This window comes from Pogoniulus pusillus, chromosome 6 (assembly GCF_015220805.1).
Source record: "Pogoniulus pusillus isolate bPogPus1 chromosome 6, bPogPus1.pri, whole genome shotgun sequence".
NCBI lineage: Eukaryota > Metazoa > Chordata > Aves > Piciformes > Lybiidae > Pogoniulus > Pogoniulus pusillus.
The window spans coordinates 16309763-16453941 of record NC_087269.1 but is presented as its reverse complement, the minus strand read 5'-3'; the positions used below and the strand labels follow the sequence as shown (position 1 = coordinate 16453941).

At 40.0% G+C, this 144179-nt stretch overlaps 1 protein-coding gene and 1 long non-coding RNA gene across 7 annotated transcripts; one reads left to right on the top strand and one right to left on the bottom strand.

Moving 5' to 3' along the window:
- The first annotated feature begins 44389 nt into the window (after positions 1-44389).
- On the top strand, positions 44390-140125 carry LOC135176049 (heparan sulfate glucosamine 3-O-sulfotransferase 1-like). 6 transcript variants are annotated; one of them, XR_010302542.1, is made up of 2 exons: positions 44390-45427; positions 139837-140125. XR_010302542.1 is itself a non-coding variant. In XM_064144655.1 (2 exons), the coding sequence occupies exon 2, from the start codon at positions 103302-103304 to the stop codon at positions 104229-104231; it is 930 nt and encodes a 309-aa protein (XP_064000725.1). In that variant the 5' UTR covers positions 44479-45427; positions 103183-103301; the 3' UTR covers positions 104232-106017. The 6 variants fall into 6 exon arrangements, 5 of the variants coding, with proteins under 5 accessions (XP_064000725.1, XP_064000729.1, XP_064000728.1 ...); XM_064144655.1 differs by lacking the exon at positions 139837-140125 and adding an exon at positions 103183-106017 and having other exon boundaries at positions 44479-45427; XM_064144659.1 differs by lacking the exons at positions 44390-45427; positions 139837-140125 and adding exons at positions 45601-46037; positions 103183-106017.
- LOC135176052 (uncharacterized) lies at positions 130176-138832 on the bottom strand. The gene is made up of 3 exons (XR_010302544.1): positions 138543-138832; positions 136919-137097; positions 130176-130516 (listed from the first exon to the last, which is right to left on the bottom strand). It is a non-coding gene; the product is annotated as an uncharacterized LOC135176052 (long non-coding RNA).
- Positions 140126-144179: the final 4054 nt, after the last annotated feature.

Below are 144179 nucleotides of genomic sequence, written 5' to 3'. Positions count from 1 at the left end.
TAAAAATCACATTTGTTGTGTTCTATTTACCTGGTTATACAATTAAGACCACACAGAATGGCAAATGAAAACTGATTTCAAACAGAACTTGATATTCTACACTCATGTAACTATTTAATTGATGCTACATAGTTCCAAAACCTGATATTCTCAAAACTGGACACTGCTGACAGCAAAAGAGCACTTGACAGCTAAGTCAGTTCATGTTCACTACCATATTTGCAGCCAGCACCATGACATTTTTCTTTCCCTCTATGTCCAGTTGTGTTAATTTGAAGCAGGGTAGAATGTTTTGGTGAGAAGAACTAGATCATAGGCTGTGAAAGGAAAACAATGGTGATGTCTACTCCCCTCAGAGTCTTGCTGAAGAAGAAATGAAAACATTAGATAACACTCTCACCATTTTGTCTCACTCTTGCTCTGTCTGCTGACTGCGCAGCATCTTACTCCCTAACCTCACCTTTGCCTCATAACCTCTTGGCCAAACCTCCATTCTTCCTTGGGACTGGGGTAAGGTTGAGAGGGGCAGGGGGAAGGTGCAGGGGTGGTTGAGAGCCCCTCCTGGGGACTCAGGTTTCTGGGAGGGGAGTTGTGTTTTCTATATTATCTTTTAGCTTGTATATAACTGTATATATTGTAAATATCTGCTTGTATATTGTGCTAGCTGTAAATAAATAGCTTCATTTATATTCCCAGAGCCAGCTGAGTCTAGTCTGGGTGATTTCTAAAGTGGGGGGGAGGGAAACACCCAAACCATCACACCAGTCCAAAAATCAGTGGACATCAGTGGGCTTTCCTCACCCACAGAGAGTTTCTCCTGTGAGTTATGTTTTGTTTTGTTTTTTTTTTTTTTTGCCAAGTTACACAAGCATTGTTGTCACTAATGAAAGAAATTCCTTGAAAATAAAGCAGATCAGACCTTATTTGATGAGTTGGTACTGAGTATTCTCAACCAAAAAACTATTTTCACTCTGAACACTTAGCAGTTTACTGGACAGGCAAATGAAGGCAGTGAGTTAGCTTAATATTTGGACAATAGTTTATGTTAATTTAAGTGACATTGTTGGTGTCCTTTGCTCAAGTGCAGAGAAGATCAAGGATTTTGCAGTATGGGGATTACTCCTTTCATATATTACCTGTTGCTTTTTCAAGATTCAGCAAGCCTCAGTGAAAGACAATGTTGAAATAAAGCTGTCAGAAGAAAGTATTGGATTGTCTTGCTCCATCCTATTTAAAAGCTAGATCCAGGGTCCTAGGAACTTTGCAAAAACAAGCTCACCAAGGTGAGTTTAGTTCTGGATTTTTTCCTAGATTAAACTTGATTCACTACTAGGAATACACATCTCTTTTTTTCGAAGTGTTTAGAGCTTTGCTTTTAAATATTTGTAAATGTATGATTTTTAACTGTACTACTGTATCTCTGACCTTAAACGCTCACATCTGTTATGTTCTGCTGTCACAGCAGTTCTGCAGGGAATCATTCCTCTGTCATATGCCAAATTATGCAAAATCTCATCCAACTAATTGCATACCATGTACAGTCACTTATAAAGTGTATTTTTTGGCCCCAAGACTGCTACTAACCTTTAAAACGTACACAATACATTTGTTGTGCTGCCTCCTGTTACCTGGTTGATTCTTGTCTTGTAGTCCTGTAAGGTTACCAAAAAAAACAAACCCAAAAAACCAACCCCAAACAGCTCAGCTGATTTCTTTGTGTATAAGCACAGAAACATGTGCACCACCCATACTCAGGTGAAAAGATCTTGTTTCTGAACAATCACGTTGTTACTGCTCGTATGAGACACAGCTATTGCTGGGTTTTGATCAGGACTGAGCAGAATTGTGCAGAACTGAACGGTCTGACAAAATAAGGAGAGAAAGCAGGATTAACTGAACTGGTAAGGAGGCACAGCTGCAGTGGGATGGCCTTGGGAGGCTGGCGGAGAAGCTGCTATCTGTAGCTGAGCTGTGTGAGGAAGGCAGGCTGGTCAGCCCTGGGAACAAGCAACGTTGTGCTGCAAAGGGGGATTAAGGGGGGTAGTTGGTCAGGTCTGCCTCTGCAAGTGAGGACAGCCCATTTCTGCTGATGTAAGCCTATCAAAAGTGCACAGCCCTCTACTGAACTCCACTATACAGGTATCATGCTTAGCTTCAATAAACAGATTGACCATTATGCATCACATTAGTGTAAGCCTGGTGTCTCTCCCTCTCCTGTGTGGCCTAGAAGAGAGGCCAACTCCACAATCTATGACTTAATTACAATGTATTTTTTTGCATGATGTTCAAAGCTATTAGCCCCATTGTGTAGTATTTCCTTAAAAGCTTTTCTTGCATGGCCTCAGTGAGTTCTTGTACTGTTATACTGCTAAATATTAACTAGTAGGACCATGTTTTCAGTGGGTATTCAAACTATTACATCCATTTTGTTTCTGTGTAAAAAATATGTTTTGTTCTGAAGAAATCTTCACAGGGATTAAAAGGATTACACAGTAAATACTGAATTTCAGTGGCAGCTAAGTTCTTCACCCAGAGAATTCCAGGTAAGTGTCTCTGCCAATGTCTTTCCTGTACTTTTGAAAAAATTTGAAATCAAGCATCTGTGTGCAACAAGGTATTTACTATTGCAGTTTATACTTGTAGGAAAATTAAACGTGTAGATGTATTTTGTTTGCATAAAGTATTCACAGGAAGCTGATAAACTTTTATATATAATTTTTTTTTAAATCCAGCTTCTGCAAACCCTAAATTTCTGTACATTTCAGACACTGAATGCCTCTTTGTACTTGAGGATGCTAATCAACATAATATATTAACATAATACGTAATAGCCTGGAGAAGAGGAGGCTCAGGGGTGACCTTATTGCTGTCTACAACTACCTGAAGGGTGGTTGTGGCCAGGAGGGGGTTGCTCTCTTCTCTCAGATGGCCAGCACCAGAACAAAAGGACACAGCCTCAGGCTACGCCAGGGGAAATTTAGGCTCGAGGTGAGGAGAAAGTTCTTCACTGAGAGAGTCATTGGATACTGGAATGGGCTGCCCGGGGAGGTGGTGGAGTTGCCATCCCTGGAGCTGTTCAAGGCAGGATTGGACGTGGCACTTGGTGCCATGGTCTAGCCTTGAGCTCTGTGGTAAAGGGTTGGACTTGATGATCTATGAGGTCTCTTCCAACTCTGATGATACTGTGATACTGATACTGTCTCTTCCAACCTTGGTGATACTGTGATACTGTAATTCATGACATAATACATAATATATAACATAATACTCATCTACCAAAAATTTTGGAATCCTCAAAATTCATGAAGCCAAACAAAATTTACATGGAATATGGTTTGCAAAAACAATATGAATATGAAGACTTTGTATTTAAAACAAAGGCAACTTGGTTTTGACTGCATCATTTGTTACCTGCATCCCAAATAGACAAATATAAATATCTGCAGGAATCTGTGACAATTAGTCTAGAATGAAAAGCTTGATCAGATCTTTCTTACTTTTCGGCATGACAATCAATAGACACAGATTTGTGGGGGTTTTGTTCAGTTTATGATAGATAATTTTTTTTAGTGCAATTTTAACAGGAGTAGAAATATCTCAGGGTTTGCAGCTTAATGTTAATTCCTAAAATACTTGTACTCTGCACAATGAAACAAACTAAATTCCAGGTGCTCTGTGCTAATACCTGTTTTTACAGAGGTAGGGTCTGGAGAAAAAAAAATATAAATGTAATTTAATGTGGGGTGATTGCATTCCTATAATTTCATAGGTTATAAATTAACAAATTACAGTACTTTCCCCAACAGCTTCTGTGACTAAGACATAGTAAGGAAAATGTTAATTGTTCTTCCTAAAAAATATGATGTGGTTAACTAGGATTGAAGAACACAAACTCTAATTTGCAATCTTTGAAAACTCCCTAGTACGTATACCAATTAATATAATAAGTTTTCCCTACCAGGATTTCCCAGTGTTAGTTGGTTTGTAGGAAGTCCATCAATGTACAGCAAGTTCAGTTTTGCAGAAGTGAAACATTTGTCATGCTGATTCCTGCAGACATGGACTATACAAGGTTCATAGGTAGAAAACCGCTGTTTAGAAACATGAAGATGATGAATGTTTCTTATGTGTTCCTCAAGCTCATTTTAACATGAGTTTATTCAGGCTGGAATGCATTTTAGTGAATTATTACATTTTAGAATGACTGAAAAAAAAAACATCTGTCTGCTTTAGAGCCTCTCATAAAGGAATAAGGACAAGGGTAAAAGGTGGCATGACATAGATAATAAATATCACCATGTATGTGACTGCTGAACATCTTTAAGGCCATACCAAAAAATCCATATTAAACAACCAAAATTCCCTAGATTCTCCCAATTGTTTTCTTTGGTAATGAAATGTCAGAAGATCTAACCCATTCTAAGAAATAGCAAGCAAGTAAAACCTTTTCCTTCCAATTCCAATAAAACAGTAATAGAAAATTCTTTCTCTAAGTTCATCTTGCTGAAGTTGTTTTCACCATCTTTCCATAACACTGTAATGATGTGTGCATCATAACAGACACTGAGTTGTTCCTTTTTCTTTAGACCAGTCTAAGTAATACTTCAGTTTTCTCCACATATTTCAGTGTGATACACTACCTTGCAGCAAAATATGATATGCAGAAGTACTCTCTGATGAACAGTAAGAAAGACTGTAAAAAGATTCTGTCACAACAGAAATGTCTTAGTGGTGTTGCCCAAAATATGTTTTAGTATTTAAAACCTAAATCATCAAGAGAGCATTGTCCAGTAGTTTCTGTTACAGACAGCTGGTACACTTTAGGACTGATATTTTTTCCCCCCCAAAAAAAGGTAATTTAATTGTTTAAAATATCTTTTGTTCCTCTATTAAAATGGTATAATTCTTAAGAAAAGCATGAATTACTCTACAACTTCTGTACTGCAGGAGTATCTCTCTTTTGTTTGTGTTTGGTTTTGGTTTTTTTCCACACAAATATAAGTCCAAATAATCAATTGAAAATACTACTAGTTGGATTTTGGCTTGCTATTTCTCAAGAACCATAATACCATTCATTTACATTACAGGAGTTAATAAATGATGGCAAATTCCTCAAGGCATTATCAAGCTGTGTGAATTTGTGTATCTGATCAAATATTTATCAGCTGCAGTCTCTTCCTACACTGTTTTTTCTTTTAATTCATTGCTCTAGGCCTTACTGTACAGCACTAAGATGATACTCATGGGCATATGCCCCCAAAAGAAATGCAATCATTATGAAATACCCAACTTCAAAACCACAGACTGACTGAATTTCATTTTTTGTTGTGATTTTGGTTGTCATTTGTTTTGGTTTGTTTTCACTTTAAGCTCCCACATTGTTTAATTGCCTTTTCTAGATCATGTATATGACCTGCATGAAATTAAACAGAAGTGAAATTTCATTATTTGACCTGATACTATTAGATGTTAATTCCTATTTCATGATGGCCTAAGCTTTTTATATTTCAATGTTTCTTATTGCTGTATAATTCTACAAAAAGTGGTTTGTTCTGATTCTTCAGTCTTCATTGTTTTGGTAGAGGTCTGCCCTATATTATTTTCCTTTTCTAGATAGTCACTTTAGATGTGCAACAGATTGATTGCATTGAACTAGTCTGAAACTTTGGAAGCAGTAAATGCACCAATGAGGCTTGTGGGATACTGATAGTTGAATAAAAATCAAGGATATATGTGTGAATTTTCCAACCACTTTTGGTTTCAACACTGAGCCACTGCTAAGTCTTCTGGTCATGATGTCTTGTTTCAATGCATTTAACTCAGAGGGGACAATCTATGTTTCTGACTCAGCAGGAACATAGTGCCCATGTTACAGTAGCTCCAAGGAATGATGCTCCTGTTTGCACCCATGGCAAACCCTTCAGAACTTTTGAATAAAGCAGAACTTCCTGGTGGTGGCAGAGATAACCTTAATAGATAACCTCTTCTTCTACAATGGTCATTCAGAGTTTTGTTTACCTTGCCATATTACAGAGGTCCGTAGGATAGAGAAATATGTTCTGCATATCTGTTTTGCATAGGACTTTGCTTCTCTGAGCACTGCACTATATAGACATAGAAGATAGAGATCGTCTATGTGTCTATTTTTAAATACATTGAAAGAAAAAGATAGGTGTTTTGCCCAGGAAAATATCACATCCTTGGATTGTCTGCATTTCTGTACAGGCGTGTGAGCATCTTTTCCATAGTTTCATTGCAGGAAATTATATGTATAGAGAGAAAATATGAGGCACTATCTTCTTACCCATTATTTTTAGTGTCCCTCATAGATTCTCCATTTACCCCAGAGGATGCAGGCTGAAAGAGGCCATGGAGACATTGTGTAAGCATAATTGTTAATAGCCTATCTTCAGATGGCATTTTGCTGTGGAGTACAAACAAACGCATACAGGAAAAATATTTCTGAGTCACAACTTACAAGAATACACATTTCATAAAGAATCAATTGGGAGAAATTCTCAGGAGAGTGCAAAGTCACAGCATTGTGAAATCTATGTATTTATTTAGATTCATACAAATAGATGAAGAGGCACCTATGCTATGCCCTAGGCATCCTTGACAATTACAAAAAGCATGAGCAACAGAAAGAATGAAGAATGAAATACCCTGCAGCAAACTGCCATCCACAGTACTGTGTCTTAGACCTTACAGCAACAGGAAATTAAGAGAAAACATGCTTCTCTCATTCCCTTTCTCCCCAGGCAGCTTTCCAAAGAACTTAAATGCAGGACCACATGTTGTATACAATATTGCTGTCTGGTTATTTCATTACTGAGATTTTCTTTGCCCAAGATAGATAGATATTTCCCATGTGTGTATATATAATCTTGTATGAAATGTGTGAAATACTGGTTTCCATTTAATTTGTCCTGTTGTAGTGAAAAAGAACTCCACAATAAGTACTCACTGGCTAATACCCTGTTATAGATTCATACACAGTGTTTGACCTGATTTGCTGTCTTTTATTGGTTTGGATTTTTTTCTCTGTATAATCAAATATACATGTGGACAATTGACATAGCTAGAAGAAATTTAGCATCAATGCCAAGATTCTTAGGTACCAATGATAAAAAAGAGCTCCAGTCTACAATACTAAACCAGTTTGGTGAAATACAAATTTTAAAATTGAAATAATTAATAAAGCAAGAGTCATACTTACATTGTTTCAACCGCTTGGCCATGGGACTCTGGTATAAAGTGGCAGTATTTAGGTACTAAGTGGTACTATGTTTCAGATTCTGAATTATTTAGACCTCCTAAGCCATTTAAGTCAGTGACATTTTGTCCACTGCACTAGCTGAATATCTAAAGTGATGTTGTAGTTTTCTTGAGTCAAGTTTATACCTTTAAAAGTTTACCATACTGTGCTAGTTTGAAGCTGGCTAGAATGTTTTGGTGAGAAGGATTAGATCACAGGCTGTGAAAGGGAAAAAGGATGATGTCTAATTCACTTATAGGCTTGCTGAAGAGGTATAAGAACAAGAATCCAAACATAAATAAGCTACTTTGTCTTCTGCTGGGGAGCTCAGAGCTGCTTTTTTTTTTTTTTTCTCTCTAGCCTCTCTGCTGTCTCTCTGATTAATCCACTTTGCTCTCTAACCCCCTGGCCAAACCTCCATTCTTCCTTGGGACTGGGGTAAGGTTGAGAGGGGTGGGAAAAGATGTAAGGGCAGTTGGGAGCCCCTCCTGGGGACTCAGGTTTCTGGGAGGGCTGTTGTGTTTCTGTATTACCTGTTACCTTGTATATTTCTGCATATAACTGTAAAGATGTGCTTGTATATTGAGCTAAGCTGCAAACATAAGCTTCATTCAAATTTCCAGAGCCGGCTGAGTCCAGTCTGGGTGATTTCCAAAGTGCGTGTGTGTGGGTGGGTAACACCCAAACCATCACACATACCTTTAAATAACTTCATTAGGAGTTTAATTATGAAAATGCTTATCTCTTTGGGTGGGTAACACCCAAACCATCACACATACCTTTAAATAACTTCATTAGGAGTTTAATTATGAAAATGCTTATCTCTTATTAGTTAGTGGCAGTTCAAATTTTACACAAAGTATTTGGTTGTTCTGTCCTGGTAAGTGCTTCTGTATGCTGCTCCTTTTCACCTGTTTGCTCTTCCTTCCACATTCCAAGAAAAGGCCTGAGGGAACCACATGATGTGGCTGTGACATTGAGTCAGAAATGTATTTTTGCCCATTTGATTTCAAAGGCAGCCACATTCGAGTTTTGATTGTGCACTTGGAGAAGTAGTTACCACTGTTGCTCACATGCTGTGAAGATGTCTGTTAAGGTGAGGATGAATATTGCTCATTTTTCACCTAGATACTTGTCTAAATGAGATTCAAGTTTTTGAAGTTTTGTCTCACCTTTTTAGGTGGGGTGGCCAAGTAGGTTTGGGGAAAAAAAAGTATTAGGACTTAAGCATTCATTATGAATCAAAGGGTTCGAAAGCAGCACAAGATGCAATATAAAGCTTTTTTTTTTTCAAAAGCTTGTGTGTCAATAAACAAGATGATTGATAGCATTAAACCCAGAAAATGCTGAGGGAGTTGGGGCTTTTGCTGCTAGAAAGGTTATGTTTCAACAGGGTCACAGCATGGATGAACTGTTAACGAGTAACCTTCACTCTGAGAATAGAAAGATGGCAACACAGTTACAGCCTATTGTGTAAGTACTTCCTCCTGTTATCCCAACAAGAAGACAGACTGTACTCATACAGGTACTCAAAATGATTAGGCAGTAACAGTGGACAGTAACCTGACCTCAGAATGATAGAGGTTCAAGTGAGAAAGGTTCTGAGATGAAAGACTGGGGTGTAATTGTTTGATTTATTGAAGTATTAACCAACTTGGCTGTCAGCCATCAAGAGAAACGGAGAAGATGTAGCAAAGTCTCAATGCCAGCCATCATTTGTCCTCCAAGCTCACACATGGGATCTTGACCAGACACAGAGATCTTGGCCAGACTAGAGATTCACACATGTTGCTGCCTGTGAGTATGAAAATACAAGATTGTGAGTGAAATGCAAGGGAAAGTGTGTGAATTACTGCAGTCAGTTTTGCTTAGAATATCACCTTTCCCTTCCACAGTTTGTTTGGGGTTTTTTTTGCTGAGTTTATGATGTTAAATTCCTATAAAAGCAGACACTTTTCCAGAGACCTGTTTATACTTTATGAAGCATTTTATTCTTCTGTGTCCACAAGGGCAACTAAGCCAAATTTGATTCCCATGTCCTTATTTTCTCTTTCTCTTTCTTTTCTTTTTTTTTTAATTTTTCTTTTCTTTTCTTTTCTTTTCTTTTCTTTTCTTTTCTTTTCTTTTCTTTTCTTTTCTTTTCTTTTCTTTTCTTTTCTTTTCTTTTCTTTTCTTTTCTTTTCCCTTCCCTTCCCTTCCCTTCCCTTCCCTTCCCTTCCCTTCCCTTCCCTTCCCTTCCCTTCCCTTCCCTTCCCTTCCCTTCCCTTCCCTTCCCTTCCCTTCCCTTCCCTTCCCTTCCCTTCCCTTCCCTTCCCTTCCCTTCCCTTCCCTTCCCTTCCCTTCCCTTCCCTTCCCTTCCCTTCCCTTCCCTTCCCTTCCCTTCCCTTCCCTTCCCTTCCCTTCCCTTCCCTTCCCTTCCCTTCCCTTCCCTTCCCTTCCCTTCCCTTCCCTTCCCTTCCCTCCCCTCCCCTCCCCTCCCCTCCCCTCCCCTCCCCTCCCCTCCCCTCCCCTCCCCTCCCCTCCCCTCCCCTCCCCTCCCCTCCCCTCCCCTCCCCTCCCCTCCCCTCCCCTCCCCTCCCCTCCCCTCCCCTCCCCTCCCCTCCCCTCCCCTCCCCTCCCCTCCCCTCCCCTCCCCTCCCCTCCCCTCCCCTCCCCTCCCCCTTCTTCTCTAGAGATGCCAATGTGCTTCTCTTTTCATACAGAGCCAGAGAAGAGAACTAAATGACTTTCTTCACCTCTGTCTCTAGGCAGATTACTTAAGGCTTTAAAGGGAGATTTGGAAAGTTAGAAATGGCAATTGGGTCTCTATCTCAGCTGAGAAAACTGCAAGAGCTTTATTACAGAGTTTGATAAATGCTTGCTTTTCCAGAAGGGAGATGTAAATAACTGTATTTTGGTTTTATTTTCTAATACAAGCCCATGTTTGTAACTAATTCAATGTCGTAAAGATGTTTTCACACTGAAATTTTACCTTTGTCTACATAGTTAGAATCATAGAAGAAGTCTAAACAACTGTCACGGATGGGAAAGTTTGGTTGGGGGGGAAGTTTGGGGGAAATGATATGCAAGGCCGATGTTTATAAAAGGTATAAATGATTTAATATTATACACACTAGAAAATCCCCTTCCCCAAACTTATTTACAGTTATCCCACATAAGTTCTTTATATGCGGTTTGCAAATTAAATCACAGAATGATTTATGTAGAAGAAATCAGGAATTTAGCAACAGTTTATAAAAGAATTTAGAAAGAGAGTTTGTGGCTTGAAAATGCCAGGATTTAGGGAGAGAGTCTGTGATTTTTTAGAGAGTTCACTGGAAGCTTGAGAGATTATTCAGTCTTTAAATTAAGTTCTTGTCAGTTACTCACTGTTCAAATGTAGTTCAGAAAAGTCTCAAAGTCTTTATGAATTTTAAGGCGTGTTGTCCGAGGCTCCGCGGGTCTGGTCGAGCTGAAGGCTGACTCCCGGGGCTCGTAAGGATCATGTCCCTGCCTGGAACGGTGCTGTCTTGAGTTGGTTGTTTGCGATGCGAATGCCGCGGGTGTGTGCGTGTGTAATCAGCGAGCAGGGTATCGAGCAAAAGAGGTGTAAGTAGAGCAGGGTAGAGAGCGAGGGGCTCAGTTAAGTTATGGTGCAAGAGGTGTAAGTAGATATTTTTTTTTATAGTATTTTAGAAGAGGTGTGTTCAACCAACTCAGGCAGACTTGCGTTAGCTTTACAGATTGGTACAAAGTTATAATCAACTTATACAATTGGCTAATTCTCACCAAAAACAACCTATGGAACCACCCAGGGGTCAGCCCCCAGCAGATGTTTGTTGGGTGGTCACCATGTCTGAGAATTCGAACCCATTTTCCAAAACATAGCCATGCTTATGTCTTTTGTTTCTCTGAGAGAGAGATTCTCCCAAGGCCTGTACGTCTGCTGGTACAGCAGCTACGTCAGTGCAAGCAGATAGAAAATATTGTTTTGACTTTTTCAATGGAAGGCCTCTGAGCCACAGTTTTGTGTATAAATGAAAATTCTGCAATAGGGCAAAAGGGCTCTACTCCCTTCCATGACAACACCACAAGAGGAAAAGAAGTTGTAGCTTCAAATGCTTTGGATAAAGCAGGGAAATGCAGACAAGAGCATTCTTATCTCAGTATTGTATACCATACTTGTGACAGTATTTGTTGCGATTTTGGGACATAAATCACATCTTGCCTATGCTGCTAGCTTTTCTGTATGGAAGTACCAACCACCATGCTATGTGAATGTGACAGTTTGGGTGTTACCTGCCCCCCCCCCCCCCCCCCCCCCCGATGAAATCACCCAGACTAGTCTCAGACAGCTGGAAACCGTCACAGTGAATAGTAACAGTAGCACAACTTGCATGGTATGTAGAGCTGAGTTTATTTATGAGTGTTATATTTAATGTAAATTATTCTTTTATTTTATTTTATTTATTGCATTTTCCTTTTTATTTAGGCCCATTTAGGGGGAGCAAAAGAATGATAAATTCCATTTTATTTGATGGAGGTGAGTCTTCAGCATGCAAGGGGAGAGAAATATGCCGGAGGGAAAGAACAGAGTTCACTTATGTTTTATTCCTAGTTCACTTTTAACTGAATAAAAGAAGATGAAATAAGAAGTTGAGATCCTGGATGAAGTCTTTGGCCACTCACTGTTCCAAAACAAAGGGATGTAGGTAGTTTGGAAGCTATCATAGAATCAGCCAGGTTGGAAGAGACCTCAAAGATCATCCAGTCCAATCTATCTCTCAGCCCTATCCAATCAACTAGACCATGGCACTAAGTGCCTCAACCAGGCTTTTCTTGAACACCTCCAAGGATGGTGGGTCCCTGGCAGCCCATTCCAATGGCAAATCACTCTCTCTGTGAAGAATTTCCTCCTAATATCAAGCCTATACCTTCCCCCAGCACAACTTGATACTGTGTCCCCTCATTCTGTTGCTGGTTGCCTGGGAGAAGAGACCAATCCCCACCTGGTTACAACCTCCCTTCAGGTAGTTATACAGCAATGAGGTCACCCCTAGGCATCCTCTTCTTCAGCTCTCTCACCCCAGCATCCCAACCCCAGCTCCCTCAGACTCTCTACACAGGGCTGTGTTCTAGACCCCTTACCAGCTTCATCACCTTCTCTGGACACATTCCAGTACCTCAACATCTATCTTGAATTAAGGGGCCCAGAACTGGACACAGTACTCGAGGTGTAGCCTGACCAGTGTTGAGTACAGGGGAAGAATAACCTCCCTTGTCCTGCTAGCTATACTGTTCCTGATCCAGGCCAGGATGCCATTGGCTCTCCTGCCCACCTGGACACACTGCTGGCTCACATTCAGTCAGCTGTCAACCAGTACCCCCAGGTCCCTTTCTTCCTGGCTGCTCTCCAGCCGCTCTGTCCCCAGCCTGCCATGCTGGGGGGTTGTTGTGGCCATCAGTCTTCCATTGGTTTGACAGAATCTCCTTGAATTATCAATTTTCTGATAATTCCTGGAAGCATTCCTAGAAGAAATCAGCTCCAAGAAAATAACAGGTTTGATTCTGTACCTTTTGGTCTATTCTGGCAGTAGAAAAGAAATGGAGAGCTGAACAAGTCTTTGGCTGACAAAAATTTTGCCAAGAAGTGTTGGAGACAAAACTGTTCTGGTGATCTGCAGCTGGTGGTGAGATTAGAGTAGAAATTTTCAAACAGCTTTGTGCTGGAGGCTGATCTGATCAAAGATCATGAGAATGGGATGGTTTTGATTATTTAGGATGTTTTCTATATGTAGTTGAGGCAGTCCTGTGGTGCTTGCCCCACATCCTTTATGGATACCTACACCAGGCCTGTGGACTTCTGAAAATGAGACTAGGCTGACAAAACACTATCCAAGTAGTTGGGATAATTCAGTAACTTCATTTTCTGCAGGAAAATTGAACTATGCAGGGGAAAAAAAATGGCTGGAATTCTTAGAGCAAGAGGGACAAAGAATTTTGAATAAAGATTTAGTTGTGAGTATATTATAGGTCCTTTAACACATATAATAATACAGCAGAAATCACAGTTGCTACAAAAAATATGCCCAAAGCCCAACTGCGAGGTAATATGTTAGCCAAGTAATTTGAGAAATTATGGATAAACCACATAACACAACACAAGGCTGGGTAGATATATCTATGTTTGTTCTGAACCAGTAATCATAGAAATCCCTTAATCATAACTTAGATTCAAGGGAGAAGGCTCAATCATAAGATACTGCCCTCAGCCAAGCTAAGTACACTGCGCAAAGCAGAATACAATCATGATTGTGCTGTATTTTGAAACATAGGCTATTATTGTGTCTCCTTAAGTATTCTCTAAATACAGTAACATGGTTCACTGTGCCTGAGTCTCTAGTGTCAGGCATAATCTAAAATCACAGATGCCCTGTGGAATATTAAACTTTGATGGTGCATTTCACTGAATTTGCACAGAAGTAAATCATTCTTAACTCTTTTGGGACAGTATAGAATTCATCCCAGTTAATTCAAGGTAAATCTAGCTTTGATTAAATCACTTGTGTATATCTTTACTTGTAAAATTAGGAATGCTGTGTCCTTAACTCCCATCAGAGCTCACTATCATCAAATTTGGAAAGCTAAAAACTCATATTACACTGTGAATGAACATGTGAATAAGAGCATAGAAGCCTGAAATGGAGGTTATATCTTTACAACAAGATTTATAAAGAGGGTAACGTACACATGGTGCTGAAACATAATCCTCTAAACACTACTGCATAGAAGTTGTAATGATTTGTTGATTGGGTAGGGTTTCAGTGATGGATGGGCTCTCTTATGCCTTGCTTTTCACATGTCTTTATTGGGTTTGCCCTGTAATTATCATCTTTTATTTTTTCATATGATCTCCCAAATATCTTCCATTCCTGGTAAAATTATTTCCACTGTTAGTTTATAAAATTATGATTGATTTGTTAAAAAAGAAAAACAACCAAACAAAACAATCACACACACACTCCCCACCAAAACAAAAAAATGATGGTACTACAGCTCAGATTCCTAATGCCTGAAAGTCAAAGTTGTAACAGCTCAGCATCTTCCAGGACTTCAAGGGAAAGTCTTGTAAATTAAGGATTTCTAACTGCAGTTGCATTGCCATCTCAAACCAGAGCAATATTCAGCATTGTATGAATGGTTATGGATGTCTTCTAGACTTGGCAGAACTAATGGTTAGGTTGTAAAGTATTAGGCATGTGCAAGATTGTTGCAGAAAACCAGTTGATAATTGAATCTTCATTATAATGACAGCTTTTAAAAAATCAGTTCCCTTCACTGCTGTCCTATTCAAAGGATACAAGAATGATAGCTGACCTTCTGGATATAAAAATGACATTTCAAAAGATTAATGAAGTACAAATTAATCCAGTTATGAAAGAAAGATACATTTCATCATTCCTTTGTCTTTGGTGTTGCTGTTTGACAGTGATAACCTGTCTCAGTTGAAATCTGAGGGAATTTACAATCGATTTTAACTCAGCAAAATGTGCCATCTCCTGACATCAGAAAAAGGCTGACTGAAGATCTTAAAGTATCTATTGTACAGTTATATTTTTGGAAACTATGCAAATAGAGTTCCTGGTCTATTCTAATCCAAAGCTAACATCTACTGAGACCAATTTTTGTGATTACTGTAAGTAGTTTTCTCATGCTGTGGTGGCTAGTATATATGCTTGGGGAGAGGGAGGCATAGATTTGAATTTGCACAGGCTAAGGAGAATAAAGCAGCAGGTTTTATGCTTTTGTACAAATTAACCTATCTGGCAAGTGGTTTTGAAACAGGGAAGTATCATCAGTCCCAGAAAAATGGAGCCCTGACTAATTAATGGCATATATCAAGAGAATTGTTCCAGTCTGTGGAGCCTGCATGCATGTAAGTCCTCAATAAGCCACACTATGGTTGTATATTTGGCAGGATTTTAGGCTCATTGTTATGCTCACAGTGGTTTATTAGCTGGAATTGGGAATCCTCCCATCACTCACAGAAGGGTTTTTGTGGGGTGGCAACTCAACTGTGTTTATTTATAACTGAGGGAAACCTGGGTACCTAACTGTGACTCTCTGCGTCACCCTCAGAGTCAGTCACCTACATTGTTGCTGCAGCCTAAGCTGGAAATCATAGAATTATAGAATGGCTTGAGTTGGAAGAGACCTTAAAAGTTCATCTAGTTCCAACTCTCCTGCCACAGGCAAGGACACCTACCAGACCAGGATGCTTGAAGCCTCAACCAGTCTGGTCTTAAACACATACAAATATATTGTCCCTTTTCATCCTAATACCTTTGCTTTAAGAAAGCTTTTTGGTCACTGTTTGTTGCTGCAGTTGTTGTTCCCCCCAAAAATGGTCCCTCAGGTACTAGTATTCTTGCAAGTTCTGGAAGTAAGTCAGATCAACCATGATAATCGGAGCTGATGTGACGCTGACACTTGTTCAAGGTCTAGTCTAACAATGGGAGAACAAGCTGGGGTCAGTCTTTAGATTGTTGTCCCTGACACACTAACCATGTTTTTGCTGTGATAACTTGTTTTCCAAGGACAGAACTGTTCTTATCTCAGAGCTGTAAAAGTAAAGGAAAATATCTTGTCCTTTTTTTGAGAGGTATGCAAGCTGCCATGTTAAAAAAATATTCAGCATCAATTCAATCTTTTGTGAAGCAACAGTAGAAAAAGTGGGGTGAGGGGTTGGATGCTCTGTGGAATCTAAACCCACAAATCATTGTCATACTTCCATCAATTGGGATTTATATAGAATCACAGAATGTTAGAGATAGGAAGTGACAGCTGAAGATCATTGAGTCCAACTACCCTACCAAAGCAGTATCACCTAGAGCAGGTCACAGAGGAATGCATCCAGATGGGTCTCGGAAGTCTCTAGAGAAGGGGTCTGGTTAGCCTGTTCTAGTGCTTTTACCAACCTCACAGTAAAGAAGTTTTTCCTCCTGTTGAGGCAAAGCTTCCTGTGTTTCATTGCCCCTTGTCCTATCACAGGACAGCACTGGAAGGAGACTAGTACCTTCTTCTTGACACCCACTCTTCAGATATTGTTTCTAATACTCCTCTAAAATAAGGCCTATTTATGCCTATAACAACAGATTCACTCGTTCTTGCCAGCTAAACTGTGTTGTTAAACTAGCATCTTTCAAACTCCTTACTAAGAAAAACTCTGGGACGTCACTTAAGACTATATCAGGTTTCAGATAAATGTTTTCTCATCTTTTTGCTGATTTAAGTATACAGACTTCAGTCACTGTTCTTTTTCTGGTAGAGTGCAAGAAATGATCAAGGGGAGCACACGTGTGAAGTACTGAGTACAGCTTTCTAAATGTCTTAATAAATTTATTTCACTGTCAGGCATTTGCTAATCAAATGCAGATAATTTAAACTATTCTAAGTCTATCTTTACATTTTATATAAAATAGAATGAAACAAAGAGAAAGAGGTTATGAAGTAGTTTACACCCAAAGTGTGACTTTCTATTAAATTATCATAATAATTTTGGATTTCAAACACTTCCTCAGTCGAAAACCCAGTTCTGGACCCCTCAATTCAAGAGAGATGTTGAGGTGCTGGAACATGTCCAGGGAAGGGTGACAAAGATGGTGAAAGGCCTGGAACACAAACCCTATGAGGAGAGGCTGAGGGAGCTGGGGTTGTTTAGCCTGGAGAAGAGGAGGCTCAGGGGTGACCTCATTGCTGTCTACAACTACCCGAAGGGACATTGTAGCCAGGTGGGGGGTGGCCTCTTCTCCCAGACAACCAGCAACAGAACAAAGGTAGACAGTCTCAAGTTGTGCTGGGGGAAGTATAGGCTGGATGTTAGGAGGAAGTTCTTCCCAGAGAGAGTGAATTGCCATTGGAATGGGCTGCCCAGGGAGGTGGTGGAGTCACTGTCCTTGGAAATGTTCAAGAAAAGCCTGGATGAGGCACTTAGTGCCATGGTCTAGTTGACTGGGTGCTAGGTTGGACTGGATGATCTTGGCGGTCTCTTCCAACCTGGTTGATTCTATGATTCTATGAATTTATTGTAATGAAACAACTGAATGATATTTACATCTTGTCCTTGCGCACAAAACACTGGTAAGCTCCACCATTGCTCTTGGCCATGCCATCCATAATAAGGCTCTCCCAATTGATGCCAGTGACCTGGCTGTTGTTACCAGGGTTGATGATTTCACCGTTACGACACCAGGAGAGCTCCTGGTCCTCAATTCCTGTCACACTGCAGGACAAGGACACTTCACTACCAACACTGCTTTTAACTTTCCGTGGGCTGATCATGGCTTTTAGCGGCTGTTTCAAGAACAGACTGAATGAGGCCTTTAGTGCCGTGGTCTAGATGACTGGATAGGGCTGGGTGATAGGTTGGACTGGATGATCTTGGAGGTCTCTTCCAACCTGGTTGGTTGATTCTATGATTCTACAGAAAAGTTTCAGTATCTTGGACTGACATGTTTTTCAAACTAACAGTACCTTGTTCCATACACATAATTTTTCTATGTAGCCCCCATTTTACATAATTGTATAGTAATTAATGCTTTATAAACCACCTACAGTAGCTATATTCATTGCAGTAGAATGACATATTAGCATTGCTGCATTTGGCTTTTTTAGCCTAAAGCATTTTAAAAATAGTTAATGGAATTTCATTTTTTTCACCCTGGTATTTCAGCTATGACAGATTTTGCCATTAAAGATCCCTGACATTCTAATATGACAGTGAACAAAGCTGAGTGACACAAGCCTCTGCCCTCTTGTGGCAGATATAGCTGAAGTGAACCAAACATGAGAGAATATTTTAGCTTCAGCAGTTTCTATGAAATGATAAAAAGCTTTAAGTGTTCAGTTCTACAACACTGAAACCTTTGCCTACTCTCATGGTTTCCTGGTGGAGCAAGGCCCATGAGGTGAAAATGACTGACCTTTCTAATTCAGCTCTACCATTCAATCTCTGAACATAGGTATGTTCAAATTTTAAAAAGGATGTCCCTGTGATGGATGTTGGGTAAAGTTCTGCTTCCTAACACTGCTCAGACGTTCTGCAACTTCTCTACTGAGACTAATCAAGCTAGCTTGTCATTAGTGTTACAGAGAGGGATTCTCAGTACCTATGCCTATTTGGCGGAGGGCAGAAATTAATTGGGGTGAGATAATGTTATATAAAAATATATATTTATTAAACTCAATATTCTGCACTCTCGCCACCCCCAACCACTGTATATTAGTATTAAAGGATTCTTTACACAGTTATGAAAACAATCTAGCATAAAATATGTACAGGAATTTTTTAATTAACTAGCAAACATTCAAACTATAAACAGAGAGAGGAGTTTTCCCCACGGCTTAATGCCGCTTGGGATCTTTATGCTATTTGCCCAGCAGAGCGGGCTGAAATTCTTTCTGCTCTATGGCAGAGACAACTTATATCTACAGAGGTATTAAAGCTTTTACTCACAACTGTTATTAATTATTAATCACCCTCTGGGGCTGCGTCACAGCCTGTGTCTAATGTCCAGACTTCTGGGGATCTCTGCCTGTGGACGTTGGGGCTGGAATCCTCCTGGCTTGAGGGGAAAGGATAAATCTTCCCAGCTTCTGTGGAAATAGGTTTCTGACCTTTTTCTCCTGGCAAAGGATGTAATCTCTGCCCTGGTGCTGCTGGCTTCCTTCTGGATGCTGTGTCCAGGACTTCTCAGCTGGCAGGATCTCAGGAGCAGGAGGATATCATGCTGTCTCTGGCACGGTTCTTCACGGCTAGCAGGCCATGTGTGTGTGCAGACAATCTAGGGTCTGCTTTCGTGGTTATCTCAGTGGCAATGGCTCTTACCAGGCAATGATAGGCAGCGGGCATGCAAAGTGTGCATGGCTGCTGGGAGTCTGAGCTCCGTAGGTAAATGCAATACAGGATCTGGTCCTAATAATGCAGTATCATGCAGATGTGCACAGCTGGCTTAGGAGACTATCGGCTCCTCATATATATATATATGTGCAGGCTTAAATGAGCTCTGCAAGAAAGATACACAGGCAGGTGAGCTGCAAGTCAGTCAGAGCATGGGGTCTGGGCCTCTGAGTATCTGAGTGGCTGAGCTATGCAGGGTCTGTGCCTGAGGGTCTGAGCTGAGCATGTTGTTTGCCTGTGCACCCCTATTTATTGAATGTGGGCCAAGATTAATGGCCTCTTGGCCACTGGAATGACCAATCAGGTTGGTAGTCAGCCAAACCTTATCATAATAGGCAGAAGCTGCTTGCCTGGACTTTCCCAAATATGGGGATCACATAGACTTACCCCAGGGAGATACAAGTTGGGTGTGTGGGGGCTTACACAACTTGTTTACAACCAGGGGTCCTGGCAGAAAAACATGTCCAGGCAAGTATAGGCATAAATAAGCCTATTCTTGGGCCTACAGGCCCTCCACAACAATTAGAAGTATCATGGCATACAATGTTTGTAGCAGGCAACTTATCAGATACAGGAATAAACCATAACAGTTCTGTCCAATCTTCTAGAGAAAGCAGAAGAGATATTTAATCAAGATGTACTTCAGTACAAATTTCAAAGAAAGAAAATAAACGCATTAATGTACTTACATTACAAAGAGCCTAAGGAGTGTAATCCAGACATCTGGGCAAGGAAGAAACTTTTTCCTTCTTGATTGTCCTAGCAGCATAGTATTTTCTGGACAGCATTTTTCAAGGTAACCTGTTGATTCAGCAAACCCTGTTTTGAGCTTCTGAAATAGTTTGTTGGTGACTCACCATGAAAAGAAAAGGTATAATAAATAGAAACAGGTGAGAGGCAGAGCTGTGAACAGAAGTAGAGGGTCATGACGTATTTGTGGAGACAAGTGAAGAAGTTTAGGGTATACCAAAAGCCACTGGAGATTACAATGAATGAGTGATAATGGTTAAAATGTAGAAGTACACAAGAAACAGATGTCAGGTTTTGCTTACCTGTGCAGAGCTACTCTTCTGAGCTTGCTCAGAAGAGTCTTGAGCTGAGGGAGGAAAGACAGGTATCATCTGTTAAAAACAGTGACAACCCTCCCTCAACCCCAGAAATCACAAAACATGCAAAAAAAACCCCAAACAACTAACCAAAAAAACAACACTGCACAACACCACCACAAAACAACCAGCAAAAAAAAAAAAAACCTCCAGGTTGAACAAGTAGAAAAATAATTTCCGCCTGAACATGAGCCAGCAGTGTGCCCAGGTGGCCAAGAGGGCCAGTGGCATCCTGGCCTGCATCAGGAATGGTGTGGTCAGCAGGAGCAGGGAGGTCATTCTGCCCCTGTACTCTGCACTGGTTAGACCACACCTTGAGTACTGTGTTCAGTTCTGGGCCCCCCAGTTTAGGAGGGACATTGAGATGCTTGAGCGTGTCCAGAGAAGGGCGACGAGGCTGGTGAGAGGCCTTGAGCACAAGCCCTATGAGGAGAGGCTGAGGGAGCTGGGATTGTTTAGCCTGGAGAAGAGGAGGCTTAGGGGTGACCTTATTGCTGTCTACAGCTACCTGAGGTGTGGTTGTGGCCAGGAGGAGGTTGCTCTCTTCTCTCAGGTGGCCAGCACCAGAATGAGAGGACACAGCCTCAAGCTATGCCAGGGGAGATTTAGGCTCGAGGTGAGGAGAAAGTTCTTCACTGAGAGAGTCATTGGACACTGGAATGGGCTGCCCGGGGAGGTGGTGGAGTCACCCTCCCTGGGGCTGTTCAAGGCAAGGTTGGACGTGGCACTTGGTGCCATGGTCTAGCCTTGAGCTCTGTTTTAAAGGGTTGGACTTGATGATCTGTGAGGTCTCTTCCAATCCTGATAATACTGTGATACTGTGATAATTTCAGTCTAAGAAGAATGTTGTAGTGATGTATTTAATATCTTGGATATTGTGATATAAAGCAACAGTAGATTCAAATTACAGCAATTAGTTCTTTTTCAATCTTTCATTCAGTGCTTCAAGATCAGAAATCTGATCTATTTAACTTAATGAGAAAAATACAACACTCATTTAGCAGTTGATTGCTTTCACTGTAATGGCAATACTTACAGATATAAGGGTCTCTGGACTTAGATTTTGAGCTTGGTATTGCAGATTTCTCTTCCCCAAATGCCTTCATGACCACAAAGTACTATGATGTGCTACTTACTTAAAATACTAGTAAAGATACTCACTGTAAATAAAATCGTATGGTATTCTAATCAGATTGCCAAAGAAAACTGGCATGAGGTAGCATGAAAGAAAAACTGAAGATCACAAGAAATAAGTGAAAATAGGAAAGTTAAAAATATCAGTTCTCAGAGTTTGTACAGGCAGATAACATCTGTTTATCTGCTCATAATGCAGTATCTGCTCAATGTTCTAACATGTCAATACCAGGCAATACTCTAGGAATCAGTCAACAGAATGCCATTGACTGGGAGCTGTATCAGGAAAAAACAGCAAAGGACGAAACAGAGGATAATGGAGCTTTTGCTGCGTGTTTGGTGTGATCTCAGTTTAGTATTTCCTGTTTGTAATGAATGGCCCTTTTGACACCTTCCAACCCAACTTCGCTACTCTGCCTTAAAATATCTTGACCTCAAAATTGTTATCTCCCAAACAAATAATAATAGTGGGGGGGAAGGTATTTACACAGAAGGTATTTACAGAAAGACTGAAAATAAGCAGAGCTCCAGCTGATATAAGAAAACAAGAGCTGTGAGAGGTTGCTGGGACTGGAAGGGGCCTGATCAAGCATGAGAGAGTTGCACAAGAGAAGACAGGAAAGCCAAGAATTACTGGTGTCTGCAGTGAACTTGGCCTCACAAAAACTTAGGAGTTATTGCTGCCTTATGCATTTAATGGAAAATACATAAATAAAATGAACCATTGTGGCTTAGCATCCATCTAGGCAGCTCTGAGCATAGCTATTATTAAGTTTCACTTCTTCATGTCCCTTGTGTACTGCTATCATGAGCAGACAGCCAACCGTTTTTCAAACATCTGTTTTGAACTACTTGTATTCTCTTACAGTAGGATGTATTTAACAGCTGAACACTTTCAACAGCTCTCTGAAACAATTACTTCATAACAAGCAACTTCCATGATAGCTAACTCTTCTAAAATGCTTATTTAAAAAAAAAAAAACCATTAAGACTGATTTTAACAAGAGAAAAGCCACAAAATCATCAGCTTATTTTTGAGTTGGTGCTTCTACAATGCAGAAATTAATTGCTGCAAGGAAGTTCTATTTGACTGTAAGCTTTTATATCAGGACTAAGTCTGAGGGTACATCAAACCCTGCCCGAGTTGAGTGCTTTGTGACAGATTTCTGAAACATCACATAAACACAGCTTTGACATGATACATCATAAAATTTATTTGACATTTTCCTGGGTTTCTTCATGAGCCTTTATCTCACCTCCTTCATGAGGCCCAAGGTGTTACCTTTCCAACACAGATGTGAAAAGTAGAGTTTGACAAGATACTTAAACCAAGAAAAAAGGGAAGACTGGGTGTTTCCTGCACTATCTGTTCCAGAGAAGTGGGCCAACAATGAGGTCTTGCTATAGGTGTAGACCATCAAAAAGAGGAACTTGGCTCAAAAGCAGGTGGTTTTTTTTTAGTGTTTCTTGATCTTGGCATAGTGTGACCAATATTTGAGAACTCTGACTAGAAGCTGTCATTGAAGAATCATCACAGTTTCTTTGTAGAGATCAATCCTAGAGATCCCAGGAGTCTTTGAAAAAGCCCTGAGGTTCAGTCATGGAAACTGAATGCTGTAGTTAGCTGAATCACAAAGAGATGGAAATAATATATATGGGTGGTTTTTTTTTAATCTCTCCACCTTTCCCCTGAACTTCAGGACTGTTTAATCTTGCCTGGAGACATAAACTCTTCTCATCTAAATGAACCTAATCTGTAGTTTGCAAAGTGGAAAAAATACCTAAAAGGCACTTACCACATTTCATTTCAACTATTCTATTAGAGATAATGCTTCACATCAAATACAAGAGGGAGTTATTGTGAAGTTAAAATATACAGAGTACATGTGCATAACTGCTTAATGTCTAATTTGTTTGGTTGTTTTGGGGTTGTGATTTTTTTTGATACATAGCTCTGCAGGCGTAAAGCTGAATGTAAACTTTCAGGACCTCAGTGCTTGGGAGGCCCATTTAACATTTCTTCTGTTGTGCTGGAAACTGTGCAGTTGGGTTGTATGAGATTTTTCATGCCCAGGAGGAGCTGATACTTTAAACAGACAGAGTAAAGAAAAATATATTTTATTTTATTTTATTTTATTCTTCCTGCTTCTTTTTTTTTTTTTTTTTTTTCTTAGGGATGATAGGTGAAGAAGTGAGAGCCAAGTAGAATAAATGTCCTTTGTAAGCCACATGGCTTTCTGGCCAAAATGAAAAATGAACCTTGTTCGCATGCTCTATCTTCTATAAATGTTGAGTTGCTTCAGTTGTTTCCTCAATGAAAAAAATCACTTGAAGCCTTATAAAAAGTTATTTAGCAGAATGTACAACTTCATACTTTTTTCCCATGGTATAGTCAAAGGCAGTTTGATCTTTCTCTGAAGTGAGAATAGGATTTCAGCCATTCAGGTAATGACGAATGTTATCAATGTGTTAATTATTTTAAAGACACAAAAGGTGTTCCAGTATAGAACTTTGCTAATTGTTCAGAGTGTATCTTTGTCAATTATGTAGCTCAGTCTCCACACCCAGACAGTAATTCTACCCAGAATCACATCTCCTTTTCCTGAGAATTCAAGTATGCTATATAACATACCTGATAACAGCATGTGCAACCTCAGTACCATCAATCTATTATTGATAGCCCATTTGGTCCAGAAGTAGTCACGGTGCTCTCACTAACAAGAAGCGACTTTTGTCATGACTTCAATGGCCTTGTGAATGTGTTTTAGATGCTTCTCTCCCACATTCTGTATCTTGGTTCCCTTTATCATATGTATGTGAATTGCAGTCCCATTGTGTGCTATTGAAAGATACTGCAGTTGGAAAGAAGCAATGAAAACATGGAGACATTCATTTATATGAAAGACCTGTGGTGCAGAAATTTGGAAGTACCTTCCTTTTACTTTCATGATCAACCACATTCAAAACACTGTTGTAAAGTATGCATTGAGAATCACAGTGATAAAATGTTCCTTCACATTCTCTAAATAGACAATAGAGTTCTTGAAAACTATACAGGTTTTAAAGACATAAATCAAATAACCAATGTGCTTCAGTATACCTTATTTTCTGTGATTATCTACATAATTACCAAAATTTCCCATTGTATTCAATGCATTTTTGGTAATATCCTAATTGCCATTATGTTCCTGAAAATTTCATATTTCTAGGCATTGTCAACAGCCAACAGATGGAATATGTACTTGGCATCATAAATTATATGTCATACCAAAGAAAAATATAATTTTATCCTTTGCTAATTTAGCTAATGGAGGAGGGGGAGAAATCTGCTTTTTTAAAATGTCTATTTTAAGTATCCAAATATTGCTTTAGATTATTGGGTTTGCAGACATCATGTAATTAACATGAATAAACTGAGTTAAATGACCCAAATTAGAACCTGACCAAAATGCCATGTGAATATATTTACTTTAAAATGTAATTCCTGCTTCCACAACAGAGAGAAAAATAAGGTACATAATAATGTTTTTTTAAAGAGAAGAAGAAAAATAAGCTTTGATCATATTTAGAAAAGATTTTGAGGGTAGTTTTTCCACTGCTAGATATATTTATATGAACTTTTAAAGGCAAACATGATTTCTGCCTGCCCATTCTCTAAAACAACATGAGGCAGTTCTCATTGTGTAAGCCATCCAGTAGCTATATAGCTTCAGTAGCATAACACTAAGCACAGCTACACTATATCACAGCAATCTGTGGGTTCTGTTCAGAAGATGATTTCCTCTAATCAGCTCAAAATACAGATAAGCTAAATTTGTGTCTGGTGGTAAAATACAGTGTAGATATATCTTCTATTACCATCATCTGATTTAGTGTGTTGTTCAGCAGACACAGATTCAAGTCATTTAATCACTTCTAATTAAAAACTTCTAGTTTCCCTGTTGAGGGTTTTTCATATAGAAGGCAATCCTGTATATCCAAAACTCTTGAGCATCCAGAGGCAAAAAAACTAAAATGAAAACCTTATATTTTATATCTATGAGTTTTAAGTATGTTTAATATAAACATCTACATTAAAAAACAGTCAACAAATTATGTACGTGCAAAGCTATCATTTGAGTCAGTGACAGATCTGATGAACAAATGATACAGCACAGAAATCTTACAAATGTTTGTTGGCTTGCTTTGATGCCAGGAGGAAAGGGACCTGGGGGTACTGATAGATAGTAGGCTGAAGATGAGCCAGCAGTGTGCCCAGGTGGCCACGAGAGCCAATGGCATCCTGGCCTGCATCAGGAACAGTGTGGCCAGCAGGACAAGGGAGGTTATTCTTCCTCTGTACTCAGCACTGGTCAGGCCACACCTTGAGTGCTGAGTCCAGTTCTGGGTCCCTCAATTCAAGAGAGATGTTGAGGTGCTGGAAGGTGTCCAGGGAAGGGCGACAAAGATGATGAAAGGCCTGGAACACAAACCTTATGAGGAGAGGCTGAGGGAGCTGGGGTTGTTTAGCCTGGAGAAGAGGAGGCTCAGGGGGGACCTCATTGCTGTCTACAACTACCTGAAGGGAGTTTGTAGCCAGGTGGGAGGTGGCCTCTTCTCCCAGACAACCAGCAATAGAACAAAGGGGACACAGTCTCAAGTTGTGCTGGGGGAAGTATAGGCTGGATGTTAGGAAGAAGTTCTTCCCAGAGAGAGTGATTGGCATTGGAATGGGCTGCCCAGGGAGGTGGTGGAGGCACTGTCCCTGGAGGTGTTCAAGAAAAGCCTGGATGAGGCACTTAGTGCCATGGTCTAGTTGATTGGATAGGGGTGGGTGATAGGTTGTACTGGATGATCTTGGAGGTCTCTTCCAACCTGGTTGATTCTATGATTCTATTTTAGAGCTGCTTAAAAGAAGGATGTGACATAATCATTGACTAAACTTACATGAGATGTGCCAGTCTCCTGCTTTCCAAACTCTGCTGGTTTAAGGCTGCCTACATTTGGGGCCACAAGCCTACCCAGGACAAGAGGACAGAAATGACTCTTACCAGTTTCCAGCAGTGAGAATGAGGACACTGCACACTGACTGGAATTTTAGAGAGAAATTCTATTTGCGAGAGCGTATATACAAAAGGCAACCAGGTAGAATGAGTACAAAAACCCACTAGGCCCAAACTGGGCTTCTAGAATCCTTCCACCCTCAGCTGGCCTGAGGACAGGCTGAAACTGCCCTCCCCAGCTGGGGCCTGCAAGGTCTCTGTGGGCCACATGATGCAGCTCATCTCTCTGCCAGCTATCTCCCCCACGAACTGTGAGGTAAGAACACATGCTGTCCTCAGAGAGGAGAAGTGGAAAGAGGAAAGGCAGGGAAGAGAAGGGGGAGAGATCAGTCAGGCACTGACTCTCTACCAGAAGGCAGAGAAGAATAACAATACTATAATATCCTGGGATGAGCAAGTCCATCCCCCTGGGATGGGCCTCTGTCCCTATGATTTTTGTTAAGGGAGACCTAGGGTCCTTCAAACTACCACTGAGGCTACTTGGAATATTTTCATGAGAGAAATTAGATTGTTGGCTGTGGAAAAAAAAAATAGTTATGTCTATATCACTCATTGGTTTTGCTTAGGGATATAAACCCAAGAAACAATAACCAAATCAGTCAGACTTTGGCTGCTGCTTGCCACATTAACTGTCTCTGCCTGAATCTGTGTAACCCGATCTAACCATTTCCTTGCTGGCTTATTGCATCTCACCCCTGCACGTAAGCCTTCTGAGATGAGGGAGGGGGCAGAAAGAAGGAGGGGAGTTGGTTTCATTAAGAAAAAAATCACAGTATCATTATCATGTGGAGCCCTCCTGGGCAGTTTGGCTGTTTGGGAAGGATTTTGAAATTTTTTATTACTCTAATCTTGTATATAATTGTATATAATTGTATATAGAATCATAGAATCAACCAGATTGGAAGAGACCTCCAAGATCATCAAATATCTGCATATATTGTATATACATACTTGTAAATTTGTGCTACACTGTAGAATGTAGCTTCATTCTTGACTTCTAGCCAGCTGAGTTAGTCTGGTGAACTGTGTGGGAAACTCCCAAACCACCACACAAGCCAGCATTGATCTCCAGTGACAATCTTGGATCCCCAATAACAACAGACTGCATGTATATGTTGAAATCTCCAGAATGCTTCCTATGGAGGTTTGTTCTGAGTAAGAGTGGGGAACTGGTTTTGGAAGCAAACTAAAAACAAGTTTATCGGAATTTTTGATTTTAAACCAGGTTTGTTCTGAGTAAGAGTGGGGAACTGATTTTGGAAGCAAACTAAAAAAAAAGCTTAAAGGAAATTTTTATTTTAAACCAGCAAAACTGATCTAGGGAATGATTAGGGTTATTTCCTTCATGCTTGTTATATCTTGCTTGTATTATGGCACCAGAGAGAGTAAAGGGAGTTTAAAAAAAGTTTGCTGTACCAAACAACATTTTGAAAAGGTGCCTCTGGTGTTGATGTCTCAAATACTGGATACTTAGTATTAGAATATTCTAGTTATTATATTTAGCATGTACTTAGTATAATAATATTTTTAGGGGATGAGCAACCTCCAGTTGCTACATCAACATCAGCTGAGTACCGAAAGCACAAACCATTCTAAAAAATCAGGCCCCAGTTTAGCAAAGGTTGGACATGTCAAAATTGAAGGCATACTTTTAAATCTTTGTAATTACCTCTACCTGCAGAGTTAATAAGCAATTAAGTCTATCTCAAAAAATTTCTGAAGCAAACAAATCCATTATTCTCTGTGTTAACCTGCATGGTAGCCTTTGCCTATGAAGCATTATGTTTTAATGGTGATGGGTTTATTTTGCTCATATGCTTTTTATTTTGTTTCTAGAATATTGTGAAATACCTAAAACCACAGGAATACAATTATTTGGTGTGTTTTTTTAGGAAGGAGGTCTAATTAAGCAAGTCTCCACTGTTAGAGGCACAGCTGTGGAAGAATTGACTCTGACATGAGTTATGTATCCCAAACTTAAGGCAGGGTTGCTAACAGAGCTGGAGAGATAATTAATACCAGAAGATTATAGATTGCATTATTTTCTTGGTTTAGGTAATATATTTTTCAACAAATATGGTAAGTTGCTCTTTTAATATCAACCTGTTCTCTTAAAGAATAAAATCATTACTGAGTTGTTGTGGAGGCAGGGAATTAATGTGGCCGAGTCAGGAATTTTTATACAAAAATAGAGTTATTTTATTTTCCCAAAAGCCCACCCCCAAAACTATATACAGAAATTAATTTAGTTTTAATTATCAGATTCAGTTGCTTTGAGAAGATCTACAGGATGCCATCGATAATCTATTTTGGAAGTCAGAAGTTGGAAAAGGCTTTTAGCTATTAAATTATAGCATTTTTCTTACTAATAAAGCTGAGCTGAGCCAAAATAACTCATGATCAGGCTGACTTTGTCATGCAGCCTGCCCCTCTCGCTCTCTTTCAGCAGCTGCAGGAGGGTCGTTAAGAGTTCTTAAGCTTTGGACAAAGGATGGTAATGGCTGTAGCAGTCCTTTGGAGCTCTTTCTGTATCCAGGCCAGGTGAGAGGGGGGAGAACTCTTGGGCAGGCATGAACGCTCAGGCATGAACAAATCCAAGGCAGGAACCCCAAAGGTGGGAAGTCCCCCAATATTTATACCCTCTCTAGAAAAAAAAGCAGAGCTACTCCTTCCTTAGGCACGAAGGGCACAGCCAATCCCAGCCCGATTCCAGCGCGGGCACTGCATGGGCACGCCTTGCTCACCCCCTTCACACCTGCAGGGCAAGGCCGGGGGTGGAGGTGGGGAGGGGAAACAGGCGGCTTTTCCTCTCCCATTCAAGCCACGGAGGGAGAGGAATTTAGGGGTATACAGGACTCCAGGACATGAGTAAGCTTCTTTGACCGGTTAGAGTCCAAGAGAAGTGGATTCTATCTAGATGAAATATCCCATACTGCTCTGAAGTGTAAAAATGACTCAATGTATACACTTACCAATAAAAAATCTAACTGAAATATCAAAAACTATCACAACAAAGCCAAATATGAAAAATAAAGTCAGGAGCCACACTTTCAATTACTTTCATTTCCTCAATTCCACATCTACAAAAAGTGGTCATAACCTTGTTCACCTTTGGTTTTGATAACTTGTAGTTAGGCTATTTCAGGCAAGGTCAGTCTGCAAAGAGGTAGCTTGATTTTGTGATGTGAATTGTGAACTCTTCAGTCAGATATTTTCAACTTCCGCTGTCCTAGGTCAAAGACAAAATCTCATCTGAGTTATGCAAATGTAGACACAGATGCCAGAGGTCCATTTCATAATACATTTGTGACTAACTGAAAATGTTTTCAGCATTAAAGAAAGACTTCAAGGATATGAGAACTTTTACCTTTGAAATCTGCGGTTTTAAGGGAACTGTAGCAGATTGAGTCTCCAGGCTACAATAAAATTGAGTCAGCCTATAAATTAGTTTGGGCACTAAACAAAGTGTAACTAGCTCACTTAGATGTACTGTAAGTTGGTTTGCCTTTTTCTCCTCCACAATTTAACATTCAGAACCTTCCATGTTTCCTCATATTAATTTAACTCAGAATGATTATAGCTTGCATATGTGAAAATGAAGGCCAAACAATTTTACACTTTGAATTATATAATGTACATGTTGGATGTATTTATTTGTTTTTAACCCTGAGCATTTCCTTTTAAATATTATTATTTCATTGAGACTTGTTACTAAGCCTTTTTCTTTTAGCAAAGACCAAGAAGCAAAACCTCTGATGTTTTAAAATGCAATTAAACAACTGCCATCCCAGCCACACCAATAAAGGAACTTTAAATGGCCTGAACTTTACAGAAATGGAGAAGTGAGAAGGCAGAAACACAGAAAAGATGGAGTAACATCAAGATACAGGACATGATTATTGTTAACATAACCACCTACCAGTTTGTCCCTGGCTAATTGGTAAGACCATATTTTCCTTCTAAAACAGTAGGTTTACCCTCTTCTTATTAATCTCTTCTGGATATTTTACTGCCATCTCTTATATTTTAATGTGTAAGAGGATAATGACAATTTTCATCATATCTGGATAAAAATCCCCATTTAACATTTTCTGGGCTCCTATATGAACAAAGCTAAGTTTAAATGCAACTGTCAGGAAAGCACCAACAAACACACAAATTGGTAAGATATTTATTTATTAACGGACTACTTTCTTCTAATTTTCCTGCTCACTAAAAAGAGATAAAATAATTTGTCAAAACAAGCAGAAACTGAGATAGTGGCCTCTTCAGTTAAATTGCAAAGCTCCATCATTTTTTTTACAGTCCTTATAAAGGGGTAAGTATGATCCTTCACCTATGATTCCCTACGTTCATTTTCTGCATTGATATTTCCTGCATTCCAAGCTTCTCCACAAGGTAGATGCATTTGGAGCTATGAGCTTTGTATCTGTTTCCCATATGCCATTCAGAAAGCTTTACCTGATTCACAGTTCGATTCCCTATTGTAAAAGTGTAGGCACCTGCCACAGTTGTTTTAGGAACACTAAGAAAATTACATCTCCTTTCCTTCAAAGTTTGATGCCAAATGGTGTCATGTAGTGCTTACAAAATGGACTACTTATATCAAGGAAAAGGTTGTCCTGTAAATTACTTTGACATGAGTCTATTTCTTCATATCTGCTGTAATTAACTTTTTCTGAACAGTCTGATGAAACAACGGTGGCAAGGATAGCAACTTTTTAAACCATACTACCTGAACTCCATTTAGATCACATACAAGTGGAAATGACAAAGTTGCATAGTCTAATGACTTATCTACATGATTATTACTACTATTGGCAAAGAACAGCAAAAGAAAACATTCTATTATAGATGGATTTAATGAGCCAGGTAAGATTATTCAGTGTTACCACAGTAATCAGACTTGACTATACATAAAATATTTTTCCATGAATATTTTTTCAGCCTGAAGAATAATCAGCTACGCATCAATGTAGACCGACTAACCATTCTACATACCTTGCATTACAGACTAAGCATACTGTTTTAAATCCCTCCCTTTGAAATCATTATTTCATCTGGAGTTCAGCAATATATTAGATAATAACAAATGGCAAGAATCGGGGGGCTAAAACTCCACCAGTTGTTTCAAAATACAAGAGTTTAATATATGATGAATTACTATTTATGGCTTGTATAACAACATTGGTGTGAATACCAATTTCTGCCATAAAACCTGACAGGTTTCTATCCTGATTTTCCAATCCAGTCCCCAAAACAGTAGTGAGGGCCAGTTTCCTTTTGACTTCACATTGCTTGCAGAATAAATTATTGGGAACTACAAACTAAAAGGAAATAAATACATTGAGGAACTGCATAGACACACTGTAGTAAATAGTAAAACTACTGATGCAGAGTGGAAGATAAATTCCCCTGAAGTCAATGGGAACTTTGCTACTGGTTGCCATGCTGTAAACATTTTGCTGTCAGTACACAGAGTTTAATGCTTTTACCTTGAAGTAATGCATAGTTCATCTGCTTTCCTACCCCTCCCCATTCATTTTCTCCTCTTCCTACTCTCTCTCCCTCCTTACCTGTCTTTGGTTCCTGTTCTATATCTGCTACATCTGCCAGGCAGTTAAATTTTAAAACAGCTTTTGCCTTTGAAGTGCTAATGCCAGCACTGCTATTTCTATAGCAAGATAACTTTACTAACTGTTGTACTTCACTTTTGCTTTTTGGTTTATGTGTTTATAAGTGCATATGTAGGATGTTACATGATTTTAACATTGAGAACCTGGGGAAAATAAAGAAAAAAAATCTCCAAATTCAGTTTTATAAACAAAAGGTAAATCCCAGCTGCTCTTCCTCAGGCTGTGATTTTGTCAGATCTCATGAGCCAAGCAGGTTGAACTCAGTGAGTAATTAGATAGGAAACCTCTGAGGAAAATTCAGCATGCTGTGTGTGGTGGCACTGAAGATGTGGTAGCTGCCACTGTCCCTTTTCAGTAAGTGTTAAATCATTGTTTATATTATTCTTTCTTCATCTTTTCCATCAGAGACTATTAAACATGAGAAGCCTGTGCAGAATTTCTGTTTTAGAAAACCTTTACATTGTTTATTGACAGAAGAGAGAAGGACATTCTTCTGAAAGGATCACTTGGTTACATGTACTTTTTACCATCTTTAATCATTTGCTAGTGACTAAGTATAGGAAAGCAGATGAACTGGATTTTGGATACAGAGTACTGAACTTCTGATCAGTTCCAGCATGGCATCCATATGCTTTTTTAATAGATTTTTTGCATGTGCACTTCAGCAATCCCTGTTGTCTTCTTCAAGATTGTTCTTTCTGCTGTTGAATAAGATATGTTTCTGTTTATTTTCAATGTCTATACTTACCTTCTTTATAGTAATGACCAACTGCCCTAACGTGACCATTATATACTATGCTGTGCATTTCTGTAGAAAGGTTTAAAAAATGCATTCCACACTTTGGTGTTAACCTTAAAGTTTCAGAGTCCTTACTGATACTGCAGTATCAGCAGATTTAGAGAGCTCAGAGGTGTCCAATTTAAGCATTTAAGTTTGGTTCTTTCACACTTTGAATGTTTCATTCATGAGTTTATTGTATCTTCACATAAGTTGTTCCACTTATCAGACATAGAATAAAACAACACTGGTTAATAACGAAGTCACTAATTATGTATGAACTAATTAAATCAGTTATTTTCACCATAAGGATTATCCTCAAGATTTGCTTTGAGAAAGATAATTTGATTGTTTCCTGGTCTGGCTAAGTCAGGAGTTTACTGATACTTTTGAGAGTAGAACAGTGGGTGAAAGCTTGGTGAGTTATTCTCTTGTATGTCTGAGTCCAATCATGTTCATCTACAAAAAATTACAACATGCCACATTCCTAAAAAAGGCAGTGGAATACTCCTTCACTGCTTGCTCCAAGACACCATCAGCTCACTACCCCAAAGGCTCTCTCCTTTCCCAAGGAGATTCAAAAATTCAAAAGATATGTGCCTACATTCTCTCTTGTTTCTTCCTACATTTGCTGTAGAGGGGATGTAGGCATATTGGGGAGGTTACAGACACCCAAATCTTCATATAAAAGTTGAGAATTAAAAACCTTTTCTCCTGTATAGGAGTGTCTTTCTGATTTACCAGGCCATTAGGGTATTTGAATGATGGCTAGATAACCAGCTTCAGTTCCAAAAGCCTGAATAATTCTTATGAGATATTAAATGGAGGTGTACATCTGAAAATATGAAGTGGGAATTCTGTAAATCAGTTAATAGCAATATGTATATTTACATGTGAGATTTATCACTCTGTTACACAGCTTTGTTGGTGTGCCCAATGGCTGGCCAAAATTTATGGATTTGTAGACTGCTCCCAGTAGAAGGAGGAACTGCTGATAGAGATTGATTTTTTTTCTAGTGCAGTTCTGTTTCTAAAAAGTAACATTAAAAAAAATTAAATCCTTCTTTTCTGAGTATAGCAGAAATTATACATACTGGAAAAGCTTGCTTTTTTTCAGAGATTCAACTCTTGTCAGGCTGTCCTAGCAGCCCAGAGCCTGTCTAGGTTTTCTCCTCAGCACCTGTTCTTCAGCAGTAATTTGATATTAGCTGTTTCTGCGTGTTTAGCTACAACCTGCAGACATAGGCCCTTTCTGTTTCATGTGTACTTATTTCTTGCTTAAAACAATAAAAACACTCCACCCACTTAATTCACATTCTGATCTGTCTTTTTCAAGCTTTTGTTTTGTATAGAGACATATAATTGTGTTTGGGGTTTAGAGACTACAATCATTCCAGCTACTTGTTTCTGCAGAAGGAGCTTAATGATTTCCTACATCTATGTTAAATGAACAGGGACAGCTATACCTAAGAGGTGCAATGATGTTTATGACCTATAATTTTGCACCATTATAAACCACATTTCAGCTGAAATTTCACGACTAGAAGAACAACAAAACAAAGGTCTTGGTTCAGCATTGTGGTTTAGTGAAGTTTACTTCCAGTGATCTCATCTTTGTTCCTCCAGCAGCAGGAAATGCATCCAGGTTATGAGGGGCAAATCTGCAACACACTTGAGTCATAGAATCATAGAATCATAGAATCATAGAATCATAGAATCAACCAGGTTGGAAGAGACCTCAAAGATCATCCAGTCCAACCTATCACCCAGCCCTAGCCAGTCAACCAGACCATGGCACTGAGTGCCTCATCCAGTCTTTTCTTGAAGACCCCCAGGGACGGTGCCTCCACCACCTCCCTGGGCAGCCCATTCCAATGGGAAATCACTCTCTCTGTGAAAAACTTCTTCCTAACATCCAGCCTATACCTACCCTGGCACAACTTGAGACTGTGTCCCCTTGTTCTATTGCTGGTTACCTGGGAGAAGAGGCCAACCCCCACCTGGCTACAATGTCCCTTCAGGTAGTTGTAGACAGTAATAAGATCACCCCTGAGCCTCCTCTTCTCCAGGCTAAACAGGCCCAGTTCTCTCAACCTCTCCTCATAGGATTTGTGTTCCAGGCCCCTCACCAGCTTCGTTGCCCTTCTCTGGACATGTTCCAGTACCTCAACATCTTTCTTGAATTGAGGGGCCCAGAACTGGACACAGTACTCAAGGTGTGGCCTGACCAGTGCTGAGTACAGGGGAAGAATAACCTCCCTTGTCCTACTGGCCACACTGTTCCTGATGCAGGCCAGGATGCCATTGGCTCTCTTGGCCACCTGGGCACACTGCTGGCTCATCTTCAGCTTACTATCTATCAGTACCCCCAGGTCCCTTTCCTCCTGGCTGCTCTCCAGCCACTCAGTCCCCAGCCTATAGCGCTGCTTGGGGTTATTGTGGCCAAAGTGCAGAACCCTGCACTTGGCCTTGTTAAATCTCATCTCATTGGCCTCTGCCCACCCATCCAGCCTGTCCAGGTCCCTCTGCAGGGCTCTCCTACCTTCCAACAGATCAACACCTGCTCCTAGCTTGGTGTCATCTGCAAACTTACTGATGCTGGACTCAATGCCCTCGTCCAGATCATCAATAAAGATATTGAACAGGACTGGGCCCAGCACTGATCCTTGGGGAACACCACTTGTGACTGGCTGCCAACTGGACGTGGCACCATTCACCACCACTCTCTGAGCTCTGCCATCCAGCCAGTTCTTGATCCAGCACAGAGTGAATCTGTCCAAACCATGAGCTGCCAGCTTGGCTAGGAGCTTCTTGTGGCAGACAGTGTCAAAGGCTTTGCTGAAGTCCAAGTAGACTACATCCACAGCCTTCCCCACATTCACCAGGCGGGTAACCTGATCATAAAAGGAGATCAGGTTGGTGAGGCAGGACCTGCCCTTCCTAAACCCATGCTGGCTGGGCCTGATCCCTTGGCTATCCTGTAGGTGCTTTGTGATGGCACCCAAGATGACCTGTTCCATGACCTTGCCTGGCACTGAGGTCAGGCTCACAGGTCTGTAGTTTTCTGGCTCCTCCTTACGACTCTTCTTGTGTATGGGAATCACATTGGCCAGCTTCCAGTCTTCAGGGACCTCTCCAGTGAGCCAGGACTGCTGATAAATGATGGAGAGTGGCTTGGCCAGCTCAGCTGCCAGCTCTCTCAGCACCCTAGGGTGGATCCCATCCGGTCCCATGGACTTGTGAGGATCCAAGTGACTTAGCAGATCCCTTACTGCTTCCTCATGGATTAGAGGGGGACTGTACTGGTCCCTGACTCCATCCACCGCTTCAGGAGTCCAGCTGTCCTGGAGACAACCTGTCCCACTAGTGAAGATTGAGGCAAAGAAGGTGTTAAGCACCTCTGCCTTTTCCTCATCCTTTGTCACTCTATTCCCCTCTCTATCTAACAAGGACTGGAGGTTGTCCTTGGCCCTTCTCTTGCTATTCATATATTTAAAGAAACACTTTTTATTTTCCTTGGCAGCTGTGGCCAGCCTGAGCTCCAAGTGGGCTTTTGCCTCTCTAATTTTTCCTCTACAAGACCTAGCAACCTCCTTGAACTTCTCCTGGGACACCTCCCCTCTTTTCCAAAGGTGATACACTCTCTTTTTAATCTTTAATTCCTTCAGCAGCTCCCTGCCCATCCAGCCTGGCTGCCTCCCTCGTCGGCTCATCTTCCGGCTCAGTGGCACTGCCTGCTCCTGTGCCTTCAGGAGTTCTTTCTTGAAGCAGGTCCAACCTTCCTGGACCCCTTTGTTTCTAAGGGCTATTTCCCAAGGAACTTTCTGAATTAGTTCCTTAAATAGGCTGAAGTCTGCCCTTCGGAAGTCCAGTGTGGAGGTTCTGTTGATGCCCCTCCTGGTTTCTCCACGTATTGAAAACTCTATAATTTCATGGTCACTGGACCCCAGGCAGCCTCCAACCACCACATCCCCTACCAGCCCCTCTCTATTTGTGAGCAGCAGGTCAAGCAGGGCTGCCCCCCTGGTAGGCTCACGTAACAGCTGGGATAGGAAGTTGTCTTCCACACATTGCAGAAACCTTCTAGACTGCTTCTTCTCTGCAGTGTTTAAGTCCCAGCAGATGTCTGGTAGGTTAAAGTCGCCCACCAGAACAAGGGCAGGTGATCTTGAGGCAGCCTCCAGTTGCTTAAAGAGTAATAAATCAACCTCTTCTTCCTGGTTGGGTGGTCTGTAACAGACTCCAACCAGGATATCAGCCTTGTTGGCCTTCGCCTTAAGTCTCACCCATAATGACTCAACTTGATCATCCCTGATTTCTACCTCCATGACATCCAGAGCATCCCTAATATACAGAGCCACTCCCCCGCCCTTTCTCCCTTGCCTGTCTCTCCTGAAGAGTCTGTAGCCATTGATTACAGCACACCAATCATGTGAGCCATCCCACCATGTTTCAGTGATGGCGACAATATCATAGTTTCCCTCCAGCACCAGAGCTTCCAGCTCCTCTTGTTTGTTACCCATACTGCGTGCATTAGTGTACATGCACTTCAGCTGGGCTGCTGCTTTTACTCCTAGCTCTAGCCTACCTTCCTCAATTCCCTTTGATTTATCTCTGGTGCTGTCATGTTTAACCCCCTCCCCCTTCCATTCTAGTTTAAAGCCCTCTCAACAAGCCCAGCCAGCTCATGTGCCAGGGTCCTTCTCCCCTTCTGTGATAGTTGTGTCCCATCTGCTGATTGCAGACCTGTGGCAAGATGAAGTTCCCCAATATCAAAGAATCCAAAGTTATGTTGGATGCACCAACCTCTGAGCCACTTGTTCATCAAATATGCTTTCCTATTCTTCTCTGTATTCCAGTCTGTGACTAAGGGTATAGATGAAAAGATTACCTGTGCCCCTGCTCCCTCAACTGCTTTCCCCAGTGTCTTAAAGTCCCTTTTGATAGCTTTTAGCCCTCTGTTATTAATCTCATCATTCCCTGCCTGTATAACTAATAAGGGATAGTAATCAGAGGGCTGCACTACAGTAGGCAGCCTCCTGGTAACATCCCTGACCTGGGCTCCAGGGAGGCAGCAGACCTCCCTGTGGAAGGGGTCTGGCCGGCATATGGGGCCCTCTGTTCCCTGCAGAAGGGAATCACCAATAACAATTACCCTCCTCTTTTTCTTCTGGGTACTTGTTCTGATGCGAGGGGGCAACTGAGTTGCCCTCCCAGCTGGTGATGCTTCTGCCTGCTCCAGGATCACCTCATCCTCAACCTCTAGTGCCCTATATCTGTTATGTAAGGGCAGCTCGGGATGTGAAGATGGCTGGAAGGGTTTTCCCTTGCCCCTTCTGGCAGGCACCTGCATCCATTCTTCTTGGTTGCTCTGTTCGTCTCCCTCTGGCAAGGGGGACTGCAGAGCATGTTGCTCTTTTGTACCTTCCCTTTCAGCCTTCAGTCGTTCCACCTCTCCCTTGAGTTCAGCCACCAGGGTAAGCAGACAATCAATCTGCTCACACCTAATGCAGCCATTGCCTGTGTCGAGTGCCAGGCTCCAGCACTCCTCACATCCAGACGTCTGGACGCCTGTACTCCTACAGGTGGGCTCTGTTTGGGTGCCCACAGTTTTACAAGTATTATACAGCTTGGACCTAGTTCGAACCATGTCTGCTATCCTGAAGGTCTCCTGCGAGTTGTTAGCTGTGGTGGTTTTTTTTTTTTTTTTTTTTTTTTTTTTTTTTTTTTTTTTTTTTACCAGCGGCGCGCGCTGGGCTCAGCAGAGACAACTAGCTTCGCCTCTGCCGCTCCTCGTTTAAATGTGCCGCTCGCCAGGCACCGCCCTCTGACTCACCTTCATTGGCTAATTGCACAGCTTGAGGAGGTTTCTCAGAGATTATGTACTCTAGCCACCAGATCTTTTGTGCAACTTATCCTAGCTGCATATAGCATTTTCAAGCTGAGAAATTTACAAGAGAAATTTTACTTTTAGTTACAGTCTGCCCACAAGGTGCAACTCAGATGGACTAGCAGTTCCAAGTAACATCTTTTTTGCATCATCTTATTCCTTGCTGTGACTGTTAATTCACCATTCTTATTTTTTCCCTTTCTTCAGTTCAGCGCCTCTGGTGACACAACTTAAAACAGTGCAATGGACATAGGAGTGAGAAAATTTAAAATCAGAAATAGCATATAGGCTGAAGTGATTCAGCTTCAAATATTATCTACACTTATTTGGAATGCCCTCAAAACCCCTTTGGGAATGACATATTTGCTCCATTTTTGAAAATAAAATGCCAGCTTTCAATAGCAGTGATGTCTTTTGAGTAACTTGTGTCTATCACTTTACTGTTAGCAAGGATTTATAGCAGTCTTTATTACTTCAGTGATAAAAAGTAATTTAATAATAATTAAGATGTCAGGATTTACAATCACTTACTTGATAAACATGAGAGAAGATGGAGTTCTCTGGAGTATTTCAAAGGCTGGTAATGAATTGAATACCAAATCCTGCCTATGTGAAACCCTGAAGTTTCATATGATAAAGATCCTTTAAGTTTCATTCAAATTGAAATCCACACTTGTCGAGATAATCTCATTTTGTTATAAAGCTGAAAAGGTCTTTGAGGAAATGTTGAGTCACATGCCCTCATAATGAACTCTAGTGACTTCAGTATGTAAAGGTGGATCTGTCCCATTATTTGTCAGATGTTTAATTAACTTCAAAGTTAATTGAAAACCAAGGCAAGACACACCCCTTATGCCTTAATATTTAGTATGTTTGTGGTGGTTTGGCTTCTATCCCACCCCCCCCACACACTTTTAAAATGCCCCAGCTAAATCAGACGGACTCTGGGAATATAAATGAAGCTATTTATTTACAGCTAGCACAATATACGAGCAGCTATTTACAATATATACAGTTATATACAGAAATATACAAAGAAAAAGTAATACAGAAACACAACTCCCCTCCCAGAAACCTGAGTCCCCAGGAGGGGCTCTTAACTACCCCAGCACCTCCCCCTGCCCCTCTCAACCTTACCCCAATCCTGAGAAAGAATAGAGGTGCAGCCAAGAGGTTAAGAAGGAAGGTTAGTGGCAGCAAGGTTAATGAGATGTTGCTCAGTCTGAAGCCAGAAGCAAAGTGAGAACAAAATGGAGAATGTTATCTAATGTTTACCCTTCTTGTTCCCATACTTCTCAGCGAGACTGTGAGAGAAGTTGACATCACAATTGTTTTCCTGTTCACAGCTAAATTATCTACTTTCTCTCACCAAAACATTCTAGCCTGCTTCAAACTAGCACAATGTTCCTCAGATTGAAACAAATACTTATTATTCAACTGAAACCACAGTATCAGTGGCCAGAATTAGTCACAAATCAGGCCAACTTCATGAACCTTACTGGATGAGTAATTGTAACCAAACTTTGAGTGTTAAGCCTTGAATCAAGCATAAGGCCTTCAGGCCAGAGATATTTCACATGGCTGTATTACTAGAATTTGCCTTTAGTTTTACTAAGTCAGAACTGATCTTATCATAAAATATTCTTCCTTCAATATAATTAATTTTCTAGGGGAAAAAAAAATCTATATTTATATTCTATATAAGCTACTTTAATTAGGAATTCAATGTCAAACAGCGAAAATCCCACAAATGAAATCGTAGTCCTGACAAAGGAACTAGCAGAATTTCTTTGATTTTTATGTGACCCAGATTTCATCCAAAACTTTTGATAAAGATGCACCAAGGCTATAATCTTAGATGTGACAGCACTGAAAATTGAAGTTACCCACAATATGAATACACATATCACCTGAAATATTTCCAATTAATCTGTGTTCACCTAAATGATACAGTAGTGGAACTATGCATGGATATGTAATGTATCTGTCCATCTTCCAATACCAATAAGGCATTAGCAAGAATGCTAAATATTCAGTAGAAACATAAAATTGTAGTTCAATAAACAGGAAAAGTATGAAACCTTTGCAATTTTGAACACTTTTATAGTTACGGAGCTCCACAAAATCATTGAGATATCTCATGAATAAAATTGTATAGGCAGTTAAATTCTGTAATAAGGGATCTGAAGGATTTCCAAAAATAGAAGAAACAAGTGAAAAGCATTGAAGAAAAGGTCCTTCCTCCCCCTTCTCTGACCATGGTGATTTTCCTTAGTGGCAGGTTAGGAACTTTCTCCCCTACACTACTTGAAATTTACCAGACCAGCTTGGAAGCAAGATAAAGCTATATTTGCAGCAAAGCTAAATTTACAAGCATACATACACAATACACCTACAAGTATTTACAACTACATACAAACAAGAAATAATACATAAATCCAAATTCCCTCCCAGGCCAAAAAAAAAAAAAAAAAAAAAAAAAATCAAAGCCTCTCTTTCTCTCTCTCTTCCTTCCCAGACAGAAACCAAATCAACCAGCAAAGCCTACTTGTTACTTGGTTAGCCAAGGTTAATGGAAGATACTAGAGCAGAGCGAAGGAAAAGAAGGAAGAGAAGCAGTGTCCCAGAAAGGAGTGGGACAAACTGTTTACATTTTGGCTTTTTTATCCCTTTCAGCAAACCAATGAATAATACAGATGTCATCATTATTTTCTTTTCACAACTAATGATCATTAAAATGTTCCAATCATGCTCAAATCAACACATCCTTTGAGTCATAATCCTAGGCCGTTTGTAAGAAGTCTTATCATTGCAGAGGGGCTGCATTTTACCAGGCTATCCACACATGTATTTCTCCTCTACCCTTTTAGTTATAGTGTACTTTTATCCTATTACAAACATACAGCATCTCATCCACCATCTTCACTGGACACCGTTGGCTTTTCCAGAGTTAAATGCTAGCTTCCTGGAAGCATGCATCTGTATATAGGCATCTACTTAAATGGAAGAGATGAAAACTACAAATCTGTGAAACAGATAAAGACCTGCAAAACAAAGAAGGCTCATGTTGACAAGAGATCAATGCATAACAAACAATTTGCTAGATTCTTGATGAATGAGTCTTAATATTTCAATATCTCTTCATAATTTCACTATTTTTTCATAAAAACTAGTAATCTTTGAAAATCAGAAAATGTGACCATTACTGTTGATTCCCAGCTTGACAACAGTGCACACAAGATATCAGAGACAAGGAATATTCGAAGTTATGCACTAGAACCTGGTGGTAGTTTGAAGCAAGCTAGAATGTTTTGGTGAGAAGAACTAGATCACAGGCTGTGAAAGGAAAACAATGGGGATGTCTACTCCCCTCAGAGTCTTGCTGAAGAAGAAACGAAAACATTAGATAACACTCTCGCCATTTTGTCACACTCTGCCTTGGGCTTCTGACTGAGCTGCATCTCCCTAACCTCATTAACCCACTTTGCTTCTTAACCTCTTGGCCAAACCTCTATTCTTCCTTGGGACTAGGGTAAGCTTGAGAGGGGCAGGGGGAAGGTGAAGGGGTGGTTGAGAGCCCCTCCTGGGGACTCAGGTTTCTGGGAGGGCTCTTGTGTTTCTGTGTTATCTTTTACTTTGTGTATTTCTGTATATACTGTAAATATCTGCTTGTATATTGTGCTAGCTGTAAATAAATAGCTTCATTTATATTCCCAGAGCCGGCTGAGTCTAGTCTGGGTGATTTCTAAAGTGTGTGGGGTGCAGGGAACACCCAAACCGTCACAGACCTAAGAAAAACTCTTACTATAATCTTATAGTTTGAGAGCCAAAAGTTGTGTAACATGACAAAAACTTGTTAGTACTGAGCACAGGACAAGCTATAAGATATCAACATAGGAAAATTCTGAAAGAAAGTACAACCATCCCTGTCTTTATCAGTGCTTAAATGGAGATGGATACCTGATGCTAGTATGAACAATTCTAGTAGGAGGTTACAAGAATGCCATTTATTCTAGTCCATCAGTGTTTAACACAGGGTAATTTAGATTGTAATAGGTCACAGTCATCATGGAAATACAGAACTTGTTTTATTAAAAGTGCTTAAAAGAGAATCTGGTTCAAGTAAATAAAAAAATGAGAGTTGCACTTGAATTCAGCAAATAGTGACAGAAGATATTAATACTTAAGAACATTATTGAGAGAAAAACATCAGAGGAGTGATGCTCAGGCACTACCTGCAGTAGGAAGAGTGAAATGAATTGGTTTTAAGTTGAACCACTGGATTACAGAAGATACTAGATAACACAGTCTGATGAAAAGCAAAGTTTTGCCTTGGTGATTGAGAGGCTTCACTCATCCCAGTTTGTTTGGTTTTTAAAATATTTTTTTCATGCTAAAACTGATACACTCATCTGAAACTTGACTCTGACAAACAGATTTTTTTTTCCTATTAAAATTAGATTAAATGGTTTCATCTAATAGTATATAATTACGTTAAGCTAAGTGAAATGAAATAATATGGTAGTTATATCCAGTCATAAAACGACAAAGAACATTAAACACACTTGAAAAACAGACACCACAATTCAAAGAAAACTTTATTTCATCAGAATATTAATCCAGGAAAAATACTTTTAATAGCAAAACTGGAAAGAGGTCTCTCTGACAAATTTAATTGAACTTTGACAAATAATGGGATGACTTTATATGCTTAACTTTAAAAGAGCAAAATCAACTTGACCAATGTTCTCATCCTACCAGCATGCAATATAAAAGGTAATCTTTAAAACTCTTCACAACTGTGAAGAAAATGTGTTTTTTTTTAAAGAAGACAATAATTATTTTTATCTGCAGAAGGCAAATATTTTTAAAAGAAAATTAATCTGTAATTCTCAAGTGTTACTATGCCAAATGTGTAATCTAAATGCAAGCATTCAAGGATTAAAAAGAGAGATTTTAGTCCTGCTATAATTGCAAACCTCAATGCAACCCCAGCTGTGGAATTACAAGTAATTACTCCTTTGTACTTAAGTAATGTGAAAGGGAAAATAACAATAAAGTGTCACGTAAATTAATTTTTCCCATAAAACCTTTTCATTGTATTTTATTCTCCCTCCTTACACAGCTTTAATCTGCCTGTGATTATCTAACTAAGGGTTTATGACAATTTGGGGAATCTCTCTACGAATTTTGTTTGATAACTTGGGATGCTGCGACAGACTGAAAATTCTTGCTAACCTAGAATCCCCAAGAAGTGACAGGAGAAGTTTTTTCTCCTGACACATGATCAACATTGACAATATCCCATTCAAATGCAGTACCATGAAGCATGATGAGCTACCAGGTAGGCAAAATCGGTTTTAAAGATGAGGTGAAGGACCATCTGTTCTACACATATTTCATCATCTGATAAGGGAGATATCTGATTATGAAGATAAGGTGACTGAAAGAGTCTCTGCTACTTTAGGTTGTAGACTGAGTACATCTTGTAGTAGGTATTGGAGGAGGATGGTGAACTTGCATGACTTCTACCTCGATTTGGAGTGGAAAACAAAGGCAGCTGCCTACAATAGTTGTTTTGGAACCCCCTTAAAAATCAGTGTGGTTGCTTACACCTGCTGCAAATCCAGCCTACTGGAAGTTGAAACAAGTGGTATTTGAAGAAACCACGACTGCCTCTCCCAAGAGGGGGCAGTAAAATCCGGGGCAAATATCGGAGCCAATGTTGCTGTTTCAGCAGATCGAAGCAGCTCACAGGCATGCCATCGGCGCTTTCCCGGGAGAAATCTGGCTCTAGCCACTTGCAAAACGGACGAACGTTTGTTTTCATTCGGAGGAGCTTGGGTGGGGAGGAAGATGGGTATGATACTTCTGTGCAAATGAACCCTGTCGTCCTAATGTGACCGGGACTACATGAACCCTTTAGTGATATTTCTGCGGTCAGGGCAGAAATTCTGGCACTGCCCGGCTCAGGGCTCTAGAGCCCATCTCCACAGCCAGGGCACCTAGCAGCGAGAAACAAGGGGTGCACTCCCCGACCACAGCTCGTTTACCGCTGAACTGGGGAATCCCCTCGGCGTTCAACTGAGCAGTGACTGAAATCCCTTTCGTGGGGTGGAGCCTTTGCAAGTTCCCACGGTACTGTACCTTTTCCCGACCGCTGCCCGCACGGCTCTCGGGCGACGTCCTGCAGACAGAGGGCTGAGTGCGCGTATTGCGCGCCCGCTGAGCCCTAGCGGCTCCCCTCGCTAAAGGGCGCAGAGGGCAAAGCAGCCCTCACCTGCCTACAGGGCTGCCCCCTCTCCCTCAGATCTGGTCGGGCGCGGGCAGCAGCGGCGAGCCGACCAAGGCGCAGCCTCTCTTCCCTCCGCACTGAGGAACTCCAGGAGAAGGGATTCTCCCGTGCGCGCTGCCGTTCCCCAGCCGCGCTCCTCTCGGTTTGCCTCCGCCTCTGGTCACTGGGACTGATGAATTAATCACGGTGTGGCTGCTGTTAACGCATTTGTATGGATCGGGCTGTGCCACCGGCTCGAGGCGTACCGCGGCTGGGCGAGGGACTGAGGACACAGGCGGCCCACTCCGTTCCGCTTCTCTCCGTTCCGGCGCAGAGCCACGGCCGTGACGCTCTCCGCGGCATCGGAGGAGGTAATGGAAGTCGAGAGTCGACCCCGGTTTCCCCGGTAGTCGGGAAAGGGGGCAGGGCTGCGGGTGAGGGGGTGTGGAGGGAGCACGGCGGCGCTGGCAGTGCAGTTTTAACTTGCGAGGAGGGGGCAGAGAAATGTACGGGTTCTGTGGGTGTGTTCGCGTTCCCTTTACGTTCCCCCAGTTCCGACTCGTGGGTTAAAATTTGCTTTCTTGGCGTAACTCCATGGGGGTCGGGTTCACTTCTGTTGCCGCTGATACAGTCGAAAACGTTGTGGTTTCAGCAGTTAAGGAGCGAGCCTGCTCCGTTCGCCGGACAGCCGGGTCACCCGCGCCGTGTGAGAAACTAAATGCTGATAATCCATTTGCTTTGTCTTCTCCCCTTACGCGAAGATGAGGAAGACTTGCTAATTAATTTACATACGAGGAAATGAGCTCTGAAGGAAGGGAAAAATACCCTATTTCACCTGCTCCGCCGAGACTTGTCATCTGAATCTGGAGGAGAGCTATAAATCATGTAAAGTGTTCGCGGTGGAGTCGGCTCTGAGAGCTGTAGGATTATGTACTCAAATGCTGAATTTATATTTCCCACTAGGAAAAGACTGAAACTCAGGTCAGATATAAACTACATCGTTTCATTTAAAACTAATCTCTAGTTATTTATTGTAGTTCTAGAGGGAGTTTTTCCTTCTCTCCTGATTAAATGGAAAGTACTATTAGAGCGTGTAGCAGAGATTTGCACATTATAGCCTGAAATCTCTAGCAGAGTTGGAAGTGTTTGACAGTGTAAGAATGATGCTTTAGGATCACATATGTCCGCTCATTTTTGCTGCACGTGGAAAGACTGATAATAACCAGACTGTTGAATTTTACTTTCAGGCTTTAGCCTGTAGAAAGCCTTGTTTTCTGAGATGCGGAATGGGGGAAACTTGGGCTAGGGAGACCACAACTTCCACTGAAAATGCTGACTTGCCTATAAACAGCAACTAAAATCTGTGTGATATCTACTTCGATTATTTCCATCCTTTGAAAAAACCTTTAAAATGTGATAAGTCAAGCTGTTTCCAATAATTTTTCTTTCTGCCTCTAAGGCAATATTATAATAGTTCTTGACACTTGCCTGTTAAATGAGCTGAGCTAGGAAGAACTGCTGTTCATTAAGGTGTTTGTGTTTAGCAGTACTTATTCCTGAGGCAAGTATTTCCTAAATGAGAGCTTTAGGCTAAGATCATGGCTTCACACTGTAGAAATTATTAGTATTTAAATTTTATGGCAGTATATTTTTGTGCGTTTGGTTAATTTTGTTGCTAGCAGAACTAGTCTAAAGCTTTATCATTTCAGGTGGACCTAATTTAGTTTGAGGTTAATTGCTTTAGTTGTTCAACATGTTTCTGATAATACTGTAAGTGGCAGATATTATTAAGTTCTTTTGTTCTAATTATGTAAAAAATATTGCTTTCTAATTGAAAAGATGTTGTGTGTTATAGATGGAGCCTATGCATTTCATTAAGTCATCAGAATGAGGGAATTAAGAAGTTTGTGTTCTTCAGCAGCAGATGTGATTTGCAAGTTTTACAAGTTGTGAGCTTACTGTAGAAGTGTGTGTATATATGTGTGGCAAAAGAGGGTTATACTAGTAAAATAAACTAATGATAACCCAGAAATCCATGAGGTAAGCAATAACATATGATCTGTATTAACTATCAAATGTACCTACTCTGAAAACTGGCAAATATGCAGTAGTTTTCATACCGCTATTCTACAGCAACAAAATAAATGAGCCAAAAATAAGGACAAGTTGGAAATAGAAAGACAAAGATTCAAAAAGAGACAGGTCAGAGCTGAAGAAGAAACATTCTGAAATGGAGCCTTTCATTGAAATCCAAGACTGCAAGTCATTGTTGAATTAAATCATGCTCACATATACAACAGTTTATGATGCTTAAGGTGGAAGGCTCAGTCTAGTATATAACAAAATAATTAAAAGAGATTCTGTTGTTGAGGATTTGGCTTACCACAGAAAAAGAGGTCAAATGACAGTCAGTAAGGGTGAACTTTGTTGGCTTTGTCTTTGAACCTGGACGGGAGAGCAGGTTTTTTTCCTTCTCTGATTCTTCTAACTGGAAATCCTATAATGAACAATAGTCCCTGATGTGGCCATAGTATATTAAGTGGTGTACATCTACTGGTCTGAGGTAGCACTGTAATAAAAACACTTTTTTCGTGTAACTTGCATTGTTCTCACCAACACTTTGATTATGTAGATCACATGTGGATAACATGAAAGTTCTGAAATGTTGACCATTTGAACAATTTCTGTTGTTGCTTAGGATTCAGTCCAGTGTACATTTTTAAGTGAAATTTGAGGTTGGGTGCCAAAGTGTGGATCAAGTTACTTTGGAAAACCACTTATTTCTTTTCTAATATACAGTGAAAAATTGTTTGTCAGCTAAGAGAATGTAGGTAAATGTATTTACAGTCACCAGATTCTATTGATCATACAATAATTACTGCATAAAACACAATGAAGGCTTGATAATTTCAGTGAGTGACAGACCCACCTACCATTTAAACATTTGCAACAGGCTGAGCGTTCTTTTTGTGTCATGAAACTATAGTGCTGCATGTTTCTTAATGGACATTGCTTTGAAAGGAGCTGAATGCAGAAGAGTTAGCTGTCTACAATATTGCTTTATGTCCCCATTAAGAGGACTTAATGCCATTGAAATAACTATGTTGCAACAGGTCTATGACCTCTCTGTTTTCTATGGTTGCTTTTTAGCTACACGCTGCAATAAGAATACTTTTCATTGGCTTGTTCAATGATTAACATAAAAGTAGTAAGTAACAAGAGGTGTTGGTAGCTATATGTCCTAACAGAATCTTACATGAAGTTTTCAGATACCAAGACCAGTATCACACAGTATCACAGTATTATTAGGATTGGAAGAGACCTCACAGATCAAGTCCAACCCTTTACCACAGAGCTCAAGGCTAGACCATGGCACCAAGTGCCACGTCCAACCTTGCCTTGAACAGCTCCAGGGACGGCGACTCCACCACCTCCCCAGGCAGCCCATTCCAGTGTCCAATGACTCTCTCAGTGAAGAACTTTCTCCTCACCTCGAGCCTAAATTTCCCCTGGCATAGCTTGAGGCTGTGTCCTCTCATTCTGGTGCTGGCCACCTGAGAGAAGAGAGCAACCTCCTCCTGGCCACAACCACCCCTCAGGTAGTTGTAGACAGCAATAAGGTCACCCCTGAGCCTCCTCTTCTCCAGGCTAAAAAAGGATAGAAAGGATACTGTCAGGATTTAAGGCATATATACATAGCGTACAATCAAATTCTGGTTTTGGCTGTTTATTTGGTATCAGGAATCCATTAAACTGGCAAGAAGGACAAATGTTTAATGAATACCTGTAGAGTCGGTATCATTTCAGTATGTTTTCAATGCATTGCTCTGTTTAGTTGCTGGTTAAATCTTCTAATCTCAAGAACAACTTCTAGACATCAGTATGCAGTATTCTATAATAATGTAAGAGCTATGTCTGAAAACTTTTCTCTTGTAGATAAAAAAACTGTGTATAGTCCTCTCAAAGCCCCAGTTGATCTTCGGTGGGAATAGTGGTAACCAAAAGACTGGGAAGAGCAGGAGCAGAGTAGGGAGCAGTTCTTCACTGCAGTGATTTGGCCTTTCTGAGCTAGGCAGCAATCTTATCTAATCCCAGTCATATAGTTAGCACAATCTACCTTAACACCCATTAAGTTCTTTGCCCTGTTGCTCTTTCTGGAAACATGTTTCTGAACCTTTCTTCCCATGCTTAGAACTTCCTTTGAACTTCCACCCTAAATTCATTCTTTGATTGCCAGTTTTTAATATCTCAATGCTTTTATTTAAAAAACATCTCCATCCTTGGTGTGTAGCTCTCAATAAATTATAAACATTGATCATGTGTCTTCCTCAGGATCAAACAAGTAGAGCAAGTGCCTTTTAGTCTGTCTAGGTAGCAAAATAAAGAGCAAGATACAAAGGCTAGTAACTTGAATTCTGAATGCACCTCATCTGTATCAAAAACCTTGTACCTGAAGTGTTTCCTCAAAATCCTGAATAATAATGCTAGTGCTCTTCTTGGTCTACTGGAAAATATTTTGTCAGATGATGAAGATCAAGTTTGTCTTACAGGTACGTAAGATTGGCTTACTTCTTGAAGTAAACTAGACACCAGTGTGTAATTTTTCCTTTTGGTCACAAATGATAAGATGTCACATAATCACAGAAATTCTGCTATCTTTAATCATGTGGTTTTGAAGAGTTGCTCAATGTTTTTCCATTTGTGTCTATACCAATAATCTTCGATTTTCGTCTGAAAGTTAGCCAGAGCCTTCTCTGTATCATGAGTGCTTCCTACAGCCAGTTTTTATCAAAATATCTCAACCTTTTGCCATATTCACAGACATGAAATAAGATGAGCCTGAAGAAGGACTTCAAATATGTCACTGTTAGAATAGAATAGAATCAATCAGGTTGGAAGAGACCTCCAAGATCATACAGTCCAACCTAGCACCCAGCCCTATCCAGTCAACTAGACCATGGCACAAGGTGCCTCATCCAGTCTTTTCCTGAACACCTCCAGGGATGGTGGTGATTCTACCACCTCCCTGGGCAACCCATTCCAATGGGAAATCACTCTCTCTGGGAAGAACTTCTTCCTAACATCCAGCCTATACTTCCCCTGGCACAGCTTGAGGCTGTTAGTTTTATATCTGCTTCATTTTTGTATTACACTCTATCTTTTCCATCTAGATGATGGTTGCTGGGTGATACCGTATCACATTCTTTACTGCAATGTGGAGAGATTTGACTCTGGATTTTCTTTGCCTTCATATTTGTTTTTAAAAGTTAGCGTATTTGTTGCTAGACTAATGTGTCTTTTTAAAGTTATGTTGAACATTTTTGTTAATTACCTTTTAATTTTTAAAAAAGGAGCCCCTAACTCTTCATACATTGAAGCCAGAATAACAATTGCCTAGATGACTTGCTGGTCTCCTCTTATACTTTACCCAGGGGGGTGATGGAGTCACCGTCCCTGGAAGTGTTCAAGAAAAGACTGGATGAGGCACTTAGTGCCATGGTCTAGTTGATTGGACAGGGCTGAGTGATAGCTTGGGCTGGATCATCATGGAGGTCTCTTCCAACCTGGTTGATTCTATGATTTAGTACCACATTTTCTGCTCTCCAATGTATGATCCATTTTGATCTAGAAGTTTTGGGGTTTTTGCTACTCACTGTTTAAAAGGAGTAGCCTACAGGTTTCTGCTGATATTGCAATTTTCTAAATATCACTAGAGGAAGACTGTTAGTTCAGGTGGCTCCACAGAAGAAAATTGTCTTGCTGCTGAAAGGGATTTGAAGCCCTTTTCTCTGTTTTATGTCAAAATTTCCTTGTCCTCAATAGTGATGAATCTCTTTGGGATTCTCAGGATTTTGCTGAGGTGTCTTTCTATCTTTCTGTTGTAGATTTTCCTTGCCTGTTCAAGCAGGTTTCTGTTTTCAATCCAGCCCTTAGTTCTACTGGTATCTGTGAAAAAGTGATAGTCACCACAGATGTATCACTCTTCCTACTGCCTACAAAGTTTTGAATGGAAGATGTGGAATTGACCAGAATCACTTGCTAATGTTGCTGCAAGACTACAACTCCATCTGTAGTCTCACAAAGCCTTTCATGCATATTCAGAAGTTTAGCTTTTCTAATTATTAGTTAGTTATTAGCATCTATTATCTTCCAATATTAAATAAATTTCTATGTGGAAAAAAAATGAAGCCCCCTTGCCTAAAATAAACTGTTCATTTTTTAATAGAATACAATCAACCAGGTTGGAAGAGACTTCCAAGATCCAGTCCAGCCTGTCACCCAGCCCTGGCACAAAGTACCTCATCCAGTCTTTTCTTGAACACTTCCAGGGATGATGACTCCACCACCTCCTTGGGCAGCCCATTCCAATGGCAAATCACTCTCTCTGGAAAGAACTTCCTCCTAATATCAAGCCTAGACCTCCCCCGGCACAACTTGAGATTGTGTCCCCTTGTTCTGTTGCTGGTTGCCTGGGAGAAGAGACCAACTCCCACCTGGCTACAGCTTCCCTTTGTAGACAGCAATGAGATGACCCCTGAACCTCCTCTTCTCCAGGCTAAACAACTCCAGCTCCCTCAGCCTCTCCTCATAGGGCTGTGCTCTGAGTCCTTCACCAGCTTCTTTGCCCTTCTCTGGACACATTCCAGTATCTCAGCATCTCTCTTGAATTGAGGGGCCCAAAACTGGACACAGTACTCAAGGTGTGGCCTGAGCAGTGCTGGGTACAGGGGAAGAATAACCTCCCTCATCTGGTTGGCCACGCTGTTCTTGATCCAGGCCGGGATGCCATTGGCTCTCCTGGCCACCTGGGCACACTGCTGGCTCATGTCTAGTCTACTGTCTACCAGTACCTCCAGGTCCCTTTCTATCCTGGCTGCTCTCCAGCCACTGTGTCCCCAGCCTGTAGCACTGCTTGGCGTTGTTGTAGCCAAAGTGTAGAACTCTTCACTTAGCCTTGATAAATCTCATCCCATTGGCCTCTGCCCACCCATCCAGCCTGTCAAGGTCCCTCTGCAGGGCTCTCCTACCCTCCAACAGATTAACACTTGCTCCTAATTTGGTGTCATCTGCAAACATACTGATGCTAGACTCAATCCCCTCATCCAGATCATCAGTAAAGATACTGAACAGGCCCAGGCCCAGGTGGGGCTCACCACTAGTGACTGGCTGCCAACTGGATGTGGCACCATTCACCACTGCTGTCTGGGCCCAGCCCTCCAGCCAGTTCTTGACCCGTATCAGAGTGAATCTGTCCAAGCCATGAGCTGCCAACTTTGCCAGGAGCTTGTTGTGGCAGTTTCTGTAAAAGGCTTTGCTGAAGTCCAGGTAGACTACATCCACAGCCCTCCCTGTGTTCACCAGGTGATCAGGTTGGTCAGGCAGGATCTGCCCTTCCTGGCTGAGCCTGATCCCTTGGCCATCCTATAGGTGCTTTTTGATGGCACTCAGGATGACCTGTTCCACAACTTTTCCTGGCACCGATGTCAGGCTGACAGGTCTGTAGTTTTCCAGTTCCTCCTTCCAGCCCTTCTTATGGATGGGCATCACATTGGCCAGCTTCATCTTCAGGGACCTCTCCCATGAGCCAGGACTGTTGATAAATGATGGCAAGTGGCTTGGGCAGCTATCTGCCAGCTTTCTCAGCACCCTAGGATGGATCCCATCTGGTCCCATGGACTTGTGAGGATCTAAGTGGCTCAGCAGGTCCCTTACTGCTTCCTCCTTTATTACAGGGAGACTATACTGGTTCCTGGCTCCATCTGCCAGTTCAGGAGTCCAGTTGTCCTGGAGACAACCTGTCCCATTGTTGAAGGTTGAGGCAAAGAAGGTGTTAAGTATGTCTGCCTTTTCCTCATCTTCTGTTACTATATCCCCTCTCCATCTTATAAGGAGTGGAGCTTGTCCTCAGCCCTTCTTTTGCCATTAATATATTTACAGAAACCTTTTTTATTCTCCTTAACAGCAGTTGCCAGCCTGAGTTCTAAATGTGCCTTTGCCTCTAATTTTTCCTACAAGACCTGGCAACGTCCTTGAACTCTTCCTGGGAAACCTCCCCTTTTTTTCCAAAGGTGATACACACTCTTTTTCCCCCCTTTATTCCTTCAGAAGCTTCTTGCCCATCCAGTCTGGCTGTCTCCCTCATTGGCTCATCTTCTGGCACACTGGGACAGCCTGTTCCTGCACCTTCTGGAGTTCTTTCTTGAAGTAGGTCCAACCTTCCTGGACTCCTTTGTTTTTAAGGGCTGTTTCCCAAGGAACTTTCCAAGTTAGTTCCTTAAATAGGGTGAAGTCTGCCCTTCAGAAGTCCAGTGTGGAGGTTTTGTTGATGTCCCTCCTGGTTTCTCCATATATTGAAAACTCTATAATTTCATGGTCTCTGGACCCCAGGCAGCCTCTGACCACTACATCTCCCACCAGCTCCTCTTTTTTTCAACAGCAGGTCAAGCAGGGCTGCAGCCCTGATAGGCTCACATAACAGCTGAGATACGAAGTTGTCCTCCATACACTCTAGGAACCTTCTAGACTGCCTCTTCTCTGCAGTGTTAATGTCGCCCACAAGAACAAGGGCAGGTGTTCTTGAGGAAGCTTCCCGCTACTTAAAGAATAATAAATCAACCTCTTCTTCCTGGTTGGATGATCTATAATAGACCAACCAGGATGTCAGCTTTGCTGGCCTTCCCTCTAATTCTTACCCATAGGGATTCAATGTGATCATCCTTAATCTCTATTTCCATGATATCCTGATTCTCCCTAACATACAGAACCACTCCTCTACCCCTTCTTGCTTGCCTATCTCTCCCAAAGAGTCTGTAGCCATTGATTATGGTGCTCCTGTTTTGTGAGTCATCCCACCACATTTCTGTGATGGTGACAACATCGTGCTTTTCCTCTTGTACCAAGGCTTCCAGCTCCTCTCGTTTATTACGCATACTGCAGGCATTAGTGTACATACACTTCAGCTGGGCTGCTGGTTTAACCCCTATCTCTGGCCTACCACCCTTAGCCTCCTTTGCTTCTTCTCTAGTACTAGAGCCTAAACAAGAAAGTTGAGCCTGTTGTATTAATGAAATGGATGCTTCTAACTAATGAAATAGATGTGAAGTAAATGGAAAAGATACTAAAGGGACAAATGTGCAGCAGTGGCTTGAATAATAAACTGAAATATGAATACAGGCACATGTCTTATGTTAAAGTGTGGGTTTGAAACAACTGGGTTTTTTACATGTTTTCATTTTTAAAATATAAGTAATGTTTGGCATTAATCTTAATTTTATTGCATGTTAACATTTCAGTTTGTTGGATTATTAAAATACCTCTAACTAGTGTTCATTTTGTTTAATCCCCAAAGTGTAACAAGATTTCCACAGAGATATGATGGTGTAGTATTACTCTTATTCCATACTTAAAATTCTTTATTGTAGATAAGAAAGCAGAGCATATTGTGTAAGTGATAAATTAAAAGTTCAGGACATGGTGTTAACATTTTTTTTCATGCTAAATGGCAGTGGTTTCCATTTATATATGTAATGGAGCAAATAGATATACAACCTCAGAATCACACAGCCGGAGAAGGTGGAGAGGATGTCTTAAGATCGTCTATAGTCCAATCCTTTAGATCAAAACAGGGTACCCTAGACCATTTGGCCAAGGGCTGTCTCCAGTTGAGTTTTTAATAGGCAATTTAATTCAGTGATGTACAGTCCTCACATGAAAGATGTTTTTCTTGTGTTCAGATGGAATTTCTTGTGTTTTTGTGTATGCCTTCTGCCTCTTGTACCTTCACTGGATGCTACTGAGAAGAGTTTGTATCTTCTCTTCTTCCTCCCATTGGGTATTTATACATACTGACAAGATATTTCCTGAACCTCTCCAGTCTAAAAAATCCCAGTTCTTCCAGCCTCTCTTCATATGACAGCTACTTCAATCTCTGCATCATCTCTGTGGCCTTTTAACAGATCCACACCAGTATGCCCATGTCATCTTTGTACTAGAGAGCCCAGGACTGGACACAATACTCCAGAAGCGTGGCCTCAGAGATGCTAGAGAGTAAGGATCACCTGCTGACAGTGCTTTTCTGAATGCACATCATGAAGGTGTTGGCCTTCATTGCCACAGGAGCATTTAGCTCCAGTGGCTTATGTTCCATTCCTCACCTGCCAGTACCCTCCACATTCTTTCCTGCCTAATTGGTTTCCACCCAGCTGATGCCTAGCCTTCTACTAATGCATGGGGTTATTCCTTTCTAGGTGAGCAATGTGCATTTCCTTTTTCAGTATGTCATTTTTCCAGCCTCTTGAGGTTCCTCTGAATGCCAGGAGAACTACTCCCAGTTTTGTACTGTCTGCCACCTTGCTGCGAGCGCAGTCTGTCCCATTGTTCGGGTTATTAATGAAAATGTTAAATATCATTGGACCCAGTAGGGTTGCACCATTAGTAACCAGGCTCCATTTGAATTTTGTGGCCCTGATCAAAATCTTTCAGTTAGCAGTTCCGCCAGTTTTCATTTCACCTTGCTTCCATACTTCATCAGTAACAATGTAAATTACTGCTGCTGTGGCCAGGACAATTAACAGATAAAAGCATCTATTCACTATATTTCTTTGTCCTGATTTAATACACACAGATTTACTTGACAGTGGTCCTTTTGTCTGTGTTTTAGTGTGTGTGGACTGCCCAGGGAGGCAGTGGAGGCACCGTTCCTGGAGGTCTTCGGGAAAAGACTGGATGAGGCACTTGGTGCCATGGTCTAGTTGACTGGATAGGGCAGGGTGCTAGGTTGGACTGGATGATCTTGGAGGTCTCTTCCAACCTGGTTGATTCTATAATTCTATGATTCTATGTGTTTGACACAAGGAATGTAGTATTCTTGGGGAGGGGAAATTAATTGATGCAAGAAGATATTTTCAAAAATTAATATTCTCACCACCCCTGACCACTAATTTTAATAATATTTTGGTTCTTATACAGTCACGGAAACATTCTATGGATATAATCTACATCTAATATAACCAGCAAAATATATAAACATTAATTGAACTGGAAGAGACTATTCCCATGGTCAAGTTCCATTTGCCACTAGATGGGCTCAAGCTCTTTCTGCTCTATGGCAGAAGGCAGTAGAGAATTACAAAGAGGCATTTAAGCATTTACTCACAGATTATTGTTGTTACCCTTACGGGGGCTAGTCACAGTCCAGACAGTGCCCAAATGCTTTCAGAGGGGACTCTGTCTTGTTGGACGTTGAGGCTTGAATCTTCCCAGCTTCTGGGGAAAGGATGCAGACAATCTCTGACTTTGTTCTCCTGGCTTCTTCTGGATGATCTGTGTCTATGTCCAGGGATTCTAGGCAGGACCTTCAGGTGCAGAAGGCAGATGTCGTGCAGTCTCAGCACGATGTCACGCTGGCCACACAGGCTGACTGCATGCAGACATCCAAGGTCTGCTCCTGGTAACTCACAGCAGTGGAATTTAGCAGGCAAGCAATAAGGCAGTGTGCAATAGCAGCACAGCTGGGCACAGCAGAGAGAGAGCAGGCAAAGAGCAGGGAAACAAAAGCACCTTGTTTACCTGCGTACCTCCTTTTATCCATGTGGGCTGAGATTAATTGCCCTTTGGACACAGAATAGCCAATCAGGATGGCAGTTAGCCAAACCTTACCATATTAGGCAAAGCCACAGGCTCACTTTTCCCTAATTTGGGCAAGCACAAGCTAAGTGTGTTGTACCTTACACCACAGGACCCAGGGCAGGCCAGACTCTGGCTTCAGGTTTTGTGTCCGTTTCCCATGCTTGCCTCTCTGGTGGAGCAGAAAAACATGCCTAGGCAAGGCAGGACATGTATCAGCCTATTTTGGGTCTATGAGGCCTACCACAAGAAGTATTATTGTCTGTATCACACAAACATTGCTTTTGAGGTTTTTTTTGTGGGGTCTGGGGGGAGAGTGGGAGCGGTGGTGTTTGTTTGGGGCATTTTGAATCAAATTTACTTCCCCTTCTCATTTTTAAGGGAGAAAGACCCTCCGAGCTTTATATAATTATGGAGGTTTTGAAATGTGTAATCTTGAAATTGATATTGAGATAGATTGAATTAATTAGGCCATGGCTGGTGTTCAGAAATCCTAAATGGCCTTTCATTCAGCTGAAGCAATTCTGTATATTATGTTAGAGAAATGCAAGGGCTTTTAAATGAATACTTGCTTCAGGTGGAAAAAGACACAAACTTGAGAAAGACTGTATTTGTATGGCACCCTCATCTGCTTTGCCAGCAGCAGCAAGGAGAAGAGACACTGGACTACCCGTGTTGGAAGAAAAGCTTATGATTTCTAGGACCATAGTGCTTTCTTTAAACTCAATCTAGGATCAAGCTGTTTTGTCTCAGAAAAATTTATTCAATGCTGCTCGAAGGAATTTTCTGATGGCTTATCAAGTCACTGGTGAATTTGCTTGTAGGTAAAATGCTTTTCTTTCTTTGTGTGCATAGAAGAGTGGGGGAAAGAAACCTTTTAAAGTGCAGGTTTTCAATTTACAGAATACTGCAAAAGGTAATAGTTAGAATACTGAAATGGCTGATTCTCTCTTCTCCTCATTGAAATGAAGACACAATATCCTAGGAACACAGGGATGAGCTGACTATACTTTTAACTTAATACCCTGACACTGATTCTGAGAAGCACTTTAGTCTTTGCTATTTGATTCTGAATTCACATCTTGTTGGAATTCCATCTTGTTGGAATTCCATTTTAAAAAGTGAAAAGTTTTGCTTCTCTGTGTGATGCTGAAACATCTCAGGAAACCTGAGATTTTGGAGAGAGATAAATCTTAGCATCTAAGCTGCAGTGAACAGAGGGGGGAATCAAAACAGTGCTAATGGGCACCTGTGCAGATACACATCTCTAGCCTTTATCTTTTTTACCAAAATCAATATAGATGAATATGCTCACCATCAGAATGGCAGAAAAATAATTGCTTTTGGTTTTCCTTTTGTTGTCTAAAATTTCCTAACACTGTACTTTGCTTAGCTTGGAAAGGCTGAGTGTATCCTCTTCAACTGGTGCTGTAAAACGCACAGGTATGGTTATTAGGTAAAATGTTACACGTCATCTGCAGAACAATGGAGACCCTTATTTAATATTTTTACACTAGTCTTGATTCTTCAGAGTGCTAAGCAACCATCTTCTGTGTTACAAGTAAGTGTTTTCAAGTAAATTCTTACCTTTTTCCTTTTAAATGCTTTTTTAATATAACAAAAATATATGTCTCATTTAAGCTTTGTATAAACTGCAGGCAGAAGACTTTTGTTTTGCAGACATCTGCCATAGAAAGTGTGTTCTAAGATTGTGTTTGTTTACAACTGTGATCTTAGTAGACATCTGAAAAAAAAATTTGAAGCCAAGTAATGAGATATATTATATATTATGATGGTAAATGCAAAATATCAGTTAGGAGAGAGGTTGTTTTTTAAACTTGTGAATAATTACTCCAAATACTGAACATAACATTTTAGTTTCTGAACGTGGAAAAAACTGATCTACTTCTGTCCTTGTCATGATCTAGCTTTTATATAGTGCTTACTAGGTACAAAACCCTGTAGATATTAATGATCTTCATTAGACTCTCTGAAGCATTTAGGCCAGATGATCAGTATAGGGCCAATATATTTTAGACCTAGAAATTGTATAGGAGTTTGAATTTTGATAGAAATTAGCTTCAAGTGTATAAAGGGCAGACCATATCCTGCAGTATCTGAAATCAGCTCTTACAAGATACACTTCCATTTTTATCAACAAGAACACCAGATTTCATTCTGAACACTTGAATAACATCATACTTCTGGTAATGAAGTCTGGTCAGATGTAGTTTTTCATGAATTAATGTGCTGGCTACTACAAAGAAAAAAAAATAGGTTCATACAGAATAGATCTTTACATTTTACAAACATTATGTCAGTTTTATTTCCATTTCTGTGAAAGGTGACTGCACAGGGAAAGAGGGAGTTTGGCTTTCCTGTCTCCACCCTCCTTGATTGACAGACTTTCCCTGCAGCAGTCGGTTGACAGCAATCAGTATGAGGATTGTGGCTGGAAGGAAAGAGTTTACAGCTCTACTTCAAGATTAAAAGGAAAGTAGCTGTCATCAGTTTCTGTGGCTTAACTGGTTAAAATCATAGCCATAAAAATGCCATATTACTCGACAAAGCTATTCCATGCATTTTATACAGTAAGAAGACCTTACTTAATAAAAGGCAGTCAAGCCTTGTAAACAACATTTTTTAACACAAAAGACCAAAAATCTATTTTTTATTGGAAATCTCAGAATGTATTTATTTTTTCTAGATAAACCAATTATTTAATATAAGTCTTACACAGGTATTGTAATGAAGTATTTTATCTCATGACCTTGTCATCTATGAAGGAAGCATAGATAATTTTTAGGATAATAGCATTCATGTCTTAAAATGGTTAAATTCTCAAGTGTCTTCCAGAGTTGCCTCACATTGATTCCCACACTGCCATGCCTCCCATTGTACCATTTATAAAGGAAAGTACTGTCAAGTTTCAGATGGAAAATCATTTGCAATTGTCAACTTTGACAATTTTTAGTGATAAATTGCTAAGATGCAGTATGAAAATAAGCATTTAAGATTTTTTTTCCTACTTTGCAACTGTTGGACATTTCTTGTCCCTAATCTCCAAACATTAGGTTCTGTCAGTCTCAGAAAAATTGACTCTGCTTCCTTTGTACCATGTGCTACCTCGAGTTTGTTCTGTAAATTAATAGCTCCATTTAGTTAGATGCTGCTTTGTTGATTTTTTTTCTTTTAATTCTCTTTTGCTTAAGTTAGAGAATTTCATTTTATGGATTTGATTTTGTTCTGTACTATTAAATGTTGAGTCTTCCAGTAGTTTTGGCAACCTGTGCATCACCGATTTTCTGCTTGTGATACTCTTCCTTCCTCTCTATAGCAGATTAATGAAATATTCTCACAATACTGAGATATTTTTGTGCTTCTAGGGTTTTCTAAATTCTGTATCTGACATGTGCACTGGAGAATGAAGACAAAGAAAAGGCTTGTTATTTTCATACTCTACTGCATTCTTACGTTAGTTAGCTCCAAGTTTTTGGATCCTAAAGATCCATGCACACAGACTGCAAAAAAACCACAAGAGATTTGATGTCTTTAGCAAGTTGGAGAGTTGAGCATTTTTGCTGTTTTTACCCTTTATTTAAACTTCCAGAATTTTGCTAAAAGGGGTGTTAAGATATTTATTTAATCCCATATCCTGGGGTCATAAATAATGCCAGTGGTAGAAAACAGACATTTCAAAACTAAATTTAGCTCGAAAAGAAGACTCTTATGATAATTACATGCGGAGTTTTAGAAAGCAGATCTTAACATAAATCTTCATTAAAGAGTGTTTCCTCAAAGTCAGATAATCATGTACCCAGAGAAGAGCAGTGGATCTTTTCAATCATTGTGTGGTCATATGGAATATTGTGCTTTAATGCTCTGAGGAACTGTTCTGCTTTCCTTCTATAACAAGCCAGTTTCCCTTAATCAAATGGAAACCAATACAATTACACAAGCTTCAAACATATCTCTACATTGCCTGATGAGAGATGTTTAAATTTGCGCTGGCTTGCACTAGAAGGAAAGGCTATTGATGTGTTCTGGTTTGTTTCTGTAAAAAACATAATACTTGAGAGTGTAAAATACAAGACAATATAAAGGAAATTAACTGCTCAACTACTATGTGTATTGTAATGTTATTCCTGTACAAGCTTTTGCACTGTAGATACAGAAATATGGACTGTTCTGCTGGGTCTTATTTACTTTTTTTGCAGTCCTAAGGTATTCTTATTTGTTAAATGGAAATTATTTCTGTGTGCATATCTATGTGAGGAAGGAAGTAACTATGGCAAATAGCTGTTTTCAAATATATGGTTTTCGACTTATCTATTAAAAGATTCTTGCTAAAAAGGTTAGAAGGAGGAAGGATGTTAGGACCACACAATACTTTTTTTTTTTTCAAAATTCACGAATCTAAAAATCTCTGTACATAGTTATATCATAGAATCAACCAGGTTGGAAGAGACCTCCAAGATCATCCAGTCCAACCTATCCCCCAGCCCTATCCAATCAACTAGACCATGGCACTGAGTGCCTCATCCAGTCTTTTCTTGAAAACGTCCAGGGATGGTGCCTCCACCACCTCCCTGGGCAGCCCATTCCAATGGCAAATCACTCTCTCTGGGAAGAACTTCCTCCTAACATCCAGCCTATATGCTCATTGGGACTTTGACACTGTGTCTTCCTCTGCAGTCATGTACCGTTCATCCTTTTCCCATGAAATGTGATCATTGTCATAGTTAATAACAACAACAAATACTTCATAATTTTTTTTTAATTTGTAGATTTTAGTGAGGATAAGAATAGAACAATGTTTATAATAAGATTTTTAAATTAATTTTTTTTTGTTAAACACTGGAGCAAACAAAGCATACACAGTCAGTTGCTATATAGGAAGTTTTGGGTCACACTCAGAGTAAAGTTCAAGTTTTATAGATATTGAAAGACAAATGTTTGCCATAGATTTTCAGGCTGGACAAATGGCCTCAGTCCAGCACCATAAGTTTTAACAGGTTTAAGTATTGGCTTCTGCACTTTGGCCACAACAACCCCATGCAGAGCTGCAGGCGGGGTACAGAGTAGCTGGAGAGCAGCCAGGCAGAGAGGGACCTCGGGAGTACTGGCTGGCAGCTGACTGAACATGAGCCAGCAGTGTGCCCAGGTGACCAAGAAGGCAAATGGCATCCTGGCCTGTATCAGGAAGAGTGTGACCAGCAGGACCAGGGAAGTAATTCTGCCTCTGTACTCTGTGCTGGTCAGGCGGCACCTTGAGTACTCTGTCCAGTTCTGGGTCCCTCAATTTAAAAAAGATGTTGAGGTACTTGAACATGTACAGAGAAGGGCACCAAGGCTGGTGAAGGGGCTGGAGCACAGCCCTATGAGGAGAGGCTGAGGGAGCTGAGGTGGTTCAGCCAGGAAAAGAGGAGTCTCAGGGGAGACCTTATTGCTCTCTACAACTGCCTGAAAGGAGATAGTAGCCAGGCAGGGTTTGGTCTCTTCTCCCAGGCACTCAGTGACAGAAGAAGATGCCACAGTTCCAAACTGTGCCAGGGCAGCTTTAGGCTGGACATCAGGAAGAAGTTCTACAGAGAAAGACTGATTGGCATTGGAACAGGCTGCCTGGGGATATGGTGGAATCACTATCTCCAGAGGTGTTTAAGAGGAGGCTAGATGAGGCACTTAGTGCCATGGTTTAGTTAATTAGAAATGTTAGGTGATAGGTTGGACTCAATAATCCTAGAGGTCCTTTCCAACTTAGTTCTGTGATTCACTAAATATTATGGCTCATGTGCAGTGGTTTAAATCTACTGAAGTGTGTAATTGAGGTGAGCTTTTTTCTACCACTTAAAAATGTTCCTACATTTGAAGAAATGAAGGATTGTCAGATATCAGTGTAGCATTGCTCAAATGCTTTTGGAGGAAATGTATCTATTGACGCACTATTTAAGTTTAACATTTCGTAAGAAAATGTTAGTTCTAATAGAAATATCATCTTCCCTAGTCCTAGCTGACTTTAAATGAGCCATAGGTCCTAGGAATCCCAGTTGCAAGGTAATGCTTGCCACACTGGCAGCAGGAAATCTGTATAACTAGTAGAGCCTTGTTTCACCTAACTTAGCAGATGAGTGGAAAATCTTTTTTACTTTTAGCAAAGAATTTAAGGAAAACTTCTTACACCTTCTTCAAATTATATAAGAAATTTTGCTTCTTAAGTGAAATAATATCTTGTACTACTGAAAGTCCAGAATTCTTCAGAATGCAAATTCTACTTTCCAGTTAGCTAAGTATTGAAGTATAAAACCCCTACTTCTTGGTGTCTTCATGTCTAATTCACTCTAATTTTGATGCTGAGTAAATACCTACTTGGATCTGTTACATTCGCGTTTTAAGTAAATACTGAATATTACAACCTAATCTGTAATGTCTGAAGGAAAATGTTTTGCCCACTTAAAGTTTAATAAATAAATACTTTTTTATTTGATGTCAAGGAAATAAGTTTAGGAAGGCTGAGTGAGATGGGAAGGGCTATAAGTGTGTTTTACTTCAAGTAATTAAACAGTGCTTTCTAAGGCCTGTTCAACATTATTCAAACAGGTACAGCAGAAGAGAATCCCTGCCACCTCTTTGCTGGTTTTTCTTCCTCACTTTAATGTGTGTTGCAGCTATTTTTTTCCAAGATTATTTATTCTGTGTTGAAGGAGGAGCATTTAGTGTAATTTAGTCACATTTTCGGTTTCGGTGCAGTTTTTTCACTTGAATTCTGATTTTTTTTGTTAACTTGTCTCTTTCTCCTGTTGTGATTAAGTGTATCCCATGTCTACCAAAGAATATTTTTATGCAGTCTGGTTTTTCAGGGTTTCTGTTTGTTTGTGTTTGTCCTGTAAATTTGTGGTTTCCTGGTCACATATCCATGCTTTGTTTTTCTGTTTGGTGGGTTTGGTATTTTGGTTTTGTTTGTTTGTGGGTTTGTTCATTTTCTTCTCTTAGTTTAGAGGGATGTTTGGTATGGGTGGGGGTTTTTCTTTCTTTGTTTTCTTGTTTCTTTGCGGTTTGTGTGTGTGTGTGTGTTTTTCCCCTCACACCTTCTTTCTGGTTTTGTTTATGCTGTTTGTCATTCTGCACCACTTTCTAATCTCCCAAACCTAGTTTTATGTGTTCTGAAATGAAACCTCAGACCCTGTTGGACTGCAGATTTTGATTCATGCTTCTAGGGATTGAATTTTCTTCTGAAATGTTTTGCAGTAGATGACACCAGTTTGTCAAAGCTCTACCTGTGTTTTGATAAGTAATTCAGTCATTCAGATGCTCACCTGGTATTTGGATTGCAGTAAATTGGGCAGAATCAGGGCTTTGTCCTGTCATGCTTTTTGTATATGTTGCACTTGAGAAATATGTCCTTTTTAAAGTTATTATTGCTTTTAATGTTGAGAAATTTGTCTTTATTTATGATGCCACAGAAACTGTCAGTAGAATATAGCGTTCTACTTCTTGGTGAACAAATCTGTGGCTGCCCGTCTTTATATGAAAATGAACCTTGTATTTGGGGTACTTTTTTCACATCTTAAAGTAAAATATTTGGAAGTAACTGAGTTCCAGATGATACAGTTGCCTGTAGTTAATTGTTTTTCTGAAGAGATCTTCATTGCATCATTCACTGTCTTCATTGCATCATTCACTGTCTTCATTGCATCATTCGTTCTGTGTGGTAGCTGCTGGCTACAACTGTGAGTATATAATTTAGTAACACAGTGTTTGGGAGCACAGGACTCATTCAGAATTTGAAACCTGGAATTTCTCCTACATGCTGTCTACAACTACCTGAAGGGAGGCTGTAGTCAGGTGGGGATTGGCCTCTTCTCCCAGGCAACCAGCAATACAACAGGGGGACACAGTCTCAAGTTGTGCTGGGGGAAGTATAAGCTGGATGTTAGGAGGAAGTTCTTGCCAGAGAGAGTGATTGGCATTGGAATGGGCTGCCCAGGGAGGTAGTGGAGTCGCTGTCTCTGGAGGTGTTCAAGAAAATACTGGATGAGGCACTTAGTGCCATGGTCTAGTTGACTGGATAGGTCTGGGTGCTAGGTTGGCCTGGATGATCTTGGAGGTCTCTTCCAACCTGGTTGATTCTATGCTTTTGAATAACCTTCAGCTCGCTGTGAGAGCATCCAGTGCCTCATCCAGTATTTTCTTGAACACCTCCAGAGACAGCGACTCCACCACCTCCCTGGGCAGCCCATTCCAATGCCAATCACTCTCTCTGGGAAGAACTTCCTCCTAACATCCAGCCTATACTTCCCCCAGCACAACTTGAGACTGTGTCCCCCTGTTCTATTGCTGGTTGCCTGGGAGAAGAGAGCAACCCCCACTTGGCTACAACTTCCCTTCAGGTAGTACTAGATATTCATGTACATATTCATGTACTTTAATACATCTTCAAATGCTTGCAAGTAAACAGAATACATTGCTTTACTGTAATGATGTTTTCCCTCTTGTTTTTCACTGAAGGCAGGTAATAGACCTTCTTTACACTAGTAATTGAAAAACAGTGGGTTTTGTCAGATTTCACCAGATGCATGTGTACTTGCAGACATAGCAGTAGTTCTGCTGAAATCCATAGAGCTGTATGTGGTTGGAATTAGCAGTTGCTTACATTGAGCTCACATTAAGTACTTTTGGGAGGAGTCATTGTTTAATATTGGAATACATTCTGTACATTCAGTTAATCATTGAGACTTTTTTTTATGTAAAGCCTATGGTATATCATATCTTGAAATAGGAACTCAGCAGAAGTAAAAAAAGTGATGTATTGAAATTAATTTTTTTCAGCCTAAGAATGTTTTAAGGAGCTGGTATAGGGAAAACTTCTATTTATTTTTAGGTGATATCTGAATTGTGGTGTTGAAAGAACAGCTTCTGGCTTTTCAAATAATGCTAGATTGATAGAAACAACAGAGTCACATTTTGTACAAAAAAACTTGGATTAATTAAGTATTCAGGCTAATAACTGTCAGATATAGTTAAGTGCAAAGATACAGTATTACTCTGGGGTAAGATTAAAACAGAGGGTGAATACTGAATGGAAAAAAAATGTGGAGCATGCTGATCAAGAGAAGGACAGAAGAACCTGTTAGAATATCTGGTGTATAAAGAATTATTTCAGTGCAGCTGTACTGTAGCTGGAGGGAAATAAAAGGGATAGATACATGTATAAATAAATGAAGTTACAGAAATTTGTTAACTCTTGAATGTGTCTATATATATATATGAGCATTCAGGATTAAACTGAACATTAAAGTCATGTGAAGTCAATAGATAGGTAACACTTCTTCCTTGTCTCCATTCCGTATATTTCACTGAATGGACATTTTATTTCTTGAGAAATATGTGTACTCATGGATCAGTGTACTTTAGGTCTAATTTGGTTTGTGTTGCGGAGGGGGTCTCTATGGCTACGCCTATGTGGCAGAGGTGAGAAATTAATTTGAGGCGGTAATCATTTTATATAAATATCTAATTTATTAACATTAATATTTACAAATTCTTGCCACCCCCAACCACTGTTTGGTTCTTTTGTGCAAAGTTATGAAAACAATTTAGTCTATAATATATACAGGGATCTGGTTAATAACTAGTAAAACATTTAACTATAGACAGAGAGAGATTTCCTTTTGCCTTAATGCCTCTTGGGAGCTATGCTGTTTGCCCAGCAGGGGCTGAAAACTCTGTCTGCTCTAAGGCAGAGATAACTTGTATTACAGAGGAATTGAAGCTTTACTTATGAGTGTTGCTCTTAATTATAAATCACCCTCCCGGGGTTGTGTCACAGCCTGTGCCCAGTGTCCGGGCTTCCAGGGGCTCTGCCTGTGTGTCAGGGTCCGGAGGCTGGCGAGAGGCGAGATCGGGGTACTGAAGACTCGACTCAGCAGCTTGCTATGCATCAGTACGCTTTATTGAGGCAGTACAGCAGCTTATATGCTACTTGGAAGAGGTGTGCACAACTAACTTAGTTTGAGATTGGTACAAGTGAAAGGTACAGATTGGCTCAAAGTTATGTGTAAGGCACAAATAGGTTATTCCTTATCAAAACAGCCCATGGTTCCACCCCAGGGGCCGGCAGGGTCCAGCCCTCTGCAGGTGTGCGTGGGTTGCTCACAGTCCACAGCCTAGCTTCCTTGGAGCCTGCGAGACTCCAAGGACATCTCCCATCACAAGGTCTCGTGTTTACAGCTCATGCCTCGTTGCAGGAGAACTTTCCCACACCTGTGGGCTCTGTGGGGCTGGAATCTTCCCGGCTTGAGAGGGAAATGATAAATCTTCCCAGTCTCTAGGGTAAACAGGTTTCTCTAACCTTTTCTCCTGGTGTGAGGTGATCTCTGCCTCGATGCTGCTGGTTCCTTCTGGATACTGTGTCCAGGGGGTTATCAGCTGGCAGGATTCCAGGAACAGTAGGAGAATGTCCATGCAGTTTCTGGCATGGCCCTCTACACGGGTTCAGGCCATTTGTGTGGGTGCAGACAGTCCAAAGGTCTGCAGTCCTGGTTCTCTTAGCTACTATGGCTTTCACCAGGCAAGAAGCTGGGAGTCTGAGCTCCGTAGATAAATGCAAGATAGCTGGCCGATATGCACAGCTGGCTCTAGGAGGCTATCAGCTCCTTATATATATATATAAATGGGTGCAGACTTGAATGAGCTTCTGCATCTATAAAGTACGCAGTCAGGTTAGCTGCGAATTGAATCAAAGCGTGAGGTCTGAGCCTCAGTGAGCTGCATATGAGGGCCAGACTCTCTGTCTGGGCCTTGCAGGTGAGTCAGGGCATCAGGATGCTGCAATGTGGATCAGAGAGCTGAGATGAACAGATCTGAATTGAGCTGAGTCTGAACACATGGCTCTCCTGTGCACTCCTCTTTATAGACTGTGGGCCAAGATTAATGGCCCTGTGGCCACCCAAAGTGACCAATTGGGTTGGCAGTAAGCCAAACTTTACCATAATAGGTAGGAGCTGTTTGCCTGGACTCTCCCAAATATGGGAATCACATGGGCAGACCCCAGGGATACAGCAGTTGAATGTGTGTTTGTTACACAACCTGTTTACTACCAGGGGTCCTGGCAGGAAAACATGTCCAGGCATGTAGGGGCATAAGGAAGCCTCTGTTTGGGCCGACAGGCCCTTCACGACAGTTTGATATTCCTGAATTTTCTTATCTGGCAAATTAAGGTGTACTGTGTGCTTGCTTGAGAATTGTTATTTCATGTCCTCAATTTATAGGTTTGCATTATCTCCCAGTGAAAATTAGAGGTTAAAGGCAGGCTAGAAATATGGTTGTATTTTCTTGACAAATAGCAGGTTTAACCTGCTATATATAGAACTAATTTTGAAGAGGGTAGTAGAGTGCAAATAGATTTTGGTTTTTTTTTAATTATGTACTGTTTTTTTCTAAAGGGGAGCAATGAATGTCAAACATGTTGAACAATAGGATGGACAGGTAGATGTCTGTGATTTAATGGAGTCTATGTAAAAGGAATGTCTGGGATTAATTTGGTGGTAAATCAGGTTCTATCCTACTCTGTATTTATTGGATTTGTTATTATGTGGCAATCCAGTTTCTCCGTATGACACCAATATGGAAGAGTACTGTCTTTATCCACAGAGCCCAGTGCCATCCATTTTCCTGCCCACCTCTCTTGCAGCCTGAAAAGCGACTATACATTACACTCCATTTCTAAGTATGGCCTTCTTTGCTGTTCAGATTCTAGATTTAGAAGAGAAAATGCAAGAATTAAGTCTGGTTTGCGTTTACTGGGCTTGACTTTATTGGTGAATCAAAAAGAAGAGACTGAGACTGCCAGTGAAAAAGCTGAGCTTTCTGCTGTGAATAACCAGCAGTTGGTCAGCGGCTGTGTGGAAGGGTCCAACTGTAGAGCTCTGTTGTGGAAAGCTAGTGTGTTATCATCCATGTAATTGGTATCTGAGATCCATCTGCAGCCATGTGTCAACAGATATCAGAGGTTAGAAATTAATAGTCTCTGGCAATGATAGCCAATTCCTGGAGAAAAGTATGGATGCTATAAGAATGTGATCATGCTGTATTGGTGATGAACCAGTGTCAGAAGTCAATGGGAAGGACTGAGTCTTAAACAAAGGTTTTAGTCTCAGAGCCTTGGCTAGATATATGCTGTTTAATTATCTGCTTCTGCCTACCCTCACTCTCTTTGAGAATAGTGTAGGATAAAGAAAACTGTAAAATGTTCATGGTGCAAAGGAGCAATTCTAACTCTGGCATTATGAAATTGGAGACATCCGAAATAATGTGATGTTACTTTTGTGTGTCCTTCATGCTTGATTCTTTAACGTTAGAACGTGGGAGGGTTGGCTGTGATTTTTTTCCTTGTTCTTTGTTTGATATAATCTTGAATTCTATCTTCAGTCATTTCTGAGGGTAGTGTAAGGAAGTAACAGTATAACATTCTTGGTATTCAAGGAAGTAACAGTATGAAATTCGTGGTATTTGCTTTTAAGCAGACAGGTCACTTGTATCTCACACACCCCACATTGCCCTTTATTTTAGCTTCTCTTTTCCACCCCTTCTTCTTCCCAGGCATGATGAATGTTTGTTTTTTTCCATAGAAGAACAACCTATATGCCTTATACGTCACTCTGCCATTCTAACTCTTAAGTGGAAACCTTTATTTCTAGGGGTTTATATATTGTCTTCATGTATATGCTGTCTTTACTCTCTATCTGTCAGAAAGATTAATGTGAGAGTAGAGTATTAGCGCAGCATAGCACAGGATTGTATTAGCTATCTCTTGTCTCTCAGGAAAGGACTCCTGTTCCTTTAGCATATGTTTTGTTTGAATTTGTTGACTGTAAGAGTAGGATCTCAGTGAATGGGGAGGAAAAAAAAAGCTATCTCTTTGTAAAGCTAGCAAAGGAACAAATCCACTTAACAGAAGTGTCACAGAAGAGTGGTTGTAGTTTTCATTGCTTACATCTTTAAAGCTAAAAGCAGAAATAGTTCCAGTCATTTAGAGTGATCTTGGACACTAAAGTCAGTCGTTGAGAGCAGTTGTGTATGTGGACAAACAGAAAAACAGTAAAAGCACTTTTGTATTTAAGGGCATATACCATTTGAATTCTTCCCCAAGGAAGCATGAAGTCACTATTTTTCACACTTAGGCAGGGTGACAGAGTAATATAAATTCTATGTAGCAATGCTAGCTAAGGCTGCTGTGCTACTGCCTTTGAAGCACCAAAACAAGTGTGTCACTCAGTAAAATAACAGCACACATCTGAGAAGTTTTGCAGCAAGTGACTGTGATATTTCATGCCAACTGGATGATCTTAAGCCATAACAAACATGAACTAGATTTCTCATGGGATAAGCAATTTGAAATTGCACCCAGATTTTTAGGAGCATTTTAAGATGATTAATGGTTTGTAACTGAAGATATTCAGAATTACAGATTAATTATCAACTTGCAAAAATGGTGTGTGTCAAGGGATTGCCAAACATTTCTAAGATGGTATGTAAGGCCTTTATTTGCAGACAAGTGTGTATCCTGAAGTACCAACATTCTGTGCAACCATTATCACTATGATTCAGCATATATACACTAATTAATCTAAAAAGAAAATTTCTGGAAGATGATCTGATTTGAGCTGGTGCTGCTGTTGTGCACAGACCATTCTTTGTGCTGCTTATGTCAGATAAGCACAGAATGTGTCACTTGTGTCAAATCCTGTGCAACACAAAGCATGACATGTAAAGGAAATCATCTACAGTGCAAAAACAAACATCCAAATTTAAATTTCTGACCATAAGGAGTGTGTTTATACTGTTCCACTCTGTACTTAAGCAACACATGCCAGCAGAGAGTATGGTATTCAGAAGTTAGGTTGGTTTTGATTTTGGTGCTAGTTTGGGTTTGATTTGGTTTTGTTTTGTAGAAAGTTGTTGCTACTGCATTTGGTGGTTTTAGTTGTTTCTTAGTTCACTTGATCATCAGAATTCATTGTGGATATCTTACACAGAAATTGAATCAACTTCATGATTTATTATTCTTGTCCAATGTTGCCTTCACTGAAGTTTGTTGCTAATATCACTTGGAAAAACCTATTTTGCCATTGCTAGTAGAGACTGGTCTGACCACAGATTTAGAGTCTTGGGCAAAATCCTGACATCACTACAAGACCCAAAATTCACCTTTGACACAAATGTTTTGTCAACCTAAGGAACTCACAAGCTTAGGAAGAATATGCCTTCTGTTACTGTACTTTAATTAGATGTGAAGGTTTTTCATCTGTTCTTAGAAACTTCTTATTTTACAGCTTGTGTTTACTTTGATCTCTGACTAAAATTGAATGATACTGTTGTTTCAGAAATATTTGCTTCTTTATAATTATTTCTGAGAGCACCAAATACAAGAATGAAGTTTGTATTCTTGCAACTTAATTAAAATATTATTTTACTGCAAATGTTATATTACTGTATAATATTAAGCATAACCTTCATGATCAGACCATGCTTATGAAATAACTCATTATTAATCTACAGAAAAGAATATGCTTACATTAAAATACAAATCAAAGTCTCAAGCCAGGCACCTTCACATTTGCACCTTCACATTTTAATTTAAAACTTCTTTCCTTAATGTTCAAATGTTTTGAATTCTGATTACTTTTTCCATTCACAAATCTGTCATTCTTAATGGGAAATGTTGGCAGTATCTATGGATAGTCATCCTGGACTGAGGTCAAATCAAGTAAATCCCTGTGTCTGAACTTAGGCCATGGAAGTCATTAACCTTTGATATATATTATAAAGACATAAATACAATTTGTTCCACTAAGGGAGGAGAAAACCTCCTGTGCATGCACTGATGAGGTCACACATGTAGCACTCTACTGTAGGATGCACTGCAGCTGTTGCTGAGTGTGCTTTACAGCTTGAGCATACATGGCAACTTTGTATATATATCTGGGGCTGTTTTCCTTATTAACCATTTTTCCTGCTGGTAGAAAATGCTAGTTTTAAACAAGCCCAGATGTGGACTGGAAGTGTAATCCCATGATCTCTCCAGAGATAATGCTGTCTGAGAGCTATACAAAAATAACTCAGGAGTGACAGAAAGTGAGAACATGTTTGGGTTTGGTGGTGAGTTTTTGGTTGTCGTTGTTTGTTTCTTTGTTTTTCTGTAATAAATTCACTTTTGTGTACATTATTAGTATTTCTCAGGTATTTTGTACCTAGAAGTATTGGTTTTAGTTGGGGGTGGGGTGGAATGCTCTGGAAATGTTCCATAGGTAAACAAACACCCCCGATGCCATTACCTGGCAAGGTAAGGCATACAAGCGAACAGAAGAATTCTATATTAAATACTAGCTTCCAGTAAAGACTTTTTCCATTTGGCTATATTCAGCTCCTGAATGTTTAAGAATACCTCTAGTGATCATTTAGCAGTGTCTAAGTTAGCTTGTGTCAAGCGTCTGGCACTGATTTATAAATAAAAGTGCTTCTTATATTAGTATTCAGATTGAATCTTATGGAGATCAGATAATCTAAACTTCTTAAAGCTTCCTGTTAAACCTCTTTCAGGGCAAATTTAGAGAAAGTGAGTGTGATGCTTTGATATCTGTTTCTCTCTTACTATGTTCCTGCAACCATCTGTTCTTTTTAATTTAGTTTTAAGCCAGAAAGTTCTTACTCAGGGCAAAACTAGCTTTACATAAAACACCATGCACTTATTGCATCCTTGTAAGAGTGTTAGATTTCTGCACAGGGATAATACTACTTGATGCAAGTGTCAAGCTGAAAAAAAATAACTGATGGCTTTCTTATGACCATTTGTTATTGATGTCTTTTTTTAAAAAACATGCTTGATAATATGATTTTTAATAAGTGGCAGTTGATACTGCAAAGAACTCAAAGGCTTTTTGTCTTTCGTTATCTGATAAAAGATATCATGTGTGAGGCTGTCATTTGACAGCACTGCTTGCTGTAACATTTGCTCTCTTACTTTTGACTGTGGTGTAGTTTAGGTGGGTCCTTAGACACTTTAGCAGGGTGCAGCTGAAATGCTTTGATTTATGGAAATTAGCTTCTGCCATTTCTTTATTTTTGTGTCCCATACTGTTTATCTATTTCAATGCATACTTTACAAATGGCAACAGTTACTATCAACAAAGTATGCTAAGGAAAGAAGCAATCACTGGAAGCCAAAAATATGGCATAAAGCTGGCTAAATACTTCTTGGAGAGAAAATGGCATACTTCTACTTTTTCATTGTATTTGAGGTTGAACAATCATACTTCAGACACTAATTAACTGACCAATGCAACATGATGTTCTGTGCCAGGGGCCGAATGCCATAGGCATCAGAAGAGACGGGGAGATGCCTGATGCAAGCCAATCCAATCCGTTTATTGCATTTCAAATGTGTTTATATACCTTTTATGAGAAGGCTACAAATTGTATTAAACTGCAATCAGTTACATGTACTTGCATTAGAAATTACATACTAATTAGTGCAGGCATTCATCATATTCTCTCAACAACATGTATCACAGTATCACAGTATCAACAGGGTTGGAAGAGACCTCACAGATCATCAAGTCCAACCCTTTACCACAATTCTCAAGGCTAGACCATGGCACCAAGTGCCACGTCCAACCTTGCCTTGAACAGCCCCAGGGACGGCGACTCCACCACCTCCCCAGGCAGCCCATTCCAGTGTCCAATGACTCTCTCAGTGAAGAACTTTCTCCTCACCTCCAGCCTAAATTTCCCCTGGCGCAGCCTGAGGCTGTGTCCTCTTGTTCTGGTGCTGGCCACCTGAGAGAAGAGGGCAACCTCCTCCTGGCCACAACTACCCCTCAGGTAGTTGTAGACAGCAATAAGGTCTCCCCTGAGCCTCCTCTTCTCCAGGCTAAACAATCCCAGCTCCCTCAGCCTCTCCTCGTAGGGCTGTGCTCAAGGCCTCTCACCAGCCTCGTCGCCCTTTTCTGGACATGCTCAAGCATCTCAATGTCCTTCCTAAACTGGGGGGCCCAGAACTGAACACAGTACTCAAGGTGTGGTCTAACCAGTGCAGAGTACAGGGGCAGAATGACCTCCCTGCTCCTGCTGACCACACCATTGCTGATGGAGGCCAGGATGCCATTGGCTCTCTTGGCCACCTGGGCACACTGCTGGCTCATGTTCAGGCAGGTATCAATCAGCACCCCCAGATCCCTCTCTGTTTGGCTGCTCTCCAGCCACTCTGACCCTAGCCTGTATCTCTGCATGGGGTTGTTGTAGCCAAAGTGCAGCACCCTGCACTTGGAGCTATTGAACCCCATCCCATTGGACTCTAACCATCTGTCCAGGTGGTCAAGGTCCCGCTGCAGAGCCCTTCTGCCCTCCAACCCAGTCACATCTGCCCCCAGCTTGGTGTCATCTGCAAACTTGCTGATAACTGACACGATGTACATTGTGTCTAAGCAATCTAAGTCAGCAGACACAGGTGAAAACCACAGGCTCCAGCCTTACATTTGTTTATATTAGTTACACCATTCTCTAAGGCCATTCCAACCTTCTATTTTATCTTAACTCAGTACTTCTGAGCTTGTGCACTCTCGCCTGTGCATGGCTTATGTTCCAGTGTATAATATTCAGACAATTCTATAGAGTCACTACATTTAATATTACTATTCCCAAGAGTTCTATATGTCCTTTATTTACCATCCTTTATAATCAGACATAAACCACATTATACTAGAAATTCTTGCGATGTGTTAAAGATTACCATTTTCCATTCATTACAAATGCTTATTTGTGAAAAACAATCTTAAAAATACAAATATACATGCTACAAGTGGATATAGACTTAGTGGCAATCTTGGCATTCAAACAAAACAGACAGCTCTTTAAACAAAAAGAGACTGAAGCTGATGCCAGTTTGCTTTTGCTGTGCAAGTTGATCTTTCCCTTGCATAGGTCCTAGCAGAGAGTCTCACTTCCTTGAATGCTCGGAGGCAACAGATTTTCTTCAATGTAGAATCCCAAGATCACAAGAGGAGGGAATGCCCCATGGGGGAAGAGGAGATGAGTGATACATGTCTTAAAAGGGTCCATGACCTTTTCTATTCTCACTTCACCAGCTTAAATTCTTCCAATTTCTGAGAGCTGGGCTACAGGGTAAGAAAGTTCGAGAGATTTCATTAAACTATTTCGTTCAGTGGGCTTAATAAGAGCCTGATTTTAGCAGAGAAGAAGTAACTTCATGGAGATGAATATCAGGCTTCCAACAATAACTAATTTGTATCAGACAGGGTTTGAAAAGCATTCCTGCTCAAGTAAGCCCCTAAAAGGACCATTTACTCTGGCAGTTTATTTGAATTTGATTTCTTTAATCTTAAAAGGCAATTTCTGGGTCTCCTCACCACCTCGCCTAGCATTTATTTCTCTGCTCATGTTTTTTCTTTCAGGTGGAAAATACCTGGGGAAATAGAATATCAAGGCAGCTTGTCTCTCGGTATTTCAAATCATTTTACTTGCAGGCAGGCAAAAACTTTAAGATTGTTTCTCAACATAGGTGATTATTGGCAGTGGACAGAAAGTATGCCAAATATTTCATTATAGGTGCATCATGAGTGTCAGTGAAGCACTATATTTCAAAGAAGAAATAACAATGAAGTGATCTGATGTTAGAAAAAAAAAACAGTTTTCAGCAAAAAGGTAAAATTAAATTATTAGAGCCAGGGAGAGCTCTCTTTCAGTAGAGTCTCATCAAATTGAATTTTAAAGGCTTGCTAACTCTTCAGAAGACTTCAATTAAAAAAAGTTTGGTACTTTAGGGGTTTTCTTTTAATGTATTTTTCACTGTGTTTGGATTTTGATTCTTTGTTTAACTCTACCATGTATTCTCTCCAGACAGCTTAGTAGCTCAACCTCATTTACCATTAAGAAACTTTGGAAAATGGCAAAAGGGCGTGGAAAGAATATCAGTATTTAATTTTTTTTTCCCCTGTAGTCTTTTTATCATATTATCTGCCCAGGGAGTCTTTAGCTTGACACTAGTGGAAAATCTTATTTTGAGTTTTCAAAATAAAGTCTATGTAATAACTGCTTCAAAATTAGGTTTACTGTAACACTCTCAGATACTTTCCCAGCAGAAGTACATTATAGAAGTTATGCTGGGCAGAGTAGGTACCAGTAGCACTAGACAGTGTCTAGGCAGGCGACACACCTCACCAATGTCATAATATCCAAACTAAAATCAAGAGTATGTACAGTGGGAAGAAGTGCACAACAGTTACTTCTTAAATACAGTCTGCTGTGGTGGATTGAAGTAATTTCTGTGACACTGACTTGTCACTCAGCAACCCACTCCTTTTGAAATCTGATCCATTGTTGTCAGTACCAGCTGTGTATCCTTTTATCACCTTTATAAGGTAGGTAAAACAATTCAATGGCTAGTAGAAGCTTACTATTTGAGGCCTAATCTATTACCAGAAGCATGGAACAGTCCTCTACTTTGTAGACTTTCAAAGTACTAGACTTTCTAAGCACTTTAATGCAAGTTTCCTTTACAAGTAGCATCTTCTATTTCATTCTTGTCCAAAGGATATTTTTAAATTGTATTTTTTATTGCACTATTTCTTGTCCAAAAAATGAACTAAGCATGAACTAAGAGACCACAGGTGGGTATAAATCAAGAAGGAGGTATAATGTGAGGAAACAGTAAGATCCCTGGGGGTGTTCAAGAAAAGACTGGATGAGGCACTTGGTGCCATGGTCTAGTTGACTGGATAGGGCTGGGTGCTAGGTTGGACTGGATGATCTTGGAGGTCTCTTCAAACCTGGTTGATTCTATGATTCTATGTTAGAAAGTAGTCATTCAGCAAAGGAGCAAATGGCTTTTGGAGGGCAAACAAAGAATTTAAAATAGGGCAATGAAGTAGCTTTTCTGATTGTCCTGGAGTCCTGATACTTTCTAGGATGTTTTGTGTGCAGAACTGCTCCATAAGAGGACTCTATCATTTTCCTGCAAGTAAAAGTATCAACAACAGAAAAAAGGCACAATTGGGTGGTAATAAATGAAAGATGGCAACAGGTAAGAGTAGATTATGAAGCAGTAAAGAAAATAAGTAGTAGAACATGATGCAGATTTTTGGCCTGTATTTTGACAACTTCAAATTTTGTTGACTTTTATTCTTTGAAAGAATTATGTTGTGGAACATTAGAGTTGAAACATCCTACATACAGGATGTTGCACTTTATCAAATAAGTTGCATGTTAATCTGGTATAGTGTTTTCTGTTAGCTTTAAGGTGCAATAACTACAAAATCCAAATGATTTAAAGATCAAAACCTTCTGAGAATACATCTGATTCTTTCCTTTTGTGTGTGAGGTTGTTAAAAAAATCCCTCAGAATGAATGGCTACTGCCATGCTTAATTAGCAAGCAGATCATAAGAGAAACTGCTTCTTCACCAACTGTGATCAGCAGGTATTGACAAGAAAGCCATGTAAACTCTACAAATGACTACTGGTGTGCTTAAAACAGCAGAAAAGTATGTTCACCGCAGTGTCCCTAAAGCATTTAGCTTTGCATATTAGACAGCAGCTTTTACCAGAAATGGGAGCACAGAGCTTGTGAACCTGCAAAAATCTATAGTTAATGCTCCAGCTATTTGAAAAAGTCCCCACACACTTACTGGTAGAGTGTCTTCAATATTTCACTTGGCAAGATCAAAACTTTTTTCTATGTGATATACAAACATAAAGAGAGATTTCTCTTTTACCACTTTTCAAAATAGTTTTAAATCTGGTTTTGGTGTCTTTTTCTTCTAGGTATTGGGACTGAAGCATTAAAGCAGTGAAATTATTTTCATAAAGTAAAAAAAAAAAAAAGCTTTAATTAATGTATATTAAATTCTGGAAAGAATTGGCTTTACAAATTAAATCCCACTTTTAGTTATGTTGTTAGTAGGGAATGAATTCTACATCCTAATTAGAAGCAACTGGGATTCTCAGATCATGCTTGCATATAAACTGTTATGCAAACGTAGAATCACAGTATTGTTTTAGTTGGAAAAGACCTCTCAGATCATTGGTTCCAGCTATCAGTCTAAGACCCATATGGCCATTAAACCATGTCCTGAAGTGCCATGTCTACACATTTCTTAAACACATCCAGGGACAGTAACTCATCACCTCTCTGAGCAACTTATTCCAATGCCCAACCACTCAAAGAAATTTTTCCTAATATCCAACCTAAATCTCCCATGGCACAATTTCAGGCCATTTCCTCTTGTTCTGTTACTTGATAGTAGGGAGCAGAGACCAACCCCCACCTCACTATAAACTCTTTTCAAGTTGAGAGCAATGAGGTCTTCCTTCAACTTTCTCTTCTACACACTAAGCAATCCCAGTTCTCTCAGTCTTTGCTCATAAGACTTGTTCACAAGCTTTGTTGCTCTTCTCTGAACACACTCCATCAACTCAATGTGTCTTGTAGTGAAGCTCCCAAAACTTAACCCAGTATTTGACGTGCTGGCTCAGTACAGTGGGTCACACTGTTCTTGATACAGGGGACCAGGATGCTGTTGCCATTCTTGGATGCCTAAGCACAGTTCTGGGTCATGCTCAAACTGCTGTCAACCAGCGCTCCCAAGTCTTTTTCTGCCAGGCAACATTCCAGACCAAGCCTGTAATGTTATATGGGGTTGTCGTGACCCAAATACAGGACCTGGCACTTGGATTTGTTAAACCTCATACAATCAACTTTAGCCCATTGATACAGCCTGTTTGGATATCTTTGCAGAGCCTTCCTACTCTCAAGCAGATCAACACTCCCACCCGATTTAGTGTCACTTTGAGACTTACTGAGGTCATCTTGTATTGACCCCCAATGCAAGTCAGGATGCTGACTTGACCACAGCACCCTCACTTGTGAGGGTGCTAATTTGTTTGCTTCAATGGACCTAGGCCCTTGAGAATACTTTGTGTTATAAATTTGTATTAAAGCACAACTGCTGTGGAAGGCAAATAGGCCTAAAACATGTCCTGGCTTGTCCAGACATGCCCTTTGTTTCCCTTTCTTCTGCTGATGGGGAGATGAAAACAAAAGCTTGGTGCCATTCTGTGTCTTCCTCTCTTGTAAACAGAGTGCCCATGAGTTTTTATACACTTTGTATCTCCCCTAATAAGGGTTAAGTAAGCCGTGACTTTACCTAATATGGTCAGGTTTGGCAAACTGCCATTCTGATTGAGTAAGCTCTGTGGCCAAAGAGCCATTAGTCTCAGGCTGCAGTGATAAAAGAGATGAGCAGGTAAGCAGAACATGTTTTTTGCCATTACGTACGTGCTCTCTGCTGTTGTATCCTGGCATGGTCTGCCTGCTGCATAATAACAAGCCCTGATGCTTTGGGCTTGTACACCTGGAAACTGCCATGCTCCAGTTTAGCAGGAATAGGCATTAAGTGCTTTCACATGATAGGTGAGAGTTAGCTGCTAGCATGACATTGTGCCCATCTGCACATTTGCAAGACATCGTGCCTGCCTACACATCTGCAATTCTTCTACTGAGACTGGGAACCCTGGAAAGTACACAGAGGTCATCCAAGAAGAACCAGGATGAAGTCAGAGATTGTCTGCCCCTCTTATAGCACCCTGTTAGAGCCTGGGAAGCTCCAGAAGTCTTCAACATCTAACAAGACACTGACAGAATTCCCTTCAAGTCTTTGGGTACTGTCTGATGCCATAATACAGCCCTGGATACTACATTTTTGTGAGTAAATATTTAATAGCCTCACTGTAACTAAATTTTACTTTGTCTTTTACCTTAGCAAAAAGAAGCCTCTCGGCTCTCCCTAGAGGCCTGTAAGAGGGAAGAATTGGTATGTGGCTGAATGGATTTAGGGCAACAGGCCAATAGTTGCCAGGTTACCAGAGATAAGACCTGGGAAGAAATAGGGTCTGTGAGCTCTCAAGTGATAAAACTAAGGAAAACAGAACCTGCAAGTACCATCCCTGCAATCAGAGGCTGGAATGTGGCTGTTGGCTAAACACTATGTGGAGCCAGCAGTGACCTTGAAAGGCTTCACAGAGGACAACCAGCTGCAGAGGGAGCTGAAGATGGTGAAGGCTCCCCTCACTAGAGGTCACACAACCAGTGAAGCCAACAATGTGCATGGGCAGTAGGGAAAGTTGTTAAGCAAGAAATTGAGACATCTGAGAGGAGCTTGGTTCTCCTTGGTTCAGCCTTCTGGGACATACTGGACACACGTCCTAGAATTCTGAACACACGTGAACCGAGAGCATAGGTGGCTGAGCTGTGAGCTGCACCAGTCTCACCAGTGTAACAGGTGTTGGTTCATGGTGGGGATGCCTACCTTTCATGATGGCAGCTGCCCAGCTCTGCTATCTATGCATCTCAGGAGCTTTGCTGGCCAGTGGGATAGGGTGAGTACAGCCTGCCCTTCAATCAATAGAGCTACTCGGGATTATTTGTCATATCGTATTCAGCACTGTAGTTTCTCCCATATACCCTTCCCTCTATGGCTGTAGTATGTGAGCCATAAGTACTGTGGTTTCCAGCATACCTTTATTGTTATGGGTTTAGTGTTTAAGCTATAGTAAAGTATTGAAACTGTACCTGGAGGGGGATACCCATGTGTGAGTGCATTCCCTGGTCCCCAAAGAACTCACTGGAACAAGGGCAAGCAGCATATTGGTCGCAAGATTCTCTTTCCAACTGTTTTAAGAAAACTAGCAAAAATTATTGTTCTAAATTGCCTGTTTTCCCTGTGTATAAATATCCCAGCCAGGCATTCAAACACTGTAAATCAGTTCTTCTGGTGAGATTTAATATTAACAAGCAACTTTCATAGTTATTAATAATCTTAACCTGGATATCAAAATTAATAACCAATCATTAATTTTGTATAAAGACACAACAACTCACCTGTGCAAATATACATATACACGTGTATATGACAGCATCTCAGTCCTTCTGTATAAAAATAATATGAAAGTAAGACCTGTAAACTTATTTAGCCCACATATTGCACTGTAATGGAGGATTCATTGTATTTGTACCTTGATTAATTATGAAGATCTTTTATAACTTAACAAATTAAGGGCACTCCTGTTCAGTTATGCAGAATTTATCTTTTCATAAAATTGAAAACCAACATGCATTTTGTATGCCTGGTCACAGAGATGTGTGCATTGTTGTTATCTGTATGAATTCAGGAGTGCCATATTGAGCATTAAAAGTGACAGAGTTAACCTTGCAGACTAATGTCAGTGAGAACTTTCTGCCACAATGGATAGCAAGAACAATTTGTAACAGTATTTTTGTAGATGGCCAAACGAAGCTGAGGAATTACCATTACTGGAAATTTTTTGAGATTGGGGTATATAAACATCTGTCAAGAATGATTTCAATACAGCTAATCCTGCCTTGGGCAGTGAGACAAAGTAAGGGACCTCTTGAGACTCCTTCCTCCTCAGTTTTCCATGATTCTGTGCATTGCGGTGCCATGTATTGTAGATACACTTATTAAAAGTTGCTCAGTTGTAAAAGTTTATTTATACTATCTATATATATATTGAGCTTGGGAGATTCATGTGCATAAGTAGGAAGGAAAGGAGAATGGTTCCTAATTAATTATGGAAACTTGAATACCATATAATTGGATGCTGCATCTTAAGATCTTTTGTGAGATTAATAAAGAGCTGATTGCAAGGAAGACAGAAAAACAAAGCAGCATAGATCAAGACTTGAAGATTTCCTAAACCAACCTTTCTTATTAGAATATTTTTTAAATGTAAAAAAATCTCTAAAGACAGGACAAAGTCTGATAGGAAAGACTGGCGTTACCTAAGAGCAGACTTGAATGTTAGGACCGACAGCAGAGAGGGGAGTTTAGTGTGAAATCACATCCATGCAAGGTGTCGTGGATTCACAATTCCTGTTAAGTTCAACATGATCTTAGGGAGCATAAAAGAGTTGGAATGACAAGTGCTGCTTTACTCAGTGGATTGTCTTGCACCACACATTTCCTGTTTGTGCATTTGTAACTGTCAATGAAAGAGGCAGAATTTTCAAAAGGTAGTCTGCTCCAAAGAAACAGCATTTATTGAAGAACATTGCTTGTATTTCTTCCAGATAGTGGTGATTTGCTTGGCAGAATTGTTGGTCTTTACCTATTGGTGATAAAATAACCTACTTGTTCAGACTGTTCCTAAAAATGCATGTTTGCAGCTTCTTACTATGTACCCTATTGATGGACACTTACCTTTAGGAATCTTTAGAACTATAGATGGAAGCAGATGGCAGCAACAATATTTATGCCTGGTCAGCTATGCCTGCAATTTATTACCAACTTTTCAAACTCAAAAAATGAAAGTCTAAGGGAGTTGGTAATTAAACTGGAGTTGAAAAAGGATGCTTTCCTGTAAGATGTTTCTCTTTTGTAAAGAGGATGGAAAAGCTGGCAAATGAAAACATAAGCCTTATTCTTGGAGTGGCCTAATAAAGGAAAACTGTTTCTCAATCAGAAAAATCAGGTACTTGACTATTCTGATTTAGTGTCCAAACTGAGACCCATAAAACATTTTTCAGTGAAATACAATTTTTGTTAAAATTCAGATGTTTCAGTTTTGGATTTCTGCAGAAGTAACACCAAACTGAAAACTTTAGAGGTTATACAGCTTTGGAGTAGTGATCTCCTGTACATGTTGTAGCTACAATTATCAGAATTTAGTTGGTATGAGAATCACAATGTGTTGAGTTGGCTAGAAATAACTGAAATTAAACCTCTTGTGAAAGTATAGCAGCAGTTTTCACTAGCAGAACAGAATTCTGGTATCTTAACTCTTGAAGCATGCTTTAATCTTAAGTCATTTTTCAAGCCTAGCAACCATTTATAGATGTGCATATGTATGTTTGTGGGGCTTTGCTCATTTGTAGCTATCATTTTGGGTGATGTGACTACTCATGAATATGACTGACTTCTGATTTTTAAAGAATAATTTCAAATAATAACAATTTTAAATGTTTCTATAATTAAAATGCATCTCTAAGTGCAGGATTCTGCACTTTGGCCACAACAACCCCATGCAGTGCTACAGGATGGGGACAAAGTAGATGGAGAGCAGCCAGGCAGAGAGGGACCTGGGGGCACTGGTCGACAGCTGACTGAACATGAGCCAGCAATGTGCCCAGGTGGCCAGGAGAGCCAATGGCATCCTGGCCTGTATCAGGAATAGTGTGATCAGCAGGACCAGGGAAGTCATTCTGCCCCTGTACTCAGCAGTGGTCAGGCTGCACCTTGAGTATTTTGTCCAGTTCTGAGCCACTCAATTTAATAAAGATGTTGAGGTACTTGAACATATCCAGAGAAAGGCAATAAGGCTGGCGAAGGGGCTGGAGCACAGTCCTACAAGGAGAGGCTGAGGGAGCTGGGGATGTTTAGCCTGGAGAGGAGGAGGCTCAGGGGAGACCTTATTGTTCTCTACAACTACCTGAAAGGAGATAGTAGCCAGGTGAGGGCTGGTCTCTTCACCAAGGCACTAGCAACAGAACAAGAGGACACAGTCTCAAACTGTGCCAGGGTAGATTTAGGCTGGACATTAGGAAGAAGCTCTTCATGGAAATATTGATTGCCTATTGGAATGGGCTGCCTGGAGGGGTGGTGGAGTCACCATCCCTGGAGGTGTTTAAAAGGAGGCTGGATGAGGCACTTAGTGCCATGGTTTAGTTAATTAGAAGGGTTAGGTGATAGATTGGACTCGATGATCCTAGATGTCTATACCAACCTGGTTAATTCTGTAATTCTGTCTACTATTAAAGATTAGTTGTTGAGAATGTGATTTAAACAGTACTGCATCATAATGGACTGAAAGTATTGATGGTTTTTGCAACTGACCCAATTTTAGAATTTTTTGCAACATTTGCAGATTCAGAATACAAACAACTGCTCCATTTATAGAACACTCATTAAAAATGAAACAGCAATTTAGTATAGGAATAGTTAAGAGGTCAGTGGAAGTCCCCATGGTGTGGAACTAAAGCATTTTTCACTTGTCATGATACATACCATTTTCCATCAGTAACATTAAGAACTGATAACATGTAACATAAGCTGCTGGCTAACTCAGTTCTACATTCAATTCATGAGTAACTATCTTATTCTGAGGCGGCATATGAAAACAGTAAGTGCTGAGCATAGTAAGCACATAAGCAAATACTCATTTTCAAAGAAAATCAGGAGACATTCCAATGGATTTTGAATGCAAGTTATTGACATGAGCCTGTAGATATGCTAAAATGAAGTTTGGGTGCCATATACAACAATCCAGTTAAATATTCCAGGAGTTAATGTGGAAGACACATCAACTGAAAATGTTGTTGGTGAAATTGCAGCATGGTATGAAAGTAATTATAGAGAGGAGTAGAACTGAAAAAATATTAAGTGGGAGAGAAATACAGGAACAGAAAGAGGAAGGTGAAGCCCTGAAGGTAAATGTTGACAGTGCAGAGCAAATCAAATGGGAGAGATAAAGATTGTGGATGGCACACAATAAATGGATAAAAGTAGATTATAGGTGTCATTTTATTGTAAACAGGGGTCTGCTGCAGTGTTTGAAATGATCTGTCCATAGTTATAACTCTTTCAGGAAGTTGTATAGTCTTGAGCAAATAGTATAATGTCAAGAGTAAATGTTAATAAAGCCATAATTTTTTATTTAAACCCATTCACATACACCATTCCTCTGCAAATTCTTCTTGGCGGGTGTGGTTTGTATCCTATGCTTACTGCATAGGATATTTACTGCAAAAACGTCATTAAGTCTCAATAAGAGCACTTCCAAAGCAGTGTGTTGGCATCTTGGACCATTTGTTTGGTTTTGGTCTTAGACTTAAGTACCAAGTTAAAATCCTATAGAAATAGAACAAAGAAAATCGTGGTTATAAGGAGTGTGGTTATAGGCAGTGTCATAGAGGTGCAGCTGTGCTTTGAAAAGTGGAAGAATGAGTAGGATGAGTAAAGAATGATTAAGTCTTTCAAACAAGGAACAAGTGGAGCTAGAAGTTTTCAATTTGAGAAGAAGAAAATTGAAGGAGACTATGACAAGTTTATAAGCTCAAGAGTGGTGAGTAAATGGATTATGAGTCATTGATCATTAGATGAAACTAGTTGGGTGTAAAGGGTTAAACCACTGGGGGGAGTGGTCTTGACCCTGAGCCCAGGTGGTCCTGACCCCTCCCCAAGGGCGGGTCCAAACACTACCAGGTGTGCTGGTTAGCCCACTCCCACTTCCTGTCTAAGATCCATAAAAGCAGGGGGACTTCTTATTTTCTTTCTTTCCCTGCCTCCTGCTTGCCAGCAATCACCATCCATTTTCCTGCTGCTCTTTGTTTTACTGTGTGGCTGTGACCAACAAGGTGGACAAACCATTGCCATCAATCTGGTTGTGTATATATATATTTTGTACCTTGTTTTCCCTTCTATATACCTTTTATTTATTGTTAAGCTTTTCTTCTTTTAACTTCCAAATTGAAGCAAGATTATTTATTTGGGTGTGCTTACCTTTCCTCTCTCTACATCTAATTCTTCTTTGGGAAAGAAGGGGGAAGAAGGAAGGGCATCCTGTAAATTGTTATTGGTTCTATGAACTATATTTAAGTCTCTGGGAAACTTAAATTAGAAACAAGACATTGGGTGGTATTTTTTTTATGCCTTGGAACTTTGTGCCTGTGTTTATGTTGATTTGAAGAGAACTGATTACTGATATTATCTGTTAAGGACTATAAAACTACTAATTCTGTCTCAGAAAGCCACTGAAACACAGACTCACTGGAGGCTGGGAAGGTAGGCTTGGAAAAAAAATCAGTCTTTGCTTTAGTTTTCGATACTCACAAGTCCATGACAAGCCATTTCTAGAAGACAAGTTAAAGGCTTGGTGTGACCAACATTAACCTTTCTTAGATTAAGCTTAACAAATGTTTCAGTTTAAACTGCCAAGATGCATGCATATTTCAATTTGCATGTGGCTTCGGAGATGGAGAGCTGGCTTTGTTTCTTTTGTGTGTTTGTTTTGATTTGCCTTAATCTGAAATTAGCATCTCAGTTGAGATAAATGGGATAGTATGTCTAGATCTTTGTTGTCATTCTAAGTGAAAGTATGTTTCTTTCATGGCTAATTATTTTATAATTTACTCACTACACATGTTCATCTCTTCTTTTTCTTCACTTAATCACACATCAAGTATTGCCTTGTATTTAAGTCCCATACTTTCTTTTTTAAAGGAATTGTTATGCTGTAGAGTTCAGCATTTATTGGAAGAAAGCTACCTTCAACTACACAGTTATTAAGCATAAGAAAAACAATATGTAATGTCTCTTACTAATTACCTGGGTGAAAAAGGAGAAATAGGTGACGCTAAACAAGGAGGAGTGCAAACACACTGGAGGGCTGAAGTGGATGTCAAAATGTTGGTCCTATATTCAAGAAATAGTTTCAACACAATAGGCTGCCATTTAATAGTGACAAGTACAAGTAGAAATAAACAGAAATGCTTGACTGTACAAGTGCCATAGTTGAGGTTACTGGCTAGCTAAACAGTGCTGCAAAGAGGAGTTGCGTGTGTTTTGAAGGATTAGAAACTGTCTGAGAGTTAATACCATCCAAGCAAAAATGCATGAAGAATGTAAAGATCAGTTGTGCAGGCCATAATCTGGAAGCCAAGAGGAGTGGTTGGCTGGTCTCTCTGTTAGTGAAGTCCTACCAGAGGAAAAAGGCACAGGATTTGGTTTTGTGATCAATATAGATATGAATCAGTAGAAGGAGTCTAGAGGTTAGTAAGAATGGTCAAAAGTCTAGAAAACATAACTCACAAGACAAAATTAAATGAACTGTGACTGTTACCATGTACCCTCTTAGTTTTTTCTTTGTACAGTATTGCCATAATAATAATTCACAATATTACTAATATTAATTTGAATAACCCACTGGAAACGTTTGTAAAGCCTTGTAATTGCTTTTTAACATTAGATCTTGCCAGGAAACATATTTATAATGTTTGAATGCGTGGTTGTGGGTGTTCACCCAGGGAACAGGCAACTTAAACTGTTAAGAAAAAACAGAAATGCAAACATTGAGCTTCTGGAAATAAATTCTTGTGGTGCAATATGCCACTTGCCCTCTAGAGGACTGGAAAGGCTCCTTTCTGTTGAAGCAGAAGGCACAATCACTTACAGCTACAGAACCAAAGCAGAGCCTGAATTACAAAGAGGCTTTTTAGAATATTTACTCACAAACTAGTATCTCTGGATTTCCAGGGCTGTATTGTAGTCCCAGACAACACTCAAAACACTTGGAAGGGCTGCTGTCAGTAATTTGATACCCATTGAAGGCTTTTGGAGTTTTCCCAGAACTCTGGCAGGGTACTGGGGTTTGCACAGTCTCTGACCTGATCTTTGTGGTGTCCTTCCCACAGCTCCAGACTTGACACGGAAGTTCGCAGGGTGCAGACAAGCACGATGTCTTGCTGGTGGCAGTAATCCTCTCTCTCTCACTATGCAGGCTGCAGTGAGGTCTCTGTAAGCAGGCTGTCCCTCTAGGGGGACACTTATCACTTTCAATTCATGCTAGACTGGCCATGGGTTTTGAGAAGGTCTCAGAAATTATTCTTGCCTACTGCATGAAGGCATTTAATGTCTCTCTCTGGTAAACTGAGGCATGGCAAAGTTTCCAGGTGGATGAGCTTGAAGCATCAAAGCTTGGTGTTACACAGCAAAGCTGGTCTAGAGCATGGCAGCATGGCAAGGCAAAATGGCAAAGTGAGTTGAGGCAGAGCACATTGTTTACCACTTTACTCATACTTATTAACTGCCTAAGTCCTGATGGCTCCATTTGGCCACAGAAATTCACCAATCGGAATGGCACTTTGCCAAACTAACCATATTAGGTGAAACCAGGGGCTTGCTTTACCAAAATTTGGGAAAGTGCAAAAGTACAGGCCATACATAAACAAGTGTATGTACCTTTTTACCACAGGAGCAGACTGGGTAGCTACAAGGCTTTTGTTCTTTTTCTGCTCCCCATTCCAACAGAGGGGGAAGGAGGACCAGGGGATCATGCCTGGACAAGCCAGGACACATATCAGGCTTCATTTGGCCTTCCATGACAAGTATAATATATTAAAATTCATTAAAAGCTATTACAAGATAATTGTTTTATTTTCATCACTGATTGTGTTCCTTTGTGCTTTGACATCTAAGAAGTCTCTTTCTCTGTTAGCTTGCTTCATTTTTTCATATTTCACAGTATTTCACAGTATCACCAAGGTTGGAAGAGACCTCACAGATCATCAAGTCCAACCCTTTACCACAGAGCTCAAGGCTAGACCATGGCACCAAGTGCCACGTCCAACCTTGCCTTGAACAGCCCCAGGGACGGCGACTCCACCACCTCCCCGGGCAGCCCATTCCAGTGTCCAATGACTCTCTCAGTGAAGAACTTTCTCCTCACCTCGAGCATAAATTTCCCCTGGCGCAACCCCCTCCAGGCTAACCAATCCCAGCTCCCTCAGCCTCTCCTCGTAGGGCTGTGCTCAAGGCCTCTCACCAGCCTCGTCGCCCTTCTCTGGACACGCTCAAGCATCTCAATATCCCTCCTAAACTGGGGGGCCCAGAACTGAACACAGTACTCAAGGTGTGGTCTAACCAGTGCAGAGTACAGGGGCAGAATGACCTCCCTGCTCCTGCTGGCCACACCATTCCTGATGCAGGCCAGGATGCCACTGGCTCTCTTGGCCACCTGGGCACACTGCTGGCTCATGTTCAGGTGGGTATCAATCTGCACCCCCAGATCCCTCTCTGTTTGGCTGCTCTCCAGCCACTCCGACCCCAGCCTCTTTTCTTCTAACATGCAACTGTCTTTTCTAAGTAGTCATCTGACTGATTATACTTTCAATATCAATGTCAAACTCTATAATTGTGCAGTTCCAGTCTTCACTGAAGTTAAACACAACAAGATATTCCATGAGCTATGACAGTGGAAACTATAGTGATTTAGCAAGAAATTGAGACTTTCCTCTGTCCCTCTTTCCACAAAACTCAACAAAGCAAATAAATATATTCAAACCTGTTAAACTTTATTTAGCTTTTATTTTTATTAAGTTTCTTTGGAAAATACATTAAAATAAGTGAGTTGTTATGTGTCTTATATGATCCACCCCCTAATTATTGCGATCCCAGCAGTGCATATTTCTCAGCTTGCTTTCTGTTTCCCCTTAAGGTCTTGTAAAATCTATTTTTTTAGTAGATTGCTTATTAAGACACTAAATACAGTATTTTGAAATACAGCTTGAAATGTCTTTTTTTTTTTCCCCTTCTCGTTGCTGCTTTTTCCTTTCATTTTTATTTGTATTACTTAGGTCTTCAGTAACATTTAGTGGCATTAAAATTCCTAGATTAATAGTGCATCAAGCTAAAGTTTTCATGGAGATTTTTTAGTGTTTCAGAAAGAATCCTGAGGGTAGGGCTTTATAGGAAGTCTGAGTGGTATAGGTGTCCATCTCTGACTTGGAATTTAAATTTCAAACAAATCAGTAACTGAAGGTCTCTTAAGTTCCTTTGAAACTCTCAGCCTGTATCTTTTTCTGAAGAGATGTATGGTGCAAGTTCTGAATTACTTTCCTGTGCATTCCTATACTTTGTTTTCTGAGCTATTTTTTTAACTGATATAGATCTGGTTATTTCTCAGAAGCTAGCTAGAATGTTTTGGTGAGAACAACTAGATTACAGTGGCAGAAACAGAGGAATTCCTGCAAATGCCAGGAAAGTAGCTGTCACTTCTTCACCTTCCCAGAGCAACTGCAATTATTCCAACAGTTGCAATTTCTCTCACAATAACACCAATCATTGTGCACACCTCACATGCCATGTTCAGCATTAGGGGTGCCCTGCTTCCAGCCAGGAGGAGGAAAGGGATAGTGGAGAAAAACAAATCTAATGGAATGTATTCATTAGGTGGCCTGGCAGTTCAAAAGTTGGGAAATACAGGGCTTTAGTTGGCACAGGTGCTCAGTGTACTTTGTTACCATCAAATTGCAAAGGGACAGAGTCAATCACTATTTCTGGAACCACTGTTGGATCTCAAGAGTTAACTAAATTGCAGGCTAAGTTTAACTGGTAAAGAGTGGAAGAAACATGCTATTGTAACTGATCCTGATGCGCCTTGCATTCTGGGAATTGACTTTTTGAGACAAGGTTGTTTCAAAGATCCTGAAGGTCACAAATGGGCTTTTGGAATAGCATCTGTAGAGACTGAGGATGGTAAATTGAAATTGTCCATTAGACCTGAACTTTCAAATGAATCTGCAGTTGTGGGACATCATGACATAGAGGATCTGGAAGTGCCAATTGCAACTCAAACTGTTCATCACAGGCAGTACAGAACTAACCGTGACTCTTTGTTGCCCATTCATCAGCTGATTTGTCAACTGGAGAGTCAGGCTGTCATCGAGAAAGCTCTTTCACTTTCAACAGTCCCATCTGGCCTGTGTGTAAACCTACGGGCGACTGGAGACTCACAGTTGACTTTCGTGCCCTCAACGAGGTGACGCCACCCATGAGCGCAGCTGTGCCAGACATGCTGGAACTCCAGTACAAGCTGGAATTGAAGGAGGCTAAATGGTATGCTACCATAGACATTGCTAATGCTTTCTTCTCTATTGCCATAGCAAAGGAGTGCAGGCCTCAGTTTGCATCCACATGGAGAGGAATCCAGTAGCAGTTCAATCGTTTGCCGCAGGGGTGGAAACACAGCTCAAGCATCTGTCACTCAGTCATCCACAATGCACTGGAGAAAGGTAAAGCTCCAGAGCACATCCAGTTCATCGACGACATCATTGTGTGGGGCCAAACTGCTGAGGAAGTCTTTGAGAAAGGTAACAAAATCATTGACATTCTGTTGCAAGCAGGTTTTGCCATTAAGACAGGCAAGGTCAAAGGACCTGCCAAAGAAATTCAGTTTCTGGGAGTGCGGTGGCAGGATGGTCGCCGTTACATTCCTCAGGATGCGATCAACAAAGTCTCCACCATGGCTGTTCCCGCAAATAAGAAGGACACTCTATCTTTCTTGGGTGCAGTGGGATTTTGGAGACTGCACATTCCTGGATTCAGTCAAATTGTCAAACCTCTGCACGATGTGACTCGTCAGAGAAACAATTTCGAGTGGAGACCTGAACAACAAGCAGCCTTTGATCAGATCAAGCGAGAAGTAGTCCATGAAGTGGGCTTGGGACCTGTGCGATCTGGTCTGGACATTAAGAACATTCTGTACACGGCTGCCAGTGACAATGGTCCAACTTGGAGCCTTTGGCAGAGAGCTCCAAATGAGACACGTGGTGATCCACTTGGTTTCTGGGATCGTAGCTACAGAGGTTCAAAGGCAAATTACACTCCAACAGAGAAAGAGATACTAGCAGCCTATGAAGGAGTGAAAGCAGCTTCCGAAGTGATTGGAACTGAGTCACAATTGCTTTTAGCTCCTAGATTCTCATAAACAGCTTCTATGGGACTGTGTCCAGAGTAGGAGGGAAATAGGAGGAATATGCAAATTCCAGTATCTAGGTGCACTAAATACTTTTGGAGTAACTGCAAATAAGGAGGATCATGCATATTCAAATATTTAGATGTGCCAAATGCTAGTGAACAGTACCATGTTGCATGTTGCGTGCGCTCACTTTTCTCACCCTAACGGAAAAGTATATGCTTTGTAACTTGAAGCCTGACGCTCTCAATAAAGAGTTGGATTGCTTGGCATAGTTCACATTGAGCCATCTCCTTGCTTTCCCATTCCCATCTGCAAGCTTTGATAACTCAATGAGCATGAACAGGTAACCTCAATCAACCTGGTCTGGTGGAGGTGATCACCAACTGGCCAGAAGGCACGGACTGTACAAAACCTCGAGAGGAGAAAATAACCCATGCTGAAGAAGCTCCTCCCTATGGTGATCTCTCTGATCAGGAAAAGAACTATGCTTTGTTCACAGATGGTTCCTGTCGTCTTGTTGGGAACAAGCAAAGATGGAAGTCAGCAGTCTGGAGTCCTACCAGGAGAGTTACGGAAGCGAGAGATGGAGAAGAAGAATCCAGTCAGTTCGCTGAGATAAAAGCTGTCCAACTTGCTCCTGATGTGGCTGAACGTGAAAATTGGCCTATGCTCTATGGGGTTGGCTAAAGGACTGGAAGAAGAATGGTTGGCAGAGGAAAGGAAAGCCTATTTGATGTGCTGATCTATGGCAGGACATTGATGCACGGCTGCAGAGAACTCCAGTGAAGGAGCGGCACCTAGACGCACACATGCCTAAGAGCAGAGCTACTGAGGAACACCAACACAACCAGCAGGCAGACCAAGCTGCTAAGATTTCTCAAGTTGATGCAAACTCTGATCTTGACCTTGATTGGAAACACCGAGGTGAACTGTTCTTAGCTCAGTGGGCCCATGATTTGTCTGGACATCAAGGCAGAGATGCAACATACCGATGGGCTCATGATAGGTCAATTGACTTAATCCATGGATGCTACCACCCAAGTAATTCATGACTGTGGCATTTGTGCTGCTATTAAGTGGGCTGACCGAATCAAGCCCTTATGGTATGGTGAGAGATGATCAAAGTACAAGTATGGTGAGGCCTGGCAGATTGACTACATCAGTTTACCTCGATCTCATTCTGGCAAGCAGTATGTGCTAACGATGGTAGAGGCCAACACCAGATGGCTGGAAACCTATCCAGTTCCACATGCTACTGCATGTAACACCATTCTTGGCTTGGACATGGAACTCCAGAGAGAATCGAGTCAGACAATGGCACTCATTTCAAGAACAATCTTATGAAAAACTGGGCCAAAGAGCACGATACTGAGTGGCTCTATCACATACCCTACTATGCACCAGCTTCAGGGAAGATTGAGCGCTACAATGGTTTGCTGAAAACCACTCTAAAAGCCATGGGGGGTGGAACTCTGAAAAACTGGGACAAACATTTGGCACAAGCAACCTGGTCAGTAAATAGTAGAGGTTCAGTAAATAGAGCAGCACCTGCACAATCAGACTTGGTCCAAACAGTAGACGGTGATAAAGTTCCTGTTGTATGTGAAAAGAGTCTGTTTGGGTATTTTCTCCTTCAGGCAAAGGGAAACCTGTCTGAGGGGTGGTTTCTGCTGAGGGTTCTTGTCATACATACTGGGTAATGCAGGGGAATGGTGAAATCCAGTGTATTCCACAGAGAAATCTAACCTTAGCTGAGAGAATCTAAATTCAGAGTGTATAATACAAGCTGTTAGGAGTTTTCCATTCTAGGTACCATCGACGTCCAATGAAAGAATCTATGAGAGAATCTACAGTATGTGAGTGTGAACCCATTGTCACCTGAGAGTTAGAATGTTTTGGTGAGAAAACTGATTACAGGCTGTGAAAGGGAAACAATGGTGATGTCTACTTCACTCATAGGCTTGCTGAGATGTATAGGAACAAGAACACAAACATAAGGAAGTTGCTCTCGGTCTGGGCTTTGGGCTGCATTTTTTCTCTCTAACCTAACCTGCCATCTCTCTGATTAACCCACCTTCTTCCTAACTCCCCTGGCCAACCCTCCACTCTTCCTTAAGCATAAGGCAAGATCTCGGGTAAGGGTGAGGGGTGGGAGAAAAGGTGGAAGGGGTGGTTGAGAGCCCTCCTGGGGACTGAGATTTCTGGGAGTGCTGTTGTGTTTCTGTATTACCTTTTCCCTTGTATATTTTGTATATATTGTAAATCTCTGCTTGTATATTGTGCTAAGCTATAAATATAAAGCTCCATTCAATTACCAGAGCTACTAAGTCTAGTCTGGGTGATTTCCAAAGTATGGGGGTAGGGGGGCAGGTAACACCCAAACCACCACATGGCAACATGCCTACAGGTGCTGCTCTTTTTTTCCCCCACTTTCTCTTTTGCTGCCAGTTTTGTGGTGCTTTCAGTAGAAGCTGGTTGCATGTTGTAATTTAAAGTACTTCAGGTTCAATTTCTGTTTAATGTAGTAGGTTCGATTTCATGACTTATTTCTCCTGTCACTTTCAGCTTTGACTGAAATTTTGTTTCTCAAACATTCTCAGACTGTGACTGACAATTAGTCATTTAAAAAAAAAAACATCAGATGAGATTGCTTAGCTTTATTAATATTTATGATGTGCTACTCTAATTTCTCATACAATTTTAGTAAGCTTTAGAGTATAGGAATTGAGATTTTCAATACTCGAACTTCTCACATACACAGCAATGTTGTTTGATTGTAATATCTTTCATATCATATTTTTTCCCCCTTGGACAGAAATGCTCTGGAAGAAATTTAACCTTTTTGATGGAAATATGTTCATATGGATAGATGCCATGACAAATAAGTTGGACATGTGAAAATATTTTAGCTAAGAAATGTTAAATTGCAAATCTAAGATGAAAAAAGTCTGCATATGTAATTTATAGTTTCTAGAAGAAGCACTGTCCTCCCTTGAGAGGAAAAGCTATTAGCATTGCTTTAAAACAGAGCTGGCATCAATAAGCAGTAGCTTATACTGCTTACTTGCATTACCTTTTTTAGCATGCTATAAAAAGAAATAACTATTCCATATCTTATAAGTGCAAATTAAATTTAAAATCCTGATTTATTTTCCCCTGTGCACACATATTTAACGTAGGAGACTGAACAGTCACAGCCAGAATGCAGGAAAAAAATCCTTTATTGCTATAGAATTAAACATGATGTTGCATTAAATGGAAGTATATACTTTTCACAAACTGCTCTGGTGGGAAATTGTATCATGATTATGTTTTGAAACCACTATATGTATCAGTGACCAAGCAGTGAGATACTAAAAGCTGAGAGCAGTAAAACAGAGAGGTTGTAGCAATTCATTCTGGTACTTCAGCAGATATCCTCTTTCACTGAGTAAATTCCATGTTAATCTTCCAATATTACTGTGTGTTTGTGAGATTTTTTTTTTTTTTCCTAAAGTTCTTCTGAAATAGTGCAAGGTTTGGACATGTGTCATCAGCAACAGCTGCGTAAGCTGCAAATGTTTGCCAAGGAATCATTACTTATACGTATGTTTCTTCCATGGTGTTGAGCTAGGAGATGTTTCTATTGGTGTGTGAGAACAAGCGACCATCTTTCTAATGCTTTGTTAATCTAATTAATACACAGTTAATTTGAAATATATATATGAGAACCCATCCCTACTTATCCCTCTTTCTCCTCTGTTACAGGAGTTTCTAGCACCTTAACAACAACCAAAATGTTAGTAACAATATTCAAGATTTAAGCAGAAAAATATTTAAAGGTCATTGTAGGATACCTAGGTAAAAAAGATGGTTTCTGGTTTGATAGTAGAGTTAAGAAAAGTACTGATTACAGACTTCATCATAACCTAACCCAAAAGAGTTTAATCTGGAAGAGAATCTTACCATACTTCCATTCATTCTTTGGCAGTATCTTATTGTGGCTTTTCCTAGTCAGAGTTTCTAATGTGACCAGCAGTTACCATTTGTCACAAGTCTCACAAATTTGAAGTCTTAAAGTCCAGATCTTGGATGTATGATGGCTTCTAAATATGATTTTACCTTAAAGACCTAGGTGAAAATTGACAGACAGAGTTTAAAGGCTCCAAAGAATTGCTGTAGGCACTCTCAGCCATCAAAGAGACTTTCTGAGAAGTTGTAACTGATTTGAAGTGAAGCAGCATTAAATGAATAGCGCAGAAAGCTTATCTGGGTGCAAAGTAGGACTGAGATATGGGGGAGAAGTGATGATGTATGGCCAGGAGCATGTTCTGCTTGAATTAACCATGTTATTTCCCCCTTGGCTTTTCAGGTTTAGAGCATAGCCATGGAATGTGTTTTTCTGGTGAGACGTTAAAGTCATAGATGCAGAGATTGTTTTTGTGCAAGGGAGCTCTCACAACAGCTGCCTGGACTGTGGGAAGGGGGAGAGCTGTCTCTGCTGCTAAAGTTTAAGAGATTTTGATAGGTTTATGTATCTCCAGTGCTTTGATTCAGGTTGGACTGCTGACGTGCCTCGTTCAGGCTGTACATCAAAGTCTGAAATATTTGAACTACAGAAAAACTTTTCTAGGTTCTGTCTTTCATAACTAATTAGAGAATCACAGAATGTTAGAGATTGGAAGTGACTTTCAAAGATCATTAAATCCAACCCCCTCTGCCAAAGCAGGATCACCTAGGGCAGGCCACACAGGAACACATCCAGGCAGGTTTTGAAAGTCTCTAGAGAAGGAGACTCCACAACCTCTCTGGGCAGCCTGTTCCAATGTTTTATCATCGTCACTGTAAAGAAGTGTCTCCTTACATTGAGGTGGAACCTCCTGTCTTCTAGCTTGTACCTGTTGTTCCTGGTCCTATCACTGGGCACTACTGAAATGAAACTACCACCTTCATCTGATGCCCACCCCTCTGATATTTATGGATATTTATAGCCTTCTCAAGATTAAACTGTCCTAGTTGTCTTAGTCCTTCTTCACAGGAGAGATGTTCCATCCCACAATCATCCTCATAGCTCTCCATTTGACTCTTTCCAGGTGTCTGTCTCTCTTGAGCTGGGGAGCCCAAAACTGGACAGAGTATTTCAGAGCGGGAGGAGAACTTCTCTATAGGGCTGGACACACTTGATTCACTCTAGGATGACGTTGGCCTCTTGGCCACAAGGGTACATTGCTGTCCCGTGGAGAATTTGCTGCCCACTAGGACTCCAAGGTCTTTCTCCGTGGAGCTGTTTTCTGGCAGGATGACCCCCAGTCTGTGCTGGTGCCTGGTGTTGCTCCTCCCTGGATGCAGGCCTCTGTACTTGTTCTTACAGGAAAGTATCAAGCCTTGCTGAAATCAAGATAGATGATGTCCACTGCCTTAATTAGTGTAAAAGACAGTCAGACAGGACCCCTTCTAAATCTCAGAAATCCTGAAGCAATAAGAAATATTTGGTAGCAGCTATTTGCCCTTAGATTTTTTTAGAGTGGTGAGCATTCTTCTTACTGTACTTTATTGTATTACTTTGTCAGTGGAAACAGGTCTGGTAAGGAGGAAAGATTCTGATTTCTGCTTTTCTACGATATCTAGAAGATAAACTGTCTTTTACTTTGTTTTCAGACTGTTATCTTTGATGCTCTGTGCTAAATAGGCATGAGTTTGGCACACTGGGCTGTATTCTGTGTTGGACTCTGGTTATTAGGCATTTTCAAGTGGTTTTTCAATTGCTTTCATTTCTGTATCTCTGCAGCTGCCTGCTGGGTTGAGCATACACATAAGACAATAAAGGATATGTGTTGAAGACTTTAATTGAGATTTTATTCAAGAGGAGCATTATCTATTTCTTTTCTACTGTGTGCAGGTTCTGTATTGTGTCATGATAGTCACCTCCTTTATTAGCAAGGACTTGCTTACCAGTGTAAGACAGACAGACTTTTGCCTTTTTACTGCATTCTGTATTAAGCAGTTCTAAAAATTCTTCAGCAGTTTATTTCTATGGTCTCTGTCTTCAAGTTCTGCATATTTGTTTACTTTGAGGGAAGGTAAACTGTGAGGGTTTCTCTGTACAATTTTGGACTCTCTGATCCTTCAAGCCTCTCAACGCACATAAACTCAGTGTGGACTGGGTGTATTCTCTAGTTTTGCAAATATCGTTTCATCAAGCATTCATGCTCAGGCCTTTTGTCTCAAACTGTTATCTTGATCTTGTCTCTTATCAGGGCTTATGCCACTACACAAAATTTCAAAATAATTTTTTCAGCCTTAAATAAGTTGTCCACATGATTTATGTTTTCAACTTCTTCATATCCTTTGTTTTATAATCACACTTTACATAAAGAAAACAAAATTACCCCAGAGCCATTGTTTATTTTTCTCTGCAGTATTTTTCACAGTCCTGTGTTAACAAAAAGCTATTAAAAACATATCAAGTGCTAAAGAAGTAGCTCTAGTGAGAAGAAATAATTATGTCCTTTGGCTGCACATAGTAACGTAGTTCTTAAATGTTGTTACTCACCTTTAGAAGGGCAGAACATTTCAAATTTGATGTGTCATTCTGCTACTTTGGTTTACTGTGGGTGAATTCTCAGCTCACTTTACAGCTGTGCTTATCAGTATAATTGGCATATTTGTGGAATATTAGGGGTTGGAAGGGATCAATCCCCTTGCCAAAGGGAAAAGGAAACATTCTAATTTCAGATGTTTGAAAGCTGTCAGAGTTGTTGTTGTTGTTATTTGGAACTATTTCTTTTATAAAACCAATCTGTATATGGATACTTTACACTGCCATAACTGTCATCACTGTATGATTTTCAAAGTTCCCCAAACAGGTCACTTGCTATAACCTTTGGCTGTGAATACAGTTAGATTGCTCTAGTTTGTTTTTTGTTTTTTTTTTTAATATTGTGAGCATTAGAAATTAGCTTAGTTATAGAATAAATGAATTTGTGTGCCTGTAAGCTTTTAAAAGATTGAATTGTATTCTGCAGCTGATCTCTGTGTTGGGTTGAGTTGTCCTGTTGCTGGGCGTCACAGACAAGAGTCTGGCCCCATTCTTTTGATCCCCTACAGGTCCTTTAGCTGTTACTGAGCATTGGCCACAACAACCCCAAGCAATGCTACAGGCTGGGTCCAAAGTAGCTAGAGAGCAGCCAGGAAGAAAGGGACCTGGAGGTACCGGTGGATAGTAGGCTGAAGATGAGCCAGCAGTGTGCCCAGGTGGCCAAGAGAGCCAATGGCATCCTGGCCTGCATCAGGCCAGCAGGACAAGGGAGGTTATTCTTCCCCTGTACTCAGCACTGGCCAGGCCACACCTTGAGTACTGTGTCCAGTTCTGGGCCCCTCAATTCAAGAGAGATGTTGAGGTGCTGGAGCATGTCCAGAGAAGGGCAACGAATCTGGTGAGAGACCTGGAACACAAACCCTATGAGGAGAGGCTGAGGGAGCTGGGGTTGTTTAGCCTGGAGAAGAGGAGGCCCAGGAGTGGTCTCATTGCTGTCTACAACTACCTGAAGGAAGCCTGTAGCCAGGTGGGGCTTGGTCTCTTCTCCCAGACAAGCAGCAACAGAACAAGGGACACAGTCCCAAGTTGTGGCAAGGGAGGTCTAGGCTGGATGTTAGGAGGAAGTTCTTGGCAGAGAGTGATTTCCCATTGGAATGGGCTGCCTAGGGAGGTGGTGGAGTCACCGTCCCTAGAGGTGTTCAAGCAAAGACTGGATGAGGCATTTAGTGCCATGGTCTGGTTGATTGGACAGGGCTGGGTGCTAGGTTGGACTGGATGATCTTGGAGGTCTCTTCCAACCTGGTTGATTTTATGATTAAGAAGATCTCCTCCCCTCTATGAATAAACAGGAGAAAGAATTAACTTTTTAAAATCCACATCTATTTTTAAAAATCAAGACAAAAAGTGGAGCTTTGTTATACTTGCTCTGACTGCTTCTTTTTCTTGTAGTTTTCAGTAGTGCACAGGAGGGTTTTCTGCACCTTGAAACAACAAAATCCTATTTGTATGCTATTAAATCCTCAGTTTGTATGCTGTTTCAGTTTGGAGGGGGGAGCTTGTGGGACAAAAGTCTCATATTCCATAAAGTGCCTGAATCTTATGCTGAAGCACTGAGGAATCTCTTTGGTTTTCAGTTCAGTATGTGAACCAAATACAAGTTGCCATAAGACATATAAGTGGCTGCCATGAAGTGGCACAAAGTTGGAATTGGAATGTGAATTGGAAGCCCTGAGGTTTTTATTTCTGATTGGACTCTAAACTTGTTATATGACCTTGAGCAAAACACATTAACCTGGATTTTCCAAAGCATTTGCACTCTTGATCTATAGGTTGGTCAGGCACAGTTTCCTGTAAGGTGAGGATAGTGTCTTAATAAGGTGAAGACAATTCATTAACACAAAGTTCTATGAAATGCTGCAATGAAAAGCAATTACAGGAGGTGCAAAATATTGTTAGGAATTAATAATATTATAAATTAGTAATAATGATATAGTTAAGTTTACCTTATGATGTTGTACTTTACCCTTAGGATAAATCATAAACCACTTAGGTTTTGGGTTTGTCTTTTTTTAGAGCAGAGTGCAGCAGTTAAGGGTCTTTAGAACATTCCTGCAATATTAAAATGATTTTTCAGCTCTGTATTAGTGTCTTCAGTCTAGTCTATGATTTTAAAAAACAAACAAAAGCCCGAGGTATTATTTACTTAATTAGTCCCCTCTGCAGCATGAATTTCTTTGTGAGAATTTCTGCTTAATAAGTAGCATATATGTTGATGTTCCTCATGTTACTAAGCAACGCCAACACCACCAAATAATAGGGGAAAAAACTGTAGTAAGGCACTATAATTCCAATCATGTATCATGGGGTTAATTTCTTAGGAATAATCTGAGGTTCAAAGAGTGTGCAGTGCAGCAATGTAAAATATTTATATTCATTATAAAAAGCAGTTTGTGTTTTCTAAAAGTGTGCATTTAATTGCAGAGAGGCAGAAAAGCAACACAAAAAAATGTTCAAATAACATTCCAATTTTATCTGATAAATAATCTTTTAAAGCTTTACACTTATGTAGCAACTGCAAACTAATGACAGGATCTAAAATCTTAGAGCTTCATCAAAGATAAAATATCTTAGGCCAAAGCTGGCATGTTTGTCTGCTGGAATTGCTCCCAAAGGCAATTTTCATCTATTTAGGCACCAGTTTTATGGCACATTCTGAACTTGCTAATTTCTTGTCTTATTTTCTGGGCGAGGTTTTGTTTTAGCAATGACTCCAAGATATTTCCACTTTATAAAACAAGTAATTAATTGCAAACTGTTTAACACAATAAGTACAACTTTTGAAAACAATTCTTTGGTCCATTAAAAAAATGCAATATCTCTTCTGTCACTTGCTTTTTAAGTGTGTTTTATAGATAACTGCTGATTTCAGATAGTAAATTTAAACAGAGTCACACTCTCATCATGTGTCAACACAAAAATTTTGTACAAGAACAAAGTTTTCCTTAGCTGTAGGTATGAATTTCTCATTAGCCTTCCAGGCTTATTTAAATGACAGGATCTGAACCTGGGTCTTAGGTACATGAAACCAGATAAATAGCACTTAAATAGCAATAAAATAATTTTAATTCAATGGATTTTTAAAAATAAAAGCCAAATTCAATTGAATTTGAATATTTTTTCATCTATCACCAGATCTAGGAAGAGCACTCTTCTGTCTATACTGCTGCAGATTTCCCAGTCTCAAATTCTTTTGTTTTGTTCAGTTGTTTTGTTTTGTTTGTTTGGGTTTTTTCCCCCACAATGACTTCAGTTTATTTCAGAGAAATTCCTTCTTTATTATTTCCTTTGAGTTGTTAACCTAGCTAGTCTCAAGATTACTTCTAAAAAACTGTAAATATAGTTTTATTTCAGGTTAAAGTTGCCTAAATGATCTGTCAAGAATCTTCATTACAAGGGTAGCAAGACTCTGGAATGGATTGTTCAGAGAGGCTTTAAATGCTTCCTTCCTGGAGATGTTTGAGGACAGGTTGGACAGGGCCTTGAGTAAACTGGTCTAAGTGAGAGGCATCTATGCCCATGGCATGGAGGTTGGACTAGATCAGGGGTCCTCAAACTTTCTAAACAGGGGGCCAGTTCACTGTCCCTCAGACACTGTCGGGGGCTGGACTATAGTTTGTCAGGGGTTTGACTGTAGTTTGGTTCCAGCCCGGTCCCGGCGGGCGCTTGGGGGCTGCAGAGGCTGGCGAGTGGATTGAGTGGCAGGAAGTGGCTGCTTGGTTCCCCCCAACTCCCAGCAGGGGGTTCTGTAAAGAACTGTGGGCCAGATTGAGGGCCCTGGGGGGGCCATACCCAGCCTGCAGGCCATATTCTGAGCACCCCTGGATTAGGTGATCTCTAAGGCCTCTTCCAGCCTAGGCCATTCTGTGATAAGCAGTGTGCTCTTGTGGCTAGGAAGGTCAATATCATTCTGGAGTGTGCTAAAAAGGGTCTGGCTAGTAGGTTGAGAGAGGTTCTCCTGCCCCTCTAACTCTGCACTGGTGAGGCCACATCTGGAGTACTGTGTTCAGTTCTAGGCCTCCCAGTTCAAGAAGTACATAGAACTGCTTGAGAGAGTCCAGCACAGAGCCACAGAGATGATTAAGGGAATGGAATATCTCCATTACAAGGAGAAATTGAGAGAGCTGGGGCTCTATAGCGTGGAGAAGAGGAGCCTGAGGGGTGACCTCATTAATGTTTATAAGTATGTGTGATGGTTTGGGCATTAACCTGCCCCCCCACACTTTTGAATTTGCCCCAGCTAACTCAGACAGCCTCTGGGAATATAAATGAAGCTATTTATTTTACAGCAGCAAATATACAAGCAGCTATTTACAATATATACAGTTATATACAGAAATATACAAAGGATAAACAATACAAAAGCACAACTCCCCTCCCAGAAACCTGAGTCCCCAGGAGGGGCTCTCAAACCACCCCAACACCTCCCCTTGCCCTCTCAACCTTACCCCAGTTCTCAGGAAGAAGAGAGGTGCAGCCAAGAGGTTAAGGAGCAAGGTTAGTGGCAGCAGGGTTAATGAGATGTGACTAGGTCTGAAGGCAAAGGCAGAAGTGAAAGACAAAATGGAGAATGTTTACTTCTTCTTCCCAGAGTTCTCAGGGTGACTGTGAGCGAAGAGACACAATTGTTTTCATTTCACTGCCCTTTATCTAGTTCTTTCACCAAAACATCCCAGCTTGCTTCAAACTAGCACAGTATGTAAAGAGCGAGTGCCAGGAGGATGGAGCCAGGCTCTTCCCGGTGATGCCCACTGACAGTACAAGGGACAATCTGTGGAACTTGAGGCATAGGAAGTTTCATGTAAACATGAGGTGTTTTTTTTTTTCCTTCTGAGGATGACAGAACACTGGAACAGGCTGCCCAGGGGAGTTGCAGAGTCTCCCTCTCTGGAGGTATTCAAAACTTACCTGAATGCATTCCTGTGTGATCTGATATAGGTGATCCTGCTCTGCAGGGGGTTGGGCTGGATGATCTTTTGAGCTCCCTTCCAGCCCCTGACATTCTGTAATTGTGTGATTCTAAGATTTTGGGTATGATGGTATACACAGCAAGAGAAGCATATGGCTTATGTGGAAGAGAACTTGGGAAATCAAAGAAAGCAAGTAATGGTCAGGAAATTAAAATCAGGTACAATAAAATTCTAATGTTATGCTCAGAGGAAATAGAAATTGTTGCGGGATTGTGTCCATCATTGGTCTCCTATGGGGTGAAAACCCACATGATTTGGATTTTTTTCCTTTCTGAAAGTCAGGAGAGGGGAAAAACTTTGGTATGTTTTGTATTGTGATCATGGATTAGATCTGTGAATTTAATTTCCAACTGGTGATGGGTTTAGAAATACTAACTTGTCTTAATTTTATTTTATAGATGCTTCGGAAACTCGGTGTGCATTTACCACAGGTTCTGCTGAACAGCTCAAAAGGGGACTTATTTATTCTTTCATTAGTCAAGCATAACATTATCTTGAACTAATTATTCCTCTCCACATGGCCTTCCTACTGGTGTCAGCTTATCTTCTGCTGACTCATGCTCAGGGTGCTCCTGTTGAGAATGGGGCACTGTTGGAAACACTGAAGTCACAGGTAGGATTACTCAGCAATAAAAGTGAACACTATTCGGCACAGGTGAGACCTCCTGGCACAAGTCGACAAATACCTCAGACAATCATCATAGGAGTTCGTAAAGGAGGGACAAGGGCTTTGCTGGAAATGTTGGATATTCATCCTAATATTGTGGTAGCAGCTACAGAAGTCCACTTCTTTGACTGGGATGAAAATTATGTGAAAGGAATTGACTGGTATAGAAGTCTGATGCCATTTTCATATGGAAATCAAATTACAATTGAGAAAACACCAGGCTATTTTACATCACCACAGGCTCCAGAAAGAATTCATGACATGAACAGCTCCATTAAACTGCTGCTCATTCTAAGGGATCCCACTGAGAGAGTTATATCTGACTATACTCAAGTATATTACAACAGAGTAGAAAGCCACAAGCCTGTTCAACTTTTTGAAGATATTGTTATTAAGAATGGAGCACTTAATACCAAATACAAAGCTATTCAAAGAAGTCTATATGATGTTCATATGGAAAAGTGGCTTAAGCACTTCAGTTTGGACCAGATTCACATAGTCGATGGCAATACTTTAATCAAGGACCCTCTTCCTGAATTACAAAAAGTTGAAAGATTTCTTAATCTTCCTTCCCGAATTGTGTCTTCTAATTTTTATTTTAACCAAACCAAGGGATTCTACTGCATTAGAAGTGATGGAAGGGAGAGATGTTTACATGAATCCAAAGGGCGTCCCCATCCTCTTGTGAACAATACTGTTTTAGAGCAACTCTATTCATACTTCAGAGAGCACAATGCAAAATTTTACAGGATGGTTAATCATTCTTTTGACTGGCATTAATGCATCTGCAATCAATGTTTCTTAAAGGGCCTGAAACAAACTGTCAGATACATCTTTCTAAGCTGTAAAGATGCCTCTTAAGGGAACTTCACAGAGTGGTTTTATGCTTCATCAGAATAGCACATCTGTTAGCTCATGGTACCCTTTATGTTGGGAAAAATAACTATCACGTATTTGTGTTATTACTGATTTGTCATATGCTGCTCTTTCTCATTACCATGCAAATACATTAACTTTGGCTGACCTGTTTCAGACATGTACCTGTAACAAAATTTGTGCTGTTCTGGAAAAATGACTGCATTACCAGTGTAAAAAAATGTAAATATTCAAAATGGTATTACTCTAACTGTTCTGTATTTATTTTTTGTTGTTGCTAGTATTTTTTATACCACGCACAACGATAGTGCCATTGATTTCTAGACTTTTTCCTACACTATGTTAAATTGTATGTTAAAATAGGGGCGTACCTAGTGGCTCCAATAAATAATTCATCCTCTGCTAATACAGTGAAGGTCTTAATTACTAATAAAAGGAATCTATTTCACCGGTGATTTTGAACAGGTGAAGTAGAGGCTCTCTGTCTGTATATCATTTGTATTAAATCATTCTTAATGTATTGGGTTTGAAAAAAAAAAAAAAGCTAATAATGTGAACTGGTTGAAGAAGCTTTACATGAGCGTTCTGAATGTAAAGAAATTAGAATACCCTAGGCAACCTCAATTTACACTGTTATTCTGTACACAAACAAAAAGGCAAAAACTTATTAGTATCAGTAACTGCACAAATGTTTGGCTATACAAATTATGGCACTTTAATCTTGAGTGGAAAAGCTCTTAACTAGTACTACCATATTAATCATCATGTTTGTATTCTGCAACTAGTGGTTCTAATACTTTTCTGGCTTTAGTTCACATATCTCCATTGGCACAATGATTCTTGCTTTGTTGTTTGTTTTGTTTTGCTGGGGTTATTTTATTATTTGAAGATAATTGATTTGCTTGTCTTCCAAAGCATGGACTATTTTCCTTCTGTCATATCTAATGCTGTGTAACATCTTTTTATACTGTATCTCTGTCACAGTGTTCAATAAGCCAGTACAACATATTCAGATTGCATATGAAACCCACTCCCATTTATGCCCTGCATTAGGATTTTTGTTAAATATTTTTTTTGATGAACAGTATCATGCTGCTCTGCTCTCTCTTTTTGTGTAAATGTTTTTATTATATGCCAATACCAAAGAAGAAATTCAACTTGAAATGTCAAGTGTAGTGCCAGATAGCGCTGCAGATGTGCTTGTTTGACATTGAACCTTGCAATCCAAAACCTCTAGTACACCCTCTAGTAGAAGCACTCATTAAATGCACTCCTCTTCAAGTTTCTCAGCAAACTGGTGAGCTACAGAACTGTGGGCCCACTCTGAACATCACAGCATCAAACTCCACCTAACCCTAGCGAGGAGCCTGAATCTGTGTCCTGCCTGTCTCAGCCTCTGTGTGGAGTGTGTGGTCCTGACATGGGATTCAAGTCTTCCACTTCACAGGCTAAAAGGTATGTATTGCAGCACTGCGTTTTCAGCTTGTAATCCTTTGTGAGTGGGCTCCTTAGCTGTTAGGCAGGTAACAGTACTCTACTGAAGCTGGACAGAAGTATACCCAGACAGATTCTGTGGAAATAGTTTTGGGGGTTTTTTTGTTTGTTTGTTTTTTGGTTTTGTTTTTAATTTATTCCCTAAATAAATGTAAAATGCTAATATAATAAATCTTATTCTTTATCTCTTCCACTACTTGTATGTGTATGTGTGAGAAGAAATTGTGTTTATTTTTTGGTAACATGGTTAATCTGGGAAGTTATCTTTCTGAAGTATGTTTATTTACTACACCTCTGATTTCTACAGCTGACCCAAACTGTTACTTCTCCCACTTCTTCTGATACTGTGGCTTTTAATCATTAATATTGGTCAAATCCGGGTACTGCTTAGAAGTACAAGGTTGGACAGAATCAGGTGTGGAAACACAAATGTGTTTCTCCCAAAACAGCCAAACAACAGGATATGTATGGTGGACTTTCACCCTGTTTACAGAAAAATACTGAACTCTGAATCAGCAAGGTGATTCTATATAGGATTGACACTTTATACAGTTTGTGGATACAACATTTTTGTCTGGTAACAAAACCTCAAAGCCAGAGTCCCTATAGTGTTTAACTTAGCCTGCTCTTCATGACCAGTGCAATCTCTGTCAAGAACAAAACTCATTCCAGTCCACTCATTTCAGAAACAGGATTGAAAGTAACAGAATAACAGAATCACAGAACTAACTAGGCTGGAAAAGACCTTTGAGATCATCAAGTCCAACCTATCACCCAGCACTTTCTAATTAACTAAGCCATGGCATTAAGTGCCTCCTACAGCCTCCTTTTAAACATCTCCAGGGATGGGGACTCCACCACCTCCCCAGGCAGCCCATTCCAATGCAAATCATTCTTTCTGTGAAGAGTTTCTTCCTAACATCCAGCCTAAACCTGCCATGGTGCAGCTTGAGACCCTGAAGGGAACCTTGGAGCTTTTACTAACCTTTAGAGCCTTTAGAGGCTGCATCCACCAGTGAGGTGTCCCAAGTAGATCGTCCCTGATGGCAAAGGGAGCAGGAGCCTCCTTTACTGTACCTGTGTCCTGTACCTATTGTCCTAGCAAGTAAAATCAAAGTGTCTTTCAGTAAGGAATCTCCACTCTTCTGCTCTAATAAAAGGAAGAAAAAGGTCCACTGAAGCACCTGGGTTTGAGAACCCAGGTGCTTTGAGAACCTACCACCTCATTTCTCTGCCTCTACGAATTAAGATATGAGGGCATCTTCTCTAATTAACAGCTTATTATAAATGAGCTCTGAGAGAATACCATCAGTGTTCTCCAGCAGTGTGTGTACCTCAGCAGTTTATTACAGATTGTAGGTTTGTTTGGTTTTTTGTTGTTTGGTTGTTGGAGGGGGGGGTGTGTGTGTGTGTCATTGCTTTCTATTTCTTACACATTTCACAACCTTCCATATTCTTAATTTTCTTCATTTAAATTATGATTACATTTAATAGTGTTGAATAAAGTTGGTTTTGGTTTTTTTTTGTTGGGCTTTTTTGTGTTTGGTTTTGGGGGTCATGTGGTTTTGTTGTTGTTGGGTTTAGTTTGCTTTGTTTCTGCAAGAAGCTAATTTGAAAACAACATACACTTTAACAAAGGTTTCGGGTAGTTGCCAGTAATTAAAGAGTTCACACGTCTGTATGTCAGATCCAATTTCATAAGCTTCCAGAAGAAGAAGAAACAACAACTTCAAATGTTTTTCTGTATTTATGCTTGTAGGCATCAAATCTTTCTCTTATCTCTTGGAAATTTACAGCTAATCTTTAAATAAGTTGAATGCAGGAACAGCAGTTGGCAGAAGCTGCATGCATCTTTGAAAATGCAGGTCCCTTTCTGGAATTTACATTCCAGGATGCATATATCTGCTTGATTTGTTAGCACTCTTCATACTTGCTCAGCCATTTTGGGAAGGACAGGCCTGATGGAATGAATTCAATGATAATTCTAGTGTTTACTAACACCAGAAGAAAAATACTATGCATAACATAATTTGGATGAGGCATGTGTGGGTTTTTTCAGTTTGGTTTTACATAAATCAAGATTCTTATATCAAGTTGTGTTTTAACCATTGCATAATAGACTTCAATCAATATAGTAAACTATCATTTAACACTACAAATTGTTTCAATCAGTTTTTCATTTTATGGTCTGGCAAGTATTATCTCATGCATTTCTGGCTTCTCCATTCTTACTGTCTTCAAAAAGTCCCTCTGTCATCCTCAGGAGGGGGATCAGATCAGCTTAATAGAAGATCCACTGAGCCATACTTTACTAATACTGGAATAAATAGTACTCTGTTATTGGTACTTGGAAATCAAAACCAGTCAAAGTTTGGAATTAACAAGGAAATTCTCAGTTCAAGACATTACAAATATCACTTATGTGTTTCCACCATTAACTATTCTTCTCCAAACTGATCATTAAAGGACTTTTATCTCACTATCTGATACTCAAGAAATGTTTGCAGAAATAAATTCCATGTGGTAAGGTTGCTGAAGAGGTTGTGCAGTGTTTTCAAAGTTTGTTGGGAGCATCTGAAACAGACAATAAGAGTAAGCCTACTGCAGAATTTACAATGATTTGAGCAGCTCTTTAATGTCATTTTGCATTCTGCATATATTAAGCTATCACCTTAAATACTGTTTCTTTACTTTTTTAGTTAAAATGCTGTGGTTCTAGTTGCTTTGATCTAATATTTCTGAGAACTAGCAGTATCAAACAACCACAGCTGTAACTGGATCAGCTTAGCCTTTGTCACAATAAGCAGTACACTCACATTTAATACCCAGATGATTTTTCTTTTTTTTTTTTTTTTAATAGAGACTCTATGTATTACCTGCAGTTTAAAAAAAGCACTGGGAAACTGAACAGCTAAGTTTTTGCCGAAAACCAGGTACTTAACCAACAGGAAAAAAAGCTGAGGTTCTTCTGTTGCACTCATCACCATTGTTTTACCAGGAAGAGAGTTATGTTTTTATATTGTTTCGTCTGTATCCAGCTGCTCAATGGCCTTGGGCTGACTTCTAGGTTCTTTTCTTAGCCATGATAGGGCATTTATGATTCCTCCTAAAGAATATCTGAGCAGATGCTTTTTCAGACCATCCATAGGCAATGTTGTGAAGAACTTTGGAGAGGCCATACATTCAGTGCACATCATCATATGCTGCTACACAGCATCAACACTTTCAGCATCCTTTTGATACTGAGTTGATAGATAGTCCTACAAAACGCATCGAAGTCTGTTGTAGTGAAGTGCATCTGCATAGAGAGTTTTCAGTCTTTGTACACCTTAAAAGAACACAACAAAAAGAAATTTAAAGATTGGGTTGCTTCCAGCTTGCACATTGCTTTTGCTAATCCAGACGCTTTCATGAGCTGGCCAAATGTTTTAATAATGTCATAACCTCTATCATTTCTTGTCTGTGTGTCCAAAACAAAACTAGGGGTTATTACTTTGCTTTATAAGAGCACAGTTTTTGTGGTATGTTTGGGTTTTTTTAGAGAGACCCACCCCCAAGACCTTGCTTCACTGTAAGAGCTGCACAATAACAATACTCACAATAACATTTCCTCACAGAGAAAGCAACATTTAAGATTATACTTCTGTAGATTATAATTTTCTCTGCTTTGAATTCCATCATTTGATCCTTTATTTCCTTCAAAAGCTTGAATTTTATCATAGAAATCAACACACACACACTGGAATTACAATCAGTAGTTATGTGCCTAGCACATTAGTCATTACCAACAGTTAATGCCCAATATTTAGTTAATGACAAATTATTTCACCTTTCAATGTGACTTACTGAATTGTTTTGCTATTTTATAAATTGAATTCAGAAGTTAGAACCAAGAGTGGATAAAACTACTGTAGTATCATTCTGTGAAAATAGAGGAATTGTTGTGTCTTCAAGGTTAATTAACAATGACATGAGCTTACCACAATTCCTGAAACATTATTGAAAGCCAAGATACTAATGGAACTGCAAAGAATAAACTAGTCCTTAGGGAAAATGCAACAGATCAAAACCAGACTAACAGACTGACATAAATCACACTTTCCTGGTAAAATATAGGTGATGTAAAATATACAATATCTCATGAATTACCCCACAGAACAAGTACTCTGCAGTCTACTTTCTGACACAGGTTGGATGGTCTTTTAATTCTGTTAAAAAAAAAACCCTCTCAGTAAGTGTTTAAGGAAAAACGTAGTGTAAACTCTTTACTAGTAGTACAGTTTTTCTCTCAAATGATGTTCCTCTGTCTTTTTTATTGGTTCCTCTGAAGTATGTGGGTGGTTGGAGACACACTACAATAAAAGTAGAGTAATCATACCAAAATTAAGATACTGCTGTTTATTACAGTTTGCAGTGAAGAACATTTTTATATAGGAACTGGTAATTGTGTAACAACCTCTTTGCATTTGCCCTATCTTCATTATATAATACAACTATGTTATAGATGTTCTTGTGCTAGTTTGAGCCTAGATAGAATATTTTGGTTAGAAGAATTAGATTACAGGCTGTGAAATGAAAACAATGGTGATGTCTACTCACACCATCACATTTATTTAGAAGAATGCTAATCTCCTGCATGTTATGTGAAAGCAATGATTTACAGCTCTAATTCAGAGAGCAGTAACAAAAGGGAAATGGGTAATGAAGAATCCATTCCTGTTAATACACAGACTGACCAAGATTTTCTTATTTTTAAACTCTTTTTATGTGAACATTATGATCCATTGCAAACATTGTATTATTAATGCATCAGCCAAACTTGTAACAAGAGAAAAATAAGGGCAACTAGAATGCAATAAAACCTTCTGCTAAGTATTTGTTGACATAATATAGTACAGTTGTTATAAATGAAAATTACAGCTGTTCCAAAAAGGCAATGCACAGGGCTAAGTATCATGCTGCTCCAGGGATTTATCTAGATGCTATGCACGCCTGAATCTATTTTACGATCATTAGGCTTATTAGTGGTATACACAGAATAGCTTGGACTGGAAAGGACCTTAAAGAACATCTAGTTCCAGACCCCCTACCAGAAATACACATTTTCAAAGCACTGTATTTCAGCTTATTGGAAAATACTGCAGTACTGTTGTTGTGGAGGGAAAAGTTTGTTTGGGTTTGGGGAATGAAATGTGAGGCCGAATTTGAAAGCGGCGAAGCAGCAGTAGCCAAAACAGCAGCCAAAACAGCAGCCAGGGAAGATAGGCAAAGCTGCAGCAGCAGAAGCCAGCGGGAGAAGGGGCAGAACAAACTGTGCTTCTAGACGTTAAGTTCTTGATGCTCCAATTAAATTATATTAATTTATCTATTGTTGCCATTTATGTGGCCTATCCCTGGAATGTTCATCTCTCCCCTATGTCTGAGCTAGAGGATCAGCTCAAACGGCCACACATCCCCTTCCCCAAACTTATTTATAACTATCCCACATAAGTTCTTTGTCCGCGGGTGCAAATTAAAATACAGAATGACTAAAATGAAGAGAGTCTGTGATTTGAGAGAGTTCACTTGAAACTTGAGAGATTATTCAGTTTTTGGATTAAGTTTTGTCAGTTACTCACTGTCCGGATTCCGTTCTGAGAAGTTCTAAATATCGTGGATCAGAGCGCGCTGTCCAAACCCCCACGGGTCCAGGCCAATCTGGGCGTTGGCCTCCGAGGGCTGGCGAGGATCGGAGCGCTGTCTGTAACCATGCCCTCTCGAGCTGGTTGTAGCTTGGTTGCTGCGAATGCCGAGCGAGTGCTGGTCTGTGCCGATGCGTGTGTGTGTGCAAGCAAGGGTACCAGTCAGAAGGAGAGCGAGCAGGGCAGAAAAGGGTGGTGAATTAAGGCAAATGCAGCATTTTTATAGTGTCCAGAAGAGGTGTATTAGCCAACTCAGGCAGATTTACGTGAACTTTACAGATTGGTACAAAGTTACAATTAATTCATACATTGGCTAATTTTTACCAAAAACAACCTGTGGCACCACCCAGGGGTCAGCCCCCAGCAGGTGTTCGTGGGTGCTCACAATGTCTAAAACCCCAAGGTCTTCTTCCCGAAACAATAGCCTATGTTTACAGTTTCTGCCTTCTGGGGGAGAAATCTTCCCAGAGGCTGTAGCTGCCGCTGGGACAGCGGCTGCCGTCATGCAAGCAGATGAAAGCAATATTTTGACTTCTCGATGGAAGGCCTTTTGAGCCACAATTTTTTGTATAGATAAGGGTTTTTCAAGAGGGCTCTGCTACCCTCCACCACAACTGTGGGACAAGTTGAATGTATTATATCTGTCTTTGGGTGAAATGCAGTGCTGTGAAGGCAAATTAGGTGGACACTTTTGAATTTCTGGAGAATTAGTGGCAGTAGATACAGTGGGATGCTTGTTGATTGGCAAAGGCTGTCACCTCAGAAAAATGTTGTTGTCCTTAGAAGACTGGTGATGCCGTTTCTATACTTTGCCGAGCTACAAATCTACAAGTGAAGACAAGTGACACAGATGGAACACTTTAAAATGCACGGGGTGCATTGCTGCCTTGAGTGAAGAAAGATTAATGGCTCGTAAACAACATATGCTGTAGTTACATGCACACACACCCATCATGTGTAGCTTGCAAAGTACATTCAGTGTAAAAACCACAACAAGCAGGATCTACAGCTGTCCACTAAGGTGATCCTGCTGAAGGCATACTAAACTTGAAGGGAAAACAGTTACAGTAGGAGCTATCTGTAATTTACTGTTAGTTGTATTTATAAACCGGAATCTTAGGCTATGCACTAGGCGTTGCCTTGCAGACAATGGGCATTGTATCCTCAGATTGAAAGTAAGCTTTGAGACTATGCTGTGTTTGCAGACAGACAATATTTATGCAATTAACTTATTTTTTCAAGTAACCATACAAAAAAAGAACCCCTAATAAAACAAATGAACAGATTCTCTGGAAGAAAGTAGGGTCATACACTCAGGGTCTGTTTACATACAGTAAACATAGCAGAAGAGTAAACTACGGCTTGTAACTTTCAAAAATTAAACTTTGTGTTTCATTTCCTTTAATTTAGGAAGGAAGAATCATCCTCCCTATTGTTTAATATCAAACTTTTAATTAGAAGGATCAAATTTATCTTAGGAGTTAAAAATATTTTGGTTTCAATGTCCTAAGAAATAACCATTCAGATGGTGAGAGGCCTCGAGCACAAGCCCTATGAGGAGAGGCTGAGGGAGCTGGGATTGTTTAGCCTGGAGAAGAGGAGGCTCAGGGGTGACTTTATTGCTTTCTACAACTACCTGAAGGGTGGTTGTGGCCAGGGGGAGGTTGCTCTCTTCTCTCAGGTGGCCAGCACCAGAACGAGAGGACACAGCCTCAGGCTGTGCCAGGGGAGATTTAGGCTCAAGGTGAGGAGAAAGTTCTTCACTGAGAGAGTCATTGGACACTGGAATGGGCTGCCCGGGGAGGTGGTGGAGTCGCCGTCCCTGGGGCAGTTCAAGGCAAGGTTGGACGTGGCACTTGGTGCCATGGTCTAGCCTTGAGCTCTGTGGTAAAGGGTTGGACTTGACGATCTGTGAGGTCTCTTCCAACCTTGGTGATACTGTGATACTGTGAAGTTACCACATTTTTAGCAGCATTAGAAAACCGCTCACTCTCTCTTTAGTTCTTTTGTGTCTTCTGTCCTACCTTCCCATCCATCCCCTCAAAACATATTTTCATAGCAGCTGATTTTAATGTTCTATGGGCAGAGCTCACAATATTAATCACTTGCATTAAAACTACAAATGTTAGGTCAAGTAATAGATGAGTCTTCCATTTCCGCATGAGCGGAAAGAAATGACATATGAAATATAATTAAGGTCACTTCGAATGGGTACCTGAGTATTGTGTGTTCCAGGTTAAGCAGAGGTCAGGGCTGCTTCAGCCATCCAAATAACTGTGTGCAATATCTTCTGTGAGTTCAAGATGATACTATTGGAACTGCAAAGAATTAGTACTTGAAGTTGCATCTGCCGCTAGATACAATAAGCAAGAAAGCACAGGAGCTTTCATCTTGTTAGGGCCCTTTGTCCATGACTCCTTTACATCAAATAAGTATTTGGTACAGTTATACATGCTTGAGTGACTCCCTGATCATCCTTGTGTTCTAAGGAAAGTGGATTGTGTTACCTCACTTTAAGACCAGGATGCTTATTTCACAAATGTGACTTCACTGACAGTCACTGCTTTTGATTTGCTTCTCTCTAAATTGTTTTCTGTGTTGTTTGTTGCTTCCCTGCCCCCCCATTTATTAATTAATAGATTCTATTCTCTAGAATATAGAGCTTTGATCTTAAATTGACCTTTCCTGATACAAGAGAAGTAAAAGCTGAAGCATATACTATGACTTTCAAAAGTAAATATTTTTTTGTCTCTGTAATCAGACTACAAAATTGCAAGCAATTAAGACTAAATAGCTAATCCTAGAGAGTACAGCAAGCAGAATGATTGAGGATATATTCTGAAGGTTAGGGGCTAAAAAAATCACTTTCCACTTTAAAAAATAAGTACTTATTTGGTATGTAACAGAAGAATTTGGATTCATGAGCTCCACTAATATAAAGTGGCAGTGACTTCAGTCAGCTACAATGACTCCAGTAAAACTACCCTAATTTGTAGATAAGGATTTAGTCTGAAATGTATATATGCAGAGAATGCTACTTCAGGCTTAGGTGACTGATAAACCAAATGAAATAACTCTAATTTCTGAAGCATCATTTAATGCACAAATTAAAGATTTCATAGTAATGCTAATAAAAGACTTTTTTCCTCTCTTAATTTGATTTGTCTGTAGAAATCCTAGTTAGTGAGTTAGTCAATGACAAGTAATAAACTGCAAGGAGAGATGGGAGAAAAGTTCTTTTATTTGCATCGCTGGCCTCATTCTGTCAACGCATCACCCAGATTGCTGGATACACACAGAGATGCATTCTGGCAACGTTAGGAAGAGACCTGCATTTCCTGCTGTCTATTTCAACTTATTAGTGATAGGATGATGTGTCTGGCATGCCTAAAATAAATTAATATTGGATTAATCCAATTGAGAAAGGTGTCAGAAAACCACATTGAAGATTCATTCATCACGAGCTTGAGACCAATATATTTAAATAAAAAAGTACCCTAGTAATTATGTTTCCAGGTATAACTGCCTAAAGCCAACCTGAATGACAAAACATATTCTAATGCTTTCCAACATAACTTCATTGCTGATTAAGATACCAGTTCATAAAATGAAGATATAGTATTTTCAACACTAAGGAACAATTTTCAATAGTTTTGATTCATTTTACAAAGTATTTTATCTACACTCCCCAATTTATTTATTCTTTTTTAAATTTATTACTACAGATTCAAAGTTGTGTGCACTGATCATTTCATAACTGTCCATTTAGATCTTTTTTGAAGATGAGGGAATGGCAATGCAGCTCTGTTTTTTTAAATAGTGATATGCTGGGCAAGAGCAACTGCCAAACGTTACATGGTTGACGTTTTCACATTGTGTCCTCCGTATCCAGCTGCTCAAAGGCCTTGGGCTGACTTCTGGGTCTTTTCTTAGCCGTGATAGGGCATTTGTGGTTTCTCCTAAAGAATACCTGTTTGAGCAGATGCCTTTTTGAACTATCAATAGGCAGCATTGTAGAGAATACTTTAGAGAGGCCATACACTCAGTGCACGTCATCATATGCTGCTACACAACACCAACTCTTTCAGTATCCTTTTGGTACAGAGTTGATAAATAATCCTACAAAATGCATCGGTGTCATACACTGGCCAAGATCAGCTCCCAGACTTTACATAATTGCTCTAAGTGTAACAGTTTAAAAAACATTTGTAAAACTGTATTTGATCAATTTAAACATAGTATGGTACAACGCTGAAAGTAAGAGCAATAGAAAAGTCTGAATAAGTGTTTTGGCACTTGCAGTACCTACTGATAGGAAGATGAAAATAAACAGAACAAATGGGAGAGACATTCTCTAGCCTTTCATTAGAAATAATTCCTACCCATAACAGAACTTATGCTTCAGCTAAGGCTGCAGATCTCGGCCACTGGTTTGAATGTGCTGTGTTCTCATACTTTATTTACACTACCTGTGTCTCCAGTAGGACCTCAGATACAGTTCTATTCTAGTCGAGGTAAGGAAAACTGTCAGAATTTCACTGGATGGGAGCATGAATTCAGATTTATTAATCTTGTCATTGTTAACAGGCAGATGAGATACAAATAGAATAATAAAGATACCTTTAGCAAAGGGTCTCAGCATGTTTAGTAGCTTGTCCTTTGTGTACAAGTGAAGAGCATAAAACCATCTTTTACCAAAGTATTTAATAGCTTATAATTTAAACTAATTGAGCATTAGGCTCTCAATAATCAAGGCTCTCAAAAATCATCAGAAAACACTGAGAAGTAAGCTGAAAAAGTCAAGTTAATATTTTTTCATATGCAATGTCCATGGCAAAGAGTGATGGTTCTTTAGTAAGATCAGGAAGTTTCCACAGTCTCTCTTCCTTTGTCAGCTAATTGAAAACATAACTACTAATAGTGGAATAATTACAGCTAAAAGTATCATTGCACAAAGCTTTCTGCTTATAGGTAGAATGTATATTTTTAAATACACTAAGTGTATGACACATATGAGCTCTGGAGAGAAAGCATTCCACACAAGTTCTCCAGAGGGAAAGATATCCTCTCAGCTTATTCCATTTCAGAAAGCCCTCAGGCCCAAAGTATCTCTCACCTACCCGTCAAGACTGAAATGGAATACAGGGCACCAGAACCTCAGAATGCACTTGGGATTCAATTCTCCTGGGACTCTGAATATTAACATGAAAAACCTTAAACTTTGGGCTACTAGGCAGCTGAGACAGATAGCAAAACATTGTGAAGAGTCAGGCTCCCTTCTGCTAAGCTCTCCTCTCAATGCTAACACACAACACCTTAGTGAACCAGCTGCAGGCAATGGATCATTTATGCATTTGCCCAATGTACTACAGGAATTTCTCACATCTGCCTTCCATTTCACAACAATATGCATCACTATAATCACCAGAGAATTTGAGCAGAGCTAATCTCATTTTCATCACCATACAGTTAACAGTGGCTTCAGGTCCTTGATTCACAGCCTCTGGTCAGTTAAGAGCACACAGCCTGTGCAACCTGCTGGCCTGCAGGATCGGTGCTTCATCATAATTCAAAAGGCCTAGGGAAAGAACACTTTCTTCAGACCTCCTGCCAAAACCAATCATCGTACATTAAATCTGCAGGGATTCTGCCTTAGCTAATCTCATCTTTTTATCATCTACTTCAGTCATAGAAATGGATTGCATTCCTTCTGTAGTTGCAACTGGATATGGATTATGCTAGCAATAACTCAGGCCATCTTGCTCTCAAACTCTCAATAAATAAGAATGTGCTTTACACTTCAGTGTAGGAACCAAACCAGGCACTTGTGAGACATAATGCTAGGTGAAAAGAGGCAAGAAAATAACTAGGTTTGAAACTACAGTGGCACCATCTGCTGTCCCAGGTGGCTTAGCAAAATAAAACAGTCCCAAAGAAATGCAGAGCTGAAGGAAAAAAATCACATTTCTTTATACTTTTCAGCTTGATTTTGCCTTCCATTTTTAAGACTTCAAGTTATTCTAGTGTAATATAGTCATACTTTTCCAGCTCTACAACCAGAAAGCATAGGCATTTTCTTTAAATAAATAATAAGACAAAATAAATAAATTAATACATTCCCAAATTTCCAATGGCTGAAACATTTTGGAAAAATAAAGAGCAATTACCTTGACACTTGAACTTCAAACATGGGAGCTGGCAAAGCTGAAGAGAGATTCAGAACACACTTTCTCTTTCCAGATGATTAGCTGCATCTGCACTATCATAAAGGACATGATGCAAAGAGGTGGTGATACAAACAGTCACAAATGAAAGAGGCCAACCACTACTCATCAGCTCCCTGCTTAATTTTATGCTAAATGGCATAAATAAAAGGTGAATTCTTCTAACTGAATTTGGCTTGGTACATTTAGATTAAGCTCTATGAGCACTCATATGATACATACTCTGTATGTTTTTTCCTTTTAATAAGACATGCAAGTAGTTTAAAATATTTGTGCCACATATTTTGAACAGAAAGTCCAGATTTTCAATCTCTTCCCTTTAGAATCTAGCTTTCTTTAGATTATTTAGATTATCCACATTTCACATAGATTTTACTATTATCAGTCATGAACCTTTCCCATATGTTTCTGCAAGGAAAGAGTTAGATCAGATTAGAGCAATATTGATGCTCCAATGCTGTCAGGCATTCTACCTATGAGAATGAAGCACAAATTACATAATTGCTGAGTTGGCCTCTCTTCTAGGACATGTGGGAGAAGGAGAGACACCAGGCTTACACCAATGTGATGCATAATGGTCAATCTGTTTATTGAAGCTAAGCGTGGTACCTATGCAGTGGAGTTCAGTAGAGGGGCCTGTACTTTTGGTAGGCTTACATAGGCAGAGATGGGCTGTCCACACTCACAGAGGCAGACATGACCAACTACCTCCCTTAATCCACCTTTGCAACAACTTAGCCGTAACATTGCTTGTTCCCAGGGCTGAGCAGCCTGTCTTCTCACACAGCTCAGAACTCCCTCAGCTTCTCTGCCAGCTTCCCAAGGCCATTCATCTGCAGCTGTGCCTCCTTATCAGTTCAGTTACTCAATCCTGCTTACTCTCCTTATTTTCTCAGACTGTTCAGTTCTGTCCAAACCCTGGCACACAATAAATGTCTGTCTTGATAGCCAACATAGCTGTGTTGATGAATAATACCTACAAGTTAGTAAGTCTGTTACAGATGGGAATGACATCAAGCTTGCATTTATAAACCCATTAGCAAATGAAAGATCAATTTCTTCTGAAGTGCTGGAAATCAGATCTGTAATCTGGCACTTAAAAAAATTTACAACAGGAAATTTCCTACTGGTCTTTGGAAGCCAGCAGCATACACTGGTAAATCCTAATTTTTCCTCCATCCAATTCACATCTATGTCAGGAGGTACAAAATCACTGTGACTAGAAAAATTGAAGAGAAATTGTTGCAAAGCTTGTTGTAAAGAGGAAGGAGCAGTTCTCTCTCCAAAGCCAGCTGCTAATATGCTGTGGTTTCCTTCAGCAGTAGTTAAATTAAATGGGTGTTTAATGAGGGAAAATACTGCAAAAAGGAAAGGCAAATGTTGCTGGGATAATTTTGTTACATGATGCTATAGAATTTTAAATTAAAAAAAAAAAACAACCTTCACTCTCTTTGCAGACAATGCCTCTATTGATGTGAACCACTATTAGCAGCCTTCATGTACACAAGTCTGCACTAATCAATACACAGTCACACAGACTGTGCTATTCCCTGACCTGCACAGACAGAACACAACCATACTGTGCCTATACGTCTGCTAGGGGTAAAATGTCTTTGGAGGATAGGTAGCCTGATCTCTAGCTGTATGTCAGTGATGGTTTATCAATCTGATTTACTGATAAATCTTGACACCAAAAATATGGAAGCAAAACCAAATTCTCTTCCAAATTTCTTAAATGCAGTGGATGCATGGCTTTCAATAATGTGGGGAGGTGGGGGAAACCAAACTACTGCTAACATCTGGGAAATGAGAAAGAAATGCCTTTATTTACTCTGAAAGCAGATATTCAATAAATCTTCTCTATCAAGACAAATTTAGGGCCCTGTAGTAGAAGTTTACAGTAAAAGCACTTCTCTCATATGTAGGACATTTAAACAGTGCCTGTATTTCATGTGAAAAAATTAATATTTATTGTGGTAAGATGTGGATTTACTTAGAAGCTGAGCATATGTGGGTGTCAACAAATGCTGAACAGATCCTTGGTTTAAAAGTGGAAAGAAATAACACATTAAATTATAAAGAAAAAAAAATAATGTATCATCTATGGAGAATATTGGATAGGAAAAAAAAAAAAGCTGAGTGCTGTTTCACATGTAAATATATTATTTGAGTGTGTTGAATCTTATCCATTACTTTGTTATTTTCAGATTTGTTTTCCCACTCAAGATAATTGATGCCATTGGAATATGCACTCACTGTAGTGTAAATAGAGCACAGATGGGATTAGAAATATTATGCATTGTAAGAATTCTCTCTCAGACTTATTTCCTACAATATGCTTCTAATGATAGAAAACTGCAATATGAACATTAACAATCAAACATGTTAAAACAGATGCTGAGCCAATAAGAACATTTTTCAGACTAAAGACACAGTGGATGTTAAAGATCATCTTTAGCTGTGCAAGTTTCACTCAGTTAATTAGAATGACTACTCATCTGAGTTGACAGCCACACATTCTTTCCTGCCACAACAACAGTTTATTTTTTCTACAGGTGGAATCACAGAATCAACCAGGTTGGAAGAGACCTCCAAGAGCATCCAGTCCAACCTAGCACCCAGCCCTACCCAGTCAACTAGACCATGGCACTAAGTTCCTCATCCAGTCTTTTCTTGAACACCTCCAGGGATGGTGACTCCACCACCTCCCTGGGCAGCCCATTCCAATGGCAATCACTCTCTCTGGGAAGAACTTCCTCCTAACATCCAGCCTATACTTCCCCCAGCACAACTTGAGACTGTGTCCCCTTGTTCTATTGCTGGTTGCCTGGGAGAAGAGACCAACCCCCACCTGGCTACAATCTCCCTTCAGGTAGTTGTAGACAGCAATGAGGTCACCCCTGAGCCTCCTCTTCTCCAGGCTAAACAACCCCAGCTCCCTCAGCCTCTCCTCATAGGGTTTGTGCTCCTGGCCTTTCGTCACCCTTCTCTGGGCATGTTCCAGCACCTCAACATCTCTCTTGAATTGAGGGGCCCAGAACTGGACACAGTACTCAAGGTGTGACCTGACCAGTGCTGAGTACAGGGGAAGAATAACCTCCCTCATCCTACTGGCCACACTGTTCCTGATATAGGCCAGGATGCCATTGGCTCTCTCGGCCACCTGGGCACACTGCTGTCTACCAGTACCCCCAGGTCCCTTTCCTCCTGGCTGCTCTTCAGCCACTCTGTCCCCAGAGAGTAGCGCTGCTTGGGGTTGTTGTGGCCAAAGTGCAGAACCCTGCACTTGGCCTTGTTAAATCTCAGCCCATTGGCCTCTGCCCACCCATCCAGCCTGTCCAGGTCCCTCTGCAGGGCTCTCCTACCTTCCAACAGATCAACACCTGCTGCTAGCTTGGTGTCATCTGCAAACTTACTCAATCCCCTCGTCCAGATCATCAATAAAGATGTTGAACAGGACTGGGCCCAGCACTGATCCTTGGGGAACACCACTACTGACTGGCTGCCAACTGAATGCGGCACCATTCAACACCACTCTCTGGGCCTGGACTTCCAGACAGTTCTTCACACATACCAGAGTGAATCTGTCCAATCTATGAGCTGCCAGCTTTGCCAGGAGCTTCTTGTGGCAGACTCTGTCAAAGGCTTTGCTGAAGTCCAAGTAGACTACATCCACAGTCTTCCCCACATTCACCAGGCAGGTAACCTGATCATAAAAGGAGATCAGGTTGATCGGACAGGACCTGCCCTTCCTAAACCCATGCTGGCTGGGCCTGATCCCTTGGCCATCCTGTAGGTGCTTTGTGACGGCACTCAAGATGACCTGTTCCATCACCCTGCCTGGCACTGAGATCAGGCTCACAGGTCTGTAGATTTCTGGCTCCTCCTTTCAACCCTTCTTGTGGATGGGTATCACATTGGTCAGCTTCCAGTCTTTGGGGACCTCTCCAGTGAGCCAGGACTGCTGATAAATGATGGAGAGTGGCTTGGCCAGCTCAGCTGCCAGCTCTCTCAGCACCCTAGGATGGATCCCATCCGGTCCCATGGACTTGTGAGGATCTAAGTAGTTTCTTCAGGTAAAGTAAAACAGAATTAGTTTTCCTTGAAGAAGTCCTGCCTAGCTGTTTCCTTTTGACTAAAGCTAAGTTTTAATCACAAATGTCTAATCTATTCAAGTAGTTTTGTATCTGTATATTACCTTTACTCATCAGAGTCAAGCAGTCGTGGAGGATCTTCTTAGTCTGGCACTAAGTATGTTTTCTTCTAGTGCATGCAACAGTGCAGTACATATTTCTAACCAAGTATTCTAAAATGTATTATTTCTATGTAAGTATAAGGAGAACTGGTACTGACTGCAGGCTCAGTAGATGTTTCAGATGTATCTGTTTAAAATGCAAATGTGTATATGTGAATATCAGGGTCCACGTCTATAAAAAGCCTCTTTAAATGTTCAAACTTATAATGATTTTTTCAAAAGATTCCTGGGGATCTTTCAGTCAGATCTCCTTTCAATATTTAATTTCCTTCATTAAAATCTCAATAAATCATCACATTGCCAACTTCTCTATCTGGACTTCATTAACATATCACAAAATCATTTATCAGTCACATCTCATATATTACGTCTCATACATCAATTTGTCATTCTCCTCTGTACGAACTAAGAAAATCTTATCTCCTTTCAAATGTCTATGAATCCAGGGCACATCAATTTTAACCATTTCATGGTATCTAAATGCTTAAATGAGCCAAGTTCATATGTGCCAAGTTTGTAAACTTTTTGCTTGATAAGTGAAAAATATTGTAAACTACTGAAAGCATAGAAAAGTTACATTTAAGATTCATCAATGCACAGGTAAGAGCATTATTTAGTGTTCACACAGCAAGACTTCTATTTTCTGTGCAGTCTTGAACAAGTCCCAGAGTGTTTCTGCAGGACATCAATCAGAAGAACAGAATAGTGCCTTAAGTGAACACTCTCCTTCTAACATATGTAAGTGTTGTGGGTTAACATGCTTGACACAGTTTGACTTATCAGCAATTCAAGATTCATTGAGAAAATTAGATAAATCAAAGGCTGATTTCAGCAGGACTTACCATAACAAATTATTTAGTGAAACACTGATTTAATTACTGGTTTGAGGATGACAAGAATAAAGCTATCTTACTACCATATTATCTCCAACCACAATATGTGTGTAGGGATAACCACAAAAATAGACACAGAAATATTTGACCAGTGTAGATGCCTACACCTGTAAAAGCAAATGCCCAAAATCAAACACCTTGATAGCTAGGGAGGTGGGCAGAAGAGGCAAGTCTGTAGTCAAAATGTCCCCCTTTGAGGAAAATGCATCAGCATTTCTTGGTGAGGCGAAGTTGAGTCTTGAAAAGATTGTCTCACCCAGACATTGTTCAACTTCCCCAGCAGAGGTATCTCAGATCAGGAAAACGCTGGATGCAGCACTGTGATCCAGAAGCACTCAAAGGGTCTCATTTTGGATCACTATTTATAAGATCCAAAAGAATATTTTTTTGTCAGGTACTTTTCCATTTCAGCCTAATTCAAATGTTACAATATTCTGATTTGCACAAGTCCTGGACTGCAGGATCCTGGTATTTTTCCATCAGCTTTACATGCCCATAACTTATTGGATCTTAGGGTCTTGGTATTCCCTCTCCAGGCCACAACCCAAGTACAAGTGTATCAGGTCATAAGACAGTTGGCTGGTCATCCAGAATGATGAGGAGAGTGGGAGTCAGCTGTGCCAGAGCTGCACCTCCACATTCTTGTCCACTGCAGGACATAATTGTTATTATCATTCCCAGAGAAGAGGAAGATAAATATTCACTGCTAAAACACAGTTCATCTGGTCTGGTTTAGACATCTATGCAAGATAATACAAACTATGCCCTAAAATTATCTATTTCTGTTCACTTAAATCTTCAATGAGTTAACATCTGCCAGTATTTACACTGAAAGTGTTCTAGTTTGACCAGATGAATCTTAGCAAATTGCCATCAACGAGAAGAGCAAATGACAAGTGTCTATCTAAAAACCTGAATGAAAACAGCCATATGCATCCCCACACTGGCACACGAAGGTGTGGCTGTAAATAATTGGGGGAGTTCAAGTAGACATATTTTTCTTTAATTCATATACACAAGTTCAGACCTTTTTTGTATGCTATTGTGCACTATCCCACATGACATCCTGGTCACCAAGCTGGCAAAACACAGACCTGATGGCTGGAGCAATTTGCTGGATGGTCACACACATAATGTCTACTTGGAGACCACAAGAAATTCTTTACAGTGAGGGTGGTGAAACACTGGAATAGGTTGCCCAGGGAGGTTGTGTCTGCTCCCTCCCTGGAGGTGGTCAAGGCTACGCTGGATGAGGCCTTGAGCAATCTATTCTAGTGGGAGGTGTCCCAGCCTACGGAGGGGGAGAGTTGGAACTGGATGATCTTTGAGGTACCTTCCAACCTAAACCATTCTATGATTCTCTGATTTGGTCCTTGGTTTTGAACTTGTATCTGATTTATTCAGCAATGTGCTGCAAAGTAGTCAAAGGGAAAAAATTGCTATTAATTGCTATTAGTGAACCCTTAAAAGGCATCTACTTGTCTCAATGACCACCTGAAACAGCAAATATCCATGAAGGATTATATTCCAGGAAAAAAAAAAAATCCCTTTTTCCTTTCATTTCACTTTATCTCCTTACTTCATATTTTGAGACAGAGGTAAAAAGCAGAGAACAGTTGTAATTTCTTACTAATCTTCTCACCTCGATCATATCCCTAATATTCACTTTGTTCAGAATAAAATATATTGGTCTGTTCCAAACTTTCTTTGTTCTCGTGGAGGTGTTACTGTACCTTTAATCACTTTAACACCTATCTGGACTCTTTCAGCCTCGGTTTTATCTTTCTGAGGCAGCTGTCAGACAAAACACTGGGATCTCAAATCAAACACGTAGAGAAATACCAGTGACAGTTTCTTACATAAGATTTCTCTGACTACAGTAAGCCTGTGCACTGTTCATTCCTTGAATTTAAACCCCAAATTGTTCTTGTGTCATTTGATAGGGTGCAAATGAGCTTCTGGATTACACGATAATGTGAGACTGGATTTGTGAAAGGTTCAAATGACAGCAGAGACTTGTAAATTCTCATTAATATAAGGTAGTCATGAAAACAATGTGGCAGTCTGCCAAAGCAATATTTTACAACCTCAGGGAGTACTGTGGGGAAATACTGTGAATTATATGATAGAAAATACAGGCCAAGAACAAGTCTAAAGAACTGAATGAGTCAAGGAAAAAAGAACAAGTCACAGGAAAGCCTGAAAACAGTAGGAAATCAGTTGATATAGGGAACCTGTCCAGGTGGAAGGAGGGCAAGTGGTAGAAGGTACTTCAAGAGATTAGGATTGTTTTACTCTGGCTAAAGAATCAGAGAAAAATTATTTCCTCAAAGCACATATAAATTTTGTTTCTGAATCCTGTGAAATTTAAGAATATAGATGACCAGTCATGGAATCACAGCATGTTAGGGGTCAGAAGGGACTCCCAGAGACCATCTAGTCCAACCCCTCTGCCAAAGCAGGACCACCAAGGGCAGGCTGGGCATGGCTTGAAAGTCTCCAGAGAAGAAGATTCCACAACCTCTGTGAGCTGCCTGTTCCAGCACTCAATCACCTTCACTGTAAAGATGTGTCTCCTCATGGTGAGGTGGAATCTCCTGTATTCTAGCTTGTACTCCTTTTTCCTTGTCCTATCAGTGGGCACCACGGAAGAGAGACCGTCACCTTCATCTTGACGCCCACTTCTCAGATATTTATAGATGCCGATAAGATCTCCCCCTCAGCCTTCTCTTCTCAAGACAGCCCCAGGTCTCTCAGTCTTTCTTAATATGAGAAATGTTCGAGTTCACTGAAACAATAACTCTAATCTAACTTTCTAATCAAAGGGGTTTAAAATGTTTTTTCAGACAAATTTTTTAGCACCAGGATGACATCAAGTGGCTACTCAAGCCAATTACTCCACGGCTGCTGGAAACAGTTAGTATGACATCTCCTTAATGAGCTTTTCCTGCTGTGTAAATATAATTGTATTACCAACTGTCTCTATTCAGGTTTTGCATGTCTTAATTTCAAGACTTCTGTGCTTCCCTCAAGCCTCACTCCAGAGATAATAAACCTAGAAACATTCCAACTCATTAAATAAATCTTTTTCATCTAATAACTTTCAATTCAGGAAATCAGAAGTACAGTTTTCTTTGGATTTAATGGGTTTATTACACTTTGCAATAACCAGAATAATTAGGCTTAGCTAGTCAGACTTGTAACTAGAGGGAATGAAATTAATCTAATAATCTGAAAGACTTTGGTGTGTAGGACAGATTACTAATAACTGAAAGAATTTTCACATCTCAATACAGTGAAAATATTCATTCACTGGCACAACTGTTCCTGTGACATAATAGTCCCCATTCTGGAAGTTTTCAAGATGCAGTTGAAGAGGATGCTAGGCTCTCTTTGCTATGAAACATTGGACCAGCTGAACTTACATGGTCCCTTCCAACCTGGGCTATTCTATGATTCTATATTCTAGGTAAATAACATCTGTAGCTACTGGTGTTCTTGTAGTAAGGCTACAAAAATCTGATACCCAGTTTAAAACTAGTTAATGGATAAGAATTTCAAGCACCTTTTGACTTTATTAATAAAGTCACTCACTACAATTTGTGTTTCTCAAAATTTTGTTCCAAGAAATGTCCATCTTCAAACATAACAGTAAGGATTGCAGTCACAGAATGTCAGGGGCTGGCAGGGATCTCAAAAGATCATTTAGTCCACCCTCCCTGCCAGAACAGGATCACCTATATTAGATCACACAGGAACGTGTCCAGGTGGGTTCTGAATATCTCCAGAGAGGGAGACTCCACAACCTCCCCACGCAGCCTGTTCCAGTGTTCTGTCACCCTCGCAGTGAAAAAATTCCTCCTCATTTTTACGTGAAGCTTCCTATGCCTCAGCTTCCACCCATTGCTTGTCTTCAGGCATCACCAAGAAGAGCCTAGCTCAGTCCAAAACTGAATTCGCAGACAACCAAATAACCAAGACTATTTATAAGACAAACTCTTTCCAACATCAAGAATGTGATCTTGATAGCTCATGTCCTTCCTTACTGTTGTACAGAATTTCAGGAAGTCTTAAAGAGAGGAGAAATGAATAAATAAATAAATACATACATACATACATACATATGTAGCAAAAGCATTGGAACCCTCCTATGAACTTGTATAATTTGATTCCTGTGATGGTTTGGGTATTACCCACCCCCCTACTCTTATGCAATCACACAGACCAGACTCAGCCGAGCTGGAAATTAAGAATGAAGCTATATTTACAGCTTAGCATAATATACAAGCATATATACCTAAATATATATACAGTTACATACAAATTAAAAGTAACACAGAAACACAATACCCCTCCCAGAAACAATCAAAGTCCCCAGGAGGGCTCCTGACTGAAATCCCCTTCCCCCTCCCTCTTTCCTTCCCTTCAGAAATAACCAGATCAACCCATGTATATTTCACCTGATAAATCTGGAGATCTGAGGTGAGATGTCAAAAAAAAAAATTGACAAGGAGGTTAGAGGGAAAAAAGGGTTAGGCAGATTAGAGAGTTAAGTCAGATACAACCAGGGGGACTAGACTGCCAGAAAGAAGGCACAGCCCAAAGTGAGAGCTAAGGAGTGTGTGAAGAGTGACCATCTTACCTATATTTTGACTAGTTGCATTTCTCAGCAGAAACTGAGGGATATAGATTACTGTTGTTGGGTTTTGTTCTTTTTTTCCTCTCACAGCTAAGGAATTCATTTATCCCAATAAATATTAGCCTCAAACCAGCACAATTTCCTTACCAATCCTTACTCTCCACAAGAACTTTGCTCTTATATTAAATAACCAGGTGTATTCTGTCTGCTCTTCCTTTAGTGGCATACTATTTTCAGTAAATCTCTTGCAACTAAGGGCCAGTTCCCACAAGTATCACAGGAATTTAAGTGTAATTCAAATTTGCTTGAAAGTAGCTACCATTTCAAACATTTTTACTGGTGCAATGACTAGATGGAGGAAAACACAGAGAGATAGCATTTAGTAAAAAACAACCAAGTCCCAAACTCCTCACTATTACCCTAAACAAAATACCCAATTTCAAGGCATCTGTTTCTATTCTTTCCCTTGCTCTCCCAATATTATATACTAATCTATAGAAGTCTTCCACATTTATTTTGTTCTTTCCTTTTCCCTCCACCTAAACGTGCGTGAGAGGAGTATCCACTCTGAAGATGCCTCACAAAAAACCAGGAGTTTTATCCAAGTCTTCTCTCAGCAGCACTTTCTACTCTGTTGGGTGTCAACCGGTATCTTCATTCAAATACTCAAATGACATCAAGCTATTGAGTTGTACAAAGGGTTCCTCTAAGTCATGTTGTCATGTTTTTATTTAAAAGCTGTGACTGACTCTTGGAAAGAAGTGTTCATCTGCTAAGAAGTTTTTGTCTGCTATGTAAGATGATCTGTGCTAATTCTTAGAAAAACAGGCCTTAAGGAAGCTACTCATCTAGAAGAACTAGGCTGCCCTTCAGCCTCAAAATCAACCAAAAGCCCTCAGGGACTTTCCTAACAAGACAGTCACCTTGTCTTGTCTGAGCTTTAGAGTTTCAGAGCTGGACTTGATGAGGAACGACAGCTCTTAGTCAGGGCAGAGTCTGGAACTAATAAACTTCTTTCAAATGACAGACAGAAACCCTGCTGCACTTAATCTGTGATTTTGTGGCACTGGGTAAGGACACATTTTTTAAAGTATTTGTCCTCTACATAGGAACTAATTTTTCTTCTTCAATCATGCATTCATATTGAAAGTAGTTTTAAAACAATACAGTCATGTAGGCTTTATCAGAACTGATTTAGTGCTACAGTACTAGCAACTTAGTAATCACCAGAGGCAGCATAAACACTTGATTCTGTTTCCACTGAAAATCACAGCAAAATGCATGAGTTTTAACAAGAATGACTTATGGTTCTAACATACTTAACACTTGGTTTTTGTTTGTGTGTTTTGGATTTTTTCTATTTTTTTAATATTTGCTTTTAGGAAAACAGCTTAAATCCAAGCATCTGTAAAGTGCAGGCCATTATTCCTCTGAAGACTTCAAATTATTCATAGTCTTAAAAGTAACAGGCCAAGTGTTAGCTGAAGTAGTTCATCTGAGTACTGTGTCCAGTTCTGGGCCCCTCAATTCAAGAAAGATGTTGAGATGCTGGAACATGTCCAGAGAAGGGCAACAAAGCTGGTGAGGGGCCTGGAGCACAAATCCTATGAGGAGAGGTTGAGGGAGCTGGGCCTGTTTAGCCTGGAGAAGAGGAGGCTCAGGGGTGACCTTATTACTGTCTACAACTACCTGAAGGGGCATTGTAGCCAGGTGGGGGGTGGCCTCTTCTCCCAGACAACCAGCAACAGAACAAGGGGACACAGTCTCAAGTTGTGCCAGGGTAGGTATAGGCTGGATATTTGGTCTGGTTGACTGGATAGGGCTGGGTGATAGGTTGGACTGGATGATCTTGGAGGTCTCTTCCAACCTGGTTGATTCTATGATTCTATGATATTAGGAAGAAGTTCTTCACAGAGAGAGTGATTTGCCATTGGAATGGGCTGCCCAGGGAGGTGGTGGAGGCACCGTCCCTGGAGGTCTTCAAGAAAAGCCTGGATGAGGCACTTAGTGCCATGGTCTAGTTGATTGGATGGGGCTGGGTGCTAGGTTGGACTGGATGATCTTGGAGGTCTCTTCCAACCTGGTTGATTCTATGATTCTATGATTCTATGATTCTATGATCTGGCTTTTGCTAGCAGCATTCCCTTTCTATGTCCACCTTTGGTAGCTTTACCAATTCATTTTCTTTCCTTGGAGTAAGATCAAAAGAATGTTTGTTCATGACTTCGTTGCTTTTCTTTATTCACAATACTTTTGGCCTTCCAGTTTTAGGACAAACTGCAGAACTAACTGTAAGCTTTGAAAGCACATTTGATTGTCACGATGCACAGACAAGAAATTCTCCTGTGTAGGTCACAGATTGAATATAAGGAATACAGAATTAAGCACTAACCAACCAACATCATTAAGTCATTGGCTGTCTAACACTGTCAGAGAACTGGAAACATGAGATACTCATCTAAAGCACTTCATACACATTACTTCAAAGAATGTTGTAATGCAAATTTTCTGCAAGCACAGACTCAGCCCCAGCAGGCAGATTTCAAGGTGACAAGGTGATAAAGGACTTGACTTCCAACTTAAAAGCTATAGGAAGAGCCTGCAGGATACTGAACCAGAGGTAAAAGGCTGTTCTTCAGCTAGATTGATTTGAAGAAATTTCAGAGGAAAAGTCAAAGTCTTTCCAGAAAGAGAAAAATATTTTACATAGTCTAGAAGAAAATGCAAGGAAACAGAACAGGTAATAGCTGTTATGTGTAATCATCAGGCCACAGAGAAGCGGAGAGACATAAAATTAACTTGCAATTTGCACACTAACAGCAGTTACTGCGTGCTCTAAGAAACAGCTATGAGCACATGAAGCATGGAACACACCTGATATTGCTTTACCCTTTCTCATGGCAATTTGACATCTAGTGGCAGCAGCACAAGCAACAACCTGCAGGAATTTCTGCTGTTGATTTCCTCGTTGCTAGGAGTTGTTTCCACATCAGGAGAGACATCCTATATGGAAGAACATAAGATTGTGCTGATACATCTATGCTAATTCAAGTTCTGAGTGCCAGAGAGATTAACTACTGCATTGTTCTACCCTTGGCAATTTCCTCTGCTTTTTAAGTAAAGCAACAAGCCTATAGAAAATACTGATCTTCTAAAGCTATAATGCTTTTGAGATCTTAGCAAATACATAGTACTGCATTGTGCCTCGCTAACACTTACCAACAGCTGAATTTAAGTCAAAATACCAAAGTCAGTCTTGTAGGTTGACTTCTCTGGTTCAAACCAAAATATAAGTGTGAGAAACGATTGGGTGAACACATACCAGAAAAGACTGAGGAGGAAAAATAAATAAAATTAAATGGGAAGACTATGACAGGTAGTATCTCATGTATGTACCTGTGCCTATGATGAAGCTAAGTGGCAATGGATGCAAATATTTTGCAGTCTATCTGGGTTTTTCCCATCATCATAGGTTTAATGCTGTGCAGGACTGAGCTAGAAGAAAGACTGTACAGTCTAATTTTACTGAAAAGGAAATTTGACATTTTCATTTACTTGCATTTTCAGTTTATCTTTTATGTGACTGCAAAAGATGTGACTGTATCCTGGAAGCTCCTCTGGAGGAAAGGGCAAGTTTTCTACTCTAAAATTCAGCATTCTGACAGTCATTGAATAGAATCACAGAATCAACCAGGATGGAAGAGACCTCCAAGATCATCCAGTCCAACCTAGCACCCAGCCCTGTCCAGTCAACTAGACCATGGCACTAAGTGCCTCATCCAGGCTTTGACTGAACACCTCCAGGGACGGTGACTCCACCACCTCCCTGGGCAGCCCATTCCAATGGCAAATCACTCTCTCTGTGAAGAACCTCCTAACATCCAGCCTAGACCTCCCCCAGCACAATTTGAGACTGTGTACCCTTGTTCTGTTGCTGGTTGTCTGGGAGAAGAGACTAACCCCCACCTGGCTGCAACCTCCCTTCAGGTAGTTGTAGACAGCAATGAGGTCTTAAATAGCTCGTGTCTTTAGAGTCCTAAAGTTCTTTGCTTCAGGTTTTGGGTCTTTGAACAATGCCAAAAAAATCTGAAGTCAGTGGATGAGAAAAAGTAAAGCCTCAGCATGAGTATTTTCTTCTGACTTTAGGCTAAATAGTGGTTTTGTCTCTTACTTTAGGTTCAAGAGTCAGTGCTTATAGTAAACCAATATATTTATTTTTTTCTGATTAATCCAGTATACAGATAACTTCTAGCATAAGTATAACAAAATGTGCTATAACAGATGCTTCTTTCTCTGTCTGGACAACATACACTGTACATCTTAGGCAAATACAAACTCATCATATAAATAGGTCAGGGACTAGAACTACTCATGCAGTGTTGTTGCTGAAAATACCTGTCTGGCTTGGTTACAAAATTCACAGAATGAGAACAATTAAACTGATGAATGCAACTGTAAACAGTTCTTGCATCCTCTTACTAAATTTCTTTAAACAAAAAAACAGCAGCAGAACAATCTGGAATTTAGTTTCATATCAGTAGAAGATTTTTCATCACACAAGAGGCAACTGTGTGAGATCTGGGAAACAAGTGAGCTATGCCACGGTTAATTCATTATGATTGATACAAAAAATGAACTGTTGACTGTGGCTGAGCACACAGAGGGATGTATTCTATAAGAGACTGGAAATGAAGAGGTGAAATGAAATGTTTGCTTTAAAAACTCTCCAGCCTGTAGGCTATCAAATTTAAAGTTTGCTACAAATCAGGATGTTGAATTAGATTTGGTATCTTATTGGCTGTCTGAGAACAGCTAAAATCATCTAGGTTTTTTTTCCCTTTCCAGATACAGAAATGTAACATTTTCTTGTACAAGTGATACTGCACCTTCTCATCAGAAGAAAAATGAGTGTAGTGGACAAAGGAAAGGCAATAAAGAAAGCTTTCCAGGGGGTGTTTAAGCGGGACCAAGAGCAAAACAGAAGAGATCAAGACCCAAAATGGATATGGGACAACACTCAACATACTGGAAGTTGAAAACAAATAAACAAAGAAAGTGTAGCAAAACTGTGGCAATATTAAGTTCCCACAGCTTTTGAACTATTTTATACACCCTACTTTAGGATGTCATCTGCTGTTCGTTTCACTGCCATAGTGTGCCGTTGTGCCTTCTCTTGCTACGTTTCATTCCACGTTCATAAACCTGCATCTACCTGGTTAACGTCACATTACAGAGTAATTCAGATTAGAAAGATCCCCAGAAGGTCTCTAGACAGCCTCTGGTTCAAAGCAAAGCAAGGTTTGAGCAGCTAAGACTCTCAGACCAGGTCACTCAGAGATTTATCCAGATGGACTATTAAAATCTCCAAAGATGAAGCTGCACAACTTTGTAACACTAAACAGTTCTTACGATCAAAAGAGATTTTTTTCTTATATCAAGTAAGCTCCTCTCTTCTTTCAACTCATGTCCATTGTCTCTCATCCCTCATGTCCTTTGTCTCTCATCCCTCATGTCCTTTGTCTCCTATCCACCTACTAGGGACCATTGAAGGGCTTGAATGCAGCTTGGTAACCTGGAACTAGGAAGCTGCTATTAAGTCCCCATGAAGTCTTCTCTAAAGTGAAAAAAGCAAGTTTCCTCAGCCTGCCCTCATAGGGAATGAGATCAAATCTGTTTCTGATCATCTTAGTGGCCACCCACTGAACTTGCTTGAGTTTATCAATGTCTTGTACTGTGGGATCAAAAAACTGAGTGCAATATTCTAGAAGTGGTCTGCTGAGTAGAGGAGGATAATCACTTCCTTTGAGGTACTGCCTATGCCTCTGCACCTACATGCAATCTGTAGTTTGTCTGATCCAGGGAAACTCTGCTAGGAAGTTGTGACTGAATTATTTCTCTTTATCTAGCATCACAAATGAGCTACACAACTTATTTGTGATGGAGTCTTTCCTTTTCCAGTGGCTACATGGCATATCTGTGCCACGTCACAGTGATGATGTAAACCAGTTAGTGATTAATAAATATACAGAGAACTAGATTTGCTGTTAAATCAGGTAATCACATCAATTACTACCTTGAGTTCATAACTAATGTGTTTGTTTCCTCCATGCCACCAAAACTTTTTATAAGTTTCCTGGTTTGAGCTTATTTTAATCCTACAAATGGACACTATTTTAGATGTTTCAATTTGCATATTATCCAACAAGACTCTGAAACAGCATCTGCCTCCTGCTTACAACAATTTACATTCACCAGTTCAATCTCTGTCTTCCAGGCTTGGACTTTTATTACATCAGAAACAGCCCCTTTGGACATTGGGCACCTACTCTTTGTCCTGTTTAAAACAAAACACAACACATCAAACAAACAAAACCCAACCTCACCAACCAGATAGAACAGTTTAAAGATTCTGGTAGGATACTCAAAGCATTGCAAATGGCCTTTTTAAGTATCTTTCATCTTGTTTACCAACCTGTGAAAGATCATCATTTATACCTGACCTGGATTTGGAAATAGCAGAACGTCATGCCTAACATCTCTATCCAGATTCTATATTTAGAGATGATACTCAAAACCCTGAGATGCTTGAGGGATCTACTTCATTTCACTTGGTTATTACTGCCATCTAGTGATACAATTTACAATCTTCAAAACTTTCTCGTGAGAAATTCTACTCCATCAGATGTGTTTTCAAAGGTGAACATATTCCAAGATTTATTCTTTCTTTACTAACATTTTGCCCCACGCTGGTATGCAGGAGGGTTTTGTTTTGTTTTGTTTTGTTTTCCCCCAGGTTTGAAAAACATTATTTTTTTCCAATTTCCCTTTAAGAATGCAGTTGAAGACTCAGATATTTGCCTAAGAAGAAAACTGTTCAGAGCCATAGGAACAGTTTATAATGTATTCAATTCCTTCTCTTCTGGCAAATTTCCCTTGAATAAGGGAAATAATAACATAATACTATTTATGACCACAGTGGTTGTTGGTAAATTAGTCGTAATTATTTACATTAATCTATATTATGGGGAAAAAAATATGGTCAAGTAAAGGGAGCTAATTTCTTCTTTTCAGTAAGCAGAAAGTGTCCCATCTTTTCTTTGAAAGTAACCACTTCCTAAATATCCTGCTGAACCTGACATGAGAGCATGAAGTGAGAATACTCTTTGGTGTTAAAACTGACTCCTGGGATATTACTGGAGGCTGAAGTCCATGTGAGAATAAGACAACATGGAATAAGACACACAATCTTAATCACAGAGGTCCATTCTCATTCAGAAACATTTATTACTGTCTATGATTTGATGTCTTTTAATCAAGAGTAATTTTAAAAGAATTCACCAGAACTCCATTTGGCTATTTATTAATATAAAAAGATGAGGTGTTGTAACCATCTGGGTTTACTTTCTACATAGAAGAATTTCTGTAATTACATGAATTTGGTTTTTTAACTCAGATTGTCACTTCCCTGCATGGTCATCCAATTCATATCACTCCTACATCAACTAGTTAATTTATGTATTGAATAAAAGAGGATACAAATCCAATAAAACACACCCACAAATCTCAGACTTTACATTGTTGCATCAACCATATTGAAATTTGTGTTTGATTGTTATTTGAGCTGCACATTAAAAGCCTTCCCACACAGATTATTATTTGAACTGCACATTAAAAGCCTTCCCACACAGTGCTGTATGGACAGTTCAGACTTTCACCTGCTTATCACAGGTGTCTGATCAGAGACCAAGCAATGAGAGTTCACTCACAATGAGCTGTATTATCTTTTTGTTCAGACTGATCTTTATGTTTCTAGGCCTCTAGGACAGGTTTTTTAATGTCTCTCCTCGGTATCTCCCCAGGCTCTGACACTCACAAACTATATGATCTGCTTCAAAGTTTGATGTGTAACTCAAGATAATAAGGGCAGAGTACATTACATATGCACTCTGTGATCTCCAGAGGTCCCTTCTAAGCCCTAGCATCCTGTGATCATCATCAATTCAGAAAAGTATTTAGCCTACATATGTTAAGCACACAGTCTGTGGAATTCCTTTATTCTGGCAGAAACTTGTGTAATAAGCACTTTGATCAGCATTATCATTGTAAGCTGTTGAGTATTTGGTTTGAATACTTCCAAATCCCAAATGTCTTTCTGTATTTTTTTGTGTTTTGAATATTAAAACAAAGATGTGCATTTAGTGGAGTCAACTCTCTCTACGAAACAAACCTTGATAATTTAGCACAAAGGTCATCTTATTGTCACATTTAAAAAAAAAAAAAATCAACCTCATGTCTAGCTTACTTTATTCTAATATTAACTCCAAATTCCAGATAGCTTCATTCTTAGGTCTTCATCTTTTTGGTCCTGGATAAATCTCATTGTAATGATATAATCAGGCAAAGAAATTTCTGATAATATTACCTAAGCAAATCTGATGGAAGAAAATGCAAGCCCAACATCCTATTCTGTTCAGTGGATTTCCTTTCTTCTTGGAATATCTTCAGATTTAGATGCTAATAATAAATACACTCTACCATACTGCAGTCAGACTTTTAAAATACATTTTTTCAACCACTTAACTAAACTGGAAGAAAAGTGCTGCTTCTGAGCTCAGAGCCATTTCAGCATTGTTAATTAAGCCCACAGCTTATGCTATTGAGCACGGCTATGACTTCTTACTTTCACTGGCTCATTGCCAAAGTGACTAAATTGATGGATCATTAGAAATCCTGTTCCACTATTCTGTGAGCCAATGAGTCTAAAGCCAGAGACGATTTCAAGTGACAAAGAAAAAAATCAGACATTTTGAATTTTCATTTTAAGAAGCCATCTACCAGTATCAGAAATCAAAGCCAGGACAGAAAGCAGAAACCACACTCACACTGAGAATTTTCATTGTCAAATTCTCTACCTTGCCAGAGCTAGCAAAGGGAATCGGAGAAGTGGTCTCGATTCAGTGTGTTACCCAGAACTGGTGCAGCAGAAAGGAATATTCAGCCTTTAACTGTGGAATTACATAAAGACTACTTTTTTTCCCCCTTTTTTTTTTTTTTTTTTTTTTTTAATTAAAACAACTGTTGGGCCTTTGTGAAAAACAAGAGCATGGAATTTAGGTATTAGGTCTACTAGTTCCTCACTGCCAGAAGGGGGGGATCTTGTTCCTCCTGCTTCTGACTACCTATGCTGTTCTTTCTCTTTTCACATTTTGCTTGTTCTGGTACTCCCACACAACATACTCTGCAGTGAGCCAATTCAGCTTGTTGAACCAGAAGAAAACTAACCTAACGAAGTAAAGTGAATAGTTTGTCTATGATTCCAAAGCTTGAGTCACAAAATAAGTTGGTGTGAGGGAAAATCATAGAATGTAAGATCACGCAGCAAGAAACAGTTAAGGAAGAATTTACCTTTTCCCAAAAGATAAAGCTGTTGAATTCTATCAGACACAGAGTGCAATACTATCCTCCAACTGTGCCTCCAAATCCTGCTTATTGCTGAGATGTAGTTTCAGTTCCAAGCCGTCTGTACAGATTTACTCCCTCCTTGCTCCCAGGTCTGGCGCTTGTCCAGCCAGTGCACTGCATGACTAAAAGACATTCATTTTTTATATGGTCACTGACACACTTCACTTAAAAAAATAAAATTACAAGTGCAGTCAAACAAGCCGTGTTGAAGTTTACACAATAAAGGAGCAAGAATAGTTAATCAAGACACTTGAAGAGTCCAGGATAGTCCACAGAAATCACACTGGTTTGGTATGCCACTAAATTACAGTCTCCTTCAAACTTAGGAAATGCTCTTTTCCCCCTTGTAAGGGTAACAAAAATCTCTCCATGCAGTATTCTCACTTTTCATTCCATCTTCCTTTCATTAATGCTGTGGATTACATCAATCTTTCTTGAATTAAGGATGTGTCAATGATAACAGAACAAGGCCACAAAAATCCTTTATTAGAAGGACAACTAGAAGGTAAGTGGGGAGTAGTAGGTCAGTGTTTAGCCCACTCTACTCCTTATCTTTACTGCAAGTGGGAAATTATCTGAGGCTTAGAGTCTGACTTTCTCAATAGCAGACTTCTGCAGCATGTAAAACTATTTCATTTTAATGAGAACTGGCAACCTTTTTCACCCAAGTTTCTTCATACTGTGATTCACTGAAAAAAACACAAGACTGAGCTAAAAAATGTCAAGTTACAAACCAGTATAAATCTTATTAAACTGATTATTTGCTCTAACAAAAACAAACTATTATAACTAAACCCCTGTAAAGACAGTATGCCAAGAAATATAAACCCACCTGCAATACCATAGAATTCAGCAATAATATGCACACTATAATTACAGTCCTTGATAAAACACAATTAAAAAGACAACCAAGCTAAAATCAGGATTTTACCTTATCACATGTGAGTATTTATATAATATCTCTAGAAAGTAATAACATGAGGTATATGAAAATCTTTTAAAAAAAAAGAGAGAGAAAGAGCTAAATAATGTGACTCTTTCAGTTCAGAAATCATGAGCTCAAAAATGAGCTGGGATTGTTTAGCCTGGAGAAGAGGAGGCTCAGGGGTGACCTTATTGCTGTCTACAACTACCTGAGGGGTGGTTGAGGCCAGGAGGAGGTTGCTCTCTTCTCTCAGGTGGCCAGCACCAGAACGAGAGGACACAGCCTCAGGCTGCGCCAGGGGAAGTTTAGGCTAGAGGTGAGGAGAAAGTTCTTCACTGAGAGAGTCATTGGACACTGGAATGGGCTGCCAGGGGAGGTGGTGGAGTCGCCGTCCCTGGAGCTGTTCAAGGCAAGGTTGGACGTGGCACTTGGTGCCATGGTCTAGCCTTGAGCTCTGTGGTAAAGGGTTGGACTTGATGATCTGTGAGGTCTCTTCCAATCCTAATAATACTATGATAGTGTGAAAAAACAGGGCATGTCACTTTTGTGGGGGGTTTTTATTTGGTTTGGTTTTCATTTTATTAAATGTAATACTCCAGAAAAGTTTTGAGCTGGCAACAAAGACACAATTTGACTACTCACCTACAGAGCCCAGGACATGAAGCAATCAGCTATTGAACTAGCTGACATACTACCTCTGCAGCAACTACCTCTAGGTTGATTCAGAGTTCAGTGTCCTTCAAACTTTTACAAGTTCTCAGTTGTCTGTTGAAAATGATCACTGTGTGTGATCGCTGTGATGGAACCACAGCCTTACAGCCTTGTCGCGTAACGTGGGTCTGAAGTGCAGCTTTCTGCTCAAAGAGTCAGCTTTGAGATCAGATTAAATTCTTGGGTCTTCATTCATTTTGCTACTGAAAACCTATGAAGGCAGAGACTGGGACAGGGGAAAAGATATCCAAACAAAATTAAGACAGATCTGAACTCAGGGAACAAAAGCAGAGTCATTAAAAAAGTTTTTCCTCTTCCAAGTTTTAACATATTAAAAGAGTTAATTGCAACAAGATGACACACACATTTTCATTACATTGTCTGATAAGATGCATTTTCAGGTTATAAACTGTGAAATAAAACTGTTGATATTTCCATATAAAAGATTTTTTTTCAGGTAGTAATTCTGGTCACTTTTGTGTAGTCCTGCATTTCACTTATGTATTTCTGACTCCTATTTGAGAATTGTTTTGCAATAGTTTGTGAGCAAGGGCAAAACATGAATGGCTTTTGAGATCATTACTAGATTCTTTATGAGAAAGTTTCCATTCAAAAAAGTCCTTTCTAGAAAACAAACAAACAAAGGGTTTTTTTTTCACCATAAAATCAGTCAATATTATAAAATCTGTGGCTTGTGCATGTTTTGACAAGCTTCAAATCCTTTCTTTCTTTTTTTTTTTTTTAGGTGCTCTTGGAAATATCTATGTACTGAAAAAAGGAGTATCATTTTCTGTGAATAAACTTTCAAAGTTCAGTGAGTGAACACTTAGGTTAAAAAAATAAGATAGAAACTATTGAAAAGTCTTTAAACTCTGCACAGGGAAACTGAAAAGGAGAAATATATTTTGTTGTTCAGGAAACCATTCTTAAGAGGTATTCTCCCTTAGTGTTTAGATGTTTCTATGGCACACAGATCGCCCAACAAACTTCAGAGCTTGGCTTAAAGAGTTAAGATTTGAAACAACTTTTTAGAAGTGAATGCTAACTGCACAAAAAAAAGGGAAATCTTTTTCTTTTTCCCATTTATCAGTCTGTCTCGAGGAAAAAAGTTTGTGCAGATGGTACAGAGGCTGCTTAGAGATATTCTCAGCCAGAGATACTGCCAGACATAGATTACATTCTTCCCAAACAGAAACAGTTCACTTGTTTTCTTTCTCTGTTTTAGGAGCCCACAATCCTGCTGTGAAGGGGAGGAGGTCTGTCACAGTCCAGTAACAGAAGAACAGACCATTGTGCAATCCCAGAGTGGATAAATCTTTTGAGACAGATGAGCCATTACCCAGAACTACTCACAGGAATCCCTGAAAGCAACATTTAAAATTGCCTGTCTGTATAACCACAGAAGTGTCAGGAGACTCTTCGCTTCCAGAGCATGAAAGACAGCAAAAACAGATATGAACAAATCCATGTGGACTTCTGCAGCAAAATCCTGGGCCTAATTACATCTATCAGCAAACATGTTTTTTACTGCAATAAAGCCTTTATTTTTCCTGATATCCACCTAATTCTATCTGTTCTTAGTATAATTACAACTTACTTTCACATACCCTGTATAAAGTGGTATTTATGAAACCAGCTTTCTATTTCTCAAAAGGGCTAATCTAATACACCCCTGGCAAAACATAAGATCCAGCTATTTTCACTTTACCTTGCCCTTGCTCCTTGCACTTTCATCAGAATGGTGAAACACTCAAACTCCTATTACCAGGAAGGAGTTTTCAGACTTCAATCTGCAAAAGAGTCTCCCGTGCTGCATCTCCCAGGCAGCAAAGAAAAATACTATGCTATGATTCACTGAGTATTGCTTTCTTTAAAGGCTTCCCAAAGAAAAGAAACCAAATATGACCTACTGGTGAAGTCACAGACTTGCAGAAAGAAAATGTACTTAAGTGCAACACAGTACAGCAGGTTTTCTACATAGCTCCTGCAAACCTATGAACACTTAGTATTTTAATAACTATCATTAAAATGTTGAGTTTTAATAACAGTATCTTTCTGAAATAGAATAAAATACTTTTTACACACAATATAGACTGGTGAGCTGAACACAAAGCTCTGAAACAGGCACAGAATAAAGAAAATTACCCAAACCTTAGCCCATAGTAATTTTCCTGTGGAGCCAAAATAGGTCCTACAGAGTTAAACAGGAGCCTCTTATTATAGTGAGTGAGCAATTGCATTAAGATTCTGAGAAGTTATCAGGAACTTAAGTGCCTTATTTACACATGTTCCAGACTTCATGCCCCTAAAATCAGATCTCATTAAGAAAATTCTGCAATCTCTTTCCAAAAATGGGACCTCTTGGAGGCAGCTAGAGAGGAAACATTCAAACTCATGACCAGTTGCTCAGTACCTTGGCTCTGGTTGTTCATTGATGCATTTATTGTGGGTTGCAAAAGCATTTACCTCTAACTGGGCTACAGGTTGCAACTTTGTAGGATCCTGCTGTCGGCTACATTTACAGTTATGCTGTTGACTAAGAACATGCAGAAAGAACCCAAATTCATTGTAGAGAAACTCAACATCCTGACTGGATAGGGCTGGGTGATAGGTTGGACTGGATGGTCTTGGAGGTCTCTTCCAACCTGGTTGATTCTATGATTCTATGAACCTGTAATGAAACAACAGGCTGGAAATTCTATAATTAGTTTTTCTTTAACTTTTAAATGAAGTGTGGATTTCACTTGTCATCACTTTCATGCTTTCCTTCAGCTGTTAGCAATGACACTGGAATTTTTTGTACTATATCAAAGTGTGTGTGTGGGGGGGGGGAACTTACCCCCAAAATAATGAAGTGGAATACTGAAAAAAAGCAGATAGCAACCGTATTTTAAAATATGGAATAAGAGACTTCACTTTTCAGTAGCAGGGAACTGCTGCTTCAGCAGTCTCAACGAGTCCTACCCAAAGGATGCTGTTCCAGAAGCATGAAACATTCTAAATTATCATTCAAAACAGATTGAGTTGCTCAGGAGACTAAATTGGGAAAACCAAATACCTCTTATTGAAAGAGTTTTTCTTCTTCAACACTCATGAGAAAAAGCCTGGCTCTAAGCTGGGCAAGCTCTCCATTTCTTTTTTTTTTTTCCTGATATAGGATGGAGATTTCATAATTTCAAAACAGTTATTGTTTCTAGAGTCAGATTTTTTTTAACCCCTAAATAGTCTGTGTAATCTTGTCTCCAGGTATATTTGTACCTGTACATCTAAACCACTAAGGTGGAAATTTATGTGCTTTTGTCATAAAGTGCTTGACATATTAGCCTCTAACCCAGATGTGGTTATTTCCATTGCTCAAATAAATTAGCAGACTGATTTCTTCTTAATGTTTGTCTCAATTTATCTCAAACTACTAAACTTCTGGGAAACTACAAATAACCAAATCTGTTTAAAAATATTATGTAGCAGATAATATGATGTGATAAGTATTTTTTTCTAGTAAAGGCTATTTACATAGCCAAATTTAGTTCACATTTAGCTAGTACTTGTTAAAATTCTCTATCTTGAAACCAGAAACTTCATGGCTTGTTTTATTTTAGTATAACAATTATCCTATATGACTATAAACCAATTATCCCATGAGCATATTTAAACTAAGATCTGAAAACATCACAGAATAAGAATCACAGATTTAATCAGGTTGGAAAAGACCTTTAAGATCACGAGTCCAACCTATCACCTAATACTTTCTAGTTAACTAAACCATGGCACTAAGTGCCTCATCCAGCCTCCTTTTAAACATCTCCAGGGATGGTGACTCCACCACTTCCACAGGCAGTCTATCCCAATGCCAATCACTCTTTCTGTGAAGACCTTCTTCCTAACATCCAGCCAAAATCTGCCCCGGCACAGTTTGAGACTGTCCTTTTGTTCTGTCACTGGGTGCCTGGGAGAAGAAACCAACCCCTGCCTGGCTACGATCTCCTTTCAGGCACTTCTAGAGAGCAGTAAGGTCTCCCCAAGCCTCCTCTTCTTGAGGCAGAACAACCCCAGCTCCCTCAGCCTCTCCTTGTAGGGCTGTGCTCCAGCCCCCTCACCAGCCTTGTTGCCCTTCTCTGGACATGTTCAAGTACCTCAGCATCTTTCTTAAATGGAGTGGCCCAGAACTAGACACAGTACTCCATGTGTGTACCCAGTGCTGAGTACAGGGGCAGAATGACTTTCCTGGTCCTGTTGGCCACACTATTCCTGATACAGGCCAGGATGCCATTGGCTCTCTCAGCCACCTGGACACACTGCTGAGTCACGGTCAGTCGGCTGTCAAGTGGTACCTCCAGGTCTCTCTCTGCCTGGCTGCTCTCCAGCCATTCTGTCCCCAGCCTGTAGCACTGCATGGAGTTGTGAAGGCACCAGTTTTACACTCGAGGACATCCTAATTTTGAAGGAACAGAAACTTTAAAAAATAATAAAATGGCATTCTTAAAAATAGGCTAGAAGACTCTATCACAACCACCAAAGAGCAAGCAGTCTGCAGCAAATGTGTTCAAAGTAGTATATCCTGTTGGCCTATGCATTAGAAGAACAAAACCTCTCTATTTGAAATATAAATTCTAATCAGGGCACATGGAATGTGTGGTTGATAGCTTGTCAGCAGGTTGCTACAAACAGAAAAAATAGAATCCTCAATAACATCAAATAAGTCTGAATGCTATTCTTACTCCACTTAAATTATTAATCTCGAGAACTCTCTGAAAAGTAGACCGAGGCAGGAGCAAGAATTTTAAGTCTAGCATTGGGGTGCTGTATCTTTGCCTTGTTCAAATTATATACCTGAATGAAAGTTCACTTTTCACAACATAATTGAACAAATCCTTTCACCAGGCCACAGAAAATTGAAAGATACTTGCACTCAGGAGCTTTAAGACAAACAGGTCTGCTGCAACATCACTTTAAAAGGACAGTAAATAGAATGTATCTGCCTGTACTCGGTTAAGAACTGTTGACCTCTTCGTACCCATAACTTTAACATTGTGACATCTATTTTCACAAGACTGCTCTCCAAACAGTTTTCAAGGTTAATTTTGCTGTTACTCCCTCTGGCAGGGCGAGAAGATAATTCTGTCTCCTCACTAATTGCTTTCACAAGCTTGCTTGATATCAGTAACTTGTTCCAACGCTAAATGAAGTCTTCATCTTTTCTCAAGGCCACCATTTGAACTCTTATATCTGTTTCTAAAGGTGACACTGATACTTCAAAGGATGTAGAATGGAAAAATAAAAACCCAAACCCCAGGATTCTTCTCGTTAGTGAGATTGATGAAACTGTTGTACATGTTGGGTTCAAAATCTCGTATGGCAAGGTGCTGTACTTTTCCACTTCTATTTCTGAATAATTAAAATTTGAAAGGATTTGTTTGAACCTGGTCAAAAGTATTTGCCCCCAGAGTGTGGGGGAAAAAACTAAACAAACAAAGCAAAAAACTACAATGTCAAACATTAACAAGCCTTAAAGATTTCTTTTCAGATCATATGCCTGAGAAAGTGTTTCATTCCTGCTATTACTCACAT

Excerpts from the sequence above, each read along its gene's own strand:
- LOC135176049 (XM_064144655.1), top strand. The coding sequence starts at position 103,302 with ATGGCCTTCCTACTGGTGTCAGCTTATCTTCTGCTGACTCATGCTCAG.